At 37.0% G+C, this 131,186-nt stretch overlaps 16 protein-coding genes across 26 annotated transcripts in view; 5 read left to right on the forward strand and 11 right to left on the reverse strand.

Moving 5' to 3' along the window:
- Positions 1-769, reverse strand: part of LOC110861084 — a 1,361-nt gene extending 592 nt beyond the window's left edge. The window contains exons 1-2 of one of the 2 annotated variants that reach the window (XM_035860847.1): positions 484-769; positions 321-396 (exon numbers count right to left, since the gene is read on the reverse strand). In XM_035860847.1, coding sequence (XP_035716740.1) covers positions 321-396; positions 484-589 — 182 coding nt within the window. In that variant the 5' untranslated portion in view covers positions 590-769. Of the gene's footprint in view, positions 1-295; positions 397-483 lie in introns of both variants that reach the window. The other variant, XM_022110196.2, reaches the window with a different exon arrangement.
- A 794-nt stretch (positions 770-1,563) lies between these two features.
- LOC110861006 (zinc finger protein 254) lies at positions 1,564-4,658 on the forward strand. Its single transcript, XM_022110118.2, has 5 exons — positions 1,564-2,194; positions 2,278-2,536; positions 2,646-3,602; positions 3,930-4,008; positions 4,160-4,658. The coding sequence occupies exons 1-5, from the start codon at positions 1,834-1,836 to the stop codon at positions 4,565-4,567; spliced, it is 2,064 nt and encodes a 687-aa protein (XP_021965810.2). The 5' UTR covers positions 1,564-1,833; the 3' UTR covers positions 4,568-4,658.
- A 16,809-nt stretch (positions 4,659-21,467) lies between these two features.
- Positions 21,468-24,977, reverse strand: LOC110861007 (zinc finger protein 652). 3 transcript variants are annotated; one of them, XM_035860881.1, is made up of 6 exons: positions 24,304-24,977; positions 23,965-24,041; positions 23,606-23,881; positions 23,493-23,540; positions 22,028-23,312; positions 21,468-21,673 (listed from the first exon to the last, which is right to left on the reverse strand). In XM_035860881.1, the coding sequence occupies exons 1-5, from the start codon at positions 24,722-24,724 to the stop codon at positions 22,245-22,247; spliced, it is 1,890 nt and encodes a 629-aa protein (XP_035716774.1). In that variant the 5' UTR covers positions 24,725-24,977; the 3' UTR covers positions 21,468-21,673; positions 22,028-22,244. The 3 variants fall into 3 exon arrangements, with proteins under 3 accessions (XP_035716774.1, XP_021965811.1, XP_035716773.1); XM_022110119.2 differs by having other exon boundaries at positions 21,468-21,687; XM_035860880.1 differs by having other exon boundaries at positions 22,018-23,312.
- Positions 24,978-37,829: 12,852 nt separating this feature from the next.
- On the reverse strand, positions 37,830-41,086 carry LOC118439525. Its single transcript, XM_035860912.1, has 5 exons — positions 40,784-41,086; positions 40,517-40,702; positions 40,166-40,408; positions 39,911-40,095; positions 37,830-39,849 (listed from the first exon to the last, which is right to left on the reverse strand). Exons 1-5 carry the CDS (start codon positions 40,971-40,973, stop codon positions 39,724-39,726), a joined length of 930 nt encoding a protein of 309 aa, XP_035716805.1. The 5' UTR covers positions 40,974-41,086; the 3' UTR covers positions 37,830-39,723.
- Positions 41,087-46,719: 5,633 nt separating this feature from the next.
- On the reverse strand, positions 46,720-49,618 carry LOC110861091. Its single transcript, XM_022110204.2, has 4 exons — positions 49,166-49,618; positions 47,999-48,856; positions 47,745-47,890; positions 46,720-47,207 (listed from the first exon to the last, which is right to left on the reverse strand). Exons 2-4 carry the CDS (start codon positions 48,828-48,830, stop codon positions 47,130-47,132), a joined length of 1,056 nt encoding a protein of 351 aa, XP_021965896.1. The 5' UTR covers positions 48,831-48,856; positions 49,166-49,618; the 3' UTR covers positions 46,720-47,129.
- A 7,413-nt stretch (positions 49,619-57,031) lies between these two features.
- On the forward strand, positions 57,032-58,084 carry LOC118439516. The gene is made up of 3 exons (XM_035860899.1): positions 57,032-57,194; positions 57,284-57,371; positions 57,440-58,084. The coding sequence occupies exons 1-3, from the start codon at positions 57,107-57,109 to the stop codon at positions 57,909-57,911; spliced, it is 648 nt and encodes a 215-aa protein (XP_035716792.1). The 5' UTR covers positions 57,032-57,106; the 3' UTR covers positions 57,912-58,084.
- Positions 58,085-59,987: 1,903 nt separating this feature from the next.
- LOC118439514 lies at positions 59,988-64,156 on the reverse strand. Of its 3 annotated transcripts, none has more exons than XM_035860896.1 (6): positions 63,980-64,156; positions 63,753-63,800; positions 62,288-62,668; positions 60,959-62,194; positions 60,714-60,847; positions 59,988-60,622 (listed from the first exon to the last, which is right to left on the reverse strand). In XM_035860896.1, exons 3-6 carry the CDS (start codon positions 62,652-62,654, stop codon positions 60,539-60,541), a joined length of 1,821 nt encoding a protein of 606 aa, XP_035716789.1. In that variant the 5' UTR covers positions 62,655-62,668; positions 63,753-63,800; positions 63,980-64,156; the 3' UTR covers positions 59,988-60,538. The 3 variants fall into 3 exon arrangements, with proteins under 3 accessions (XP_035716789.1, XP_035716787.1, XP_035716788.1); XM_035860894.1 differs by having other exon boundaries at positions 60,704-60,847; XM_035860895.1 differs by lacking the exon at positions 63,980-64,156 and adding an exon at positions 63,861-63,919 and having other exon boundaries at positions 60,704-60,847.
- Positions 64,157-66,722: 2,566 nt separating this feature from the next.
- On the reverse strand, positions 66,723-67,869 carry LOC110861008. The gene is made up of 3 exons (XM_022110120.2): positions 67,556-67,869; positions 67,327-67,482; positions 66,723-67,238 (listed from the first exon to the last, which is right to left on the reverse strand). Exons 1-3 carry the CDS (start codon positions 67,605-67,607, stop codon positions 66,868-66,870), a joined length of 579 nt encoding a protein of 192 aa, XP_021965812.1. The 5' UTR covers positions 67,608-67,869; the 3' UTR covers positions 66,723-66,867.
- A 1,855-nt stretch (positions 67,870-69,724) lies between these two features.
- On the forward strand, positions 69,725-71,759 carry LOC110861009. Of its 3 annotated transcripts, XM_035860854.1 has the most exons (5): positions 69,725-69,837; positions 69,907-70,025; positions 70,477-70,534; positions 70,628-70,722; positions 71,473-71,759. In XM_035860854.1, the coding sequence occupies exons 2-5, from the start codon at positions 69,915-69,917 to the stop codon at positions 71,698-71,700; spliced, it is 492 nt and encodes a 163-aa protein (XP_035716747.1). In that variant the 5' UTR covers positions 69,725-69,837; positions 69,907-69,914; the 3' UTR covers positions 71,701-71,759. The 3 variants fall into 3 exon arrangements, with proteins under 3 accessions (XP_035716747.1, XP_035716748.1, XP_021965814.1); XM_035860855.1 differs by lacking the exon at positions 69,725-69,837 and having other exon boundaries at positions 69,864-70,305; XM_022110122.2 differs by lacking the exon at positions 69,725-69,837 and having other exon boundaries at positions 69,865-70,025.
- Positions 71,760-72,253: 494 nt separating this feature from the next.
- LOC110861070 (zinc finger and BTB domain-containing protein 41) lies at positions 72,254-74,805 on the reverse strand. Its single transcript, XM_022110182.2, has 5 exons — positions 74,565-74,805; positions 74,099-74,386; positions 73,889-74,016; positions 73,514-73,631; positions 72,254-73,238 (listed from the first exon to the last, which is right to left on the reverse strand). The coding sequence occupies exons 1-5, from the start codon at positions 74,692-74,694 to the stop codon at positions 72,457-72,459; spliced, it is 1,446 nt and encodes a 481-aa protein (XP_021965874.1). The 5' UTR covers positions 74,695-74,805; the 3' UTR covers positions 72,254-72,456.
- Positions 74,806-76,051: 1,246 nt separating this feature from the next.
- On the forward strand, positions 76,052-76,960 carry LOC110861010. Its single transcript, XM_022110123.1, has one exon. It carries the CDS (start codon positions 76,052-76,054, stop codon positions 76,958-76,960), a length of 909 nt encoding a protein of 302 aa, XP_021965815.1.
- An 850-nt stretch (positions 76,961-77,810) lies between these two features.
- LOC110861011 (serine/arginine repetitive matrix protein 1) lies at positions 77,811-87,286 on the reverse strand. 3 transcript variants are annotated; one of them, XM_022110124.2, is made up of 7 exons: positions 86,941-87,286; positions 83,129-83,180; positions 82,652-83,043; positions 81,766-82,143; positions 79,954-81,435; positions 78,949-79,094; positions 77,811-78,693 (listed from the first exon to the last, which is right to left on the reverse strand). In XM_022110124.2, exons 2-7 carry the CDS (start codon positions 83,176-83,178, stop codon positions 78,610-78,612), a joined length of 2,532 nt encoding a protein of 843 aa, XP_021965816.1. In that variant the 5' UTR covers positions 83,179-83,180; positions 86,941-87,286; the 3' UTR covers positions 77,811-78,609. The 3 variants fall into 3 exon arrangements, with proteins under 3 accessions (XP_021965816.1, XP_035716735.1, XP_035716736.1); XM_035860842.1 differs by lacking the exon at positions 86,941-87,286 and adding an exon at positions 84,738-84,815; XM_035860843.1 differs by lacking the exon at positions 86,941-87,286 and adding an exon at positions 84,099-84,199.
- Positions 87,287-90,216: 2,930 nt separating this feature from the next.
- LOC110861056 lies at positions 90,217-91,311 on the reverse strand. Its single transcript, XM_022110169.2, has 3 exons — positions 91,141-91,311; positions 90,962-91,049; positions 90,217-90,890 (listed from the first exon to the last, which is right to left on the reverse strand). The coding sequence occupies exons 1-3, from the start codon at positions 91,226-91,228 to the stop codon at positions 90,338-90,340; spliced, it is 729 nt and encodes a 242-aa protein (XP_021965861.1). The 5' UTR covers positions 91,229-91,311; the 3' UTR covers positions 90,217-90,337.
- An 11,464-nt stretch (positions 91,312-102,775) lies between these two features.
- Positions 102,776-109,865, reverse strand: LOC110861012. The gene is made up of 10 exons (XM_022110125.2): positions 108,485-109,865; positions 107,821-108,105; positions 107,307-107,469; positions 106,527-106,833; positions 105,747-105,940; positions 105,563-105,647; positions 105,131-105,328; positions 104,111-105,062; positions 103,966-104,053; positions 102,776-103,411 (listed from the first exon to the last, which is right to left on the reverse strand). The coding sequence occupies exons 1-8, from the start codon at positions 108,697-108,699 to the stop codon at positions 104,971-104,973; spliced, it is 1,539 nt and encodes a 512-aa protein (XP_021965817.1). The 5' UTR covers positions 108,700-109,865; the 3' UTR covers positions 102,776-103,411; positions 103,966-104,053; positions 104,111-104,970.
- Positions 109,866-119,460: 9,595 nt separating this feature from the next.
- Positions 119,461-122,081, forward strand: LOC118439490 (trypsin-1-like). Its single transcript, XM_035860817.1, has 4 exons — positions 119,461-119,545; positions 120,345-120,749; positions 121,094-121,303; positions 121,720-122,081. Exons 1-4 carry the CDS (start codon positions 119,461-119,463, stop codon positions 122,079-122,081), a joined length of 1,062 nt encoding a protein of 353 aa, XP_035716710.1.
- Positions 122,082-124,109: 2,028 nt separating this feature from the next.
- LOC118439528 lies at positions 124,110-127,274 on the reverse strand. 2 transcript variants are annotated; one of them, XM_035860919.1, is made up of 5 exons: positions 126,848-127,274; positions 126,666-126,772; positions 126,455-126,586; positions 125,006-125,860; positions 124,110-124,536 (listed from the first exon to the last, which is right to left on the reverse strand). In XM_035860919.1, exons 3-5 carry the CDS (start codon positions 126,567-126,569, stop codon positions 124,472-124,474), a joined length of 1,035 nt encoding a protein of 344 aa, XP_035716812.1. In that variant the 5' UTR covers positions 126,570-126,586; positions 126,666-126,772; positions 126,848-127,274; the 3' UTR covers positions 124,110-124,471. The 2 variants fall into 2 exon arrangements, with proteins under 2 accessions (XP_035716812.1, XP_035716811.1); XM_035860918.1 differs by lacking the exon at positions 126,666-126,772.
- Positions 127,275-131,186: the final 3,912 nt, after the last annotated feature.

Genomic DNA, 131,186 nt, shown 5'->3' on the forward strand with positions numbered 1-131,186 from the left:
TACCGTAGGTGGGCACTTTTTTATGGTAAAGTTATGTCACAGAAAAATGATAACCGGAAATTTCCGAGAAATTCAAACTTGATATGTACGTGCATATGTACATATGTACAACTGTGTCCGGTTAAAAATTTGCACATATAAGTTGTAGGCATATTTGTTTATGAATTTCTCCAAAATTTGTGTTGCATTTCGGTGACAAATTTTTAACTGAAGACGTGGTAATGATTTTGCATATACATAAATACATACATCACATATGTATGTATGGCAGCAGAAACGTATATATTAAAATAACCTGTGTATCTTCTGCGCGATAATACCTTTTTCCTTCCCATGCCCCCAAATAATTCTGGGCCTTTATAGATCCCCCTTGGGCAACGGAATCCAGGGCTAAATCTAGAATTGTGTCAGAAGAAGATTTTTACGTAAATATGCATATCAGATATCTCAGAAATTATGTAAAACGAATTGATTACGGAATACCTTCCGTCGCACAGAAGGACACGACTCCCAAAAGTAATAAGGGCTGAAGTTGCCACCACATTTTTACCACTAATTTCTGCTTTTCTACTTGAACAAAATAATTCATATGATTTTCACGAACTTATTGCACCCATATTTATACCAATATTTACGCATGCTGAGAATCGGATTTTGATTTTATGGCAGGTAAGTATGTAGCGACTGATCCATGGATTATAAATTTTATGAGATTGAAGCGCGTATTAATGCGGAGCGAGCCGCTTGAGCTTTGGGAACTTTTGTGAATTCTCGAACACTCTAAAAAATCAAGCAAAGCCACACACCTCGTTTCTTTACTAAGGAGTGGTATTGTATTGGTAACAACTTTCTACCCGGATTATGACGGTTCGGAAGTGTTGGGTAATTTTGTAAATTAAAATTAAACTGACAAGTATACTCCTTGTTGTTCGATGCTGGTAGTGTCAAATATCAGTGATTACATTATTACCTAAAATTTCCAAGAGTGGAGCAGTGCATAAACGCGACTTACATATGTGCATACGTCAGAGTTACATATGCTTGCTTGTTGCAGACATTTTAATTCGTTTTATTATTTTAAGAGATGACTACAATAAAACCTGAGTCATTTAATTCAAGGCGATTATTTAATAAATTTTCTTGATAAAGATATGCATTTATGCATATGTAGGTATGGATTAGTGAATTCTGACAATAAATATTTATGGGTTGTAATATCTAAGGTTAAAATCATACACAGAAACTCCATAATCAATGGGAGGATTAACGTAGATAACATTTTATCATTTTTAATGAAAGGCAGACGGGCATGATCAAAATACAATAAAATCGTAGTGATGCACGTAAATTATGCAATGCTAAGGAACTTAAACGGATGGTAGAACAAAAATGAATTTATTTAAACAATAACGCAGATATTTTAAATATTTTAAATCAAAACGGTATGCGTAATCGTATATTTTTTACTATGCATTTTGTAGCTTTTCATGAAGAACTCTTTGTTTTTCGAGTCTCATTTTAAGACCAATGACTGATTGGCACGAATTTAAATCCACGTGTTGACAAAACATTTGGCATGATTTTTGCAAAAATAAGTATTTTTCTATTTCCGGTTATTAAATTGTTCTATTTCAATTTGGTAAATTATTAGTGCAAACACAAACTATATTTGTGCTGCATACTTATGTATTTGTAGTGATAAAAGTCCTGAAGCGAGTAAAAAAATTTCAAAAAAGTTCAAAATTGAGGAAACAGTACTTTTCACTTTTTGAGGAAATAATTAAATGACAATGCCAGAATATAATTAACTGCAAAATGATATTCTAGATCATCATGTCGAGTCCAGTGTGCTTTCTCTGTTTCCAATTCGTGGACATAATTCCGTCATTGGATGATAAGGAAACTAGACAAATACGAATCTCAACCCTGTGCGAAGTGCTCTTATCGTCAACTCATACTCGCAGGAAAGTTACTCCACAATTTGATGAGGATGAGACCTGTGAACTTTGTCCCGTTTGTGGCCGCGTGATAAGCGAGATGGAACAATTCCGTGACCAAATGTCCGCCCTGGAGGAACAAATTGGGATAAAAATGACTAAAATTCGCGAAATTATGCTAGCTTCTTCTGGGGAAAATGGGGACGATGGTGGGGACAAGGCTCACAAATTGAGGAGAAGTATACTTAAAATGATGGGTTGAGTGCAATTTTAATGTTCTACTCTCCATTATTTTATTTTACTATTAAACATAAACTTATTTTGATTTATTCATGATTAGGAGATAATGACGACCAACAAGACGAAAATTTTGCTCTGGATGAAGTGCAAATCAAAGTCGAACAGGATGACGGAGATGTGTTTCTGGGTGGGGATGACGGAAGCTTTGACGATCATAATTCCCCCTACGCCGTTTCCGAACTGAACATGGTTCCCGTAGGTGACGATGACTATGACGAACTCGCCTTCTGCATCAGTCCACACCCACAAAAGAGGAGAGGGGGACGCCCGAAATCCACTGGAAAAAATAATCGAAAACGGTATGAAATTAGAATTTTTTTAAAGCCAATTTTATCAGATTTGATATAAAAATTTAAATTACAACATCAACTTTTTTGCTTGCTTTACTTTTCCGTTTTTTATTTTTAGAACTAAACGAAAAATTGGAAACGACTCTCCTCCCATTTTCGAAAACCAAACGTCAAAAGAAGCAGTACGTCGCTCAACTCGCCCTAAGAAGACAGTTCTTCCTCCGAAAGGTTTTAATAAAACGCTGACCGTGTCGCTAGAGCGGATTAGCGTCCCCCCAGTTGCAAAATCCAGCCCGATTTCTTCCACTTCATTATCCCCATTCAACGACGATGACACCCAACAAGATTACCTTCCTTTCGATGATCTCGACTTATCGAAAGAACACCAGAAAACCAAGCCAACTCATACATGTCCCTCTTGTCCCAGATCATTCACCACCTCGTCCATCCTGTCCAATCACATCGCCCGACAGCACTGCATTCCTTGTCCCGATCCGCATTGCCACGCCGCATTTAGCACGACTAAGGGGAGAGACGCCCACCGAAAGGTCGCCCACCCACAGGGAGTCGAAGGTCGAAAAAGTAAGGCGCAAAGTATCCAACTGGCCGAACGGGTGATCGACTTTTACAAAAACGAGGCCAACCAAGACTCCAAAAAGACCGTAACATTTTTCCGGCAGCAAGGCGTTCCACGAAGCACTGTGTTCCGCTACCTGAAACGATTCAAGGACGAGGGTATCGTACAATTCAAAAAGTTACCGGGTCGGATCCCAAGGTCGGAACTTGACTCTATTGTTCGCCCATTTAAATGTTCCTCCTGCTCGAAATCATTCACCCGACGGGAAACCCTTTCCGAACACATCGCTCGTGATCACACTCGGGTGAAGGAACATGTTTGCGAAATTTGCGGAAAAAATTTCTACACCATCCTCAGCCTAAGGAAGCATCTGAGAGGGCATGACGAATCGATCCGGTCTCGGTGTGAGACATGTGGGGAAGACTTTCTGTATGCAAGTAGTCTCCAGACTCACCAAGTTCGAGAGCATGGTGCTGATCGGGTGGTTTGCGATGAGTGGTAACTATTAATTTGACTAACAAACTATTTTCAACCCAGATTATATTTTGACCACGGATCTCAGTCTGAAAAATCAGGAACTTGTAGTGCGGAACTTGCGCAAAATTTAGAAAATGCAAAATGCAAGAAAAGTCTGATTCCTCTTTGAAATGGAACGTTTTCGCGAACTTGCAGCCCTCTGAATTTTGCATCTGTGCAAGTCTCGCACCAACTAAATATTGTTTGTACAAGTTTGGTCTCTCAAAATAAATGGGCTGAACATGGTTTGCATCGCCATTACCGTTAAACTTTCCGGAGGAATAATAAAATAATAATATGTAATTGCAGTGGAGCAACTTTCACCTCAACGAAGGGATTATGGGAACACAAGCGGACGCACACAGGAATAAAGGCGTACAAATGTGATGTAAGATAGATACATATATTTTTAAAAGCTATTTTTACAAGCTAGATATTTAATGAATTTTCAACAGGCTAGCAAGTTTGGCAATAATTGTCCTCGAATTATTTCAGTTTTAGTTGCAAAAACGTTAAGAAACGTTATTTCATTTTTTCAGCAATGTGACGCCGCATTCTCGCAAAGGCAACAACTTCGGAATCACCTCTTGTCCCACTCTGACCAGCGACCATACCCCTGCCCCCACTGCGAACGAGCCTTCAAAACCGGGACCAAATTACGTGCACACATTATGCGGATCCACACCCCCGGCTATGTCACCCCCACTCCGTGCAAATGCTCCCAGTGTGGAAAAGGCTTCCAGTACCCGTACCTTCTGAAGGCGCACGTCCTCCAAGCCCACACGGGGGAGCGGCCCTTCACCTGCAGTCAGTGTGGAAAGGGGTTCGTTACCAAGTCCGCGTTGACCCTTCATTTGCAGCGGACGCATGGTATTGGCGAAGCTGTGGTAAAAAATAGGCAACCGAGGTCCAAGAGGGACACGTTTCACGTCGAAGGAGATCCTTAATTTGTAAAATTCAGATTTTATAAAATTATAGAGAAATTAGTTCCACATATTGTATTTATGAATTATTAAATACAGAACTTGATAATAAATATTTGTAATTTGTACCTACCAGTTTAAAAAATTGGAGTGAATCAAAGCTGGAAAACTTGCCACATTCTACCGGCATGCATTTATTGGCAGTACACTCGAGTGTACTGCGAGTGCACTCTCAGTACAGTACAGTCACAGGAGTGTACTCATATTTCGTGTATGCATACCTTGTACATAGACACCTCTGTTTGTTGACACCTCTGCTCGTAGGTTGTTTTTACGACAACTTCTCACTTTTCAATAATACAATTTCTACAAATTTTTGAAATTTTGTATAAATTATTTTTTTGTCCAACATTTTCATGTCCAGACTAATGAAATCATCCTGAACAAGAATTTGAAGGCATGAAATACATAAATTACAAGCTCGTTCACGTTTTCGTTCACTAACATCCCCGATCGTACAATGACGCCAGCTGTATCGCTCCGATTTTGATGAAACCACGATAATTATGTATGTAGCTTTACATAAATATGTAGTTAACCCACTTGTATCAGGATTTTTCACAGTGCTCAGTTTAAACGAAATTATGATGGAATCCATACGTAATGGACAAGCGTGGACAGATGCAAAATGTGTCCGGGAAGATAAAAGCATATTTACAACTATTTTTTGATATTTATTTACTAAATACAGAAACAAATCAAATTCTTGGATCAATGAATGAAGTTGTTGCATGATCTGAGTGTTTTGTTTAGGGAGCGTCCATAAATCACGTGATCGATCAGAGGGGGGGGGAGGGGTCTGAAATTTGTCACCTATTATCACCAAGGGGGGGGGGGGTAATGGCCGGCAGTCACGTGACATGCCACGAAAAATTTTCTTTTAACTTCGGATATAAATATTAAACTTGATAATATGTATTTACTTAATCGTTAATCTCTTTTATCTTAAATTCGAATACGGCATATTTTTAAATTTTTACTTGACAATGTTATGTAGGTCTGATTTGCATATATATACCACTCTCCCAAATTTCAGTGCACATTCATAGAACTCTCATTATTCTTTCAGATAATAAGTTTACGCAGTTGTCCTTAAGAAGTAAGAATGTTGAATTACTCAATATACTTACTGATTAGTATTAAATAGTTCTTTCAATAATTTTAAAATTTAATTTAACTACGGATTTGAAATGGCCCAGGAATATTATTTTTGGGTTAATTTGGCCATGTGTTTACCTGTCGGAAACAGGTCAGTTTGGCGAAAAAACTTTTTGCGGAAAAAAAGTCCGCCACAAAAAATCGCACATGGGGAAAAAAAGGTTTAATGGGTATGCTGTCACGTGACCGCGGGGGGGGGGGGTAATGAATTTATCACCATTGGTCACCAAGGGGGGGAGGGGGTCAAAATTGTCAAAAAATCGATCACGTGATTTATGGACGCTCCCTTACCTAAGTTGCAACATATCATCGAACATAAATATGCTTTTAATGCAATTTATTTGAAATATACATAAATAGGCTTTTATGATTTAGTGCACTAATGTGGTTATGTGGCATCCTGCTTAATAAAAATCCCCGACATACCGTCTTCGAAGGGACAGAGTTTATTATTTATAACCTCGCGCCACTCTATGTACAGAATTGATAAATATATTTCAATGGTTCTAAATCACTTATCCCCTAGCTACTGGCCACAGTGTGCAAATATTCCACAGCAACGAATGAGGATTAACAATCACATCGTTAACAACAAGGTAGCCGTATAATCGGGTATCGTCTGCGCCATTTTGAGCGTCCATTTCCTCCCAATCATACCGAACGGACCACACATTATCCCCACCGGTCGTAATGACTTACTAACCTTCTCCCTTTTCCTTCCATACTTATTGATCAAACATCGTTTCACCGTGTGCAGAAATATGACTGAATTTTCAAACGTTCGTGCCCCTTGGGGTAACAAGGTTACCAAAAATAAAAGCGTCAGCACACCACTTCCTGGCATTAATGGATATAGAACGCCTGGGGCAGAGTGGAACATTCGAATCGTTCCATACGACGAAAGTATCATAAGACCTGCTCCAAAAAATACAAGTGGTGGGATAGCCCTATATGCAAATGTGGTGTTCAGGTAGACATTCCAGATCTGAAACTCCTTATAAATCTGGATTAACTTCATTTTGTAAAGGACAAAGGGAGACTCCATTCGTGATTTTAATTCTAGCATGACTTTCGTGCAGGCACCGACTACACCGAGCCCGACGATGAGTAATGTTGTGGTACACTTGGACAATTCAGTAGCCACCGGGAGGAGTAGCAATGTTCTGATGAGATGAAGCAGTAGTGAAATCCAGGAGGGACACGGAAGTTGTGGGCAATGAAGGAAAACGTGTAGAGGATCTAAGTCGTAGAGGACGAAAATTGGTGTCAGAATGATCGGCACTACTAAGACCCCCCAAGTTAGTAGTTTCAAGGCTGGGGAAAGCCAGATAGATGAGGTTGATGGTTGCGACGACTGATTTGGGTAGTGGAGTTCTGAAATTGTGAAAATTATTTGGTTATTGAATGAAGTTACTCCCAAAACATCGGTTTTGACCATAAAATTTGATTTAATAGATTAAAATTCGCACGCTAAGAGCTTTCATAACCGGATTATCACCGACCGGTGAGTATTTTGTGACGCAGGGTTATGATTATCATACCCTGCATATGATCATCATACACCAGTGGTGGTTACCAAGGTGTGATGTAGTGGTGTAACACCACTACATCACCTTGGTAACCACGCCGAGGCATCAACAGGGCAAAAACCACGATCACTAGAGCTACGTCATTCAGCAGAATTTACAGTGTAAAACCCGTATTTTTAAACGATTGACTAACACAAAAATAATTAATTGTAATCGATGTGAAACCAATGAAATTACCAAAGTTCTATGATTTAATTTCAATATTACCGGTCAATCTCTTTTCGAAAAATTCCATCGGGTTGATCACATTTGGACCAACGAGTGGAGAAAATCCTATTGCAAAACTAATTCCGGACATGCACAGGGGATAAATTGATAAGTACACGAGACCAAAAGTGGCAACTTTTTTGTTCCTGTTATCAGTATAGTTTTCATTCCGATATGCATAAGCAGCAGCGAGGAGGTAGCAACAAATCAGGGTGTGCACTAGCATCCATACAGAAGATGCCGCACTAAGAAAGCGTTTCCACGGCGTTAGTTTAGTCAAGGCCACCTTTTTACGCGAAATGAATTTAAATGGGAGCGGGGATACTTTCCCATAATATTTGCCCAACGTTTCGCCAGCGTCCCAAATTCCGGAAGGAACTAGTAAGACAGGCACATTTTTTGAGGAGGTGAAATTATTCGAAAACATTGCGAAGCTAATTTTTCTTCAGTGTTACGTACAAGAAAGTCAGGTTTTTTTCTGGATATAAGAAAAACTTTCGCTGTTATTTGACAACAAGAATTTAATTTGCTAGCAGTATGCACTCTAAATAAAGTTGTGTGAAATTGACAAACGGTTGAGTAAACAAGAATTTGGTACAATTTGCCAAAAGGTTGAACAAGTTTTATCCAATTATTCCAAGAGGTGTCCTCTATTTTGCTCAGCCTTGAGTAAATTTTACACAACTTTATTTAGTGTTTGTTTGTAAAATAAATAAAAGTATCAGATGATAGTACAAGCTAAGTATATATTTGTGTCGAGTCAAATTTTACTTAAACTGCATTTAATCATAACCGGTACTTACATAAGTATTTAAATTCATTAAAGGTAGTAGAGTGGCTTTAATTAAGGGGTTTTCTCATGCTTTATGTTTATCTTCATTTATTTATACCTAGACCGGATTTTTGTAAATGTATACATATACACCAATGATTAAGTTAAATCGTTGCCTTTACGTAAATTCTAGTAAAATTGTTTAAGGGTGTATGTTTTTAAGTGAAGTAGAGTAATATTTTAATCTTCCGCGCGGTAGAAATATTTATGTATATTTAATACACAAATATTTAAGTAATTTCTAATGCATTAAATTCCATGAGATTTGTTTAAAATTAAACTTTTCTCTAATGTGTACATATCTATATAAATATGTAGGCACAATTCATCTTCTCATACATAGACACAAACATGTTTCAGCATGTAAATACTATTGTCTTTCCTGGTAGATAATATTTTGTTATCTGGCGATATTTAAAAATTATTAAAATTATACTTCATTAAACCCGGCAAAATTGTAGACTCAATATTTTGGCGAGAAGGCGGTATGCAATTTACAATTTTTTTCAATATATATGTAATTGTATTGATCCAAAGATTAAACTACTGCTTGATATTTGTTTGCCAATACATACGCCCCATACATAAGTTTTGATATGACATAAATAAGCGACATAACTAATACTTAAAATATTTAGAATTAAAAATTGAAGTATGTAAGCAGAGGGAGACCTTAGAATTAAAAACTGGGGGCCGAAATAATTCGTAAACGAATAACATGACCTGCATTTTTTGCGTATTTAAATTAGTTAATTTTTGTTACATTTTTAACTTATGTACCTAGCAGTTGCCACAAATTCTAAAATTATTGTTTCAGGCAACCTACATAATTTGCATCAATCTCACCGTGTCCATTTTCTGCAATAGGAACTTCCCATAAACTCAAATGTGCGGCGACACGCCGGAATAATTCTGTTATATCTAAAAAATTAACTTTCTCCCATTTACAAATTTGGATTTAGCGTTCTATTATGCGCCGGCCAGGTCATGAAGTTGGATCTGACGACGAGCCAGCTCCAAAATGAAATTATAAATATGAGAAACATGGTAAGAAAGAGGGGAAACGCGACAGTCTCCAAAATCCAGATACACCTTAGAATTATTGCCAATCTACTTTTCGCATCATTTTTCGCAATGACGTAAAATCCATGGCTGTTTTCAATGTCGTGAATCATGGAACGATCGTCACATCGATGTTGCAAATTATGGTTCGCATTGTGCACATTTAGTGACACAGAGGATGAAATTTTTCGGAGTGGGAGGTCTACCTTTTCGTATTCGGTCTGTCTGTTTTTGAACCTGGAAAAAGTATTTGATAAATAACCAAAATTACATTAAAATTTGTCTGAATTTCTTTCTCACCAAAGTAGCATGGCAAACTTGACAAGCATCAGAAATACGAAAAATATGCTGCTAACCATCCAAATATCTAACGCCTAAAATGTTTAAGTAATAAATGCATTTAAATATATCTCCTTTACATTTTTATGTAATTATATGTATTTAAGTGTGAATGCACATAAATGGATAAGTACTTACCTTAACTTTTGCACTTTTTGGTGTACCTTGCCTATTTTTGTGTATTTATGAAACATGAGAATAGCCATTACCTACTTTATTTATACAATGAGAGTGTCCAAAATTGTCCTCGTATCCTTGGTATCGTAAAGTACTTTATATATGAAGAAAAAACAAACTTAATGAAAGTCGTAAGCTTAGTAGCCTAATTTTTACAACAAAATCTTACGAAGCTTTCAAAATCTCGTAACCGGCGTAACTTATTTTGTCATACAAAGAATACTGAGGATATAAAGAAATCGTGAATACCCTCATAATAAATCAGTACCTGTCCTGCATGGCGGTCAGCGTGAGTACGGTCGTCATACAGATTCCGACACGAACTTCCACGTAGCGCCGCGGCATGAAGAAGCTCAACCAGGTTATCAGAATGAGAAGAAAGCTCGGGATGAAAGTCTGCACCACGTGGTAGCTTATCTTGCGTCGAAGCATTAATTTAAAGGATAGTTGATTGAATTTTTCCTCTAATTAAAGAAAATAGCCAAAATTTAGACCTACTTTTAAAATTCCGTTCAAAGCCAATGAATCAATTATCTCTAAATTCTAATTCTCCTCCGATTCTTATTTTGCCCCGTGATGCGAATAGTCGAAAATAACACTTAAATTTGGATTCGTTAACTTTAAAATTGAAAATTTCTTTCAATTTACCATGAACAATTGTTTTAGACTGTGAAAAACTCTCCAGTTGGACGTCAAAGTTTGGGTTATCGTAACCCGCAAAGGTGGGTGGTTTGTCCCACTCGAGATTCAAGAGCTTTTCATTGTAGGAGACTTTATACACGAAAATATGCATTTACGAGTTAGGTCCATAATTTATTTGTGGCAATAGGAATTTATTGTATACTTACAACCGCGAATTTTAAAAGTGAATGTGTGACTGTCCAGAGGATAATATTCAAAGTCCATGGGAAGAGAGAATTTGAGGATGACTTTTGTAATGTATTTTATATATCCACCGTCCCCATCGTACTTTAAGGTTTCAAGGTTTGAGATTAAGTTGGGTTGACTGGTTTCGACGAGATCGTCTATAATAAAATGATGGACAATACTGAGGCGGAAATCTTAAAATCTGAACGATTGTAATTCTAAGTTACGCACAAACGGGTTGGGATTTTTGACTACAGGTTTTACTGTATAACGAAATTTTGAAGGTTATATAAAAATCATTATAATTGAAGAGCACGCCAAAATGTTATTCAAAGCGTCGCACATATTCAAGTCGTTAAGATTTTAAACGCCCAGTATCAGTTAGTACATGCGTTTAGTTGGGTAAAAAGGCATGTATTGAATTATTGATGCGCGTCACTTCATTTGCATATTTGACGCATTAGCTAGAGACGGAATTTATTCAACATGGGAAGCTCGTACCGTCGAAAATTGGAATTTACATACATATGCAAATGAGGTGACAATCAAAAATAATGCGCGTGGCTGATAGTGGACCGAATGCCAATTATTATTTTTTGAATTTAAATACTTACAAATATACAAATTAGGTTTCCAAATTGCTTTCAGATAGTCGGGATTATTAAGTGTGATCATCTCCGATGCGACGCGATTGGTATGTTTGCCTTCCCGAATTAAGTCGAGTACTTCTGAAGGCGTGAGATTCTTTCGAAATGCGAAAATCTTCCAGTCCGTCCACCCCAAAATGATTTCCATACCAAGCGTTAATTCCTATTGAAGTATTCCCAATTTCAGAAACTTAAACTTCTGAAATATGTATTTCCGGAAATAAATACCTTATTGGCCTCGTCGATGTTCCTAATTGTTTCAATGGTTGTGGAAAAGGAAACATTGATCGGTGGCGTGTAATCGTCTACTACTGAATTAAAAGTACATAAATTGTATTGCAAATATTTTTCAGAAACATTTAAAGAAGAAAATGTACCGGGAGTAAATGGAATTTCAAAAAAGTTGTAGTCAACCGGAATATCTATTAGCTTTGCGATATTACGAGAATCCACACAACTTCTTGTTAGGATAGTTACTAGTATAATGAGACGGATTAAGGTAAAAATATACATTTTAATATTTTTTATTTAAAAAATGAAAATTAATGTAAGTTTTGGAAGTTTTTTTTGCAAATTCTATAACATGTTTCCCGTTATAAGTAGGTGAGGACTTTTCTGGTTCGAGATTTGCTGCGTTATAAGAGGAGAAATTTGTTTACGTGGGTTTTAAAGAATTTGACAATACCACACTCCACGTGTGTTAATACATACATACTGGTAACTGTGAGTTATTGTGCATTTGATATAAATAACAATTTTGTGTATGTAAGCACGCTTCTACCCCCACGAGCACGGGTTTGTGGTTTCATTGATACATTTTTTCACACATTCGTGTATTATTGTGTTACACGGACTCAAAATTAATTTCGAATGTGGCGAAAATTGTTTGTGTTGTAGTTGCACGCAATAGGTTCATAGAGGAGAAAGTTATGTACAATTTTACGTATGTAAGGGACTGTGCAGGAAGCATGCGATCAAATTGTGGGGAAAAGAAGTATCTATTGGCATCCTCTCATTCCCATGTTAATTAGTTATTCATAACATGGAGTATATGGGTGACACTAGGATTCAAACTTGTTCAAAAATCGCACACGATTAATGTATGGCCCCTAACGTGAACACGTGTCGACTTTCGGAGATTGATTCCCTGAAACATGACTCATGACGAGTCCGACATCAATAACTTTTTATTACACATTTTAAATAATTTCCATGCTTGCTACATAAATTCTGCGTCACAAATATTTTTTCGAATAAGAATGAATGCTAAATAAATATACTTAATAAGAATGCTTATCTTACAAACGATGTTTGTCCCCAGTAAAACCCTGGGTTGGAATACCCTGGTTTGTGCGGTTCATGCAATGATTAATAATTCGTAATGAATTTATACATTCCGAAGTACACAACAAAAATATGACAAAGTTCCCTAGTAAGGGAAACAAATGGTGAAAAAAGTAATTTTTATTTAATTCACCTTATATGTAGTTTATCCAATCCGGTAAGGTAGAAAAATAGGATTAGTTATATTTCATAAATTTTTAAGTGATCAAATATCTACGAAACGATTAACTGAAAAGATACCTTAAAGATGAGTTTACAATCAGCTTACAAAAATCACGAGTACATAGTTCCGAGTACCATTTACAAAAGGGTGTAAATACACTTTTGTAAAATACAAAAAATGTATACATTTTTGTGTTTGTCATATTTAGCATCACGTTTTCATTGCCTACATATTTAAATATATCTTCACAATCAAATTTGCTTTGCTGGGAAGCAATTTTAGTTATTGAATTTTATTTTGGTAAGTTGAATTTCGTCAATTTTAAAGTTTCAATTTAAAATTGCGAGTGAATCTATGTATGAATTCTATGTTGTATGATAAATACATACATATTTTCTATTAACAATACAATGGTTTGAAGTGTAACCCTTCGATTTGGTTGCAATTTTAAAATTATGTAATCCAATCCAAGTCAATACAACCAACATTTCTTGAGGCAGTTTGTGCGATGGTTGGAATTTGTCAAAATATTTGAGATCAAAGTTGAAGAAATGAGCGATTTTTTGACCTACGAAGGGAATATGAGTAGGGTTTGCTTCCTATGCTAGCTAAAAAATCGCCCATTTTTCAACTTCGACCTCAAATATTGTGAGAAATTCCATCCATTACACAAACTGCTTCGAGAAACGTTGGTTGTATTGCTTTCACCATATAATTTTAAAATTTTAACCAAATCGAAGGTTTGCACTTCACACCATCGCATTGTAAATTAATCAAAATTCGGGAGCTGAGCCTGTAAACTGCATTCCTTTTTATGCTGACGTCATGTAGACGTCCAATAATATGTGCATATGGCGCATAAAAATGTAAGAATGAATATTCACCAGGACTCGAATTGTAAGTTTAGAACATGTTTCCCAGTGTTGAGTGTTTTGTCGCAAATTATGAAAATAAAGGGAATTGTAGTTCTCGCCTAGAGCTGTACTTATCTTTACCTCATGTCTTATCCAATTTTACGAAGTTGGATCTATTGTGAACTGGATAACTGTAAACAAGGTTGTGTAAAACTTACTTATTTACACTCGAGTAACAGAGACAGACACAACAATTGGGTAAGACTTGTCGAAAGGGCGATCCTTAATTATATACGGGTGACCAGTATGTGCCAATTTTTAGCTCCAAAACGTATTGCAAAGCTTGTAAAGTTTATTACTAAAGGTTGACTAAAGTATTTGGAGGGTGTAAAATTTTACAAAACATCAGATAAGTTTTACTCAACCTTCAGTAACTTTTGCACAACTTTACTTATCGTGCATTACTGCAATTCAGTTACATAACTTATGTAACATAGGTATCTGTAAATTGTAAATATTTACATAAATACGTGTATAAAAATAATGGTTTCTACCGTCCAAAATGGGAAAATTTGCCGGCCCATGTACATACAGTATGTAAAGGGTGTTAATAAAGTCCGATCCCATGCATTTTTTGGAGCGTGGTTGTTACAAATTCAGCTGGAACTTTTGAACCAGTGAAGTTATTTATTTCAAATTTTTACCATGGGAGGAACAACTAAACGTGTAAGTCATGAGCATCTTAGAGTTGAGATACAAACATTGCATCAGCAGGGGCTTAAACCTACAGAAATTGTGCAAAAATTGGGCTGCAGCCGCAGAACTGTTTGGAAATGGAAGAATAAAAATTTTGTCCACGACAAAAAGCGACCAGGGCGACCCAGAAAGGTGTCACCTACCACAAAAAGAATGATTAAAAACAGACTTTGCAAGAAAACCGGTAGTTCATTACGTAATTGAGCAAGGGAGTTAAATGACTCAAAACGCTATAAAGAGAAGAAGAAGCAAATTAACTGTGTGACCGTGCAAAAATTTGTGAAAACTACGAAGTGGGGTCACACAGCTTACAAACTAACCAAAAAAACCTCTCATGTCACAAAAATATATCGATGACCGTCTGAAATTTGAAGAACTCCTTCAGAAAAGTGCCCATTTGAGTGAAAAAAGACTTGGTGAAGAATTGCGCAGTCACATCCTTTGGACTGACGAATCTATTATTGAACTATATCCAAAATTGAACCAACAAAATGTTCGTTACAGGACAGAAAACAAATCGGATGTACCATCAAGAGCGATCCCAAAATTCGGGCTTAAAGTTATGGTAGCGGGTGGATTTTGTGCACGTTGCGTGACCCCTCTACATATCATACCAAAAGGCCAATCAGTCAATGCAAAGCATTATATGGAAAAAATATTACCTATCTATTTCGATAGCATGGGGAACAAGGAAATATTTCCGAATGAAAGAAAAATAGTTTTCATGCAGGATGGTGCTATAGCCCATACAGCAAAAGCGAGTTTGAGTCTCATCAAGACGCAAGTTTCAACGGTCTGGAGCAAGGGGGTGTGGGCCGCTAACGGCCCAGATTTGAATCCCCTGAAGAACCAGTGGTCCATACTTAAGGAAAATGTATACAAAGAGCCACAACCCCGGACGAGGGAAGAGCTAGTAAAAAAAAGTTCAAGATGTATGGAATTCGATTTCCAGAGGCACATTGGAAAAATTAGCACAGAGCCTTAAACAAAGAGTTGAGGGCATGGTTAAAGTAAATGGTAACAAGACCAAATACTAAGGTAAATATGTCGAACATTTTTTGTAAGTATCACGGGTAGTTTTTTTTTATACTAGCCTTCACTTTTTTACAGGAAAAATGGGATCGGACTTTATTAACACCCTGTATTTAGTTATGGGGAAAGCCAACTTCTAATATACTAAATATTTTCGGAATCGACCTTCATATCCTTCATCTCTATGAATGTCTGAAAACTTTGATTTACATATATGCAAATCAGATTTTTTGCTGTGCAGAAACTGACTCCGGATTAACTAAATCTTCCTAGTAACTCTGAAGGACATACATGAAGAGAGATGACCTTCACCAGGGCATCCATACTCACCTGGCTACGCGACGTATTTTTACCATCATCTAATATTTCATCCGTACTTAACACCTCGAAGGTTTTATTCCACCCTCACCATCTTCCATTCCGAATTAATAAGGAACAATTCGTAACTACCAATTCAAGAAAATGGGCGCAGGTGACCCCACCTTTGGCAATCCTGCTGCATTTGGCAGTGACCGTCAAGTGGATTCTAGACCAGTGGTTGAAACCAGAAAATCCTGCTTTTCCAATCTGGAAGATCGTCGTGATGTACTATTGTGCAACTGCATTTTCCGCAATGTTGGTTTTTCTGGCGCAACTTACATTCCTCAAAGAAGAAGCGGTACAGTTGCTAAATTCTACGATTCAAGTAGAAAAGGATTTGATTGTGAAAGGTGGGTTGAAATTAAAAAATATGATTAGGCATATTTTCTGGTAACACTTACGTCATATTTAAATACATGATAACGATTCTGGCAAATGCAATTGCAAGTAACACATTGACAAAGAGATACTTATGAACTGGCAGTCTCAAATTCCCTCGGGAATGCTTCGGGGAAGTTTCTCAGAATTCTCAATTTCTATGAAAATTCAACTGTGTGCGAACGGAGAGTAATTAATTATCAGATCGGTAGGATTGGGTAGAACACTGTTAAACAGAAATCTCGTAGTCACACAGGTATTGATTTCTTCGAATTTAAATTAGTTCTTCAGCTTACAATGCAAGTCTTTTATGTGTACAACTCAGATCTGCATGGGATCAATTTTATTTTGTTCACCACAAAAAATAAGCGTACCCGTATTTTTTGATTTTTCCTAATGCGCTAATCTGAGCGCGTGGCGCCAATTTTAAACCATTTTCCAGCCCAAACCTCGATTTTAAAAAATTCTGTAAATTTTCGAATTTTAATGCGAATCGAAAAATTCGAAAACATGTCTCTTCAAAATGACTTACTTTACTTATAAAAAATTCAATTGTCTCGAAATTTGAATTTCATACTTTTTTGCCAGTTTTTGAAATTCATTAAAATTATATACACTTTTTCAAATTTTGAATTTTTTAAAAAATATTGCATTCGGATTTTTTACAAGTCAAGTAAGTCATTCTGAAGAGACATGTTTTCGAATTTTTCGATTCAACAATAGGCCCAACAACAGTATATGTATTGGCAATACATATACATATACATTGCATGAAACTGAAGGGTCATCCCCATATCCTAATTTGCAGGGGTACAAACCGTACATATTCGTTACATTGGATTCATTGCGATAACCAAGATAATATTTATCTCAATGCCGATCATCCCCTTTACCTTTGCCTTCCTCCAGCCCTGCACGCCGCCCGTCGTGACCAGTGTTATTCTTCTGGAATGTGAATCATGGAACGATGGCGGGAATACGGCAGTTCTCATGAGGCTTTGGCCGGCGGCTTTGCTATCCTTCGCGGATGCTATTCTTTCAGCAACGGTCGTTTTCACCATGGTTGTGGTACTAGTACATATATCCTAACGTCGTGAAGCAACTAATCCTCGATACAATTAACAGGTTAGACTACATACACTCTAAATACCTTGGAAACAAATCGCTACCGGAGGAGGCAATGCCTGGTATGAATAAAAAGTAGTAAATACTGCATAGTAACAAGTAAAAGTAAAAGCACCCAAAATTAGTAAAAGGTAAAGCTGGAAGCATTTACTTGACTTGGTATGAATAAAACTTTACTTTTACTACAAAGTAAATACTTGTACTTTTTAGCAAGTACTTGATTTTATTGCATGGAAACCGAGTAAATTTTCAGATTAAAATTAAAATTTTCGAAATAAAATTAAAATTATTCGAAATAAAAATAAAATTTTCGAAATAAAATTAAAATTTTTGAAATAAAGTGAACATTTAGCGTATATGCAATTTACGCTAAATGTACGTAGCTAACTACATTGCTGGTTAATGTAGTTGGCTACGTTTTAGGGTAAGTTCTTAAGTTGCGTAATATCATAAGGGGAGGGAGGGAATTTGGAAATTCCGTTACGGAGAGGGGGGTTTGAGGCAGTCGTTATAACTATTTTGGTCGCCTCAAAATACAATTTTAAAAAATTGCGTGGTTTTACACGATTTATTTGTGATTATGTGTTTTTCGCGTTCTTTATTTCTTCTGCTGCTCCAGTTTTATTTACTAAATACATTAAAATTTATTATGGAATTTAAAATAAAACGTTTAATTATTTTTTTTTGGGAAATTCAAATTTTCATTGTTACAAAGGGTTTTGCGAAAGCGTTATGTGAGCGTTACAACAGGGGGGAGGTGGGTGGGAGATTCAAAGAATAACATTTTAGCGTTATGTAATTTAATAACGTTCCATTAAGACCAGAATAGTGTGATAAGCGGTTACAGAGCGAATGTATTTTAATAGAACGAGACGGGATTCTTTTAAACTCGAGTTGCGTAATCGCTGCAAATTTTCCATACCTTCAGCTTAATTTATGTTTAAATTTGCTCTAAATTACACTACATTTAAAAAATTGCTATTGACCCATCGGGGTCAATAGGAATTTGAGAATATCGGGTTCGAAAATTTACTCATCAATTTTAAAAATCAGTGCTTCAGTTTGCACACCAAAATGCTCAAAATTAATAGGAGATTACATACTGTGCATAGCTTTGCAACAAAGTCGTTAATAAAGAACTGGTAACATTTTGCCCCATTTTCTATTTTGGACACTTTTGGACATTTGGGGCGTCCAAATTCGGTGTCCAAAACTGCCTAAAAATTGGCAACGGTCATACTATTTTCGAAAATCAATCACGGTATAGAATTGTCAAAAAACAATCCAAAAATTTAATGAAATGACTTGGAATTAAAAAAAAAGTAAACCTTGAAGCTCGGGGTATAGCAACTTCACAGTTTACTTCGTTTTCTAAGCTTTTACTTATGTTTATTCATACAAAGCCTGAGCATTTATTTTTTGCTAAGTAAAAGTCATGGAAATTTAAGTAAGTACTTTTGCTAAAAAGTAAAAGTATTTACTAAATTTTTATTCATACCAAGGTGACCTTTTACTTGAATTTTGTGAAGTAAAAGCATTTACTACTTTTTATTCATAGCACCCAATGTAGCGCCCTATTTTTTGGTAATGATTATGTAGACATTTTGTCACCAACGGGAAATAAGGCAAAAACTAATGTGCCCAAATTCATGCCGGTATGTACTCCGGTCACTAATGATTTAATACCGGTTTTCAAAATAGGGCACCTCCGCCAGCGACTTTTCTCCCTATTATTCACAGGATACGGTACAAAGCATGTACAAAATATTTATAAATACTTGCTTAATTTTACAGGAATTTGAACAAAGGAGGACAAAACATCTACAAATCTCTGAGAGCATATCGCACATTGCAGATGCTATCTGCCATGCACAATTCCGTCGTAACACAGCCCCTAATGCCCACCCTGGTCGGGTGCGGGACGATGTGCGAAAGCTTTCCATTGTACATTTTAATAACGTCGACATCTCTGGTACCCGTTCCGGCTTTGATTATGTTCGCTATCGTAGCAGCTGAAATATTCGGAGTGATCATTGGACCTTTGAAAATGATGGCGAGCCTCTACGTTGAGTCGAGCGAGCTATTGAAATCTCTGCGGCGAATGAACGGGTCTAAATGGGTTAAGCGGTACGTGAGGTCGTGCCCCCGATCAAAGTTGACGTTGGGTGGGGGCAGGTTTTTTGATAGGGGTACATCCCTGGAAATTTGTAGTATGTGTGTCGATATTCTCATTACTTTTCTACTGATGTGAGTTTAGTGATAGCTTGTTCTTAATAAATCACTAATTATGATGCAAAGAAAAGACACGTAAACTTACCATATCTATGAAAATCATACATAATTGTAATAATTAGTAAGCATTTATTAATTACTTGAATCATTTATAAATATACTATAGAAAACCTAGTAATGCGTAAAAAAAACATTCAATCGTTTTTTAATGTACATATACTCATCTGTAAATATTCCAATCAATAATTTGAAACAAAAATCCGCATGTATCTACTATTATTTGATCCGGCTATTTTAAAATTTAAAAAATACGGTGTTCAATCATTGTGTGGCGTCATTAGGTAATAATTAACTGTTCGGATTAAAATCAAGTAAAAAATTTTTATCACTATCTTCATTTCGGATGGGACGCTACTCATTGCACAAACATTTATACGTATATCGTGTATGTGAGAGACAATTTATGGATTATGTACATATTTACATATATGTACCAAGCATTTTCTTAATAAACTTAATTGTTGTGTATGTACACAATTAATTTTAGGTATCCCTCTTGACCCTGATTTCTATATATGAAGACCAGGAAATGCAATCCATTCAGTTTAAATACAACCCGACCCGGAAACCATAACAATTGCAAAATTATGGACGCAACAAGCTGGAGAAATTTAGTCCTTGAAAATTTGTGATCAAGTCAAAATGCAGACCGCTGTCGTTACAGTGTGGATTATTTCGTCTCTTATGGGGACCTTGGGGGTTTCCTTGGGGGAAAATTTGCACGCTGCTGTAGCCGCCATTTCGGACGCATCGGACAAGCTCGTGAAGGAATTGATTGTCGAAGCGTCTGTTAATGTAAATTAGAAATTTGAAAATATAGCGGGAATATATCTAATTTTTTGCAGGTAGTAGTCAACGTTGCAGCTAACGCGCCTGCGCATTTTCTACAAGCAATGATTGCCGGTGCGAATAAATATACCGCGGCGGGAGTTATATACTCGTCACCGGCGGGTAAGCTGTTTATTCTAAAGTATACCACCACAAAATATTCCCGCCGTCATATCTCTCCTTGCCCCACCTAGAAAACCAGAAGGAGGTCGTTTCCTCCGCGCCGGACCATCTTCAACAAGAACTCATGGAAACGGTATCAGCCAAGTTGCAAGTTGCCCTGGCCAAATCGAGCGGGCTTTCTATTTTGTCCCAAGCTTCGGAAGTGATCGCAAAGGCGGATTCGGCCCTTATCTCGGCCCTACTTATCCAAGCTCCGCCCCAGATTGTGGCCGATATAGCGTCCGAAACGAATCCCGACGTTCTTGCGGACGCAGTATCGGCTTCGGATCCGGTCGCGGTGGCGGGAGCGATGGTCGAAGCGCCGAAAGAAGTCGTTAAAGAGATTGTCGACTCTGTCCCGACTGAAGTGCAGGAAGATTTGACCGATGCGGCGCCACTGGCGGCGGATGAGTTGGTGAAGAACGCGGGATACGGGGAAGCTGAAGACGGAGTGGGGTATCAAGGAAGGAAAGGGAGAGGTGGGAAATGGTACGGGTTTGGGGTAGGGTAATGAATTTTGAAAATAAAAGTGGATCTTTTTATGAAAATTGGTGTGAAAGTTTAGAAAAATGGTGGGTATTTATTTATGCGTTTTTAGATCTAGAAATCTCGTTTTTAAATGTTCTTCGATGCTTGCATTTTTCATAAATATTTTATGAATTGACCTGTTTTAAATGAATATGTAGCTAATATTTTGCTGATTTCAGATTTTTTACTAACAGATTTATAAATGTTTCTTCACAAAGATGACAGACATGCCGTGAAAACAATATTTTCATATTTTGCTGTAAATTATATGGACAAAAATTCACCCAGTCCCTGATAACATTGTTTAAATTTCTTTAAACTTACAAACTTTTACAGAATTTTACAAATATTTTGCAGGGAAATTAGCTTACTAATTTTTGTAAACTTACTCACAATGGAGGTCTCCCAACGTATGCTCACAGATTTGGACCAAATTAGCGTCAATCGATCACAAATATAATTAGTATGAAATTTGCAAATGGAACTATCTGCCAATGCGCAGGTTTGGCGGAGGTATTTGCATTCAAAGCAGGAAAAATGCGCAGCAAATTTGGAAAATGATAAATTTGCCAGCCTTGGGGATGCATTTTCTCCTCTTTTTATGCAAATATCTCAGCTAAACTTGAGCATTGGCAGATAGTTCCATTTGCAAATTTCATACTAATTATATTTGTGATCGATTGACGCTAGTTTGGTCCAAATCTGTGAGCATACGTTGGGAGACCTCCATTGTCAGATCAAAGGCGTCGTCTTTGTGAGAGTTTATAAAATTATTTTACAAGGTACCAAATGAATTCTTGGAATTCCTTATATGTACATAGATTTTAAATCTAAGATTTATTACATAAAATTCCACGTTAAATATGTATCTCCGTTACCAATAATTACCATACCATGGAAACTTTTACAAACTTATATGAATTTAAACATTAATAATTTCCCTAACTTTCACCTCCATCGTGACCCTTGCTCGTCTTATCTAATACCGGCGGCCTCCCAATTTTCGCCCCGGCAGCCCCTCTCCTTTCCGGATCTGCCTTCCTCCTCCTCTTGTACTGTCCCCTCCTTTCGGGATCATGCGACCTCATATGAATCCTCAAATAGTCCTTTAATCGAAACCTCTTCCCACACAGGGTGCACAAATGCGGGGCGTCTTCGGGTTTAATATGAATCTCTCGATGCTTGTTTAACTTCCAGTTTGAAATCATCTCCTTCCCGCAGATGTCACATTTGTACCTCTTCGCGCCGGGCTTCCTGCTGTCATGCACGGTTTTTATGTGCTTCGCCAGCCCCGCCGAGCGCGCGGAGACTCTGGCGCCACAGATTTCACACACCGCGATATCTTCTGCGCCATCCGGTCGGTGACAGGTGGACATGTGTTGCTTTTTCGCGCATGCGTATGCAAAACTCTGCTGGCAATGGGGGCACTGATAGGGACGAATGTCTGAATGTTTCGTGGCCACGTGGACCTCTAGAGCACGTGGAGATTGGAAGAATTTTAAACCGTGGGAACATGTCGGGCAAGGAATCGCGCTTTTGAAGCAGGTTGGAGTTTGGGAAATGTGGCGATTAAAGGCGCTCGGATCCGGGAAGGGGAGACCGCACCCGGGACACGAGACGGATTCTGGGGGGAGGTGGGTGCTGATTATGTGTCGTTGTAGGATTCCAGGTTCCATGAATTTCTGCGGGCAGTGGGGGCATTGGTGGGCGGGTTGGTCGGTTTTTTGTTGCTGGAGGCGTAGGCAGACGGCTGTGTGCTTCATGTACGTGTTAACGGTGGCACAGAGGCGGGGGCAGTGGGGGCAGGGGAAGGAGGAAAAGTTGTATTTTTTGGCAAGCCAGGTGAGTGGGGGGACCACGTTTCGTGCAGAGCGGGTAGATGTGGTACCGAAGAGTTGGCAGTTGAGGTTTGCTTGCCAGGTGGCGAAGTCAGCCCAGGTCCAAGATGGGGTGGCGGGGGGAAGATGGGGGTAGGTGCGCGTGGCGGAAGAAGCGGGACGAGTTTCGATCTGGGGAAAGGAATTATTTACATAAATCTTGATTTACATATTTAACTATGATTGGAAAAGTGCAATGAGTAATTATAAAGCCGTGTCAAAATTAATACTCAAAAATTAAAAAAATAGGTATTCATCTTTAACAAACTATTACTTGACTTAATATAAATATTGTCATTTTTTGGTGTTCACCTTGTCGTTTGGAGTACGGACGCCATCGTCACGCCAAGAATTGTCACCCTATCCCATTAAAATTGATTGATTAGTTAATTTTTATATACTAATGTGTGCTAAAATTCGCTTACGTTTTCTGTGTCCATGTTTTCACCAAAATTTACATCGTCTCCCAGTTCCGAGCTGGAATCCTGCTCAGATTTAATTTTGAGGGGATCATCGACATCGTTATAATTATCATCCAGTCCAAAATTTGTATCTGCAGTGTCGCCATCAGGAAGAATTTCTTCGCCGAGCAGATTAACATCCTCATAATTTAGGACGGGATCGATATCCGGCATGCAAATAATGTCGGTGAGCTCATTAGCCTCTTCCAGCTTAATCATAGTTTCGGATTCTTTCCTCACCTAAAAAAACAAATCAAGGCTTTCAATTAACACTAATTAGCGAGTATTCGTAATAATTGTCGCAATTTTTACGAAAATCATACCATTTCATTAACTTTTCTCGCCGCTGCGGCTATGTCAGTGTGAGTCAAGGTCGTTCCAGGGTCACAATTAGCACGACCTACAAGTAAATGTAATAAATATTTACATATGTGACGGAATAAATTAACAAGATAATGAAGCAAGGTAATTCACGCAAGCTTTGGTAGCATTGTAAATTCTGTAAATTTTGTACACTTTTAAAAATAATTCTGAGGAAAATTAGCTTACAGATTTTAGTTAGTCGTTTTAAGTCGTAAAAATTGATAAAATTATTTACAAACGCATTGCAAAATCTTGCAAATTTTTAAAATTGATGTTCAATTTGTTATTTAAAAATATACCTGGCTCCCTCTTAAAATTAGTCGCTTTCAAATAAGCCCGAACTTCTTTCGCTCCTTTATTGCTGCCGTTGTCTGGTCCAATTTCGACCTCGTCGTTGTCGTCGTCATTGATAACGACCTGATTTCTGAGAATATCCCGAACCTGGTCGAATTTGACGCGAAGTTTCTCCATTTCGACGAACAAGGCGATGCCCTGCGAGACCAGGGCGTTGCACGTGTCGCAAAGGACCATCCACTCGGAGGGGCGGCCGTGTCTCGATAAGAGCGAGGAACACCGGTCCGCCGGAAATTGGAGGATTTTGCTTAACAAAAAGATAACATGGATTCCATCCTCGGCGACCGGGTCGACATCGAGAACAGATTTGTGACACGGGGTGCGGCACAATAAGCAAGGGTTATGGACAGGGTTAGGATTATCCATGGTAAAGTTTAATTAATTGGTAGTTTTAATTAATTAACGATGTTGAGTTTAATATTTGTATTTGTTTACTTTAGCATTTTGTGGGACTTGGAAAATTGAGTTTATTTTGTCAGCTGTCTCGCGGGTTGGAGATCTGACTGAACTTGTGCGAAGGGGCCGTGCATAAAGGGTGCGTGAAATTTGTCGAACCAAAAATTTGACTCCTAAGATATTATTTGCATGAGGTTAATAATACGAAATAATTCTGAAATATAAATTGCAGTCCTCTTTTCTGTACGAAAATCCATATGTAAATACATACATATGTACATGTGAGTCACATGCGATCAGTGACCACGGAAGCCAGACGTGGGGGACATTACCATTGTGGGAGGGATGGGTTTGTATAACATGTGGGGATAATGCGTACATCGAATAACCGTGGGGACATTGTCCCTCTGTTCCCATGCTTCAGCAGTCACTGCTTGCCAATAAATATTATATGTAAATCAGTACCTCACGTGATGTGACGTATGTACATTGTAATATTTTTGTTGTTATGCTTATCAACGATATGTAACCATTTATGAGGAAGTCTGTTGGCTAGTTTGAAATGTGAATTGAATTACATAAATATGTACATAGGTAAGTATTGTGAATAAGCATGCTTCAAATAACTTTATACCTTGTAGGCCTACAAGTTGTAGGCCAAACCGAGGTTCACCTCCCCATGTTATATACATACATACATTTGTCTGCTGATTTCTCAGGAGCGTAAGAAGCATTCTCAGTAATCGTGTATGTAGATCAAATAAACCATTGCAAACGAAATGTAGCAAAAGGGTGAAGTGAAACGGTCACGAGGTCATGGCACGTCAAATCTATATCGATTTTTGAAATACCGGCCCAAAACTACGTCTAAAACGAGCAATCACGGCAACTTCGCCAAAAGTCAAAGATTTCACGGTTATCTTCACCAAAAATCAACTTGGAAACGAGAGAAGAATATAATCTTCGAGTTTCTGTACGAATTATAAAGAATAGGATCACTTAACCTGGATTTGAATAGCCAGCAACATAGATAAATTCATTTCCCCGCGAGGCGTATATTGGGAACAGCGCTAAATGGGCTAAAAAACATCTCAATTGGACGGTTAAATTTTCGAAACTCCTGATATTGTTTGGCGACATCAACATCAACCTGTTTGGTTCAAATTGGGACCAGCAGAATATGGATTCCGTAAAAAGACACTGACAAAACCAAGTACCGTACACTAAGCATTAAGGATGGGGGTGGAAATTGAATTGTTTGGGCGTTACGTTGTGGAACGGCGTCCGAAAGTTTAATCTAATCGAAGTAATAATGTACTCCAACTACTGCTGCGACGTTCTGGGTTGGAATTTGATGGCAACGGGAGGAAATTACCGTTAGGGAATAATTATATTTTCAAATAGTAAGACCATCCTAAGCACACATCAAAATTATTCAGGATTTGGTTTACAACAAAGGAGATTGAATAGTTGAATTGCCATCCATAATCATCGGACAGCATGTTAATGCACGTTTGTGGTCAATGGTGAAGCCCAAAATTTCTCAGCACACGCCATCAAACTTCAAAGCCTGGTCGACGCCGAATAGCTTGAATTGGAGAATTTTGACACTTCTTTCACCAACCCATTTCTTGGGTCGATTCCAAGGTGTGTCTCTGCCTTCCCAAAGGATCCAGGTCGACAACCAAGATGCTAATTTGACTGTTATTTAACACAGAAGACTCTGAACAAATTTGTCATGAAACTTAAATCGGGGTATAAAGAGTTTTTTCCTGTCGGAATTTTGGATATAATTTCACCGTGTCGTTGCTTGTGCAACGCCGCTATCTAAAGTATGGTTTCGGAAACCTTGCATCATAGTAAGCAATTGTGCAAAATTGCAGTTCACCCTCTCAAGCTTCTCAAAAAATATTAGGCTTTATGTACAAAAAGTATGAGGGTATAATGACTTTCTGCGTATACTGTACCAATGTATGTACATACATCTGCACTAGCTAGTAGAAAATTGGGTAAAAATTATTACCGTACGGTAATACAATTAATTTGACGAGTTACCATATGACAGCTGGTGACAATAATTAGCTCCTACGCCCAAACAACGCATAACAACTTTATCTCGTTTTATTCCTGAATCTTTCATTTGATATTTTCCGAACAAAATCCCCTCTACTTCTCAGGGCTCTCCAATAGTGATGTATTCTACCCAGTTTTTACCCTTGCTAATTCGTCATCTCAAATTCTCCCGTCTCATTGCAAGCGTTCCGTACGAATTTGATTCCATCTCTGGAAAACTTATCGTCATGAAATCCCGAAGGCGATTGCTGGTCACGCAAATGCAATACCTCGTGATGTCAATCTACTTTTTGGTCCTGCTCTGTAACGCATGCATCAGCGTTCCAAAGGTTGCAGCTCTATCATTATCTTTTTGGTAACGTGACAATTCTGACAAGATTGCAGGGATTTCCATTCGTCATCCTCTACGTAATTCTCGTCTCGCTCGGGTGGAATGTGGGACTAGATATCGCACCGGTGCAAATAATCAATTCGATTGTCACATTCGAGCGTGATCTCTTAGAAGGTTTGTTCACTGCTAGAATAGTCTTTTATAATCAGGCAGGTATTGATTTCTAGATACCAAATTTGGTTCCGTTTGGTATTAGAATTAAACCGGTCAGTATAAATTTGCTACCGATCAGATGAAACTTTAATACAGAGCTCTTACTTAGAGGATGACACAACCAGTATTTAAAATTTATCCAACCATTGTACAAAATTTGTCCAAAGTTATGTTAAATTTGTCCAACGGAGGGATCAATTATCCTCTTTTATCCTATCCTCTTCTTTGCTCGGTCTTGAGTAAATTTTACTTATCTTAATTTAAAGGATACCACTTTGATAGAGTAATATATGTATCAATACCGCTCGATGCTAGTTTAATATTGGATCTTTAAATGCGCATGTGCGCATTTAGCCAAAAATTTTGTGTAAAATCATATAAAAATTTGTGTCCATAATTTAATGTGACACCCTTTAGTTGGAGAATGTATGACAACGTCGCCCGAAACGAAGGCGATGATGATCTTTCTCAAATTCTTTGAATTTACCGTGATGGCAATTCCACTCGCGGTATTCTTGCTTCTCACGGTTGATCCATGCACTCCCCCCTTTCTGCTCTCATTCTCGCCAAGATGCGCCCATATCACGTGGATGCGGCCTGGGAGGGAAATCTTCGTAGTTCTATTTGAAGGCTGGATGGCTCTGGAAATGTGCAGCTCTGGGACGACGTGGGCTTTTTACATCTTGTTCTCGGTAGTTGTGACAATTCTGAATTACTTTCAACTACTGAAAAGGTTATACTTTAAAAAATCTCGCTCAATCTAAATATAGTCATATCTCCCAGCTTGTGTTTTGCCAGTGCGTTCAAATGGGGCGATGACTGTATGTTTCACATGCTTTCTGCACAGTCCTTTACACTTTGAAAAATCGTGCAGTAGCTCAATATTGTCCAGCTTATCTATTACCACGTTATGGACACACTATGTACAAAGTAGTCGATCCATACGGGTTCATCCGCTGTATGCAACATGTTTTTTTTTAATTTCACATTTTGTTTGTGACCAAGATCGACTCAATTTTTTTTAAAGAACCTTAATACATAGTTTCAAATAAACATTTCCCCTTACTTCTAGCCGGATCGGAAATTCGAACACAATTTTGAAAAACCGGGCTTGCCTCAAACTCCATAGAAGTATTCAAATCCTGGAAAAATACATGAATGGCTTTCTCATGGTGCGAGTCGTCCCGACGCTGATAATCTGCGTTCCACTGACTCAGATTGTCTGCTCGTACGTATGCGTCAAGCTGTATTCGAAAGTAACGATGCCGGGATTTCTTGTGTTTCCCCTACTCCTGGTAAATTCCATAGTAACGAACGTGGTCATATTCACCTTCGCCTCATGGGTGAACTCTACTTCAACTAAAGTGCTTCAAACCCATGTGCGAAATACGGTTCAATTTGGCCGGAAGAAATCTGTGATTGGCAGAGAAATTAAGGCGTGTGGCGTGCTAAAGATAAAATTCGGCTCCAACTTTATCGACAATGGGACTCCTCTCGTCATTCAGAATTTTTGCATGAATCAAACCCTGAGTTTGTTCCTGATCAGTGCCGGAAGGGTGGAGGGAGGGTGAAGGATTTCAATTTTTATGGATAGAATAACATGTAGTACAAAAGGCGTTAGGACATGGTTTTGACGAATTCGCGGGTGAATATCTCTGGCGGGGAGTTGAATTTTGAACTGATTTTTGGTCAGTTGCAAGATAATACTCTCAAAAAGATATATTTAAAATTTTGGGCCGATAGCTTTATAAATGCCCCCTCCAGTGCCCCCAGAGTTTGAAGGAGCCAAAAAAACACTTTCCAAACTGAATTACTCATATAGCATGATAACCTAAGAGGTCAGAGGTGAATGATTGTTAATATTACAACCCTAGATAATCATTGCATGTAATAATAAAAGAATCCACAATGAATTACATAACGTTGGGCCTCCATCGTCGCTGATACGTTTTCATGAAAAGTGATCAATCGGACCGTGCACAGGAAAATTGACCTGCTGACCTTTAAAGCGGACCCACTAGGTCAAATGAAGATTGAGGGCAAAGCTCTAAGTGTCTCAAGTAATATTAAATTAAACAGTGAAGATTTTGTGTAAACAGTTTTGGAGAAGGACCCTACCCAAGCTACCACACTCGTCATGAGGATCTCCCAAACTCATCGCCATCGTCTAAGGGCGACATGTCGCAGTGACGACCTCCATAGGATATAATAACGATGTATTGATTACGATGTCAGCAAATAGGGCTCCTGTAGACGTCGTGAACCGATATCTGTTAGATATTGTCGATAGACATTCTACATTTATCATCTCAGGTTGTCCATTAAAGAAAAAAGTGCGCATTTTTCAAATTACTTTTTTGTTTAGTTACACCATGAAATCTTGCACGAGCTTATCGAAATGCCAATTACGCCGTCGTGTCGAAAAAACAGTTGTAGAAACAATTAACAATTTAGAAGCCAGTATTTCTGATCAGTCGACTGCAACTTTTTACCAAGACTTAAGTGCCCCTCACTTAATTGCAGACTCTTTCAACCACGATCAAGTAGAATTAGATTCAGAAATTTATGATGTTATCGACGACGAAATCATATCTGAGCCGTCGTCGTCCGATTTCAGCAGTGATTCTGAAGTTCAAGATAACCAAATTAATGAAGAACTACGGAAGTGGGCAATAGAGAATAATGTGACTAATTCTGCTACCAGTTCGTTGTTGAAAATATTAAAAAAACATTCATGTTTCTCAGAATTACTAGCCGATGCTAGATCATTATTGTCCACACGCCGTCATTTTACTAAACGAGATGTGCTGCCTGGTGCATACGCACATTTTGGACTTGAGAATGGGGTTAAAAGTTATGTGAATCAATTAAAAGTTGTGCCAGAAGTGATTAGTTTACTAATTGGAATAGACGGAATACCAATTAGCAAGAGTAGCAAAAGTGAATATTGGCCAATTTTGGCATCAATATTCCAGGATAGAAACTATAAACCATTTTGTGTTGGTATATACCAAGGATCTAGTAAGCCTAATGATCAGAACGAATACTTACAAGATTTTGTCGCCGAGTGTAAACAACTACTTCAAACTGGAATATTAGTGAAAAATAAGTTAATATCTATACAAATTAAAGGATTCATCTGTGATGCTCCTGCTAGGGCGTTTATTACGTGTACAAAATACCATTCAGGATTTTCAGCGTGTTCAAAATGTACACAGGTTGGAGAGAGGTACGAAAATCGTACCGTTTTCTCGGATAAAATTGCGTCTAGAAGAACTGATGCCAATTTTGGAAGTTCAACATCGCTTGAAGATGATCATCATCGTGGATTTACTATTCTTTCTGAACTTGGGATTGGACTTGTATCAAAACTTCCTCTCGAATCAATGCATTTGATATATTTGGGCGTAGTGAAGAAAATTTTAAATTTGTGGGTTGGTGGTAAACCAAAATATCTAAAGTTCAGTGCATTTCAAATTTCCACAATTTCTGACAATTTAACTGCGTTAAGATTTCATATGTGCTGTGAATTTAACCGACAACCTAGGTCGCTTGTCGAACTACCGAGATGGAAAGCAACGGAATTACGACAGTTTCTATTATATACCGGCTTTATTGTGTTGCATAATATTTTGCCACCAAATTATCTGACACATTTTTTGTCTCTCCACTGTGCTGCTACAATTTACTCTAATGACGAATTAATTGCAAGTTATGGTGATTATGCTGATCAACTTCTAAATTTTTTTGTTGTGGAATTTAGTGCACTTTATGGGAAAGAAAACTTGTCTTACAATGTCCACGGTTTACTACATGTATACGAAGACGTGAAGATGTTCGGCAACATCAATAATTATAGTCCCTTTAGTTTTGAAAATCATCTTGGGATTTTAAAACGATTAACAAAAAGTGGATTTTCTCCTCTCTCTCAAATTTGTGGGAGAATTTCAGAAAGGGAATCCAGTTCGCCATCACACATTCAGCGACAAGAGTTGAAACATATTCATAGCACCGGTCCACTAATTCATGGGTATGGTTCCCCACAGTACAAAACATTTGTGAATGGAAATTTTATATTAAAAATTAACAAACGTGATCAGTTTGTACAAATGAGAACTGGTGAACTGGTGAAGGTGAGAAATTTTGCCACTGATCTGGAGAGCGGGGAGGTTTGGATCATTGGTCACGCTTGCCTGAAAACTGCTCCACTTTACACTTCACCGTGCAACTCTGAATTACTGGGAATTTTTACGTTTTCCAAATTTGGACCGTTGAAAAAGTTTCCGCTCTCTGATATTTCACGTAAATATTTGGTTCTACCGAAAACTGTTCGCTGCAAAACTGTTCGGATATTCGCTGCCCTCCCCCTCGTCCACTGTTAGTCAAAATGGTCTTCTCGGTGGTCCATTTTCCTGAAACGGATGAGGTGGAAGTGACCCCGGACATTTGGCTGGATCGAGAAGAAGAGGGACGACTAAAATGTTGGTGGCCTCCTTACAAAAATTCAGACAAGGTGAAGACAGCAGTTAAAAATCAGTCGCCAGTGAATTTGGAAACTTGGAATATTTATAATGCTAGGATTCTAAGGTGTTTTGGTTAGTGAATAATTATTTCATTGTAATAAACTCATTTTCATTAATAACTAATTAGTTATTTATATAAATTTCTAGCAACATACGCAGCAGCACGCGAACACTTATCAACAGCAGCATGGACGTCAAACTTGGAATCTGAGGTTGAAGAAAATGACGAAGGAAGTAGGCGCAGTGCGCGCCCTCGAGCGCTGAACATCGAGTATGAAGAAAGTTTGTCTGGGAGCAGCAGAGAGCTATCATCATTCTCAAAACCTGCAGCGAAAGATAAGATGAAGGCGAATTTCCCGCCACCGCCCGTAATATTTACAAATCGGAGCAACGAGTCAAGCTTGGCCTTAACAAATCCTGGATTTGTATTGGCACCGGGCTCAGGTACTCTTAGTCGATTGGATGACCACAATAAATCGAATGAATCGAGATGTTCAGGTAAATTGAGTGTTACTTTAAGGATCTGTGGGTTGATGTTGTTGAAGAAGTAATAAATATTTCCTTGTACATATTATGCAGGTCACGCAGATAAACTTCCAGTATTTGATAATAAGCTACAAAAAAATTCAGGTAATATTTAGAACTCGGATGTTTAAGTAATTCTATATTTGTTATTCAACACATCTTTAATTTTACGCCATTTGAAAAGCATGTCGTAAAGGAACTCGCCGAACTTAGGCAACGAATGGATCTTCTGACGACGAATGTAAGAATGGTGTATGATTTATATAGCAAAGGCTCGCCAAGTGGTCGTCCCGAGAAAATCGACTATGGCTTTCCATTTGACACAATGGAAGCTTTTGATGAGCTAGAAACTTCAATTCAAGATAAGAAGATGTTTCAACAATTGGTAATAAATTATCTGTTTGATGATAAAAATAGTATAATCGTACAAGCATTTGATTTCCCCTTTATGAATAGATCATGGAGTTAAAAGAGATCGGTGGCACAAATTACAAGGAAAACATTACTAACATAATGACTCGTATGATGACATACAATCTTGGTAGTAAATTTTGCTGGGAGGGGATAAGAAAAATCAACCCCAAACGTGCATTTAAACACTGCAAGATTAAAGACGCTATTTATGGTAAATAATTTACAATTAAAATCTGCTTCTAAGTGATATGTGAAAGATATTTACAATTTTTTAGCTGCTGTTAAGGATAATCGAAATTGTGCCGGTGTTACTGACTCGGATATCAAAATTAAGCTGGCTTCATGGTTTCAGCACGCACCAGAGAAAAATAAATCGGTAATATTTTATATAGTTTTATCATAATCCATCGACAATATAGGAGCGTAAAACTAGTATTTTTTAAGTATTTTTAAATCATTGCAGGAGCATAAAGAATCTTAGGTGGAGAATTAACAACATAAAAAATATGCAGCGTTGGAGTCTTGTATAATTTAATTACTGTTATTAAATGTCATAGTTATTTGTTAATAGTTATAGATTGTTATTAATGTATTCATTGTCATGTTTTGAATTGGAAATAAATATGTGAAAATATAATATTTCCAGTGTGAGACTAAATACTGCGCATATAATCATACATACTAAGTCAGATGTCATGAGGATGACTTCAGGAATATCCCCAAGACATCAAATAGCATGCTTCGAGAGACGACTTTTTGGCGGACATTGGCTCGTCTTACGGACGTCTTTATTACGTATCCGTATTAAAACCGATGTCGCTACGACAAACTAATCGTCTCGTTTAGATGTCTTAGAGGAGTCCAAACGACATAGTGTGGTAGCTTGGGTAGCTAATCAGCTGACGGGGAATAGTAAAAAACTCGTGAACTAATTTAGGAAAATAATGGTCAAATTTTGTTGAAAACAAATTTTAATAACTTTTTTGTGTTCCCTGCTGCAGAACTATTTTACCTACAAGGTACAAGTGACAAAATAATAAAATTACTGCGTTTTGATTAGTTAAAAAAATTTAAAGTTCCGCTTCAATTTCGAGGAGAACTTTTGTAAAAATTTTATAGGGTTTGATGGAAACTCATTTCCTGGGGTGTAACCACTTATCAAAATTTTATCAAAAGTACTTACAATGCAACATACAATTTCTACCTTGGATAAAAACCACGTTAGGGATTTTTAGCATCAAAGTCCTAAAATGTGGGGGCCTTTAAAGTCGAGGAGTTGCGTTCAAGGGAGCATTCCATTAAGACAAGTATGAAGCTAGACTACAAAAGGGACTTAAAAGATAAGCATGATACAAAAGTGGTTTTATATAGTGAAAAGCATGCTAAGTCCCTTGATAATAGTCGCAAAGACGATTTTTGCACCAGGACCTCAGAAAAAAATATTTTGTTCAACGCCATTTTATAAGAACTCTGGTTTGGAAAACTAAAAAAGAACACCTCTCCAAATTTGACCTTTCCTCATTTCGCAGAGTACATAAAATCGGAAGCCAGATATGCTTACCTATAGGTTGAGACATGGGCTTTCACATAAAAAATGTTAGAAATCTCTACAACTAAAAACCATCCCGCAATTATGGTATGAATTCGTCAAAACCATGTCCTAACGCCTTTTGTACATCCTAACCAAACCCCAAGAAATCCAGCCACAATTTTTTAGCACATATGTAAAAGTGGGTTTCTGTTGCTAGTGAAAGCTGGTTGACACCCACTTCAGAATTTAGCGATAGAGATACACCGAATGCCAAACCATAACGAATGCCATTACACTCTTTTTTAATACCTTTGTGTGCTTTAGCTATAAGAAAATTGCATTTATTTTTTGGCAAATTTATCTTTGATCTCATGAAATGGATTATGGGACCATTTGTAATGAACAACACCGAATTAATCAAACTTCTTGATTAATTCGCTCCGGCATTCGACAACATCTTAATTAGATTTCACTAGTCTGCACTATTTATTTAAATATCTATGATTGTACATGTACACATATTAATTCATTTTCATAAAACAATATACTATTGAAAGGATTTGAATAACTTGACGAGTTTAATAATTTTTGATGCTCAACACATTTCCATGAATAAATTAGAAGCGTGAATGTCAAAACTATTGAGAGATTGATTACCTGATAATAACCTCTGTTCGATATAATCCGCATTTAAATTTAATACAGCGTGTCGCTCATTGACAAATATCTAATGGGTAGTGATACTCGCTGCAAAATAGCAATTTCATCTCATTCTATTCCTGAATTTTTGCAAACAAATATCCTATACAAATGTATAGCACTCAGTTCCTCCCCTTATTAATTCGCCACTTCAAATTCTCCCACCTCATAGCAAGCGTCCCCTACGAATTTGACCCCACCTCTGGAAAAGTTACCGTTATGAAGTCCCTGAGACGATTACGCGTCACTCAAATTCAAACCCTCGTGACATCAATCTACTTATTAGTCCTGCTATACCATTATCTCTTTGACAACGTGTCAATCCTTATAAGATAGCAGGGATTCCCATTCATGATCTGCTACGGAATCCTGGTCTCAGTAGGATGGAACGTGGGACTAGATATCGCACCGGTACAAATTATAAACTCGATTATCACCTTCGAACGTGATCTGTTTAAAGGTAGCCAGATTTTTACAATAATTTTGAGTCTAAACTTGTAAAACGTAGTGTCCCAATTTCATATAACACCCTTTAGTTGGAGAAATTATAACAACATCGCTCGAAGCGAAAGCAATGGTCGCGTTCCTCACATTATTGGAATTCAGCGCTTTAGCAGTTCCACTCGCGGTGTTCTTGCTGCTAACCTTTGATCCATGCACGCCCCCCTTCCTGCTCTCATTCTCGTCAAGATGCGCCGATATTGCGTGGATGCCGCCTGGGAGAGAAATCTTCGTCGTACTGTTTGAAAGCTGGATGGCCCTGATATTGTTCAGCTCTGGGTCGGCGTGGGTGTTTTACATCCACGCCGTTTTCTGGGATTATGGCAATTCTTAACTACTTTCAGCTATTGAAAAGGTTATACTAATAAAAATCTTAGCTTTAACCACTGGTTACATCACGTTTCGCGAAACTTGCAAAAGTGGTCAAATAATTGAAGTTCACCCTCTGTATCCGAAAACTTTTCTCGTATTAGACGCGACACAGACCGTGACTATTAGAAATGCGTCTCGCATTCTTAAATAACCTGTTAAAAATTTTAATAAATGTTTCCTTTCAACTCCAGCCGGATTGGAAATTCGTACACAATTTTGGAAAATCTTGCCTGCCTCAAGCTCTACAGAAGTATTCAAATCTTGGAAAAATATTTGAATGGCTTTCTCATGGTGCGAATCGTCCCCACGATGATAAGTTGTGCTCCTTTGGCGCAAATAGTCTCTACGTACGTTTGCGTCAAAATGTATTCGAAAATAGCGATGCCGGGCTTTCTCGTGTTTCCCCTTATCCTGCTGGACTCCTTGGTTACGAACATGTTCATGTTCACGTTGGCGTCTTGGGTGAACTCTACTTCGAGTAAAATTATTCAAACCTGTGGCCGTCATACGGTGCAATTTAACGGAAAAAAATCCGTGGTTTCGAGGGAAATCAAGGCCTGCAGTGTGCTCAAGATTAAATTTGGCTAGAACTTTATCGACAATGGGACTCCCCTGGTAATTCAGAACTTCTAAATATATACTAAACGTGATAAAATGACGAAATTTCATTATTGTGTGGCAATTTAAAATTAACATAATGCAGGTTGTGTAAGCAAATATGTAAGAAGAATTTTTCCCAATTTGTGTTATACTAAGTTTTCTGTACGAAGCTTGATGGTGGGTGTGGTTAGTTAGTAATACATATAGTAGGAAGGTTTTGTGCAATATTTTTTAACCAATTTTGGATATCGCAATTTATTACAAAACCATATTGCCACGAAGTTGGTCATTTGTAATTTTTTCTACATTCATTCACGGTGGCACGAGTTAATATTTAGTTTCCAGACTTATTCCCCTGGTGCTTGTAATTTGGCAAGCAACATTGACCAAGGCGAGCACAGGGTAATGTTTTATTTTATAATCTGCATCTTGCCCTGCCTCAAATATGTACATATGTATGTACGAGATCGGTTTCATGCTTTTTTATGTATTTATGTATGTAAATGTGCATTTATTTTTTATGCAATCTCATGGAACAAAACTACACTGCCTAAAAGTAGATCATTCATCATCAGTGACCGTGGAAGCGTGGGGACCGAGGGGCCATGTCCCGATCATCTGCCCACACTATACATATGTATAGAACCCTTCCTGCCTTATCCTATAGTGTTAATGTCCCCACGCCTTCCGCGGCCACTGCTCGTCATTATTTACACATTAGTTTTGCACAGCGACATGAGTTAACAGTATGCAGATCATAAAATTCGTGAAACTTCCGACATTGGTGCATACGCAGAATTTGGCAAGCAATGTTCACCGAGGTCAGAAGTAGATCATGTTTCATTTGATGGTCTGCTCCTTAATCGCTCTGGAATAATTACGAAAACGTTTTCTTACTCTGCAGGGTGAGGATATGTGCACTTGTTTTAAAATGCGTCATGCAATACCACAAGATGCAGTCCCTAACAGAACCAAATCAGTATTTTTCTAGTAAACCGTCTGGAAAACGAATCCGTTTTCCATAGTATGGTTTGGCAGAGCGGGACAAACTAAATACGCGAATCCTAAAAACGCATGCAAAACTCGCATTTTCCCTACCTAAATACACGTAATATGCGCACGTATTACGGGGCGTTTATGAAAGCTAAAATTGAGCGTAATATGGACAGGTATTATGAAGCCTTTATGCACCCTGAAAACTAACGTAATTATGCGGCAATTACGGCAGTTTTACGAATGCTTAATTTACATGGTTTACATGCGTTTCATTAATAAAGAACACGAGTTACGACATAAATTTAAATAATATTCCACGTTTTTAATTATTCACAACATAGGAATACAAAAATACTCATCTATAGAATTACTTTTTACTGGAATTAGGACACATTTCTGACAAATATTTTCTACATTATTCGTACACCTGGATATATTTCTTAATGACACATTAAATATTTTTAAAATAGAGGTATTAATAGGATAATTTTAACTGCAGTTCTTGTTGTGAATTTTTTACATTCAATCATAACTTTGCAATTCTCCTTATATATTCTATTGACAATAACAAGGTCATTATTTTTTAATAAAAAACAGTTATTTCCCATTTTTGTGCCAATAATATATTTTCTATATCTAAATTTTTTAAACTCTTCATTTTTGTTCGGTTCATTTTTCACCTTTTTCTCATTAACAATAACAGAATCCTGGAATACACAAGCCTCCCACTCTTTTACTCTTTTTACTACTTGTTGCAAAGGGAGATTATTCCCCCGAATTGCTTTCTTTAGAAAGCAAAGATGACTTTCAAATTCGAAAGCACTTATATTATCAAGTGATCCAAACTTTAAGGCGTCATCTGCAATATGTAACAATGAGTGAACATTGTATACAATTGAACCAGACCCATAAAGTTCTGACATTTGTGTGACGAATTTTAGTAAGAGCGATTTCGCAAACGAATTCCATTCAGAATTGTTAGCACTTTTGGATAATAATATGTACATTGCGGTATGTAGAAGTAAATAGTGTCGAAAATATTTATCCGGTAAAACTGATCTAAATGCACAAGGTCCCGTATACAAAAGTAATTGTCTAAATTCGGTGGCCTTAAATCTATTTACATGAATTAATGATCGTGGGCGTCGTGCAAATTCATCTGGAAAATTGCTGGATATTTTTATAAGATACTCAGAAATTTGCTTTGAATTTGTCGTTGATATTCTACATTTCAGGGGTCCCGATAACCATAAATTAATTAATTTTCTCATTACACCAAGGCATACTAAATGCATATAGTCGAGTACGAAGCCAGAGACTAAGTCGACGTTTAATTTTAATAGAGGTGAATCTGCGTGATGATGGCGTGGGTCAGTTCTACTTCGAAATGATAGATTTGTTCTTAAATTTCCTACAATTGTTGGAAATATGATGTGACCTTCATGATCACCATGAACGTCGCATCGTTCACAAGAATTGTAACCAGAGTGACCTTTGGTGCATTTTAGAAAACTTCTGGCTGGGGCATCACAAATGAAACAACGAATGGAAAAATTAATTTGCTTGTCACCTAAATATATTCCATGCGTTTGTAGTTGGTCAATTTCAGTGGTAAATTGATTTAAGTACTCAATTAAATTGGATGGTTTACTGTCACCACAGAATAACCCTGCCAATAATGGACGACATTGTGAAATTTGATCAATTTTTATCAAAATAGGCCACATTTGTTTACTTGAGCTATTGTAAATCGGAAACCCGTCGCAACCAATTGTTAAAGTAACCTGACTAATATTTATAAATATTTTCTCGTAAATTTTATGAACTAATCTAATTTGCTCCTCAACTCCAAAATAATAATATTGACCCCCAGAAATATATTTAACTGCAATATGTCTAGGCGTTCCTAATAAAGTTTTAGAGGAGGTTGGAAGAGCTGTGTCTGGAAAGTTGGCAATCATTAATTTCAATAAATCATCTAGTGCTACGTGTGAAATATTATGATTTAGACTCCACCTTTTTAAATCGTTTGAAAGATTAGATGTGGATAAGGGTAATGGATTTTCTTCGTCCTGATCTACTACATAACTTTCTACATTGATATTTACATTATTACGTGGGTTAACTGTGAATGTTTCTGCACAGGCTACCACTAAAGTATTACTATGTACACTTACATTTAAATTGTCATTTAAATCTTATCGTTAGCACCGGTGAAATTAATTTTCGCTGCCAATTCAGAAGATAGCGCCTTTGTCAAAATGCCGGAAACAACTTTTTGCGTCCTTTTCCCTCCATCCACTGACCAAATGCGAGTCTTGAAAAAAAGTGTTGTTAGAAATTAGTCAAAAAGGCATTAAATACTTAATTTATATTACCAGATTTTCGGAATTTGTCTTATCAAGCCATGACTCAAGGGTGGCAATGTCAGCTTCCGATTGCAGAGGAATCTCCACAGGAAGAGTGACTTCTGGTTCCCCAAAACTTGTCCCCAGATGAGCCAAGATAGTCCGAATATCCTCTTTAATTGATGATAACTCTTTTGCAATCGTTTCCTCTAAAGCTGCCACAAAAATCAAAATAAAATATTTTCGACCCATTTTGTGTAAAAACAGGAATTCTGATTTACTAACCTAACTGTCTCATACAAATGGCATCTAAATTTGGGATTATTCTGGTTGAGCCCGACGACCCGGCGTTGTCATTCTGTTGTCCGTCATGGCTAATGATACCGCCTTCAGGTTGGCCAACCAGATCACCTCCTGTTCCACATGGATTGTCGGAATTCGGGTCAATCTGTGAGCGACTTCCAGTAGTCATTTCCTCTCCATTAAAGAGCTGGAGTCGGAACACATTTCCTCCCACAGCTACAAGACCTGAAAATGTTAAGCAGGGACTTAATATGACGTCTAATGATAATCATTGTACCTTGACATTGATAAATGACAACTGCTAGACTCAAGGTGAACTATTTTTCAACTTACTTGAACCGTCGTCTGTAACACCAATTTGCGACACTTCCTCGCCTTGTTCTTGGTTGGCGTCGGTCATAAGAGATAATGGTAGGATTTTGGGAGGATTATTTTCTTCCCCGCCCTCTGCGTCAGAAGTGTCCAGGTCACCAGTAAATCGGGCAGCTTCTTCCAATTGTCGTCCTTCTAGAAATGTATCTTTAGATGCGCAATAAAATTATAATATTTTAATTTAAAGTAGTATAAATAAATTAAAAATAATATAATTTGTATAATTACCTGCAGTTTTCCAACATGTGACATCCAACTTTGGCCAGGACTTTTTTGGCTTCTCAGCTCTCTTTATTAATGATGTGACGTTACTACTTGGGCCAGGTGGCCAAGAACAAAGGCGCTTATCAGCACTTATCCAGCTTGATGGCACTAATTGCACCGAACGGTCCAACTTAAACTTTACGACGGAAAACATTTTAATAGTGAATGCAAGGACCACGCACTCGTCTTATTTCAAATATTCCCTCTTTAGTTATTTTGTCTCACTAAAAAATAACGTGCTGTTTACGCATGTATTACGAGGTGCATAAATACGCAAGGATTTTACACATATATTAAATGAGTTTTATCAGCCATGAATACGCATGTTTTACTGTGACGTAAACCACTTCTATTACCTTCGTATTACTTGTTCATAAAATGCTGAGGATTTCTCTTGTGTTTAATGCAAGTAAAACTAACTAAAATTATTTGAAAAATATTTTACGGACTAAATACGCGTCAACGTACAAAAAACGCATGAAATACGGCTTCAGGTTCTGTTAGGGGTGGTTAAAAATATTCTAACTTTACATTTCATTGAGGAGGAGAGCTTCACTACTTGTCACTTTCAGAATTCGATGCCCTTTTGAATATGTTGTATGTAGTACATATGTATGTACATACATATCCCATGAGTGAATAAAGGGCGTGGCCGACACTCAAGGTTGGCGAACAACACGAAAAAAATAACTTTTCAAACTATAACTAAAAATTAAATTTTATTCGGATTGTAAAAATTCTTGCGGATAGTTGTTTTCATTGCGTTTTTGTAGGAATTATGATGGCAAGCTATTAAATTCTGTGTATGTTTTTTTAAATTTCTTAATTAGGGGTATGCCTTTGGAAAATCAAAATTTAAAAAAAAACTTGAATTGGCAATGAAAAAGCGACAATTTGGGAGTATAATGGGGGAAGAATTTTCTAAATCTGAGTAAAATTAGATTTTTGGTAATGGTTTGACTAGGTCAAAATAGGGCTTTTTGGGTCATTTTTTGTTCCTTCGAGTAACTGGGTGCAAGTGTGGCAAGGGAGTCAATCCACTTGAAAATTTTAATAGATTCAGTAGGCATTGAAATATAATCTAAGGACATCGGAATCTGAAAGTGACAAGGAATGAAGCTCTCTCCTTCAGTAAAACGCAAAATATGAATGCAGAAAATACTGAGTATTTCATCTTGTGCTAGAAAAGTACGAAACCGTTTTCGCATGAATTTGAGGAGAGACAAGAAGCAAACTAAAAGAGCAACATAATCGCCATGGTAAGAGTTTCTTTCCAAATTCTATGCACCTAAAAAATATATTTAAAAAAATTTAATTATGGTAGACCTACATTTTTGCAACTCTGGAGATGGTGTCCAAGTAAAATTTCTCAACCTGTAATAAAAAATAAAATAAATTGTAAATATTTAACCCCCGCACTAACAAATTATGTACACCTTACACCTTAACCTAAGGGACGGCAGGGCCAAAAAGGCCCTGCGGGTCCCTGTAGTGACGACTGATTCGGTAAAATTCGTTGACAGCGGAGTAAAATTTGAGAAATAAAAAAAAATTACAGATTTACCGGTTTAATTGACTAAAGTTGTCCGTTCCTTAATTTTTAAATATTTCACTGTCCAGTTATGGTACGTGATGACATGAGTAGCAAACTGTACACTGTTCTTCTCCTGCTGCAACTCTTGATATTATTTTCTCCTTTGCAGAAGATGTTTCATGCACAATTTTTTAAACGTAAAGAAAGAGACGGTCTGTCTAAATATGTACATGTATACATACTCATTGGTTGCGGGTAAGGACAAGAATCTGCTTTATTATTCGAAAACTTGGCATTGAAAAAGTTTCTTGACTTTTGTACATACAAAAGTCTACATATCTGCAGGCACAAGGTTAAAGAAACGTTTTAGCGGAAGAGACGTTCACATAATGCTATTTAAATAATTTCGGTTATTAAAAGATCACGAGGATCTTCCACCCAGTTTATGTATTCTTTTGTACATACATACATACATATTTACATACATGTATAAGTATGAATGGTGTTTCGCGTACTATGTGGCTGGTCTGGATTATCATGTACATATTATAGATACATACATATTAAAGTATTTAGATACCATGATTATTCGTGCACCGGATTGCATCGGTTTACGAAGATCTGCATACTATGTACAAATGATACAGGGAGAAAGATTATCTGTAGATTAGTAACGTTTTTTGTGTTTTGTGTGAATGAAATATTTTTTTGTTAAAAAAACCGTTTCCTGATAATACGCGTTTATTTATAATGCATTAACATTTGAACAAAATACTCGAGTATTTTGATGACTTGATCAAGTCAACTATCGCATGCATGCATATGATACAAATTTAGGATGACAACACAAATGCGTTTGGAGAAATTTGCAAAATTCTCAAAACTTTTGCTGGAAAAGTTTGATTTTTTTAAACAATTTTACCCAGTAACTGGGCAGGTTTTAGTTTATAAAATTCATCCTCTGTATCAAAAATTATTATTGGAATAAGTTCAGATAACTCGAATGAAAATAGGATAGCATAACCGTTCTTATAGCTTTGTATAATATAATTGCGAAAACATTCTTTTGCCAATTTTCTGGCTTCACTAATTTCTTTTAATTTTAAAACTTGCAAAGTTACCAGATGTGCTAAATACTTAAGACTTTGTCGTGAGTACGCCCATATGCATCAATGCTTATGTTATGATTAGTTGAATATGTGTGTGTTTATGTATGTAGATCAATATATACATACATGCATACGTGTGTATTTATGAGTCTTGGTCGATGATATTTTTATGTATTTGTGCATATAAAAACACATATTTTTACCTAATTAATAGTTCATGGTCAGGGGGTTATGGTAATTAGTGACCCCTGGGAACATCTGGGGAAATTGTCATTGTGGGATAACGGGGAGGGGTTTATATAACAGTGGGGACATCGAATACTTAACCATGTCCCTGTCCACTGTCCCTGTATGTATTTGCATATCGAACATGCAGTAATAAATGGTTCTGCGTAATGTAAAAATATGTTTACATTGTATGTACTGCGCGGTCCGTGTGCATTGCTACCTTGAATTTTTTGAATGTAAATGCATTGGCCTGCAAGGGATATAGAGCATTTTTTGTTTGTTAGAAATCGCCATGAAAGTGAAAAACCTCATGAGTCCAGTTTTGCCCAGAATACGAATCCGATCATATGTATCCAAGAAATTGATGAAGCTTACGCCTAAAAGAGTGAAATTATCATCGACTACGACTCTGAAACTGGTGCTGTTATTGAAGTTTAATTTGAGCGTGATTCTGCAGGTAAAATGTACCATCTGCATATATGTATGTATGTGTATATGCAAATAGTATACATATTGCCGTGTCCTGGTTCATTATTTATTTCAAAAATAGTAGCCTTGTCCAAATAAAATCTGAATCCCAGCTATGTACCGATTTTGTGAGTAGCATTCGGCTACTTAATTGAGTTTTTACGGTACTTATTTGTATAAACCGTCGTGTTTTCCCCAAATGGAAGATTACTTATCACTCCAATTCGATAAGTCTGGGTAGGGTTGCCGGTGAGATGAGATGAAGTGAGACAGAGCTCATCTCACCCCATCTCATTACCTGGTGGGATGAGTTGAGAACTAAATGAGTTCGTCAAAACCCTGGCTCGTCTCATCTCATCTCATCTCATGCTCAGATGAGATGAGATGAGATGGCTCATTTAGCGCTTCGTACGCAATATTTTGCCTAAAATTCCTATAGAAAAATAATGATGTAGTGACAAGGGCATGTAATCTCGATATTTCAATATCCAAATTTCGATATTATAATATGAATTTTGATTTGGTCACAAAATACACCCCAAAGTTTCTATGGTTGACTTTTAACCTAGTTACATACACCCCACAATTTCCCAAAAATAATTCTGACTTACATCAACCTCGATAGTTTCCAAAAATGAATTTTGACTTGGTTACACCCCCAATGTTCCCAAAATGGATTTTGACTTGGTTACACCCCCAATGTTTCCAAAAATGAATTTTTACTTGGTTACACCCCCAATGTTCCCAAAAATGAATTTTTACTTGGTTACACCCCCAATGTTCCCAAAAATGAATTTTTACTTGGTTACACCCCCAATGTTCCCAAAAATGAATTTTTAGTTGTTTACACCACCAATATTTCCAAAACTGAATTTTGACTTGGGTACACCCCCAATGTTTCCAAAATTGAATTTTGACTTGGGTACACCCCCAAAGTCGACAACAATGAGTTTTGTCTAGGTTACACCATAAAAGTTCGTAAATTGAATGCTGATTAATATTTATTAATGAGCTGATCTCGTCTCACTTAACTCATCTCATATCTCATGGGCTCGTCTCATCTCATCTCATCTCACTTTACCCGTCTCATGTGAGTTCTCATCTCATTTAGCGGCCATCTCATCTCATCTCAAACTCATCTTCACATGAGATGGGATGAGATGAACTCATCTCACCGGCAACTCTAATCCTATTATTACCTTATCTTATTCGCCCATCTCCCCAGTGACTCGTGTCATACACAGATAAGCCCACCGTGCATTCCCCATACGAGACGCGACACACATGCATGTAAACATTTAAAGCACCCCGAATCCACTCACTTTCATCAGTCTAGCTTTCCCAGTAAGTTTCTTATTTAGTGTCCACCTTTCCAAAAAACTGTCAACATGCAGGTCTTCCCCGTCGTCCTGCTCCTCGTCGCCGACAGCTTGGCCACCTCCATCAAGCAAAAGAGAGAAACCGGCCCACCGTGTCGTACGTTAAAAATCAAAATCTCGAAAATTTCGCAAATTTCTTAACTGCTAAAACCCTCTAATTTTACAGCCCTTCCTCCCGTCTACATCGGCACAGAGGGCCCCCTGAACATAACCTATCACCCAATCCTCGAAATCCACCAGGGCGGAACCCATAGGTAACTTGATATGATGTACCCTTCTCTCATTTTTTAAAACGTTTTGTTATATATTTTCTAACGTTTCCAAACGTTTCGTTTAATAGAGTCTCCACCATCAATGGTCTGAACACCTTCATTTACGAATACACCATCAACTTTCTCACTCTCACGGCCGAGTTCACCATCACCGTTGGATCCCTCAGCCTGGACACGACCTACACCGCGACCGGGTACCTGGACGCGAGGCCCTTCTCGCAGGGATGCATCCCATCCGGAAACTTCACCGGGAACGGTGCCGCTAAAGCTACCATTGTTGGACTCCGACTTGTCGGAAATGCCACCATTGTAGTCAACCTGATGAACGAGTTTATGTACATCCGTCTCTTGGCCGTGTCCTCCTTCTCCTTCACCTCCGTCATGGTCGACCTCAGCGCAAATTACTAAATCGGAGGGGCTCCCGTTGACTGGCCCGCGTTCAATGGGGGACTCAAGGCTTGCTTTGATTCCGAATTTGCCGCCAACAATGCCGCCGTCGTGGCGAAAATGAGGCTCGCGGTGAATGAGAAGCTTTTCCGTGTTAGGTTCCAAGATTTCTTGGACTTTCTTGACGGCGGTGATACCACCTGCCCACCTCCAACCTATTAAATTTCTTTAATTACTTGAAAGAAAAAATTTACAAAATTCAATATTTATATACTTGTTAAATATTACATACGAGTAAAAAACTGATCGCAATGATAAAACCCAGCAAAAACCTGTTAAATGTCAGATGGAGTCATATTAAATCACTTTTTTAGTATTTTTTGCCCCCCAAGACATATGCAGTTGCACCACAGCACAGCACAAATTTAATTTGTGCCGTGCTGTCAATAATATTAACCTAAATGTGCACTTGAAATGAACTTCATTTACACTTGGTTCACTTTTTAGTGAGTAATGCTTGATATAAATACATACATTTTTTATTACAAGAATATTTATACACAAACTTCCTCGGAGAGGATACCACTAACAAGCAAGATTATCGCAAAACAAGAGTGAAAGAAAAGTTTGCTTTCTTTACTCATGAATAAAATAAGTCCTTGAGAATTGTATTATTTAGGTATTACGCAAGTCAGTCAACTAATGACTTCAAAATTTTGAAGTAATTACTTCAAAGACTTCTTTGTTCAAGTTCGAAGTACATATGTGCATATGTTTTGTGACTGTGATGTCCACATGTCAATCAGGTTAGATAGCGTATTTATTGCATGAAAATCTCAGATTGAGTTTGTACCCATACATACATATATCTAGTGATTTTGCATTAGACAGCGTTTATGGCTTGGTACATATGTACATATAATTTTTTAGCAATTATTTTGGTTCTGACTGTCGTCGTTTGTTCCACTGGGTACGCTGACATTGGTCCATGTGCTTCTTTGTGAACCATTTCTGAAAATGGGGTAAAGAATGAAATTAATTAAGTAACAAGAATTTTTTGGTGTGTAAGTAAATATATACTAAAATTATGCCGTTAAAAAACACCAAATTAGTACACACAAAATATTTTATGACGTTTAGTAACACCTAACAAAATTCCGGAAGCAAGTACTAAAATGCACAAAAATGTGCAAAAATCGTCTACATATGTACATATTTAAGTGCAAAATAAATATTAATATTTCAATTTATCCAGATTTTTGACTAATCAAAAAATATTTCTGCTCTTCTATGGCATTTTCCTCGTCATTTTATTTTCAAATTAACTATTTCTCGTTTTTATATTTTCCGTTCTATTCAAGGTTTATGTAGATATCGGAATCTTTAGATTGACGGTAGAAAAATATTAAATTTCCTGTATGAGTCGTTTTTCATTCATTTTTATGCATTTTTGTACACTTTATGTTTTTTTATGCATTTTTAAGCAACAAACCAATTTTGTGTCCAGAAGAGAAGCACAGCTAAAATTTTCCCATCAGAATTACTTACCGCTACCACGGCAAATGTAACTTCAAACTGGTCGGCCGTGCTGGAGATCAGGTTTTTTTCCGGGTAACACTGCAACTCCTGATAGATTTGACTAAGTTTCGAAATTTGTGAAGGCCTCAATTCTTCTGGGCGGTAGCTGGAGCTTTCTAAATTCATAAAATTAGTGCATCAATTATTAAATCAAGTAATTTATTTATGAACCTTAAATTATAATATTTCCCACGAAAAATATTTAAATTTATAGTATTTTCTACCTTGCAGACTTGATGATGGCGACAAATCATCAAACGACATCAAACTCGTCCCCTGGTTGAAAATCCGGCCTGTTTTTGATGCCGGGCCTGGTTTGCGATATGCAGGATTGGGCGGGGACGTTTGATTTGGCAGGAATTTCGGATGATTTTGGGATGGTCCACTCCCTTCCCACGTGCTCACGTGGTGTTCATTACCGTGTGGCGTTGACATAACGGGGTAAGTAGCTTCACGATTAGCGATATTGACCTCGACGGGAATCAGGTGACTCCAGCTGATGTGGCGGTACAGCCCTTCACAATTCTGTTCTGCCAAGCAGAAGGGACACGACAGCAACTCCTTGTCCTCTTCGAGCACGTGGTACATTTTAAGGTGCTCTTTGAAGTCGATTCCTTGGCGGGAAATGGTGTCGAAACAGACCGGACAATGTCTTAAGTTGTGTTCCTTTCTTTGATGGTCAACCCCATCGCGGCGGGAGCGGAAACTCTTGTCACATATCCGACAAGTTTGAATCAGGTCGACGAGCTGCTTCGCATTTTGGAAGCGGGGTGTTTCCAGTGATATTTTTGGCGGGAGCGAGGGCATTTTGGATATTTTTGGCGGGGGCGGAGCACGTGGCATTGTGGTGGGGGTATTTTCTGTCTGGATCCAAATCGATCCACCGGACCGTCGAAATTTCACAATTATTGGAACATGAGACTTTAGCTGCACGTTGATTTCCGATAGTGAAGATTTGGACGTATCGGGTGGCAAAAAATTTTGCGAATCCATGACAAGAGTTGGTTTGCCGGAAGCTTTAGTGGAGGTGGTGGACGTGGAACTGGTCGATCCCATTGTGGGCGAAATTGGTGGAAGATGGTCTGGAAATGTTAAAAAATGGTTTTTAGTGACTTTATTAATAATAACCTCACTTGGGTCCGCGTATTAATATGTACGCATTATGCGGAAAACAGATTGGGCGTACTAACGACGACTTTGAAATTGAGGCAGAAATTTTTTTAGTATATTTTTTAAAAGGTTGTCAACAATGAGAAACGGATTCTACATACATACTTATTAATACACAATAAAAAATCTTAGTGCAGTCTTAGTGCACATAGTGCACTTATTTTAATATATGTACAATATGGCAAGATGAGTAGTTAAAAATATGTTAATTTGTACTTTACATTTCACTGAGGAGCAGAGCTTCACTACTTGTCACGATTTTGATGTAATTTGGACACGTTATATATCCCATGTGTGAGCAAGAATATATAAGTGGTGTATTAATTCGATGGCCACCTTAGTTTCGTCCGTCACACCCACGTTAAGGGGTAAAAAACACGAAAAATCCACTTTTTAACATTATTCGGGATAGGGAAAACATCGAAAAATTTCACTTTTTAGCATCACGTTCTCCACAAAATATCAAAGAAATATGCTCTCTTTTGTTTATAAATTTGGGAGTCAGTGTAATTTATAGAGTACACAAATTTGGGAGTTTTGTCGTCAAAATAAAATACTAAGCAATGTGTAATATGTACTTCTTGGTTAAGAGGTTAAAATAAGTCCACGTGTGTTTGCTCATCCAGACAAGGAAGAGTATGTTCTCGTATCTACATAAGAAGTAGACTACAAAACAATTCACACTCTACTGCTGACTCAGCACTAGAGTATGAGCAGGGTTCGCTACCCTGGGGTTTTTGTGTTTTTTGGGGTATAAAATCCCCGGAAAAACCCCAAATGCTTGATGCAGGTTTTGTGGAGCTTTCCATGGTTTATGTAAGATTTTAGGGCAGATTGAAACAAGATTCTTGAAAGTTAGATTAATGAAAATTAAATTTTCGGATTCACCATGTACATAATTGTGAGCGTTTTATGTGCGACTTGAATTTCCAAGTATCTACAGTATTATTATGTACATATGTACATATTCCTGATTAGTTTTTAGGTTTATGTGCACGGTGCATAAGACCCCACTCATTCCAATGACCCCGACGGGTCAACCACTCGACGGAGATTGTTCATCTTCCAAATCGTTTCCTAACTTTGGTCAATATGCATATCGTAAAAATTTCAAGTCGGTCGGTCAAATCGTTCGAGAGTTATCGCAAGACAGACGGAAGGACATGACGATTACATACTAAGCCCTGGTTCGGGCTAAAAACCCCAAGGATTTGCGAACCCTGGTAACATTGAACCCGAGCTGATGGGCCCGAGCAGTCAGCAGTGCTTACTACTTGGGCCTAGGGCATCATTGCACAATGGGCCAGGAGCCTAAAAATGTGGCCATTAAGGCGGTATCTTGAATTGGCTGTTCACATATTTCAACGTGTAGTATAGAACCAACATGTCCTCCATGCAAAATATAAAACCAAATGTTACACCCACCCGGGTAAACTTTGCATAATACATTACGAAGATAGGGCGAACACATTTTCTAAAAACTTCACAAAACTTCACGCATTGCGGACTCAAAACTCATGCCATTAAATAGCCCATGGTGTGCTAAGTACACCCTGCTGCGACCGTCTGCGACCATCAAGCTTTATTCCAACCACACCCACTTTTAGTCATTAAAGTTAAAAAAATCAAATTTAAGTTGAATTGCCTTTACTCAAGTATGCTTTAAGTATACTCACTCATTGGACTTTCTCAGCAAACTGAGGTGGTAGCAGGAACGTATATTGGGTGTGAAAACCACACCCTCTGGTAGGGGAATCAAAATTAAAGACATTTCTTGCTGAAAGGCTTGATGGCCGATCTTGTCATGCTTAACAACATTGAAAGTTGAAATTCGGATTACTTTTCCAATTATTGACCGATTTTCAAAGTGGCGACTGTTTTGGAAACCCTAGGTCAATGGGCGAAACATATATTTTCAGCTTTTTTTAATTCGACCACACCCCCTCGAAATTAAGGTCACAAGGTCAAGCAACTTGTAGAATCAAATTAACGAATACCGCAAAATTTCAAACAATAAAAATCGAAGTGCATGTCGAAAAAATACCTCGACAGCCTGGCCACTACTAGCAATGTTCAAATCGTCACATGCCACGCCCCCAGTGGGTGTGGTCCTCGGCAACTTTTAGATTTTAACGAAACCATGTCATGTGATATGTCATTTTTCTCAGCTCGATGAGAGGATCTCAATGGAGTGATTAAAATTTTGTCACCACACCCCCAGTGGGTGTGGCTCTAAGAAAATTCTCAATTTTAGCGAGAACAATATCATGTGATATATCATTTTTCTCAGCTATACGAGTGGATATCCACAGAATAATTAGAATTTTGAAACCACGCCCCCAGTGGGTGCGGAATTCAGCGAGTTAAAGTTGTTTTCTCCGATTTTAAATTTCTCCCACACCGAAATAGCACTACCCGTATTTTGCGTTTCCATGAAGGCTCGCGTTTTCGGTTGTGGCGGTTTAGAGGGCATTTTCAGCCCAAATTAAAATTTGTCAAAAATTTGTATGTTATATAATTTTTACGCTATATCATAAATGAAAGAGCAAAACCATTTTTTCTCAAAAATTACAAAAAAAGATTAGAAAAATACATTTGTAAAAGTTTAAGGCTTTGTATGCTATTTCAAAATTTTGAAAAATGCAACAAGAAATTGTAAAAAATTGCAAAGTTTGAAAGTGGGTTTTTCTTAATTTACGTAATGCAATTCAAATTATTTTGTTGAAATCCCCTCGTTTAGTTAAGAGAAATGATTTATTACATGACATGACGTGGTTTAGTTAAAATCGAAAAGTCGCTGATTTTTAGTATTCCGTCGAAACATCCTTGTTGAGCTGAGAAGAATGATATAACACATGGCATGGTTTTATTAAAATCGACAATTTTCTGGGAACCACACCCACTTGGGGTGTGGTTTTCTAAATTTTAGGTATTCCGTCGATACCTCTAATCAAGCTGAAAAGAATGACATATCACACTACATGGTTTCGTTAAAATCGACAATTTGCTTAGAGCCACACCCACTGGGGGTGTGGTGTCAAAATTATAATGATTCTGTCGAGGTGTCCTCGTTGAGCTGAGAAAAATGATATGTCACATGACATGGTTTCGTTGAAATCGAGAAGTCGCAGAGGGCCACACCCACTGGGGGTGTGGCATGTGACTATTAAAAATTTCCTCATATAATATATGCCTTAGGTTATTGTTGCACACCAAAATCTAGTTCTAGTTTCTTCAAACTCGGCTTCTATATATTTTTGGCCAAAATATTTTAAATCTGGCCCACTGTGCATTGCTTGTAAAATTTCATGCACCAACTTTTATCCGTTGGAACGAAAAAGTGGAAGGATGCGTAAACATGTATGTATACACAAGTCTGATGATGATCTATGTATGCACAAGCTGGCAACTCGTGTCCCTATGCACAACAAGTTACAAATGATGCACAAATGATGTAAATGACCTATTGCATATACAGGGTAGTTAAAATACGCTACAATGGACAATTTTTTGATGGGAAAAATCCATAAATTTCCATTAGTTACCGAAATGTTGTCTCTAAAATGCAACATTTTAAGAATTTTGTCACCAGTTTTGAAAATAATTTATAAAAATCTCAATCCCAAATCTTGTAACTAATGGAGATTTAGGGACTTTTCCCATTGAAAAATTTTCCATTGTGGCGTGACATTTTAACCACCCTGTACTTGAGGCAGTGTAGTTTTCACTGTGTAACTAGTTTTTTTAAAACATGATATCAAACACAGGTGAAAAATGTTTTACACAAAATATTAACTAACCACACCCACCTGCTCATAATGTCATTTGAGTTTTACACAATTTTGCGACGGTTTGCAAAATCTATCCATTCGTTGGATAAATTTTGTACAACTTTATCAAAATTTTGCATGACGGTTGGACATATTTTACCTTTTAAATAGTTACGTCATCCTCTTTTTTTAACTTAATCTTGAGTAAATCTTTTGGAGTGTAAAAATATCACGACGTGAGTACACCCATTAAAGTTAGAAAAATACTTGGAGAGGGGGGATTAAATATATATGTATTTTTTCAAAATTTAATGATGGTAATCTACTTGCTCACAACTTAGGGGATGTCCATGCAAAATTTCTGAACCTGCAATAAACAAGCTATAAATATTTATTCACCTTGCTTAAAAATTACACCTTACCTTAAAAGACGGCAGGGCCACTATGGCCCTTTGCTCCCCTGTTGGGACGACTGATTCAAATTCGACAGCGGAATAACAATTTGAGTAATTGATAAAAAATAATTTAGGGATTTTTCAATTTAACTTACCAAAGTTTTGATTCCAGTTCCTCGACTCGTAAGACTTTTAACTTCCACCAGGCTGTGGTACGTATATAAATACGTATGTACCACAGCCTCGTGGCATGAATCGTTTCATGCATGAGATTTCATGAGAAGCAAACAAGGCCTGACAGGAGCAGGTTAATTGAATGGGTGATCTAAAATTGCATGCGAACGAGCCACCATACCGACAGTCCTCAAACTAAACCACAACTAAACAGACTAAAATGACGATTTACTTCTTGTATGATGGCTCTCATGTTGGGGAAAAACAAGCAGATCGGAGTGGGGTCCATCCAACCACAATGTGTATCTAAGTTGGTTTATTGACCGTGGTCAGAAACATTAGTTAAGAATTACTTAAAAATTATTTCGAAAATATGTCATGAAGAAATAATGAGAATTTGAAGGTTATCGTAATTTGGTAACAAGTTTGGTAACATGCTACCTGTACCTGACGTTGAAACTGAGTCTCAACAACCTCACAGAATTTTATACATACAATGCATGCCTTGTATGTGTTGTATATAACATTCTAGTGATGGTGGTGATGAGTGATGACGTAATGTTTATGTTCTCAACCAAATCAAAACATCACGTGGCGTGCATTCTCGCTGAACAAACAGCAATGGTACTCCCTCTGCTTATATTAATAAAACTCTATGGAAGCAAACCTCACACTAAAGATCTCCTTCTCCTGCTGCAACTTTTCTTAGGATTAGTTCCAGCTAGACTCGTCAGGATGGTTTTTTATATGCAATTTTATTGCAACGTATGTAAAGGATTGACAAACCGTTACATAAGTATCTAAATATGTAGATACGTACCCTGTTAAAAATGTGGTAAAGTTAGTTACAAATTTATGTACACTCCGTGATGGTATTGATTTGGTGATAACTTCTCTCTGGGTTGGTAAAATTTGATTCTGACTGGTGAGTTATCATCACCACAACAGTGTATAAATATTTTTCATTATACGGTAATGCCCGTTATCACCGCGCCGGTGAAGGTATATATGCACTCCGATTGGGGATTATTCAACACCATTTTGCTTAGGATATATTCTCGTAAGTTGCTGGCAAATATACGAGTGTTAAAAACTTGGATGTTGTGCGGGCATGTAAATAGGTAGGTATGTAAGGTTCAGATACGTTGTAGCAAGTTCTGACAGACCACGGAGACATTTCATTTATACATAGTGTGTAGAAAAACTCAGATTTTACATAGGGAGCGTCCATAAATCACGTGATCGATTTTTGGACAATTTTGACCCCCTCCCCCCCCTTGGTGACCGGTGGTGATTATTTCCCTACCCCCCCCACCGGTCACGTGACAGGAGATGATGCTCAAATTAAATCATGTTGTCCGGAGTAACAATAATTTTTAAATCATTAATCAAATTAGAGCTACACACATGTGTAAATGACTATTTAATACGCCAGTAAGACAAGAATTTTAAGTCGAAGCAAATTTCTAAATATGCAAAATGACAATCAAGTTTATATAACGTGCGTGTGGTATGCCAAGAGAGTTTACTTATATATAACTCTCATGACATTTATTGGCATATACAAAAGTTAAAAAAAACTTCATGTCACGTGACATCTGACCATCTACAACCCCCCCCCCCCCCCGTGATAATTGGTGACAAATTTCAGACCCCCTCCCCCCCTCTAATCGATCACGTGATTTATGGACGCTCCCATACATACATTGGGTTGCTTAAAGTAATAATGGTCAATTTTGTGCTCAGTACCGTGTATGATATTTTTACCATGGGATAACCATGGGCTAATTCTGCAGGCGTTTTTACAGCCAAACTAATTGATAAGAAAATACTTCAAGTAGAATTTGTAAATCTGACTCCTTTCGGGAGAGATTGAGAAAAAACTTCAAAAACATGAAAAACTGTAATGACAGAAGTAATGGTGGTACCTAATTTTTTATATCGAAAACCCTCACACATCTGAATGTCGTAACGTTAGTATAATACGATTTGATGTTCATTACAGTACAAATTTACTAAAAATGGTTAAAAAAGTTTAGTTTTGTATCGCTGAGAAAAATTTGAGCACTCACGAAAGAAGGATTGGACTACAAAATATCTATTTTCTGACCTCGTTTAAGCTCTAGAAAATTCCGAATATCATGAAGAGATTCAAGCAAGCTTGTCCCCAGCAAGGCAAGAAAAGACCGAACCACCAAACCAAAGCAGAAAAATGTAACTTAGTAACGACAGCCATTTTGTGAAGGTCACAGAGGTTACCAAATGTCATTTCCTCAGCAAACAAAGCCGACGTTGAGGAGAAAATTAAGCTCTCGATGAACGAGATGTCCCAGTATAGGATCGAAGATTTCGTGGACTATCTTCCATGGGAACCTAAACCCACCTGCCCACCAGGCACCAACTAAATTTCTTTTTGGCGGGAATGACAGTAAATTCTGGGTTTATGCATTTTGTAAGGAATAAGATTCTATTCGAATTGGCGAATTCTACTTATTGAGAAATAAAAATAAAATCTGTCTTAGTCACGCGTATTTATGTATATGTGTGGAAGGGTGTTAGGCACATTTTAGTTGTGAATCCCTCCACCTACAGATGTGTCTATGGACAAAACTAACAATTTGTGGTTGCCCAACGTCAATGAGATGCATATGCATGTATGTATGTATTAAAAACTTAAATGCGGGTATGGCGTTCTGACACTGCTACAAAGTTAAAGTATTGAAGAGTGTGTGATTAATCGGTTCACTCAATAATTTAGTCTATATTAATATATAATAATTATAATTAATAGCCTAAATTATTGAGTGATTAATCAGAAACTTCATTTCCTTTGGAAGAGAGTTTCATAAGCAATTACCGTTCAGCTTATTTCGGCATATAATATGTACAGACTATTCTAACAAAATTGAAATTGCTATTCCATTTAATTGAATTTATAAGTTTTTAATTAGTACAAACAAGTTTTTATCACCAACTTGATAAATGCAAAAAAAAACAAATCGGGAATATGAAATTCGATCGGAAGACATGAGACTGAATAAACTCTCATCTACATCACTTAATAATAATCATTGGAGCAATTCACGCAGTCCTTGGTACATTACAAAATCTGTAAATTCTATAAACTTTCACCAAATTTTAGAAATATTTGTAACGAAAGTTAGCTTACAATTTTTGTAAACTTGCTCAAATCAAGGCCGTGTTTTAGATTGTACTATTTTTATACAAGGAGGAAATTTCGAAAACTATCCAAACTCAGTTCACTACACAGAAATTAAGTGGCTTTCGATTAAGATTAAGTAGAAATTTGAAATACAAAAACTGGTAAAGCAACATACGGCGTAAATATCATTTCACTTACAGTTTCAGTGGGTCACCTGGTATGTCAACCCACCTTCATAAAACTTATCGTAATTTTCCTCAAAAAATGTGGAATCCAATGCAATCCAATTAACTTCAAACCGATAAATATTTAATTAATTGATTTATCTGCTTGTAAATCGATAACGTATATAATTGTGTGCATACGGTATAGATTTCTCTACGTAAAGTATAGTCATGTTTTCACCAACTGAAAGATTACAATTCGATTTGTTCCTAATATCAATTTTTACCTTATCTTCTTTGCCCTATCTGCTCATCCATCTGCGTCCCCATTAGTCGCAATCATCTCATCATCAGATAAGCCGATTGTATGTATGCGCATTCCAATGCGAGATGCATTTATTTCACACCGAATCCTCCCACATTCATCAGTTAGGTTTTCTAGCTCTCTCAATAAGTTTCCAAGTCTCAACTTTTCCAAAACAAATCAATCGTCACCATGCAGGTCTTCGCCATCGTCCTGCTCCTCGTCACCGGCAGCTTGGCCAACTCCATCACGCAAACGAGAGAAACCGGCCCACCATGTAGTAAGTACATGATAAAAATTTTAAAAATTTTAAATTTTCCAATGTTTAAAAATTTCTGAATTTTTGCAACTCCCTACATAATTCCACAGCCCTTCCCCCCGTCTACATCGGCACCGAGGGCCCCTTGAACATAACCTACCACCCAATCCTCGAAATCCATCAGGGCGGAACCACCGGGTAACGGGAGACTCTTTCTTCATAAATTTCTTAAAACGTTTCATTTTGTTTTCCAACGTTTTTCACAGAGTCTCCACCATTATTGGTCTGGACACCTTCGCTTACGAATACACCATCACCGTGATCGCCCTCACGGTCGAGTTCACCATCACGGTTGACAAGCTCAGCCTTGACACGACCTACACCGCGACCGGGTATCTTGACGCGAGGCCCTTCTCCCAGGGATGCATCCCATCCGGAAACTTTACCAGTGGCGGGTACGGCCCCGCTCCAGCCACGGCGAACATCGGCAGACTCAAGGTTTTCGGATCTCTCACCCTTAACATCAATCTGATAGAAGATTACGTCAGAATCGGTCGCTTGGCCCTGTCTTTTGTCTCCTTCGATACAGTCAGGGTCGACCTTGGCCGGAAATTCCGAATAGGTGGGGCCCCCGTTGACTGGCCCGCATTCAGTGCTAACCTTAAGGCTTGCTTTGACTCCGAATTTGCCGCCAACAAGGCCGCCGTCGTGGAGAAGGTTAGGCTCGCGATTAACTAGAAGTTGTCAAAATATAGGGTGGAAGATTTCTTGGACTATATGCCAGGGGAACCGGAACCCACTTGCCCACCAGGCACCTATTAAATTCCTCGGCGTTGGGAATGACAATAATTTCTGGGGATATGCAAGTGTTTCATGAGGAGTGATATTCTTCTCAGGGTTCGGAAAAACCCAGGGTTTTAATCAAAAAGTAACGACCCAGGGGTTTTAATGGGTTTTAATGGGTTTTTTGGGTTTTAATGGGTTTTATGGGTTTTATTGGGTTTTATTAGGTTTTACATAAGTAATACATTGAACAACAATTTTCACTACTACTGCAATCCAATTTCAATTAATATGCAAATCCTACTTGTCCATGTTAGAATTTGTATCCGTTTCGAAATAGTCTTGTTTAACTGATCATAGTTTAATACTTTATGAGAATATATATTACCTTTTTCTCGAATACTTCCTCTCATCATAATGAAATCCAAGTTGTTTAAAAGTTTTTAAAATTTAATATTTCAATTCGATCTTAACGTGTATTATCAATTCTGGAAAAAATCGAGTACTTATGAACAATGAAAGCACAACGCACGTATGTATTACGATCGAGAATATAATAAGTGCTTTTTACAGATATACTATTTTGCTCATAATAAAGTACTTCGTTGTCCATAAGAACTCGATTTTTCAAGAGGTGATATTATATCACCGTGATAATTAAGATCGGTTTGAAACATTTTAAAAAACTAAATTAAAAAACACTATAGTATTTTGTTTAATTTATTCGCTGAGATGAGAGGAAGTATTCGGGAAAAAAAGTATTAATTATGATCGCAAAATGTATTAAATTATGTATGATCAGTTAAACATACCTCGTTCCCAAATTATTTTTGTGTATTTTTTGTCACTTGAAACTTGTAATGGTAAGGGATGTCCCTGATTTATTCCTGGTTTTCAAAACTTACAGTATTAATCAAATAAACTACTTAGCTGCCATCAAACAACTTCGACTAATGTATGACAGCTGTTTTCAGCTTTTAGAATATAGTTTTAAGCTAAAACGCAGTTAAAACCCATTAAAACCCTAATAAAACCCATTAAAACCCAAATAAAACCCATTTAACATGGTAAAACCCGTTGGGTTTTATTCATTAACAACCCATTAAAACCCAAATAAAACCCATTTAACATGGTAAAACCCGTTGGGTTTTATTCATTAACAACCCATTAAAACCCAAAAAACCCAACCCAATAAAACCCTGGGTCGGAATACCCTGATTCTTCTTGAATTGGTGAATTCTTTTGAAAAATAAAAAAATCAATCTGTCTTAAGTATGCATATTTGCATATGTGGAAGGGTGTTAGGTGTTACATAGGCATATTTTAGTAATTTTAGTCGAGAATCCCTCTACCTAAAGATGTATGTAACTGTGTGGACACAACAAACAAATTGTGGTTGCCCAACTTCAATGCGATGCACATACATATTGTGTATGTATACTCTCAATAATTTTTTGACGATATTGTTACCGGCGGAGGTACTATGCAACTCTACCGCTCGGGTAGTAATTTATCATCGAAGGGTAGCATACATACAGAGGCTAAATCCTGCTCAGCCCCCAATGTCAACGCTCAGGTAATAAAAATATTACCGATACCGGAGGCAATTTCTTACCCTCAGAAGACAATTTGTTACTATAGTGTTACCACGCGGTAGCGTTGTATAGTGTCTCCGCCGGTAACAATTTTGTCAAAAAATGATTGAGAGTGATACTTACATAGATATTAGATGTGAGTCGGGCCTAAGATTTCAAAAACCCGACCGGTCCAAGCCCTTTTCAAAGTACCGTAAAAACACAATAGTAGCTTTGGACTACTAACTTACAAAATCGATGAGACCCGGTTATTATTTGAGCAAGGGGTACTATTTGAATTTTTACAGTAAATACATATGCACATACAATCCTCTTACCGGCATTTAAATATTTATGCAATGAGTTTTGCATGCAAATGAGTTCATGATACATATTTCATACTTATGCGAAACGTGTATATCTGTACATATATAAATATATAATTTATTAAGTTTTATTGCACCTACATACATATAAATATATAATAAATATAAATGCATGCCTAAATATGTCAACAATATTTATTTGTGTGTGGTGTTGACAAAGTTTAACATACCTAATTTTGCTTACAGCTTTGAAAAGTTATATATGAACATACATACTTTGATACTTATAGCACAATATTTATTATACACATTATCTATAAAATTACAAAGAGCTCTGAAACACTGACTGATTCATTGCTCGGTTGACTAATCCCTTCAATTACTTCTTAACTATTTGCAAGTCACACACCCTTAGAATAAAATTTCAGCTAATGACAGAATTATTTTTAGGATTTTTAAAAACGTTGTAACAAGTAGTGCACGAACAGGGAAAGTGATCGTGGTCATGTAGATTATTTTCTAAGTTTTACAAATAAATATATTACTCCTACATCGGATTACATATGTGTGTACAGAACTGTCAGAAAATCTCAGATATGAGTATATGTATGTACATGTAAATATCTCGTGTTGATGATTTTGTGTTATTGCCTTTTTATGGCTTGGTACAATTGCCTAATAGTTATTTGGGTTCCGAGCGTCGTCGTTTCCGATTGCTTTGCTGGACACGCTGACAGTGGTCCATGTGCTTCTTTGTAAACCAGTTCTGAAAATGGGATAAAAAATTAGATTAATCAAATAAGAACAAATTTATGTAAATAATTTTTCTATAATCCATCAGAATCACTTATCGCTACCACGGCATATGTAACTCCAAACTCTTCCGCCTTGTTGGAGATAATTTTTGTGTCCGGGTAGCTATTTAACTGCTGGTATATAATGTTAAGTTTCGAAATTTGGGAAGTCTTCAGTTGTCCAGTGGTGCGGTTATCTAAGTAAAATTAGAGTATGAGTTATTAAATAAGGCAATTTATCCAGCTTAAGTTATGTAAGTGTACGATCCCACGAAAATGATTTTAAATTTGTTTATTATAGTTCGTACCTTGTGGACTTGGCGGGGGTGTTGAGAACATTTCATCATCCGAGATCTGACCCGTCCTCCTGCGCTGGCGTGGAACACTTGGTTCCATGGTGGACCTTCTTTTCGCAGTAATTAGTGCCGCTTTAATTTTGTCACTTAACTCTTGTTCGGAATGCTTAGGATTAGCTATCTTTGACCGCTTTGGTTGAGGTGGGATCGGGCTGGGGGATTTCCGCCGGAAATTGTTGGTTGGTTGGGGTGAAGAGGGCGGGTCTGGTTGCCTTGGCGGGATACGATTTAGGGCGGGATTTACCATCCTGGAATTTGTCCGATTGGTTACTTTGGCGGGGTCTGTATTTTTAATCGATGGTGGTATCTGGTTGGAAATTTTGCCTGTTTTGGATGCCTGGCCCGGTTTACAATTCGCATTTGGCGGGGACGTTTGCCGCATGCTCGTGTGATTTTGGGGTGGATTCCTCCCTTCTTGGGCCGAGCTCGTTTGACGTCCATTGCTGTTATGTGGTTTTGGTATCGGGGCAGGGTGAGCAACTTCCTGATTGGCGGTCAAATCAGCCTCCACGGGGATCAGGTGAATCCACCCGATGTGGCGGTACAGCCCTTCGAAACTCTGTGCTGCCGAACAGAAGGGACACGACAGCATTTCCGTGTCCCCTTCGAGGGCGTGGTACAATTTTAGGTGGTCTTTGAAGGCATTCCCTTGGCGGGAAATCGTAACAAAACAGACAGGACAGTGTCTCAAGTTATGCTCTTTCCTCTGGTGATCCACTCCATGGCGGCGGGAGCGAAAACTCTTTTCGCACTGGTGACACGTTTGAATTAAACTGATGAGTTGGGTCGCATTTTGGAAGAGGGGTTCGTCTGGCGGGGCGATGGTGGTGCAGCGATGAGAGGTTGGTGGAGGTGATTGGGGAGAAAGAGAGACCGGCAGATTACGAGTTGGATGACGGGATTGGTGAGAAGATGTGGTTTTAAAATTTCGCTCTGTGGAGGGGGTAATGATGGCGGGAAGTCCTGAACACTTAGGGACAACGACAGGAGGCCTTGAGCACTGAGGAGCAACGGCGGGAGGCCTTGAACACTGAGGAGCAACGGCGGGAGGCCTTGAACACTGAGGAGCAACGGCGGGAAGCCTTGAACACTGAGGAACAACGGCGGGAGGATTTGAGCTTTTCGATAAACCGGCGGGAAAAGTGTTGGAAGTTTGAGGTGAGACACCAGTGGCGGGCCTGCTTGAACCTGCAGATATACGCCAAATTCATGTTTTTAAATATGCTTATTTCAGAAACTTTTAATTCTGTGAATACTATTTAGTTATCTCCAGTAAATTACCTGCAGTTACATCAATATTTGGCCTTCTGATAAACTCCCCATTTAGTAAACTTTCTCCAGTTTGCGTCTCCAATGAGATTTTAGGCGGCGGCGGGGCAGGCGGCATTTTGCGCTTGGCGGGAGTTACAACTCCGCTTTCTGTGTGTATCCAAATTGATCCACCGTCCTGTCCAAATCTGACCATGAGTGGGAGATTGACCTCAAGTTGGAAGTTGACTTCCGGTGACGTATTGGGGGGCACAAAATTTGGGGGTGAATGTGGACCAACGGCGGGTATTGGGCTCATCGGAGGGCTAAGAGGAAGGTAGGCTGTCGTAGTGGCGGTGGAGGAATGGATCGATCCCGCCATTCTATTCCCGGGATTCATTTCTGGAGGATAGGCTGTAATTAGTGGAGAAATTATTTTTAGCGACACTACGAAAGTTAATAAAAAAGCGTTAGTAAATAAGTATTTACATTTATTTTATGGCACAGATTCAGAAATTTACACTGTCAACTTGATCAATAAACGTTCGCCGTATTTTTGCAAAACTTTTTGTGAGAAAGCGGTGAATTCATTGTTTGGAAATTTATCTAGGAGAGAGGCATATTTTCACACTCAAGGAGTTCAAATTTTGCAATCTCGAATAGAGATTCTCGATTTGGAACGAGAAAATATCACTTTGACGTGAGCACGCCCATTAAAGTTTAACTATTCCTAAGAGCGTAGTATGTATCAAAGTTGGAGGTACGATAGGGTGTAAAGCAAGCCCAAACACTTTCCCAGGATGTAAAAAAAATTATAAAAGGAACTCGACAATTCTACGAAACTTTCAAAATTTCCGAAAAGATGTGCCAAAATTTACTAGAAAAATCTCTAAAATTCTCAGAAACTTTCAAAATTTCTAAAAAAATTTTCAGAAGCTTCCTTTAGAAAAATGCTCATAATTTTCCGGAAAATTTTTTTCTTTTAAAACTGCTCCTAAATTTCCGGAAAATTTTTTTCTTTAACATGTTCCAAAATTTCTATTTCGTTTAAAAATGCTCTTAAATTTCCGGAAAAGTTTCTAAATTGTTTTTTAAAAATCTTGTTAAATTTCAGGAAAATTTCAACATTTCCGGGAAATTTTCAAAAATTTATTTTTAAAATGTTCGAGAATTCCAGGAAACTTTCAAAATTTCCAAACCTATGGAAAAATGCTCCAAAATTCTCTAAAATTTTTTGTAAATTTCCTTTAAAAAATATTCCAAAATTGAAACAAACTTTCTAAATTTACTACAAATTCTCTATTTGTATTTTATTTTCAATTTCCTTTACAATGCTAACTTTATGGAGACCATGAAAATTTCCGAAAAATGTTCTAAACTTTTAAACTATTTCCAACGGGTCTGAGGTGTATTATGACGGTATGACTTATAATGCAGTTCATGAAAATTTTTTTCTAAATTTTTACAAAGTTTAAAAATTTAATTATGTTCAACCTACTTTTCTTCAACTCTGGAGGAGGTGTCCTTCCATCCAAAATTTCTGAACCTGCAATCACAAAAAAAAATTGTTAAATAATTATTCACCACAAAACTACACGCGCCTTACCCTAAGGGACGGCAGGGTCAAGACGGCCCTGCGGTTCCCTGCCCCGTCGACTGATTCGGTAAAATTCATTAGCAGCGGAATAAAATTATAGTATCGGTTTAAAAAAAATATGCATTTACCAGTTAAATTTCCGAAAATTCCCTGTTCCTTTTTCAGTACAATTTCCGAAGTTTCCTGTTGTTTTTTGCTGTACTAGTTCCCACAGTTTCCTGTTCCTTCTTCTTTACGAAGAAGGCATACATTCATAAAAAATCTTGACTTTTAGACTGAGGTGTGGTATTGACGAGCAGCAAACGACATTTGAGCTCCCCTTTTCCGGCTGCAGCTCCTTTTATACCAACGTTTTCCTGCAGCAAGAGAACGTGCATATACGACGTCATCAAATAGGAAGGTGACTGATTTTGTGTCGCCTATCTTACTCGTGTTAAGCTAAACATTACTAGATCGGGAAGGGGTGGCATAAAAATCCGCGTTTTTTGCTGACATAATATATGCACGTTTTCCCAATGAGATTTCATGTGCAACGTTCCTGCCTCAACAGGATGAGATATCATGTGCAACTTTCTTCCGTTACGTAAGGGGCCGTACATCTAGAGTGTGACCGATTTTTTGAAAATTTTGAAATCTAACCACCTTGTGTAACCTGAATATGTGTCCATGTGATAATTAACAGGGGAAGAGTAGGATCACTTGAGACCTCAAATCGATCACATGCTTTTTGCACAGGCCTTTCATACCATAAAATTCCTACCCTAACAATATGTGAATTCATGTGCAACTGGGCCCAAATGAGATGAGATTTCATGTGCAACTTTATTCGGATGAAAAGCAAGCAAGTGGATATGTACAATACAATAATGCGACAACACTAATAGGAGCAAAGATGTTGAGCAACGTTTTACCTAAGTTATGCAATTAGCAGACTATGGAAACGCTGGATTTGTTTTGTGTTTCTTTGTATGTATGTACATATGTTTGGATATTATGCGGTTGGGTTACACATTTTGAGGTATCATGCTTACTCGTGCGGTGCGAGTAACAACGTTTACACAGTGACGTTTAAGAAGATGTAGAAAAGTGGTTCACTTATGTATGTATGTGTGTGAATAAAACGTTGTTCCGAATGCATTGGGCCTACTCACGTCAGCTATCGCGTACATTACGAATTTAGCAGGTTATAATAACAACCACCAAACTTCTCTAGTTTTGGAATATCTTGCAAATTTACAAGTTTTGAAATTGTGTAAAACATTGGCTGGACAAAAATTGGATGTTTCTCACAAATTTACAGAGGGAACTGGAAATATGTTTATTTTAAAAAAACTCATCATTTTTACTAAATGCTTCAGAAATTGGAAAAATAATTTAAGAAATAACAAAACTGTTTGTACAGATTTGAGATGTTTGAAAAATCATAAATATTTTCCGAATATACACACAAATTGCTTAGACTTCGTTGTATGAATCGTTGTATGTTCAACTAAGCCCACAATTTACATGTTTGGGTAGGTTAGGTTAGTCGATTCACTTACCTGAATTGTGAGCACAATATTTGTGAAATATTCAACTCCGTTTATCTTCAAGATTTATTTAGTGTGCAGTTTTATTCAACTATTTTCAACGATATATGTATTTATACAAGTTTGTCAAGACTCGAGATAGAGAGGATGGCACAAAATATGTAGCAGAGATTCAGGGTTTTACCGTGGGGAAAATAGGGTGGGGAAAATGGGTGGGTAAAATGGGTTTTAGCCACCCACCAAAAAGCCTCATTAGTGGGGAAAATGGAAAAAATGGGGAAAATACTTTTTGGGGCGAAATGATTCACTTTTTCGCTCCCAACTTGAAAGATAAATTGATTCATGCACATTAAATAACACGAGACTCCTGTAAGATTATAAAAATATAATTGCTGACTCTCTATCTGATACAAAATATTTCTCTTCTGTGTGTAAGTGTTGGACGTTAACATTAATCGGGAAACATGTTAAACCATTTGGTAATTTCCTATATAAATAATAATGGACAAATTTCTTGATTGTGATTTATTTCCATGTGATTCATTTTTTAGGAGACAATAAAAAATCTACTGCGTGGAGTCGATCAGCACAGCAGACTTGGGATGTTGAAAGGGATAATTGACGACTGCTGTAATTTGGACGACTTGAAACCACTTCATGGTTGCATTAAAGAAACTAAATGGACGTAAAAAACACATCATTCGCGCAGCAACCGTTAGCATTGTAGATTTTGACGGAAAGGAAATCTTTTCGGCAAGCAATTTAATCATATTTTCCATTGCAAAATCACAATTAATTAATAATTACTCGGTTTTCTAGGAGATGATTTTCCATGAAAAGGGATCCTTTCTGGTAAGCAAGGAGATAATCTCCGTGAACGGATTCCGCGAAGATTCGCTGATTGGAGGAATTGATATGGACAAAGTTAGAGATAAAATTATTTCGATTTTGGATGGAAAATTGGTGGTGACCTGTAACGGTGCAGCAGATTTCAACAGTCTGGACATCAGAGGAGGGGACGTCGATTCGTTAAAATACTTTTCAAAAATGGAACGGAACTTTCAACAAAATTGGTCGAAAAAATTATCAACCTTTGTCGCTAAAGAAAATCTATCGTCACTATTTTAATTCCGAGATTCAGAAAAGCGGACAAATTCACACCGCCCTGGAAGATGCCAAAGCGACGATGCAAATTTTTAAGGAGATTTACATTCCATGGGCTGAAAATAGTTCTCCGAATATGAGACATTACGAAGCTTGTTGAGAATTCGACAATGTTCAATAAATTATAAATATCACACTTGACATTTTAATGATTATTATTCATTTTGCAAATAAACATCACAAACATCAAATAAACATAAACAAATAAACATCACATCTGGATTTTCAACCATATGAAATGTCGAGTTGGTGGCGTAAAGAAATTTTCCTAAGTGTAATGTTATTTCTTCCGATTTATTTTTTGCCAGGCTTGCTACGAAACTTTAGATTTTTGGGTGCTTCAGAAAGGTTGTAGAAGACGATGGCGAACAATTTGCTGCAGCTGACTCTGTTGCACTGTGGAGTGACATTGGTACAGCTCTCTTCATTTCTTTCTTCGAGCATTTTTCATAATGTTTCTTCATTCGCTCTACTTTAGCGCTTACTTCTTCCTTGCAAATTTTGCACTTGTTGCTTATAATTTTTCCGTTGACTTGCTTTGTTTCGAAACAGTCCCACACTAAAGACTTATTTCTGCCTACTTTCTGAGATGGACTGGATATGTCGATGAATGTTATTTCAAGATTATGTTGCATGGGAGATGACACCACTGGAGCTGAGTTTGTATCAGTGCTGGGTTGCTCGTTAAATTGATCTGAAAACAATTAATGTGCACTAATGTCAGGTTATGGTCGCTAACCTGTACTAGAGTCACTTTTAAAGTATTTAAAGTAATGTTTCACCATCTCGTGACACGAAGGAATCCGTGTCCATATTGCTGTCTTCGAAATCGTTTGCATTTCCTTCTTCATGGGCCAGATTATCTTGGATAGTTGACCCATATTTAAGTTCACGATCATAATCAGATTCTGTGGTTTTGTCGCTATCACTGTCAAGATCTAATGAGAAAAACAAATTGCTATCGACCATCAGAGAATAAAATCAATGTAAATTGTTAGGATATTTATTTACCCAGAATTTCTTGAATCTGTGAGTCAGTAAGCACATTCTTTTTTCTCGACATGTTGCAGGTTAAACTTCAGAATGTGCAATGCAACGAAAGGAAGGATGGTTACTAAATTGACAATTAATTAACTTACCGGCAAAACAAAAAATCGAGTGGTTTATTTAATAAACAGTAAGATCAGAACAAAACAGGGAAAATAAACCTCCCGCAATGGTGGTGGTGGCCCACCACCTCACTATAACCCTTCATACCCATTTTCCCCACTACCCACCCATTTCCCCCATTTTTTCCATTTTACCCACCGGGCTGGGGATTAAGCTCAAAAGGTGGGCAAAGTAAAACCCTGCAGAGATTATTCCAAGATAAGACTGAGTTAGCTGTGGCACAAGTTACCTTTATATACTAATTTTATTTATTACTTAAAGTTAATTGCTTGCAACAAGTAATTAAATTTTATGGCTTAAAAAGTCGAGGTTAAAAGATGTCATTACTTTTAATCACTTCTTTTTACTGCAAGATTTTAAGTCATAAACAAACTGGTTATGAATGATCACAATAAACTTCACTACATAAGTACATATGTAAATACATGTGAATGATTCACACGAAATGACACATGTATGTACATATGCAGATATTGTTTGTTACAACGCTTAATTAATGTTAGCAATGGTATCATATTTGGATTAGTTTATGTAAGTCTTCATATTCATAAATAAGCACCTTACCCCTCCGGTGAATTTATGTATGTAATGAATGATTATGCTTCATGGGGATATTATGAGAATTAAAAAATATATTTATATGCACATTACTGCCGGAACTATCCGTTGTCATGCATCTGATCTGATCAGAGCTTATCAGATTTTATAAAATTATTCAGAAGAGATGAGACTGCATAAACTTATAATTAAGTATTTATTGAACATTTAGATAATAGTAATCATGATAATTAAAAGATGATACATTTGAGTGTACAAAACAAATTTGTAAGAACATTTAGGTTCGAATTTTACTGCTTTGAAAGATAGCAGATTAATTTTAATAATCAAAATTAATCAACCAGGTCACTTTTACTCGAATGACAGATAGGTTCCACAGCTTTTCGCAATGAATTAAATAAAATTCATTATAAATGAAATTGTAGGTACAAGGACTAATGTACCAAAGCATTTTTTTAATTATGTGCAACCACACCCCCCACAAAAATAAAGGAAGAAAGTTTGGAAAAATGAGAAAGTCAATGTAGATCTTGTAGAACAAGAGTAAGACCTATATATACTTGCATTTGTAATTTGACTTCCCCCTGGAATACGAACATTTTGATGCATCTAATGTTTCAAAATTCGAAAATTGGCGTTTTTTTTACGTACACAAAAGTCGTCAAAAAACTCATTGCCCCAGCCAATTACTTCTGGCAACCTGATGCCAGATTTTTCCTCTTGAGATGAGCTACATTTTCAGCTTTTGTTGTCCGAAGGGAAACATAATATTTACATATGTATGTAAGCATTTGCGTAAGCTTAGATAGATAAGAAGGGTGGTAATTGGATGTGCATATCAGCCTCGCTACTAAAACAATACGTGACACATTATTTATGTGGTCAACATTTTCCTGGTGGAATGTGGATGTGGAGTTGTATTTAGTAATAAATGTATACATATACATATCTACATTTATTACTAACTACATATATACTACTAACTATTTATTACTGAATACATACTGTAACAGTAAATTACTTATTAATGCACATGTGAGTATTCACATACGTACATACATGCACACAAACATGTAATGTATGTGTGTGTCTATGTATATACCTATGAGAATAGTAATCAATATTAGTAGAAAAATCCGATTTCCGTGGAATTAAGTTATACCGATATTATGTATGTGTAAATTAGTTGCACTGCGTTTTACTGAAATATGTTATTGACTATCGCAGTTTTACACGTTCAGTTTGTGGAATTTCGTGTGTTTGTGAAATCGTGTAACAAGACTCGCAATAAATATTTATATTCATGTCTTTATATATGCACTTACCTATATACTTATTTGTTCATGCGTGTACTCGACTCATGCTGCTATAGACGCATTTACATATTTAGATACGCACATAAGTAAATATGTGTATGTGGTTAATGAATTATGCGTCACTAAATTAATGAAACCCTTTTCCATTCAATTTTCCGCATAGTTCATGGAATCGAACTTTGAGGATTAAGCAAATTCACTTTTATAATCATGTAATGAACATCCGCTACTAAAACTGTCTTCATTTAGGTATAACGCCACTCATAATTAATTGTACATACATACTGTTCAGTTAATCGTTGACCACTCTGCGAACAGGCAACATCATGGAGCGTCCTAGTAATAACACCGACGAGCAAACTGCTCTTCAATCCCCGACGGAATACAAATATTCGGACAAACAAAAATACCTTGCAGGTTTTGCGGGAACTTTTTTAGTAAGTTTTAATCTGTCGTGATTGATAAATAAGAAAAAAATTGGATTTTTACGACGTTCGTTTCCACACTGTTGTTAATTGTGGGGCAGAAAACGGAGGAAATTTGGTGTGGTCGTGAAAAATGCCACGACAAGGTCTCATTGCGTGACACTAATTGTCGATCATCCTAAACAAGAAAAGTTTATGAGGCAATTTTCCAAAATATTTGAAACTCGGTAATGTGTGCAAACTCTTGAATTTTATGTACCAAAATGATCATTACCAAAATCTGCGAACCCTTGTAAGTGTTTTGCAAACTTTTGCAATGCTTTGTTGCAATGCGTGATATGTCTCAACCATTATGTAAATTCATATATTTATGTACATATATATTTACATATATTTATATTTAAATTGCATACGAAAACCACTCAACCAAAATTGTGCTGTTTTTTTTAAATTTTAATTCTAGTTAATCGACATAGCAACGGTTATCACACTCGTGTACTTATTCCTTCCATGCGGTGATTGTATGTATCTCTACATTTATTAAATTTTTATCACCTTTTTAACTGTAAAAAGTGTACGAATTATAATTTTTCAAAATGTTATCTTATCTTAAGACTGTTCTGAACTATCTGGATTTTTCTGGGGGATTCTTACGTTCGTTTTACTTGACATAATCGCAAATTCACTCGTCATCTATGCAACTTTCCGAGTAAGCGTTTCTCAACAGCTTTATACTTCATGATTTCACGATAACTACATATCTTGGAATCAGTGTTTCTGCTAAATAACACCTGCACGAAAATAGTGCATGAAAATGTTTTTAAACGTTTAATAACACCCAATAGAAATCTGAAAAAGTGCATGAAAATGCACGAAAATGCACTAAAATAATTTACATGCCAATAATATTGGAATGATGCAATTTTTCCAAATATTCGATTAACTGAGGATTCGACGTGTATTTAAGATATTTTCCTCATTATTTTAGTATTTTACTGTAAAAATATTTTTCATTTTTCAATCCGAAAAATGAATTAAAGTTTTGAAAATGAAAATGAATGAACATGACGATTTTTATGTACGGTTGAATACGGGCTTGCAAACAAATACTTGTAATTTGTTTGAAATTTTCTTGCCGAATAATAATTTTATGTTATTCGATATGTGTACAAATTCCAATTTGACAGAGTAGGAAAATATAAAATTTCCTTAAAATATGAAATTCCTTGCATAAATTGCATTTCATGTATTATTATGCATTTTCATGCATTTTTTGCATTTTCGTGCATTTTTATGCATTTTTATGCACCGTGCATGCATAAAAATAATTTCGTGCGCACAAAAAGAAACACTGCCTGTAATGCTAAATTCATTACGAGATGATAAAATTATCGTGTTATCAAATCATAACAGCTAATAATCTGTAATTTTGCAAAATTATAAATATATTAATTTTTAGGCGCACCCAAAAATAATTGGTGTCTGGTTGGTCTACCGATGCATTGGAATTGCGCTTTGCGTCGTTGTACTCGTTTACACCGTCGTCGAAGGGAGTTGGACGCTTCAGTTGGTTTTCTACTCAAGCGTCTCTATTCTCTTGAGCATCTTTTCCATCTGGATCGGAAAGACGCTCAAGAAAGACATGGAGCTTAGTCCGGACAGTTATCGGAGAGGGTTTGCCGTATAATTTTCATTTTTTATGCAAAAAATTTGCGTAATAAAACTAAATATTTATATGCAAGTACAGTGAAATTATTTGTGCATGCTAACTCATTTACATATTAATTTTGACGCAGGTACTACATAAATTTTGCACATTTTCGTCAACTATCGCATATTTCACATATTTAACATGATAAGGAATTTGAAGAAAGATTCCGCAAAAATTTTGCAAACAATCCGATCTTTTTACAAAGCAAATGGGGTAAATGTGTCCCTATTTCGAAAACTCATCCTCTCCGTCAAGAGCGATTGAAGTTCCAGATAATTCAAATGAAAGTAGGATAAAACAACCATATTTTAAATTATTTTCACATTCAAAATTTGTTAAATGAGTAATGACGCTAAATACGTATGGCATCATCGTGAGTACGCAATACGCATATGTACGCATCTATCCGATTGATGAATGCAATGCATGATTATGTTAAGTAATGCTAAAATTTTGCAACAAATGGTTCTACGTACTGTCGGATTATCTCATGCTTATCAGATTTACAAAATTCATCGGATTACGGAAGTGTTGAGACTGAATAAACTTGTATTTATTGAATACCTAGTAATAATTATAACATTAGTTAATCGACATAACTATGTAAATATAAATATTTAGTTATGAGGTAAACATTTTGCTGTAAAGACTTTTAAATATAAATAGGTTTGCATTTTACTATTTTACAAAAGTTTGTAGAAAACAATGTCAACGTAATTTGGTATGTCACTTTCACTCGATATCTTCATTACTTCGATTCAATCCATCCTGTTTTCCATCATGTGTGTTTAAATGATGTTGCAGGTGCACCTTTTTCTTGAACTTCTTATCACAGAGGTGGCAAGCGTGCTCGCTTACCTGATTGTGTATCGAGGCTAGATGACTCTTTAAACATGCCTCATTTTTCAGCAATTTTGAGCACAGGCTGCACGATAATTTGCCTCCGTCGTAATTATGTGCCATTTCCTTGTGCCTGGCGTATGACCGTTGCCATGGAAACGATTTCCCACACAGCTCACAGACATATCTTTCATTCGAATGGAAAGCTTTGAAGTGCGTTCTCAGATAGTTTTTCCCTGAAAAGGTCGCATCACATCCGGCCAAAGTACAGGCTATTCTTTTACCTTGGGTCGCAGAATGGGTGGCCATGATATGATGACGTCTGCTTGGTTTGGTGGAGAAGATTTCGTCACAAATGTGGCAGGCGTATTTGTCCGTAGGTTGACTAGTTTTCTTGGGTCTTTTATGGTTGTACATGTGATCCTTAAACTTTTGGATGGATGTGAAAGTCTTGTGACAAATGTGACATTCTGATGATGGTTCTGGGGGATTGGTGGGTTTAGGGGCCAGATAAGTTGGAAGGCTGTTTTGCGATTTGACTTGTGTACCGCGAAAAGGGCAGTATATTACTTTTCCTTGGATTCGTACGAAGTTTGACGGGGCAACGGGCAATCTTGCATCAGTTTTTGAGCGGTTTTTGCAGGTAGGCTTGTCGTCATCAGGTTTAAAATTATCTAAATGTACGAAATGATTATTATAATGGGATGAGCCTTTTGATATTAAGAAAGAGGAAATTCATGTAGTCATTGGTAACTTGGTAAAATTCGGAAAGTTTTGTAAAATAATTTCACAAACTAAACAAATTAAAAGGAGCTGAGTAAGTTTACAAAAATTTGAAGGCTGATTTTCTTTCGGAATATTAGTAAAATTTCGTAAAAGTTTGTAAATAGGTTTACAGAATTTGTGGATTTTACAATGTTACCAAGAACTACTAATTATTAATACTAACTAAATTTCTTGTCCTCGTCTTCTTGTACGTTAGTTGCTGGTTTTCTTTTGTGATTATATTCACGTTTTCGAAGCGATGCTTCAGCTTGTTCGTCCATGAGAATTGTACCCCCGATTCCCTGAGAAACAAAATTAGCATATTTTTAACAATTGCCGTACTCACATCAACCTTTCCATGTCACAAATTCAGCATAGCAAAATAACTTGAAATTTGCAAGGTTTCACAAACTTTTCCTGGAAAGCGATAGGAAATTTTGGAAAACTTTTTTGAAAACTTTGCGTTTTTAGTATCACAACTAAATAATCGTGATAATTAACACATTGTCGTATGTAAATACGCTCAAAACATGTTAAAAAAGTTAACTTATGTATGTACATCATTGTCGTCTTCGGAATCATCGCTGGTGTGTAATTTTGTGGGCGATTTGCGCCCGGGAGATCTTTTTCGTGTCGCCACGGTTTTCATTTCTGTCGTTTCTAAGTTATCGGAAAAGGCTGCGTCATCTAAAGATTTTAAATTTTTTGATTTATTTATTTATCTCACATAATTTATTAATTTACTGGAATGAATTTATTTAAAACGAACCATCGTTAGGTTCCTCTTTACACTCAATATCTGCAAGAGGATCAGCAAATTCTCCTTCGCCATTATCTCTGTCATATAGATTTTCTGGTATTATGATTAATCCTTCCTCCACAAAGGTGAGATCGTCGACGTCAGTCTCGAGCTTTACGGTGACCTCGTCCTCCGGGTGATTTCTCGAATTCCAGAAGAATTGAATTCTCTCCCCAATTTCCTCCAGGAGTTGACAAGTCGTCGGAAATGCAGCGTTTAGCAAGGATTCTAAAGCGGCCTCAAGTTTAATTTTGTTTTCTACATATATTCAAAAGAAAAGATTTATCAGTATTTAATTAAATTTTAATTGAGGTTTTGCTTGGTTCTAAAGATGTACAATCATAAATTTGTAAATTAAATAGGCTTCATGATCAACACTTTAATTGTAATTGAGTTTCAAGAATAAAAATTAAATGTTAATCTAGAAAAAAATTACCATTATTATCCATATCCACTGAATCATTTTCCAAGTCGGATTTAACGGTCTCAAGAATCTTTGATGTAACGTCAATATCATGATTTAAGGCAGAAATTTGACTAAGAACTGTGGTGGCCATAGCTGACATTAAATTTAGTCAAAATTTTGACCGAATTAATTTTTAATTCCACTATTATTAACCGGGAGAAGAAAAAGTTGAGCGGCTACATTATTACATGGAATCGGCTGGGAATCATATGTTACTGCATAGCATGCAAGTTTTTTAGGGTACGCTCAAATATTACGTTAATTAAAAGAAATGATTTTTGGACACTTGATGTTAGTAATCTTCATTATCGTCTTGACCCTCCTCAACCCCTCCCCAAAGTTGACGTAAGCTGAGAGATAAATTTTATCATCGACAAAGGTAATAACGTGAATCTTTTACCTTAATAAAATAATTAAGAAATACGTAAAATTTCAATATCTAATTGTTGCAAATTAATTAACTAATGTGCAAAATTTGAATCTGGACCTATTTAAATTATGACGAAAATTATACCTAAAGTGGGGTATAATTTTTAAATTCCGGCAAAACTTATAAATTTTAATTCCATTTTTTACCCCATGAAAAAAGTTATGTCAACTTGTGTAACCCACAATCGTGGTCAATAATCGTGAAAATCTTCTCGACTCGCTCCGCCCAACAATTTATTTACGCAATATATGAATGGACCCTAGTACATAGTAAGCCGAGCAGATGGGTTCGTTGTGTTTTATGTGCAGAAACCTGTACTTACGAGTACATGTCCCTCTCTTCTTTTCTCATCCTATGTACACGCGTCATGAATTGATGTTTCAATTTGCATACTACTTTTGTAGTAAGTTACTATATACACAAGTAATGCGATTACTACTAGTAAGTAATTGCAATGTAGTTAAAGTTAAAACCACGTATTCTGTTTCTATGTATGTACACATAATAACAAGTTATACGTTTCATCAAATGTACATACCTACATACGCAATACTGCCGCATATTTTGTTTGTATGCATAAGAAATATCATACATATGCGCGTACATTACAGATTTTGCACATGGTATCACATTCGCGAAACCACAACTTCCTACTTGTCTCGTACAAGACGGCCATTTACATATGATCAAAACGTTTGTGGACTAATCTTAAATGAACTTGTACATATGCACATATGTATAAAGGAAGCAGTGAGTATGAATAAAATTAACACAATAAAAATGTGTCGATCAGTGAATTTGCAACCTCTATCCTCTTTGCAACGAATTTGAATTCGAACCACTGTCTAGTAGATCGTACAAAGTGACTTTTAGTGAGTTTTATAATCGCCAAGTGTCCCCCCTTGAGCGTCCTGCCACAAACCACGCCGCCATCTCCGCCCATTCCAAACGCCCCACCCCCGCAGCCAACAAGCCCCCAATATTTGTCGGCCCTTCCGCAACCTTTACTAGATAAAACACTCCTACCATGGCCGACACATACTGGAATACCTTCGAGGCAATCAAATCACGAGTAGATTTCTACATCGAGATTCTTGCGAATCATGCCAATGGCACCAATTTGTTAACCCAGATATCCTCCCAATGTCACCTGGACGACTGCAAGGTTTTAGCCCAGGACATAACCGACCTCCATCGCCTCTGCTTTAGCACATTTTCTGGCGATAACTCCAACCCTACCGACCCTCACAGTCCTCGAGACCAACCACTTGCAGAATGGGAGCATCTCGACGAAGAATTTACCCTCACTCATGTGAAGATCATTGAAATTCTTAGAGAACTAACCCCCCCAGAAGGCCTCCGATTGAAGCTCCCTAAACTCACTTTGCCCACTTTCAATGGACACTGGGCAGATTGGCCATCCTTTAAGTCCGAATTCAACGACAAGGTGAACGATTCTAGTAAATTCCCTCGTCACAAAAAGCTTCACTTACTCAAAGAAGCCCTAACTGGACCGGCCCTCGAAGCCATTCAGGACCTGCAAGAAACCGACCGAAACTGGGACGCAGCATGGGACAAATTGCTGAGCAGATATGACAGTCAAAAAATAGCAGCGTACGCCGCTATTAAACCTTTATTTCAACTGCGACCCATGAAAAAGATGACCGGAGACGGTATATACCACGTGCTCGCAGAAGTTCGTACAGCCCAGGCTCGCCTGAGCGAAGTCGACCTTGGTACCGTTACTCGAGAAGAGGTGATCTTCTCAGGCTTCATTTTAGCACAATTAGAAGATGAAGATGTCGTAAGGTTTCTGGAATCTTTGCCCGACAATAATGTACCATCGATGGACACATTGGTTTCCTGGGTTGAGAATTACGCCAGATCACTCGAGTTTGCACGATCATCGTCTCATCAACGACGCCGTGGACGCTAAAAAATAAATCCGAATCAGTTAACGCCGTTCTGCTCGGAATTGCCAAATCGTAATACATAATTAGTTATTGTTCGTGCTTCATATTTACATATATCATAAGGATAATTATGTTAGATTTTAGATTAATATGTCATAATTGCAATACAATTGTGGGAATAAAATTAAAAATATTATGTATGTATGTATCTATAGGATTAGACCAAATTCTTGGGTGTCATGTTGAGATACCGCAGAGTGGTAATGTGTCCCACTTTTTAATATTATTTTATGACATTACGTATCAGCAAATTTTATCCATACGCCTCATCCTCTTCAGTAGCCAATAAATACTAAAAAGTTTTTCAGCCCTACTCCTAAAAACAAATTGAGCACTAATTTTATACGTATATATGTATACATATATGTATGAATTTACATGTTTTTACCAACTTATGTGTAAATGCTATTAACGGACGACGTGTGCAATTGTAATATTTTTTAAATTTGAATTGAAATAATAAAAGTGCTACGGTGTTAAAAATCTGAAAAACTTCGACCGTGTCATATATGTACATATGTATATATGTATGTACATACATACTTGTACTTATATAGCATACATGCATACACTATCCTAGTATTTATTTTGTATCGCACTAGTAGTAGTTTGTTCCTGAGTGTTTCATTAAATCATTACTACCACATTGCTAAACCCCAATACTGTATACTATTACCGTATTTACTCCGGCCAGTAATGATTTAATACCAGTTGCCCAAGACGATATGTACAAATGTATGTATGTATATATCTGCCCTTGCGTGAGTACATACATAAATCGTAGTAAATATATAACAAGCATACATAAATTTCATACAAAAATAAAATTTATTCTGGGAACACTTACTGATTAACAAAGAGTGTCAGCACAAACAAACAAATTTCAATATCACAAATTAAACTAAAATTATGCAGCTAAATAAATAAATACTACGAATTAAATATGTACGTACTATGAATATAACCAAAATTATGAATTAAAAAAGTTGATCGAAAAGCATACATACTAAATAAATATCTAAATAAAACATATTTACATAATTCGTGATGTCTTCTACACATCTTCTACAGTTATAAAAGTTGACCGTGATATATTTAGATATTTATGTACTATTATGACTTATGATGCAAGGATAAAGTTAAAAGATTTGTACAATTTTGAAAAACTTGGAAAGGCACACAATTTTTGGAGGCAATTCCGTAAAATGAAAACTTAAATATTCCCTATAATTCAACCCAACTCTTATTAAAAACTCAAAGTAATGTAACCCTTTATTTAAAAAAATTAAAACAAGATCTACCGACAAACTGTGGTGACTAGTTGACATACATAAATATTATTTAAATACGACGCTAAAATGCCAATTTCGACTTGGATGGATTCATAAAATTTTCATGGATTAAAGATCTCATTTTCTCCGTGTATGTAAAATAGCCTCATTTTTAAAAACTGAATTTTAAAAACCCTGTTTGAGTATTACGTATAATTTCGGGGTACATATTATTAATTAGTACCGGCTGAAAATATGAGGTTTGCATATCTTTTGTTGATTAATAAATATGATGCGATTCTAACATTGAGTATGTACGTGCATATGTAAATTGTGTTAGATTATCTAAGTTCCGGAGGTTTTCGTTTTCGTTTACGCTGCTGCGTTTTCTGACAGTATTCCATGTGCTTTTTGGTAAACCATTTCTGAAAAGGGAAACAATAAGAATTAGGAAAATAAAGATGAACCATTAATTGCAACGTACACTCTAAATAAAGCTGTGCAAAATTTATTCGAGGTTGAGCAAAATAAAGGATAAGACAACAATTGGGTTAAATTTTGCACAAAATTGGGCAAATTTTACCCAATTGTTGTGCAAATTTTGCAGTTTTGCAATGAGTGAATTTTGCACCACTTTACTTAGTTCGTAGATATTTATGCGAATTTCCGTAATCACTCACCGCCACAACAGGAATCTCGACGCCACACTCTTTTGCCACGTTGGCAATAACGCTAGTGTCCGGGTAGCACTTCAACTGCTGATAGATGAGGTTCAGTTTGGAAATGTGGATCGCTTTTAAGTCCTTGGAACGAGGGGTGGGGTTTTCTAGGAGGGAAGATGGAAAATTGTTTTGATTAAATATATGAGATAGGGCTTAATTTTGACTTTTTCAGTAAAGTCAGGCAGATTTCTCGGTATTAAGGTTGCAACCGCTTGGTATTAAAATTATTTATACCAGTCCATAAAAATTTGCTACCGAAATTGTAACCCGTACCACTGGTGCTGATCACACCAGTGATACGGGTCTCAATCCGACCCACCCGGGGAGAAATCTATCCCTTCTGCCATCTGGAAATAGCCGGAAGATCTTTCTCCCACTCGGGAAGAACGAGGCAACCTTGCTCTCGTCTCATTTTTCTTTTCCTCCTTCTTTTTCTCTTTTTGGAAAGACATTCAGTCTAATACCTCCTTATGAGCAACATCTTTATTTTAGGGTTCTTCTTCTTTAAATATTTTTATAGCGTGTAAAATAATTCATATTCCAGCTTTAAAATAAATATTAGTTATTTAAGAGAGCCCCCCTTTGTGTTGCCGTTATCATTTAACTGCTCTTCACCGAAAAGTCGGGATAACTTCCCCCCAGGAAGTTAGAATTAGGTCGCGAATAGGGACATAAGTACATATAAGAGGGAACATATCAATTTCACATCATCCTCCCTTCCCATTACAATTCAACCATATTCGTTACATACCAGTCCATAAAAATTTGCTACCGAAATGGTAACACTTTTATGCTGGGTAATTACTACATGGAATTGTTTTTCAATAACATTATTTAAGATTTTAATTTATCTTATTATTTAATCTTATTACATGGGCAATACCACGTTTGTAATGTTGAATACGGCTTGGTATTGTTTTAATACCGGATTTCTAAGAGTGTTAGTTACTAAATATTCCATACCTTCTTCAACCGCTCGAGATGTCGAGGGTACTTCACCATCATCCAAAACCCGAGTGATCCTCACGTCACGGACAATGGACCTCACGTCTTCGACTATTCTGGCTTTTTGAACCTTGCTGAGCTCAAGGTTAGTCGTTTTTGGCGGGGTTTGCAATGGTGGTGGCGGGCTGGGGTCTTTTCTAACCGAAGTATTCCCCGATGTTTTCGACGTGGGGACTTTATGTCTTGATGTAACTGTTCGGGAAGTTGAAGGTATTTCACGATCCGACCTATTGTTCGGGTGATGCACGCTACGTTCGATGTGAACCCTCGCATTTACTGCTTTTATAGCTGCTTGAATCTTTTCGTTAATTCCTGCCTCGTCGGGTTTCGCGACTTTTTTGGGCGGGGGTTGTGTCGGCGGGGGAGGAGTTGGGTTTTTCCGGCGCAGATTATTACTAACCGACCTGGATGAGGATGACCTGGATGAGGATGGAGGCGGGGTTTTGTTTCTTGGAAGGCTTTTATTTCTTGGCGGGCTTTTGTTTCTTGGCAGGTTTTTATTTCTTGGCGGGCTTTTGTTCCTTGGCGGGTTTAGCCGGTTTGTCGCAGGCGGATAGACATTTCTTGATTCGAAATTCCTTCCCGCTCTCGATTCGAAATTCCTTCCCGCCTTGGACGGTGGCGTTTCGACATCAGGAACATACTTATGGCAGATAAGTCCCGTTCTACTTGTCGATGGTACCGGATCGTTTGTAGTTTTCCTCGTTTTGGACGCCGGCCCTGGCCTCCGTTTTTCCAGATTTGGCGGGGAATTTGTATCATTTTTTGGCGGAGTGTTCCCCTGTGTGACAGATCTTGTTTGGTGTCCGTTACTCTGTGGAGATGGCGCCACAGAGAAAATAACTTCATGCTCGGATTCCCCCTTGCTTTCCACGGGGATCAGGTGACTCCGGCCGATGTGGTTGTACAGCCCGTCGAAGCTGTGTTCCACCGCGCAGAAGGGACACACCACCATCTCCTTGTCGCCCTCGAGGGCGTGGTACATGTTTAGGTGATCTTTATACGTGTTTCCATGGCGGGAAAGGGTTAAAAAGCAGACGGGACAGTGTTTCCGGTTGTGCTCTTTTTTCTGATGGATGACCCCGTCGCACCGGGTGGGGAAGCTCTTTTCGCATTTACGGCAGGTTTTTATGAGGTGAATGAGTTGGGTGGTGTTCAGGAAGAGGGGTTCGAGTGGGGGAGGGATGTTGGCGGAGGAGGTGTGACGGGCTCGGGAGGTGGGGGGTGGGGATGGAGAGGAGGAGGAGGAGGAGGAGGAGGAAGCGAGCGGATCACGAGGCGGATGGCGGGATTTGCGGGGTTCGTAGCGTGGGGGAGGATGGGCGGGATTTGATTGTGTGGTGCGGGGAGGAGGTGATATTGGGGATAAGGTCGGGGGCCCGGAAGTTCTTGAGGTTTGAGGAGACACGGTAGCGGCGTGAGTAATTGAAGGTGGCGAATCTAATATACATAGATAGATTTGTTGAAAATGTTAATGAAGCAGTTTACGCAGTCATTTGTAACTTTGTAAAATCCGTAAAATCGTTTTGTTAAGTTTTATAGAATAAAAAACGCACTTGGTCTGGTTAAGTTTAAAATTTGTGAAAAATTTGTGATCTATTTTGTCATACAAATATTTGTAAAATTTGTAAGAATACGGATTTTACAAAGTTACAACAGACATCGTGAATTGCCTCAACATTGGAATTAATTTAAATGTATCATTTATATATATTTATGTATATTTAAATCATGCATAATTATGTAAATTGTGTACGCATAGATATGTACCTGTAGTAATGTCTATAATTGGCCTCGTAATTAGCTCTCCGTTTAACAAGCTTTCACCCGTTTGTGTGTCAAATGATATCTTTGGTGGGGGTGGGGCGGGTGGCAATTTTCGGGTGGTCGTGGGGGTAGAAGTGGACGTATTGTTTTGTTCCACATTTTCTACCCGGGTTAGAATCGGTCTCCCGTCCGGCCCTAATCTGATTAGTAGGGCGAGATCCGAATTAATATTCAGACTGATTTCTGGATGAGTCGATGTGGAAGCTGTGGTGTGAACAAAGCTAGGCGTTGGCGTGGGCTGTTGACTAACATTGGCGGGCGTGGGGGCCCCGGATGTGTTAGGCGATCCCGCAGTTGAGATTAATATCGGTGAGAGAGGCTCTGGAAATTAAATATTGGTGAAATTTTTTTAAGAAATTTTTATGTAATGCGGGAACATTTGCATAAAATGGATTTGTCGTCACGATAAAATTTAGTACAACCTAAATAGTTTGGAGGCAAATTGTCATCTTATACTTCTCTATTTTTGGGTAATGATTAAGGAGACGTTTTATCACCGACGGAAAATAAATACGTCACAAACTCGTGTACCAACGTACGTGGCGTTATTATTAAAAAAAAATAACATTTCCAGATATTACTTGAATACATATGTATAAGATTTTTTATATGAAAGTATTATTTTTTTAATAAAAACGTCACGTGGGGTACATGAGTTTTTGCTTTGTTTCCCCTTGGTGATAAAGCGTCTCCTAAATCATTACCGAAAAATAGAGAACTGTAGTACCCCCTTGGTCACAATTTGTCTTGGTCACAAGTTATTTAAGGTGTACTAAATTTGCGACATTTGTAAATGCAAAGTTGACGTGAATACGCCCAAAATAATTACTCTGCTGTGCTCCTCCACTTTGCTGTGGCGGAGTAGGAAAACTACTCGTTTCTTGTGGGCGTGGTCCCCGCTGCCATGCCGTTTGTAACGGTACATTTTGTCCTTTGTTCCGCTGTAATTTCCTAGCCGCCCAGAGATCCTTCTTTTTCTGTCGGCGTCGTTGTCGTTCCGCTTTGTCGACGGACTTCTCCTCCACGATTTGGATAACGTCGTCGTCATCTTCCTCTTCAGATGAGATGAGGTTGACGACGACCTCGGAGGGATCGCTGGGTTCGAAAGGAATCGTGACCTCGGGAGCGGCAAGGATTTCGTCATCCATTGTACGGGATTTTTCTTGTGGGGGGTGAACCTTTTTGACACCGTCGGGGCGGAAATCGTTACAATTTCCGCATCTAAATTTTAAAAAAAGTGTAACAATTACTTAAATATGTAAATGAGGTAAACATAGTATTTCTTAATTAGTATTAATTCACATACTCTGAGAAGTAGTAGCGCCTCCAAATCGGGAAATTTATCACTTTCTGCATACCTGTAAAAGACATTGAAGTATTCAAATATAAATCGTTCTTGTTTCACAATGTTCACGCACAATAATAAAGTTTCCGAAAAGATTGGGCAAAATTTTGAAATAAAAATTTGTCAAGAATTTCATTAACGTGTAAGAGAAAATTTATTACAAGACTGGTTGTGTATGTAATTATGTACTAAAATTTACTGTGCGGTATGGATAAATGACAATTTATGTATTTTTTATGTATGTAAGTACACTAGCACCGACACAATGGGTAAATTTGATGACTGCATAAACTTAACTGCTTAATTTAATAATACCTTCATGGACACGAGGAATTAAATACACTCATTATTAACAAATGTCCATAAATATGTGCATAGGGGGAAGGTTACATTTGCATACATATGTATGTATTTCTGTACTTAATTCCTAGAAGTTGCCTTCACAAGCACAAGCACCCACCCGTTGCAGATATTCTTTCAATCACACCGTTACATATTGTGTATTTGTACATATATATTAGAAATCTGGTAGATTCGCATGTACATAAATACATACTAATCTTCAGTACTGGTATTGATTTGGTAATAACTTCCTACCGGGCTGGTAGTAGTCTGTTTTTGAGAGATATATTTTTCATGAACAATGATGTCAGTTTCTACGGTAAAGGCAAATATTTAATATGTATGTACTATGTACTCCGCCGAGTAATGATTTAATACCAGCTTTCCAAGAGTGCATACATACAAACGAAACTCGAGAATTAAGTAATTCAGTTCATTTACTATCGTCAAAATGTTTATGAACATCCGTCATATTTCTGGATTTCTTAAATACCAATGTGGTTAAACCCCATTTTTTTCAATAAATCGGCAAATCAGGAAAAACTTTGTTTCATAAAAATTATCCAACCAAAATTTGTGCTCTTCTTACTTTTATTTGTCACACGCCAAACCCCGAGGAGAAATTTTCAGTAGTACAACAAGGGCAAAAATTATATGAGTCTAATAACACTAGCACATTTGCTAGCGTTTATATTCAAGAGGAAGAACCAGTACCAGATATAAAATAAGACTGACTTTATCAAGAATTCTTACTTCCTATTTATACTAATATACATAAATATGAACTTTGGTCATTCATCCAATTGTACATACATATACATACATACATAAGTTCACATATTTACATAGTTCACTGTTGACTGTATTCGTTCATGATTTTGAAGTCGTTAATTAATGTAACTACTTCACAAAAACATGGCACATGTGTGCATATTGTACACATTGTACATAAATATGTAAGTATGTATGTATGTATATGTATGGACTATGATTAGCTGATCATGGAGAATTATCAGAGACAACATACATATGTATGGACTGCAAACCTACTTTTTGCAGGGCTTTGCCAAAGGGAACTATATCTCCGAATGGGGAAAATTAAGGCATTTTTAATGCTTTATGGAAGTAACGCCAATTTTTTTTCATAAAACAATAAATAAATTTTGATATCTAATATGCACCTTTCTTAATTTTATTACTAAATTTATTATTTTTGAATTATTTTTACCATAATCACGTTTTATCCCAAAGCCGGTTTAATGAGTTTGGTCCCTGGCCTCCTTAATCAAGTGCAACGACTTAGCTGGTCTTAACCAAAGTGAGTCTAACCCACATAGTGAATCCGGCTCCAGGTGGTGAGGAATTCCTATACCATGCTTGCTTGATAAAGACGACTAGTAGTTCATCTCTTATATACTAATCTAAGCTGCATACTCAATGTTGTCTCAATAATTTTACGATACGATTCATGGCGTCGGAGGTACTATGTAATTCTATCGTTGTGGTAATAATTTCTCACCGAAGGGTGACAGATATATGCATACACGCAGAGTAAAACTCTGATGTAACTTACATATACCCTCACAATTATTTTATGATACGATTGCTACCGGCGGAGGTATTAGTTCTACCGGGTGGTGACACCATAATAACAAGTTGTCTTCTGAGGGTGAGGAATTGGCTCCGTGTTGGTAATATATTTATTACCAGAGCGTTGACATTAGGGGCTCAGCAGGATTTAACCTTAGTGCATAATATGCACAAAGGATAGGATGATGGATGGCATATTTATGTATGCACGATATGTCATCATCCTTCGGTGATAAATTGTTACCAAGCCGTTAAATTGCGTTGTACCTTCGTCGGTAACAATCTAATCATAAAATATTTATTGTAAATATGTGCATATACAAATATCTATATGCATGTATGTATATATAAATGCACCATTCCATTTGCACGCGTGCAGTGGACTTTTACATACTTATTTATGGACATATGTACTTCATGCTGATTTGCGAATCTTGTGTCCAAAAACAAAATACTGATGACTCGACTAAACAAAAGGAAGAAACTTACTTGAAGATATAACCTGATTTAATTAATTAAAGCTGGAATTACTTGAAGGCTAAGATGCAATGCATGCAGAAAGTTATCAATAAAGTTTTGTCACCAAAACTGCTGCATCAGGAGGTCGCCAAGTCAAAAAAATATTCAGCTTATTAACTAGTATTGCATACATCATCTACATATGTATGTACCCACTACCACATACATATGTACATAGGTAGGTCTTATCTAAGGATAAGTGCCTGATTTTGGCTTTGGAGATAGAAAAGTGAACATAATAAAAAACTGGGGGTGTAACAATACCACGTAATCACCGATGATTTGTTTCAGAAATTTTTTAATAAATATGTAATACTAGTTTTCTAGTTACAAGTGTGTAATACTTGGTTTTCTTTCATCACCAAGATATGTATGCGTATAATATCCTTTGTAATATACATCGTCCATTTTCTAAGGGATTTAATTTGATAGGTAAGAATGATAGGAATTTATAATTTATAAACAAATCCAATAAATTAATATACATATGTACAAATATTTGCATGTGACATATACACCATTTCACCTAGTTTTAAATGCAGTGAACACATGTACATAAATATATCACACTAGAATATTTGCCCTGATAACGGGTAATTAGTAAATTAGCATTTTTAATATGTACAATGTATTTCTCCCATCATAAGTACATTGTACATGGATACATCGAGTTATGCTTATGTACATACATACCTATGTACATATGCACGTGTTTGCTAATTTTCGAACGATTTAAACAAAAATACGTCCTCGAAATCTCGAATTCCATTATAGTTAAATTTATGTCCCATAATGTATCTTTGTAACCAATGTGTGCGTCTATTTTACCATGGCATTACTTGAAGATGTACATATATGTATGCATGTATGTACATACATTCATTGCGGTAGTAAGTTTTTCTTCGATTTTAGAATTCAATGCATAATAAAGTATACCGTTCAGTTTTAAATAATTCAAATTTTTAAATTTTTATAATCCTTACATTAGCTGATATGTACATATGTACATATCTCGAGGCAATTCACGGAGTACTTGGTAAATTTGCAAAATCTGTAAAATCCAATTTAGAAACTTTTACCAAATTTTCCAAGGAAAACTACGTTACAAATTGTTGTAAACTTACTCATCATCAGATCAAGTGCATCATTTAATTCTATAAATTGTTTTAAAATAACTTTACAAGATTTTTCGTTTGAGAAGGCTTCGTCGGAATACATGGGTGTGTGTTGTAAAAGATTTTTCGTATTTTACAAAATTACCAAGGACTGCATAAATTGCCTCACTGTCTAACACTAAAATTTGATAAAAATGAAATACTTACATATTTAAAAGTTTCCAATATTTCCTAATGTCAGTAGCTATCCTGTCTCCTTAAATTTACGAAAACTTGTGACTTTTGCACACTTTACACGCCTTTATACACATTTGCTCAAAACAGTAATATGCACATTTTGTTAGCGGACGAATTTTACTAAATTGTTTTCCACCACGTAGTGGACTTGATAAAATACTGCCCAATTTTGTAAAGGTAGCCGTACTAATTTTAGATTTCGGTATAAAAAGGTAGCGTAAAAATTCTTCATCGTGCTAAAGGAGGTGAAAGTTCGAGTTTGTTAAGATTTGGATAGCGGTTTCGAGAGGAGACGATTATCATTCGTTGACGGAGGGTGTCTGGTGTCAGGTTGGGATGAGAAAAACGTGAATGTCTGTATGCATATATGTGGTAGAATATGGACAATAGTGTGCACATACATAAGTACTTATTTTATGGCTGTGTTTTGGGTACTGATTTTGGGCTGACTTGTAACAATAAGGTTTCAAACTAATCGTTTTTGCTGTTAAAAACGAAAACGAGTCAGAATTTAACATTGCATGCATATGTACAATAATGTACCTACATACATACTACATGCATACATATGTAGGTATGTATTTTGTATGCAATTTTTGTTCAGGGAGGACACTTATTAATGGGTAGAAACAATGCAATTTTTTTCTTATAATTCAGTACATGCTTTATTGATGTACATAAATATGCACATGCATACATTGATTTTTAGGCAACTTGCAGTATGTCTTTTTCATAAGTCATCACTGGCTGGAAGACTTACATGTGTATGTATACTCGTAATTCTAACGGCATGGTAGATAATAACAGACATTGCAGTTAGTAGGGATATGGTAATGAAAAATTTACCATTCAGAAACAAACTACTACTAATCCGGTAGAAAGTAACTACCAAATCAATACCATCATAGAGTATGTACATATATACATATTCACGTGGCTCTACCTTATTTTTAGCAGTGTGTTAATTTATGTATATCAATCGTATGCATGTATGTATGTATGGACTTACATGCAAAACTGTAAGTATCCTACTAACAATACTTGCTAACGATACTTACGGTTATGTAGCCTGCACCCTAAGGGTACAGGGTGCAGATATACGTGCATATGCATGTACATAAATAAGGGTTGATTCATAAATCGTGGCACAGTTTTGCCTTTAGCTCCAGCTTTAACAAAGATTGAAATTCTTGTGTATGAATTGTTTCATATGATAGCCCAACCGATGTAGTATTAGGGTTTTAGTTCAAAAGGGCTGATAAATAAACATGAACATCGTCAGACAAAAAGAGAAACAAGTCCAACCAAATCTCTTGGTGCACTTTTACAAAAATGCGGCGAAATTGGACGAGGAAAAGATGTACCACCACCTCAAAAATGAAAATATTCCAAATCCCTCAAATTCCCGTTATATGTCAATGTATGACTCAAGAAAATCAGCCGTGTTCAAAAAAATTATTCATCACCTGGTGTGGCAGACCACATCCAAAATCATTAAAGCAATGCTGATAATTTTCAGGGAACGCTATTGACGAAAGATAACATCCATGACGACCGAAGGTGACGAAAATCCTGCTTTGAATCCGACTCGTAATGAGTCAAACCTAAAGATTGTGGGGAGAAAGTCAGGAAAAGCAAAAATCCACAGGTCTGGAAAAACCTGTGAGAAATTTCTTCTAGAGGGTCGACGGGACCAAAGTGATTTTGGTCAATGTTGTGCATCGCATTTGCAACAATTATTAACAACGTTGTTAAAATTTAAACTTAGCGTTTAGTAATAAACGCCTTTTCAAATCGTGCCACGATTTATGAATCAATCCTTACATATGTGTACCTGTATGCATATGTGTTTCAGATTCGATGGGGGGCATTAATAAAGGAGAAGATAAGACTTGGGTGAGAAATGAGTCACTGAATGTATGTAAATAAATACATATTGACATCTTAACCTGACGTTGCTTTTTTCTTCAATTGGTGATGAAGTGGACTTTTGGAACGCATGAGTCACCACCAAAGTCTAGTCTCCGTTCTGAAAAAGCACTTTGTGTAATTCGAAGCATTGACGCATTATCCTAGACATTGTACGCTTTTCTACGCAATGGTGATCTTGATACGTGTATATGTATATGTACATGAATTTTATCTACAAATACATATGTATCTGCATACATATTTACACAAATACGTATGTAGTGTATTTCTTTGAATTTTCCTACATTTCGATATTTGTTCAGGTGCCTTTAAATGTGTGCATATGTTATCAGTGTTATTGCATTTTTACATTATTTTTACATTGCATTTTAATGGAATTCGTTCATTTCTTCTACAGGGAGTTGGAGAAGATGAATCATAAAATTCTGAAGATAACAGACAAGCTTATCTTTCCTTATCTCTACAATGTGGACAAGTTACATAAGCATTATCAAACCTGTCACAAACGTGAATTGGGTGTATCTAAATATAATGCAATGTGATCTACATATGTAAGTATACACTCCTAGAAATTCTGTATTAATACCAAGCCGTATTCATACAAAGATGACCCTACCAAAGTGATACTAATACATATGTATGTAAGTAATACCATGTAGGAATAGTTCGATATTAAAGTTTTACAATATTGATAGCAAATTTTTATGCACCGCAATACATAATTTCAATACCAAGCGGTAGCAACTATAGCACCGATCAATTAATGCATGCGTAACGAAATTTGTATAACAGATTGATAACAATTATTCACACCGGGGGCCTTGTATAAAGTGCGGTATCAATTTAAGTGGTCAGGTTAGGGTTCAATGCATTTCATAGTGATTTTAATAGGCAAGCACGTGTGTATTTATTTTTAACCGAAACCCGATCATATTTCTTATTGCATAACCGTGAAATTCTAAATTACATTGTTGCGCATGCAACAATTTTGAGAATAATTTTCATCAGTATTAATTGAGGCATAAATTTGGGCATTAAATTTGTGTAGAATTCGTGGACGAATTATGTACTTGATTGATTGATTTGTCCAATTTTGCTCCTCCCGTGGTACGCTGTTTTGTTTATCCTGCATTTACTCAATTTCCACTCTTAATGGACAGCCGTTAAATTTATTGCGGTATATTATGAGCCCAACCTTGGTAGTTTTATTGTCCAATTAATTTTTTAAACAATTCAGCTCAACCGCTGTTTTATGCTTTCAACTCACAGCTACACAAAATTGGTATGTAATAATAAAATGTCACACTCCAAAAATATAATTTAGACAGATTTTATTTTCTCAAAAGAATTCACCAATTCAAGAATAATAATCTCATTCCTCCCCCTCCAAAATAAATTTCCCCCTAGAAACTACCCCCCGCTTTCAGGTCGAAACTTAAAAGGTGGGTGGTGGGCAGGTGGAACCACCGCCGCCAATAAGGTCCAAGAAATCTTGGAGAGTATAATCAGCAATCTTCTCATTAACCGCGAGCCTAATCTTCTCCACGACGGCGGCATTGTTGGAGGCGAATTCGGAGTCGACGCAAGCCTTGAGTCCGGCATTGAAGGCGGGCCAGTCAATGGGGGATCCACCAATGACGTAGTCGTCGCTCAGGTTGGCCGTGATGGTGGTGAAGGAGAAGGAAGACACGGCCAAAAGACGGAGCGAGATGCGGTCGGTGATCAAGTTGATGAAAATGGTGGCAGTTCCGACAGCTCGGAGTCCGACGACGGTCGCGGTCGCGGGAGCGGGGCCGTTAGCGCCACCGGTGAAGTTTCCGGATGGGATGCATCCCTGGGAGAAGGGCCTGGCGTCAAGGTAACCGGTCGCGGTGTAGAGCGTGTCAAGGCTGAGGGATCCAACGGTGATGGTGAACTCGGCCGTGAGGGCGATCAAGTTGATGGTGTATTCGTAAGCGAAGGTGTCGAGACCGTTGATGGTGGAGACGCTGTTGAATAAAACGTTTCAAAACGTTAGAAAATTAAACGTTTTAAAACAGGGAAAAACGTCTCAACTTACCCACGGGTTCCGCCCTGGTGGATTTCGAGGATTGGGTGGAGCGTGATGTTCAAGGGGCCCTCAGTGCCGATGTATTCGGCGGGAAGGGCTGTAGAATTAAGGGATAGTTTTAAAAATTGTGAAATTAAGAAATTTTGAAATATTTTCAACATTTGAAAAATTTTCGATTCTATACTTACGACACGGTGGGCCGGTTTCTCTCGTTTGCTTGATGGAGTTGGCAAAGCTGCCGGCGACGAGGAGAAGGACGATGGCGAAGACCTGCATGGTGGCGATTGATTTTTTTGGAAAAGTTGAGACTTGGAAACTTATTGGGAAAGCTAGAAAGCCTGACTGATGAAAGTGAGGGGATTCGGGGTGCTTTAAATAGGTGTCGGATCTCGTATGTGGAGCGTATAGTGGGCTTATCGGAGGGATGAGAGCGACAAATGGGGACAAAGGTGGATGGGGAGAGAGAAAAAGATAAGGTAAAAATGGGTATGAAACTATGCCAGACTTGTACTTCATTGGGTGAGAACATGATTTTGGTTTACGTATGTGAATCGATAACGAATCTGATTGATTGATCGGTTCCAAGTTAATTGGGTTGTGTAATAGATTCCACGTTTTTCGGGGAGAGAGAGATTAAGATAAGTCTGATGTGGGTGGGTGTAAGTATATCTTCCGTTAATTCAAGGCAGGTATGTATGCAAATAGCGAGCTTGTAAATTTTGATACAGTTTTTTCAATATACATAAAACTGTTGAAATTTTGCGGATAGTATGAATCTGAATAATAATTTATAAGCTAACCCTGGTATAAAATTTATTATTTACGCTGTTAGAAATCTAGTATAGCCACACACAGGTATTTATTTCTCGGTAGTAAACTTGTTACTCTTTGGTATTAAAATTATGCCGTTCCTTAAAGATTTGCTACCGATATGGTGAAGCTTTAAGTGAAGTGACACCGTGCAATTACACACGGTATCACTTATCAATACAACTTTTGTAGAGTCACATATATGTAAATATCACCTGGTATTATTTGTATACTACATTCCTAGGAGTGTAAATGCAAAAAATGCACAAACTATTCCAAATTTAATGCTCATTTCTTACAATGTTAAGGCTAATGAATAAAACGTCCCAACTTGGCTCGGGCTATTCGAACTAATTGTATTCATGCATATGTAAATATGTACATTTTGATGCATTGTGTCCACACCGAGAAAAATCCTGCTACACATTTAGGTATCCATTTCAGTCTATCTGTACCTCAGGTAAACAAGGAGAACTGCATAATCGTCATAAATATTGTAATATCGAAAAAAACAATTAATGTAACCATTGCATCATCTCTTGTCTTGTTACACAACTTGACACATAAATAATCTCAACTATCCGTCATCACTTACAAATGTATGTACAAATTAACTAATTAAGTAAGATCAGGACAATTTTACATGATGAACATTGTTGCTAAAAATATCTCAAAAAATGCAGCTCTTATGTAAACCGAACACGTAATTGACCTGTCAGGAATGATTTGACCAGAGAGCGAAACGCACTCCGGACCCGACCCGCCTTATCTGTGGCATGGGTGCAGTGGTTAATTTTACACAAATTAGCACGGATGGCTAGATAAGTGCTTACCTGCTTACGTCCAGCTATGTATTTGATTGACACATTTTGATTAATTGGCCGGTACAAAATCCAAAGTTGGGTGGGCAACGGGGCAGGTATTTAACAACCAGGTATAGGTATGGGACCTGGCATAAAGGACGTGGAAAGTTTGAGGAGGGTGTGGTCAGGGCACTCTGTGATCATAAGTACCTGTTCATGCTCATTTATTTGACTGATTAGGAAAATTAAATTCCTCCAATTTCAGAGAAAATGACTGAAGGATTTCATCATTTCAGATGAATGACTGTTGATGAAAGGATTTTTTACCCTTTTCATTTTTCACTTAAGAAATGAATTTCGATGAAGTGCAATGAAATGAGTTTGAAAGAAAATGAATGATAATGAAAATCTTCAGTCAGAAATTGAGATGACCGACGTTTGAATGAAACTCAATTTTTGAACAGGTATGTCTGTGATACGGGAGTCGTCTGTACAGCCTGGGTTAAGGGTCAAATTTTGATGACACACTTTATACTGGGCCCATATGGCATGATTCTCGTACTATTAATTAGTGCAGCCTACTTACATATGTAAATACCTTATTTTACCAGGTGTAAAGTGCATGACACGATTAAAAAGTGTGATGGGATGGGGTCAGCCTGGAGAGGTTGAGACGATAAAAATAAATGGACTCGATCGGTGCGATGAATGGGTCGGTAATTAAGTGCGGATCAAAGCGATTTAATTGCATGGACTTTCCTGCACTTAAATGGAAACGTGTTTTAAGTACATACACTTAATTTGCATATTTGTGTGCATGAACATAATTAGGGAAAATCCCTGGGTGGCGTGATTTATTAATGAGACGATATAGGACAAAGTGTAAATTCCGAGGGGAATATGTATGTAGGGAATTTTATTCTTTATTAATTGTATTTATGTTGCAGACGTAAATACTTACTTTGTAATTGAACATCCAAGTTCTGATTATTTGCAAAAGTGAGATTTAACATAAATACATAGATTATAGTTCAGAAATAGTTAAGTGTATCTAAAGAAGGGAAGAAATGTACCTTTACATGTAGTATCAACACGCATCAAAATTTTAGAATTAATTCGTCCATGATATTCAGAACAATTTGAAATTTTATACACAAATTTACCCCTCCATTTATGTATACTTTTTTAAATGGTACAACAATAGGGTATTAATTAGCAGTAAAGTCCACAGTTAATTGGGCTACGAAATATTCCATTATCAAACTTCGGATCATTTGCACAGTATATTTCAGAAGTGGATTTAATGTACTAAATATTTGTAGTCGCAACCTTTACGAGGATTTGAACAACTTTTTTCAACTGATAAGTAGTTCTTCTACCAAATTTATTTGTGATTTTCTTACCCAGGATGAGGCAACTTCATCCCCAAACTAGCAGATTTAAGCCAGGAAGGAAGTTTTAAGTTGACAAAAATAGGTTATTAAATCCGTAGAAATCTTTTCATTAATTTAGCAAAAGAGAAATGCACAATTACGCAAAATTTAAAAGTTACCTAAAAAATGTGTGATTAGGACTCATTTTACATGTAAAATTAAATAATATCAGTAATTGTGCTCAATGGATATTCCTTGGTGGAGCTAATAAATACATTTTTCTATCTTCATATCCATCTCTCCATATTTTATTAAGGCTATGTATGTGCATGAGAACAATACGTCAGATTCTTAGAATGTAAAAATCATCTTTAAATTCCCAATGTTGTTAAAAGTTTATCGTTTACTCGTTTTCGAATGATTTTTTAGTCAGGCTTTGATTACTTCCAAGATAAAAAATTCAACTAGTCGCGCATTTTTGCTACATTTTTTCATTTTCAGATTTTAAAATAGTCAGAACCATTACTCTATTTTGTATTGTAATTTTGACTAATTTTTTATATATATAATGAGAGCTGTTATTAACAAAAATATGTTTCCTAAATTAAATTTGTCGTTTAAGTATATTTTGACGAAATTAGTATGTAAATAATTCTGTGCAGACGACATGTTTGGAGTAAGAGCAATGCCATTTCTGTATGTAGGTCAGGCTATATTGTGAAAATTATAATACTTTATATCGTAAATACATTAATGTGACATTTAATTTATTCCTCTCCCATTATTTGCTAAAAAGTTTAAATAATTAAATGAAGTATTTATGTATAAGGTGATTCGTAACGGTCGCAGTGGTGAATAAGTCTGATCTTCATTCAACACTTTAAAGTGTTCTTATTGTATTACATATAATGATAGGTTTACATATCTACTTAATATAAAATAAATTTAACTTAAAAGTTAAATGGTTAAATAAATTTAACTTAATATAAAATACATATTTCAGAACGTGTGTGAAAATAAAAATAAATTATTTTTACAAAAAAACACTCTTAGGTGAGACAATACATACATTGCGAATAAAAAAATAAAACAAGAAATGTACCATTTCTTTAGCCTGTCAAGGATTGGATAACATATTGGTAATTTATATGTACAATAGTAATTGTGGTGTTTGTATTATGCACGTTTCCTCACCGTGGGCCCATCATGATAAAATTATTTATTAAATGAAAGCACTAACTCGATACAAATGCGTCCAGAAGTGTAAATTATTTTACGAATTTAATTGCGTGGAATTTCAATGAAATTGGAGTTTTCATCCTAATATATTGATCCATCCTAATATATCAAGCCATTGCCATTTCTTAACTTAAGTATGTAATGTCACTATTATTTAATAACCGTATTCCCGTGATTTCACGGAAAACTAAATGTAACCTGAAATTTGTCTAACTTTCGAAAATGGACCCACTGTGAGGAAATGTGCATAATACAAACACCACAATTACTATTGTACATATAAATTACCAATATGTTATCCACAGGGTATTCCGACCCCGGGTTTTACTGGGTTGGGGTTTTGGGGTTTTACTGGGTTTTACTGGGTTGTAAATTAATAAAACCCCGCGGGTTTTACTATGTTAAAGGGGTTTTACTTGGGTTTTACTGGGTTTTACTCGGGTTTTACCAAGTTTTATCTAAAACTCAAATAGATAAATCAATATAATCAGTTTGCAGGTGCATATCTAACTCGGATTATGCATTTTGATTAAGATCCCGTAAATTTCTATATTTATTTACAATTTTTCTTTATGCTCTAAAAATCATAATTTACAGCTTAACTTGGGATTTGATCATATTGGTGTTTTCGGGGAGTTCCTAGCATTTTACATTGAAGTTTAATGGTAAATCTTGAGAAAATACATTAATTTAACAAATTAATGTAACATTGTGAGTTATATTAGTTCACCCCAAACATTGAGTAAAACCCAGTAAAACCCCAAAACCCAGTAAAACCCAGTAAAACCCAGTAAAACCCCGGGGTAGTTGTTTTCAGAGTAAAACCCCGGGTTTTTCCGAACCCTGGTTATCCAATCCTTGACAGGCTAAAGAAATGGTACATTTCTTGTTTTATTTTTTTATTCGCAATGTATGTATTGTCTCACCTAAGAGTGTTTTTTTGTAAAAATAATTTATTTTGTAGTTTTCAAATGTTAATATTTTAAACGAATATGTGTACCAAATTGAATTTATTTTTTAAAAAATTGTGTGGGTCGTTTCGATGAAAAATTTTCAAATTTCAATTACGTTCTTGCAATCCCAATATCAAATTTAAGCTCAATTTCATGATCCCGGTAGTTGCCAAATTGTAACTATGGATATATGCCAGCACGCCAAATTTCAGGTCCCCATTAAAATTCTGCAGCAAACGCTTGTATGTATTATGTGAGGAGGATTTCTACCCATAGGGGTAGACATCCAGCTGCGCAGGTCACCAGTTGGACCTATTGCAGCAGCAAACGCTTGACCCACACCATTAATACATATGAATAATATTATGTGCTATTAACAATATAATCAATACCTGCACTAAGGATGACTTAATTCAAAGAAATTGAATGATCGGTATGGACAACGCCCCATCCATAGTTGAAAGTTCTCGCAATTTTACTTCTTGATTTTTCAGTAGAAGGTATCGGGGACTACTTCAAATTGCTACTTTCCATTGATACATATTTTGTATTTTTTGTACACAATATTAAACCTCCATGTTCTTGTCCGTCTAGAATCTGTTAAAATTGACACGTCTGACGTGCTTACGACATTTGTGGCCTTCGACCTCACATACGGTCATTGAAGTGTCCCAAGTTGAAACAGGTATCATATTCATGTTCAAAAATTGTTAAAATTGGCACATCGAACATATTTACGGAAGAAAAGGCCTTTTACCGGGTTCATACGGTCACTTGGATGTCGCAGGTCAAAATGACTTGTTCCGTTGGATAGCTCTTTGGAAACACTACCGATGGGAGTCCTGACAGGATGTTCTAATTTAAGAAAATTATGACCTGTGGCCTGGCACCGTGACCTTGTGACCTAAAGGCCCGAATTTATAATCAGGCCTACCCCTTTGTCTAAGGAATCTATGTTCAAAGTTTCAAGTCTGTAAGTCGTTGCGTTCATGACTTATCGGACCAACAGGCAGACGACGGACATAAAGATCTAATAAACCGTTGCAACCAAGGGGTGAAATAAGTGTCACTTTTAACCTTGTGCAAAAGGTCACGGAAAGGTCGCAAGTCAACACGGGTATCATATTCGTGTTCAGCGTTAAAATTCTTTTCAAATTGATCTCCCAAACGTGTTTTCTCATTTTGCCCCAAACCCGCACCCCCTTAGGGGAAAGTGGGTGTGGCGCTTAATTTATATTGGCTTATAGCTCAGATTACCTGAAGCGGATTTCTAAAAGTATTGAGCCATTCCAAAGTTAGATTCGTGGAAGCATTTTATATTTAGCCACATACCCTGGCCACGCCCCTTGAGACAAATCACTTCTGGATGAATTATCTGTCATGATTACCCATCGGAACAACATACTACGAGAGAAAGAATTAATCACAATATTTTCATTGCCACACCCACCGTCGTAGCGAGGGGGTGTGACATGTCAAATTCTCATCAGGTTTCTTGACCTACGTTCAAAATAATGTATAAGGGATCAAATAAAATCCTGCAAAAAGTTAGTTAATTAGAAGGATCGAACCCACGACCTACTCATCCTACCTACTCATAGCCATAACCCCTGGACCATTGTGCACATACAGTTGGTAGAACGTCTTTATAGCTCGTATTTATTTAGAGTTCAATAATTATGTAAAATGCAAAATTACTGTTATTCTCACTCAATTAGCGTTTTACATAAAAAAGCATAATATAAAAAAGTTAGATTTCAATGTGAGCAATATAAAAAACTGCTATGTCCTATAAGAAAGTTTAAATTTTACGTTGACTTCAGCCATCTAAACTTTTCAAACGTCTATTTTTAATGGAAATACTGAAAATTTCAAAAAACCAAATTTAACCAAATTAAGTTATGCAATTCTCTAACTATTTTGTATCTTGTCATTTTTCTCTCAGAAGCATCGTTTATGCGTGAGATTTGTGAGAGTTTTTCGGTGGTCAGTGGGATAGCATACCACATTGTCTAAAATGGCCAGATTTGAGGAAAAAAGTCCCCGAGCACTTTTCTCCTAATATTTTTGCATATTCTGAGCCCTAGGTGGCCTAGGATGTGTTCATAAAAAATTTAACGAGCCACACCCACTTTGGGTGAGGTTCTTTCTTTGTGGGTTTATGGCCAATCGCCCAAACGAAATTTGTAGCCCAAGCGATTATACACTTTCATTAAAAATTTCAACCAAATCGGTCCATAAACCAAAAAGTTATTAAGGGTAAAACTTTGGCGAAGGGCAAAAAAGGCCTACTTTGGGGGCGCGGTTCTCTGAGAGGGGCAAGTAAAGAACTCCAGAAAGCATTGCAAATTGTGATCCCCAGGTAGATCTTCTTAATCCAAAAAGAACTGAGTTTCCATATCTGCCCCTTTCCAAGATATAAGGCCGGGAACATTAAAAAAAATCTTGGCGAAATTGTCCAAAACGGGCGAAATCAAACATGACGTAGAGCGATAAAATTTAATATCTAGCTTCAGCTGGTCCTAAAAAGTACGTCGCAGGTGAAATTGAGCCATGTCGTCATGGAACGACATCGACGTGTCGAAATTTCGACATGACTGTATAGCGCTCAAATTCAAAAAAATACTCCCCTACCTCTCCACTAACGCATAAAATTTTTTTTTTCATGTCGACATCCAATTTTGAAAAAAATTGAGTTCGTTTTGAATTTGAGCGTTGTTACTTTCGTCTGCCGAAGTCCTGCCAGTTTTTCATATCATGCTCGAATACTTCATCTCGTGGTGGACCACACCCCAACTTGTAGAGTATCTCAATGACTGGAATGAAATCCAAGGAGAGTTTCTGAACCAGAAATTTGGGAACATTGACGTTATAAAATTTCGGAATAAATTTTCCACAATCTACTTCTTCGTTACGGTTGGATCATCTGCAGTTTTTCTTCTCATGTCGGACGTCCATTTCCTGGACGATTTTCCCATTTTTTTCGTCATACGTGAAACTTCCTGCGTACTGTCAACAATTGCCTATGTCACGGATGATATCAAAGTTGTACTGATGTTGAAATGTGTTGAGAGAGGGTTTTCTGAGGTGTGTATGTATTTATAATATTTAAAATTTATATGAGACTACGTATCCGGGCAAGATTTTAAAAATGTTTCAAAATTTCGAAATGAATTTTAGTCAGAATTTATTTTTCTTTTTTTTATGTTCTCGATTTTCATTTTTTATGATGGTGATTTTCAGCAATTCTTCTAATTCCGTGGACACTCTAAGTTTGCATAGGAACAAATTTTTATTTGTTAATTATGTTTTTCTTAATTAAACCCAAATTCAATTTTATTATAAAAAAACTACGCTGAACTGAATTAATTAGAAATCGTATAAAATACGTATAACAATCTTGTGAAATTTACATAAATGAAGCTCATATACCAATTTCCACACATAAATATGCATTGTTGCGTACATATTTATTTCTATATGTAAATACTTGTGTATGCCATCAATTGGGGTGGTACAATTAGAATCAATTTACTTTATTAAGTATGCATGATTTGTGAAATTTCGAAATTTTTAATCGAATGACTTTGTATTTTTGTTAGATCCACAAACAAATTCAGGCGACGAATTTCACTAGCAAAGTTCAACTTCGAAATCCGCACAAACTGATTTTAATGATACGATCACAAGCCGAGTCAATTGGAAAATATTTGACAATTTCTCAACTTTTGTCAATCATGTTTTCAATTTATATCGCATCTGCAACGGTTTACATTTGCGTCAAATTGGTGACAAGTTCGGAGTGGAATGCTGAATATTACGCGGTGATTGGACAAATGTCGTTTTTCAGTGTGTTTCATTGTACCGAGTTCTGTTCAAAATTTGGGTTGCGACAGATATAGAAGAAGTGGTGAGGACATTTGTATTCTAATTATTCTTAAATTTTTGGAAAGTTTCGGAATATTTTTGTAGGAAAAGAAATTAGCCAAAATTCTTAAGGAGAAAGAATTAGCAGTGATTAACGAAGATTTATATCGTGAGGTAAGTAGTCATATTTATGTAAATATGTATGTATGTAGACTTCAAGAAATTTTATTACTGTTTTATCACTATACATACATATGTGACTTTATCGGCTGGGTGATAATACGTCATCGATCGATGACAGCTTGATCATTACATGGAAATAAACCATTACCAGCTCGGTGGTACTCAATCACAACGATCATCACCCACCGGTAAAAAAACTCAATCACCAGAGTCACCACCACTGGTTTAGAGTGTAAACTTGCGCAATGCTACATACATAAGTAATGAGGGCATGAAAATACATAGTCGGAAATTTTGAATGCAGATATCCAATTGGATTAATATGTTTCACTCTTAGAAATCCGGTATTAAAATGATACCAATTGGTACATATTTATAATTAATACGTTGTGCAGATTGTACATAATTAATAGCGCAGTATTAAAGTTTTGCCACATCGGTGGTTAATTTGTACTGACCGGTATAATTTTAACACCAAACGGTAGCAATTTAAACAGCGAGAAATTAATAACTGCGCCACTATACCAGATTTCTAAGAATGTAAAAATTTCACTTTTCTGAGGATGAGCGCAAGTACACGTCTGGATGCATATTCAATGAATATTATTCATATCCATGCGGACATATTATTAATTTATAAAGTATGAAATGTGAGCTAATTTAATAGGACACTACATATTATTTAATTATTGTAGCTACAAAATATTTGCACTCTTTTGGCCTCGAATCCAACGGAAATTTCGCTAAAAAACTACGTGAAATTAAACAATTCCCTTATTTTGGGGGTAAGGATATGTAATTTAAACAGTTTTAATTTTACGAAATCCCAGAAACACAGATATATTGGTACATACACATGTATGCATGTAAATATTTCCATGCATGAATAATTTTATAATCTAGTTAACTTTTGGTTTTCAGATTTTCGGCCAAGTATTAACCCTTTTTATCGTTTTTATGCAGCTGAATGTTTCCTAAAATTTATGGCTGCACGATTTATGCCGGAGAAATCGTATAAACGAATCTCGACTAATTTATGTCGTGAATTTTTAATTACATAAATAAAGGACAAATGCATACAATTAATACATCTACTCGTATATACATGTGATTATTACTGATTATTTAATAAGGTGTGAAAGCCCTTTATAAGATCGTTATGTCTGAAATGTCTGTCTGTCTGTCCGTTGGTCTGATAACTTTTCAACGAAAACTTCTAACCTCAAGACACATGGCAAGTTCGATGATGGACAGTGTATTAGAGGTGAGTCGGGCTTGGGCTTTAATCGGGCTAGCCCGAGCCCGCCCAGGCCCTACGGGCTTTGGGCGGGCCGGGCTTTTGAGTTTGGCCTTTGAGTAGGGCCGGGCCTGGGCGGGCTTTACTTGAGTAGGGCTTGGGCGGGCCCGGGCTTTTGAGTTGAGCCCATGAGTCGGGTCGGGCCTGGGCGGGCTTTTCTTGAGTCGGGCTCGGGCTTTACTCAAAAGCCCGACTAATATTTTTCGTGGAGTTAGGAGTAATATGAGAGTCAAAAGTTTGGCCAAAAGCGCACCATTTGTATTTTATACTTGCAATTCACAATGCATTATTGTATTCTCATAGTATTTTCATTAAAAAGTAATTCCAATATCAAAAATTTTCAAAATGGAAATGATTGTTGTTATTGGTGTGAAAAAATTACTAGCAGGGTTGCACATCTAAAGTGTGAAAGGACGGAGAATTCAAAATAAGCTTACTGTGCAAGAGGATACATATTCAAAGACGGTCAGGCTATTGGATCAAGCGAGGTCAGCATATCCTGAAATTTTGGTGTGGCGCCACACAATTTCCACTGATGCAGAAAATTACTCCAAGGATATTATCAATCCCCGCATCACAAGCTAGTGATGAGAGAGTGTTTTAAAGCACCGGTTTAACGTTGACCACCAGTCGCACTGAACTTAGGATTAGCGGCAGTAGTTTATCCAACCTGACATTCGTTCATAAAAACTACGTTTTTTGTTTACTAAACATCATTGACACTAACAGTTTTGGGTTTATTTATTTTTGTACCTTGTGAAAATAATTTATTTTTTACTAAACCTTTGAAATGTGTTTGTTAAATAATTTGAACTTCTTTATTTATCAATTCGTGTTTCGTCATGCGTAACTTAGAACGCTCTACAAATCTTATTTTTAATTGTATAAATAATTTGTCACGCCATAACAAAAAAGCCGGATTAAGCCCTATGCGCCCGGGCTCAAAGCCCGATGGGCTCGGGCCTGGGCGGCCAAGCCCTATAGGGCTTGGGCGGGCTCGGGCTTTAGAAAATGTGGACTTGGGCGGGCCCGGGCTTTTGAGTTGGGGTTTGAATAGGGCTTGGGCGGGTCGGGCTTTTGAATAGGGTTTTTGAGTCGGGCTTGGGCGGGCCGGGCTTTGAAAATCTTAGGCCCGACTCACCTCTACAGTGTATGTAGGTCACCCCCTTCAAGGGGTAAGCTTGCAAAATTTAACAGGAAACTTAATCCCTCTAATTCAATGATGATCTCCATTTTGACCTCAAAGGTCACAGTTAAAATTATTACGCAGAAATAAAATATCTCTGTAGTTAACATGGTTGCACAAATATAAATATTTATTTTAGACATTCAATTTTTGATTTTCAAAATTCACGAATTTGATAATAATCTCGCTTTTAACATAACAAATTTCTCCCAACCGAGAACTTTAATAACTTCATGGTGGGCAGATGTTGCCAATAAGCTCGGACAACTCTTCGCTGGTGTAATGCTGAATCTTCTCGTTAATCGCGAGCCTAAACTTCTCCACGATGGCGGGATTGTTGGCGGCAAATTCAGAATCCATGCAAGCCTTGAGGTTACCATTGAATGCGGGCCAGTCAACGGGAGCCCAACCGATTTGGAAATTCGCGCCAAGGTCGACCGTGATGTCGGTGAAGGAAAAGGAAGCCACGGACAAGCGACGGATCGAGACACGGTCGTTGACCAGGTTGACGAAAAACGTGGCCTGTCCGACAACTCGGAGTCCGGCAACCGTAATTCTGGCGGTGTCGCCACCAGTGAAGTTTCCGGATGGGATACATCCCTGCGAGTAGGGCGTCGCGTCCAGGTAACCGGTCGCGGAGTAGGTCGCGTCCAGGCTGAGGTTATCAAGTGTGATGGTAAACATGTTCGTGATCATGTCGATCGTCCAATAGGACGAGTAGGTGTTCAGCCCGTTGATGGTGAAGACTCTGTTAATAAGTACATATACTCTTAAAAAACTGGTTAAATCATTACTAACCGGAGTGTGCACGTGTACAACTCTATCGACACAATAATAGATAACGGACATTACTAAATATTTAGTGATGTTGTGGTAGTGAAAAATTGACTGGTCGGAAGGAAGCTATTTACTACAAATCCGGTGGGAAGACATTATTACTAAATCATCAATACCAGCACGGTGTATATTCAGGGTGGTTTAAATGTCCGGTTACAATGGAAAATTTTTCAATGGGAAAAATTCGTAAATCTCCGTTAATTACGGATTTGGGATTGAGATTTTTATTAATTTTTATCAAAACTAATGGAACACAGATGACAAAATTCTTAAATATTGAATTTCAGAGCAAAATTTCGGTAACTAATGGAGATTTGCGAATTTTTCCCATTGACAAATTTTCCATTGTAACCGGACATTTAAACCACCCTGTACATTTGTGACTCAATATAAATACGGGATTTTTTAGAGTGTGTACAAAATGCGACAAGGGAACACCTAACACCGCACCGGCTCAACACTTACCCATGGCTTCCGCCCTCATGAATTTCGAGAATCGGGTGGTAGGTTATATTCAAGGGGCCCTCAGGGCCGGTATATTCTTCGGGAAGGGCTGCAAATTAGGGAATCTTAAAATTCCGAAATTTTAGAATTTTTACCCAATTCTTACGACATGGTGGGTTGGAAACACGAGTTTGCCTGATGGAGTTGGCCAAGCTGCCGGCGACGAGGAGCAGGACGATGACGATGACCTGCATGGTGACGATTTTATTGGAAAAGTTGAGACTTGGAAACTTATTTATTGGGAAAGCTAGAAACCTGACTGACGACAGTTTATTTGTAAATATGTAATGGGATTCTGGGTGCTTCAAATAAACAGAAGGTATTGGGAACGTATCGGAGGAGAAGATAAGGTAATAATTGGTATGAAACTATCGATAAGTGTTGCCATCCCTAATCGATATGGACGAAATGATCAGTAATCTCTCATTACATAGAAGAATACAGGAATTAGGCTTGCGTACATACAAATTTGAATAATCGATAACGAATGTGATTGCTTGATCGGTTCGAAAAGTTAATTGAGTTGTGTAATAGATTCCTCGTTAAATAATTGGAGAGATTAACGCCGCAGTGTATAAGGGTTTTGAATTCGAATTTTTGTATCTCGCCTTTCCCTTGTTCCATGTCTTAAAATCGCGATTATAAAACGTGTTTATCTCCGTGCGTTTCTTTGAAAAGTGAAGATTTTATTGTATTTACATATGTATCTAAAAATCGACAAATTTTACGCTCTTTTGGAGAATTTATATTGTATCGTAATTTTCAAAATGTGTACATTAATAATTCTATGAAGACTTTTTAAAAAATTGTCCACAAATTTTCCAACGTTTGTAGAAAATCAAGGGAATGTGCGAGGCAGACTGAGACTTACCTTCTTACATCTACATATTTATTTTGAAATAATATTATATGTAACATAAAGATTTTTGAAAATAATGTCCTTGCGCGTACTTGACGATAAAAGTTTTAACTCGAAATTTTAACCGCGCTTGACCCCTTATCCGCTTTAATTTTCTGTCCTCGTAAAATGAAGAAGCATATAAAGAACAGAATAGAACCTGATTTGAAAATAAGAGAAATTCATTTTACGAATATTTGAGTATAATTTTTGATGATAACCACCTACTTCCAAAAAGTGCTCCTGGATACAGAATTACAACCGCGGTCCGATAAGTGAACGCATGAGCGAGGGGGTTTACGAACACGGGGGTGTTTCCACCGATGTTGTTGATGCATAGGAGCGCCACAGCCACGGATTTTGATCGAATGCTGGCCGGCACGAGTTCCACCAAGACGGCAAACATTACTCCGAACCAGAATTCGGCTATGTGTTGAACAGAAAAATTAATAAGACATAAATACAGTTGAATTATTTGTGCGTGTCACCTCATTTGAATATTTTGACGGATTCGGGAGAGACATAGAGTTTATTTAATGTGGAAAGCCCGTATCGCCGAAATTGGGCATAGTGAGATTTATGTAAATGAGGTGACACGCACAAATAATTTCACTGTACGTACATGCGTGCATTTAAATAAAATGACTTATGTATACATACCTGCGAGATATCCAACAAGAAGAAAGTACAGAGCTAACGGAGGACTTACAAAGAATTGGGCAAATGCGAATGGAAAAGCCACCAACTAAATGCAATAATATGCAAATTTATACATAATCGAAATTTCAGACCAAAAATTTTCACGTATATGTATATTTATGCAGCCATCAGTCAATTTACTTACCTGGCTTATCCCTAAGACTAGGGCTCGTGCCGAGATGCCCATAGTACTGACAAGACTGTCGGATAACCATCCACCCAGAAAACAACCCGTGACGCCACCCCCGATGGAAATAATGGTCAACATGGCAGACACGTCGGTGTCGGGATAGTACGTTTTAAAGTACAGGGCGGAATTATAACCCCAGCAAAATCCCCCTATAAAAAGTAATGACGTCATGGTTATGGTTTTTGATCGACCTCCGGATGAAAATGCATAATGTACAGTGGAGTTTTTTGTGCGTGTCACCTCCTTTACATCAATTTCATTATGCCAATTTTCAGCAATACGGCATTTTTATGTTGAATAAACTAAGGGCATACATATTCACGACAACGTCTTATTTCGCACCGCAACTCATTTAGCAAACTTCATGATATTAGGATCATAATATTTCTGCAGTGAGTGGATTCGCAAAATATGACTTGGCAAATCTACTTAAAACACATATTTTGATATGGTTTCCATGAATTTGCGTAATTTCTCTTGCTGAAGATTGTGAGGATGAGTTTGCGTAATAATAACTTGCCCAATAAATTTGCGAAAAACATAACATGGTTTTCTAGTAAAATCTTTGCGAAATCTTGTAGATGTTGCCAAGCTTCGCAAGCTATGTTTTCATGCTCAATTTGCGAGATATGCTAAGGTTGACGTGAGTACGCTCTATGTTTCTCGTAATTTCGTCAAAATATGTAAATGAGGTGACTAGCACAAATAATTCCACTGTATTTATGTATTCATTACCTGCATGCCTCACACAAGCACCCAAGACCAAGAAAATCAGAGCTGGATTTTTTACCGTTTCCCAAGCAGATTTAGATTCAAACTCAATTTCCTTTCCTTCATCTTCCTTTCCAACCGCCTGAGTTTCTTGCTTAATATTCTTCTCTGAATTGGTAGAAGTTTGATTACATTTTGTTGTTTCTTTTGGGCTAGACTTGGACACTTCATCTTCATCTCTCGTTCGTTCCGGCTCCTTTGCAGTGAAGAGGAATAAAAATGTGATTGCGAGACCGGGCAGTCCTGCCAGAAAATAGGAAGCTCTCCAACCCTATTGTACAATTTATCACAATTTATGTATTCATCCTTTGCCTGTGTGTGTAGATGAACATACATATTTTACACTCTTAATAATTTTAAGATTATTACCATCGGAGGTACTATCTGCAATGGGACAATGCGCGGTGAGGAATGTGATCTCACCAAATGGTGACAATGTTTTTCACCGCATAGTGATAAATCTTGCCCCCATGGAGACAAATTACAACTGTTAGTTTTATCACCATTAGGTGAGTCACATTATCACCGGGTGGTGAAGTTACATTTGCACACCATTCAATGACGATTAGACATTTATCCAAAACGTCATCGGTATAGTAGTAAAATATCACTAACACTTTACTAACCTCAGGTACATAACAATTTTTTATTTTCAGGATTACCACGCGGTAGAATTGCACCTCCGACGGTAACATTCTCATCAGTAAAAACTACTGAGAGTGTAGATAATTTTGATTTGCTCACTTGGTCAAAGAGATTAGCTGCCGTGACATGATTCCCCAAGGTGAAGGATGTTCCATATCCGATGTAAATCCCGGAGTGGAAAATCCCCATGGCCAAACCTCGATTCCTTTTGGGAAACAGGTCCGCGATAATGGTCGTGGCCAAAGGTACGCAGGATGATTCCCTATAATTTTATTGTATGTAATTTGTATTTACTAACAAACTCATGACAATTAAAGCTAAGTACTCAGAATGGACTTTTCACGTGAAAAACTAATTTTTCTGAAATTCGGCTCAAGTTAAGCCCGAGTGGTACTGAGCACTTGGAACGAAGCTCGAAATCTCGTTTTTAACTCAACTGAAAATTGAGCAAAAGATGCGTGAAATAGTGGTACATTCCGTCCACTTACAAATTTAGCTGAAACGTCAATTTATGTAAAAAAAAATTAAGCAAGTTGTCGTTTCCCGTGAGAACTCGTTCCGAGTACGAGGCTTTAATTGAACAGAGAACAAAGAAATGTGTAAGTATGTATACCACGCAGCCAGAAACATCCGTGCTACAAACACGTGCCAATACTCTGTAGCGAATGATGTCCCCAAAATTGCCAAGCTGAAAAAGAAGGTGGCCAAAGAGAAACATCGAACTCGGTTTTTCTTATCGGCCAGATAACCCCAGCCTAAAGCTGTAATAGTAAAAACGAGTATGAAAGCTGGCCCGGCTAAGATATGGTATTCTAAACCCAGTCCATTGTAGTCCCATTTGCAGATGTGCATAACTTCGGACGAACTGACGACCGTGGTGACCGTGACATTGAGGCATCTATTCAATGGAAATAATTAGAAAAAACTGTTCCTTGTAGTTTGTACACACATAATAAAATTAATAAAATTATCATAATAAAATTATTAGAATAATTTTTGGATTCGATTGTTACCGGCGGAGGTACTACACAATTCTACCCCGTAGTAACACTATAGTAACCAGTTGTCTTCTGAGGGTAAGAAATTGCGTCCTCTCGGTAATTTTTTTATTACGAGAGCATTGACATTGGGGACTAAGCAGGATTTAGCCTCTTTATATATGTTATCCTTCCGTGATAAAATATTACCGAAGTCGTAGAATTGCATAGTAAACCCACCGGTAACAATCGTATCATAAAATTGTTAAGCGTGTACATAAATATTTAAATATGACTCACGTTACTTCGTCAACGATACCGGAACACGTGGCAGAACTGATATTGGTCACTTCATTATTTTTGAGACATGCTTTATCTCCGAAATGTAGTTCTTGCGCCATGGGGCGAGAAACGGACCCTAGTAAAAAATGCCCCAGTTCCCCAGTGGAATAAGTACACCCCAGAAGAAACAAAGTCCACCATTCCGCAGCACCTGTCACTCCTTTGGCTGTCATTCTTGCAGTGATGCAATTTGAGTTTTTTGATGGAATTGGTACCCGTTCGTTCAATTGATCAAGGTCAAATCTCTAGATTTTATTTTATTTGTGACACTTTTTTACGTTTTGTTTGACTTTTATCTCATTTATGGAATCTCTGCCTGCATCCAGAAAATCGGATAAAAAGCGGAACGTGCACTGAACCAAATCCATGCTGGAAACACAATCACAAGCTAAAAAATGATTTCTATTTATGTACATAAATGAAAATGTGGGCACTATTGTAAATTGAGAATCTATACAGTTCCAAATGTCTTTTGTGATTGAGCCACTTGTAATAAAATTATGAATTGTTGTAATTTACATACTTCTTTGCTGTGCAGGTGTCGTGTCAATAAAACATGACATGACAGCAATTATGAACACATGGCAGATTGCAGATCGCGTGTTATATAACTAAGATCGTTTTGATGGGTTGGTACTTATCTACCTTGCGTTATGACAGTGGCCGCGGAAGGGTGGGGACAGAGGGACAATGTACCAGAGTTATTCGATATGGCCGCATAATCTGTCTATGTTATATAAACCCCTCTCTACCCTATTCTACAATGCTATTGCCCCCAGATGTCCCCATCGCTTCCGCGGCCACTGTTTTGTGCAATAATTATAACCCTTTACAAAGCAGATCAAATCCAATTATTTAAAACGCTTGCTCCTTGAGTCTTCTTGAAGGGTTTCCAGAAATCAATTCTGTTAATTATCCAAGCAGAACAGTTACATATGTATGCACTTTTAATGTTTTTTAAATTATTTTGTTGTGATAATGTTCAACAGGAAGGCAAAAAACACACTAAACGTATTTAGTAAATATGTACTTCGCAAAAAGTGAATGATGTCGAGATATCGCTATTATGTACACATCGATTTCTTAAAATACCACAAAACAGTTTCACAAAGCGTGCACGGTTTATCACAAGCAGATGAAGAGGAAGATGTAATGCATTTTGTGGTAGTGCTATTTTTTTATATCTGCAACGTATTTCTGGTACGCCACGCTGCTAAAAATCTTGTAGAGTCACATAAATTTGTACACATATATACCTATGTACTCAGTACTGGTATTGATTTGGTAATAACTGCCTACTGGATTGGGAGCAGTGTGTGGTAAATTTTTCATTACTACAAGTTGTAGTCTACAACATTACTGAACGGTAATGCTCGTTATTACCTGTGCCGGTAGAGTCATATACATATGTATGTACTCCGGTCAGTAATGATTTAATGCCAGTTTTCTAAGAGTGCATGAACCATGTCCAATTGTATGCTAACTAGATGATCTTGAGATGCCATGCCAAAAATACAATGCTGGAAGGACGTCAATTCTTTTGCTTCTATCCCCGTGACACGATCTAATTTACCCAGATTTGTCTATTAATTTTTACGCCTCATTTGTTGTCTATGCATTTGTGACTAATTTATATCTTATTGTAAGCTATCGGAAAGGAATTAAAAATCCCTTCGGTGACACGGTTTGATGGAAATTATTGGAGACGGGAAGTAAATAATAAGTGTACTTATATGCACATATTTATGTTCAATGTTGTATTTTACAAAAACCAACATACATAAACTAATGTATGGTAACTTTTGAAATTTTCATGGTACTAAATACTACCGGACTAAGCAGACAAGTAGCAGTAGCTGGAGTTCTACCAAAACGGCATGCAGGATCTGTCAGGATGCGTGGGCCGAGTAAACATTTTACTCTTAATCAAGTTACAAATGTTTTATAACATTATTTTTAAGAGTGTATTGAATTGAGGTTATTATTTCATTATTCCCAAATTACGGAAGAAACAAACTTAGGTAATTGAAATGGCACTTCTTTCAGCAAGTTTATGCCATATCTAAATCTATGCTAAGTCACGTCCTAGTCAGTCAGTCAGTCCATCAATCACTCCAAGGGAACGTCAGAAAATAACGTTATCAAAAAATGTGGGAGAGTGGTTTTTGGTCGCCTATCTTATTTGGATTAGCTTGACATGCGTAGGGCAAGGAAGGGGTGGTCTAAAAATCGGCGCTTTTTGATGACATAATGCATTATTAAAATTGATTAACTTTTGGGGTTTTATACAAATACAATTACCCCGAATATATAAGTCGTCTCACATTCCCGTCGATACTATGTGGGATGATTTGTCTATTTACTAAGGTGAGAAGTAGTTTATGTCTTCACGCTCAACTCGTAACTAAGGAAAAATCCTGGACAATTCAGGTTTATTCAGGTCTCAACTAAAAGTGGCCGTCTTATTAAAAATAAGAGTCAATTAAAAAAATGCTCTATTTTAGTATCATTCTGCATTATCACATGACCAGAATTGCATTAGTTGACATGAAGACGGGTAGGTCACTCCAAGGAGAACAACATTGCATCATCTTAAAAAATGAAACATGATTCAACACTTGATGTTATCTAGTTGCTATAAACAGGTAATGCATTAAACTTTGGATTAGTGAGATAACTCAGGAGGAGAGCTTCACCACTTGCAAACTTGCAACTCTCAGATCTTGATGGCTTTGCATAATATGTTATAGGTACTCTCGATAAGAATCCAATTTTACTCAAATTTTCGAAATCTTTAACCGTTATACTCCCAGATAGCTTATGTATCGTACCCAATATCAAGCTCAACTTTTTAAAATTTTTCAATATTTTCGAAAATTTTCTGATCAGGAATTTGATTTCGGAAAAATAAAAATGTCAAAAAAATCGAGTTTGACCTTGGGTATGATAAAACAACTATCTACATAGGAGTATAATGGTGCAAGAATTTTAAAAATCCGAGTAAAATTTGATTTTTCGCGAGGATTTTAAGGAGTAAAACCAGAGCTTTTTCCCGTTTTTGGACTCATTTGAATGGGTGTGGCTGGGGTAAATGTGGCCATGCAGCCAAACCACTGAAGGGTTCTTGTTACGTGCTACAACATCCAAACGGGCATCAAGATCTGAGAGGGGCAGGTGGTGAAGCTCCCCTCCTCAGTCACTCATTGCTACTACGACGTGCATTATTTCTAGACTCGTCTGCCTTGATAATTCTCGGGTTTTGAACTCATGATTCCCACGGTGGCCCGACCAATGTGCAAAGACAAATGTGCAAACGACAAATGTGCAAAGACGTTTGTGCAAATGATAAATGTGCAACCTGACAAATGTGCAGCCCGATAAATGTGCAAACGATACAGTCAATGGAACAAGTATAGGCACCACCCACGCAAGCTAAATAAAAATGGTTATAACTTTGGATTGCATCATCAAATTAGCATGAAACTTTGTACACATTTAGCAAATCTAATGTAGTTTCGATTATAATCATGTTCCCGACTGAAATTAAATAACCGTAACGTTATTCTGATTTTGACACAAACGCGTCAGGTTACAACCTGCAAAAAGTATTGGCAACCTATGGGTTAATTGCTTGTGCGAAATTTTTATGACGATAAACCTCTACCTATTGTCACGGTAAGTTAATCAGATCACAAAATATAACTTTATCTGCTTCGTAAGTCCAGATTGGTATTGTCTAGAGCCAAAATTGCGACACCAAACGAGCTATTTTTGGCGGAGCGAGAAATAATCTTGCCTCCTTCTCAAACAAGCTTGGATATCAAAAACTCAGACATAAAACATGCCCAGCAATATTTACTATTAGAAACTTAGCCAAAAAACATGAAGCGATATTTTAAATTGCTGGTTTCCCATGATCCGGCTGAAAAAAGTCACCTTAGCCCAAAATCGACAGATTAATCAAGCAAGAAGTCACTCGAGATCGGAAGATTTCGGCTCCCAAAACCATGTTGAATTTGAGAACCAAGTGTGGGGCTAATATATCCTTCAATTTGGTGATCAATCAAAAATCATGCAATGGGGTTTCAGGGTCCAGAAGCCCGACTGACGCGGGGGTCCCCAAAACCAACTAACTCAATAAATTGTAATGGGCTAAACACCACCCTAAACAGACTTCCAATGAATGAAAAAGGGTCTGCTGGTCCGACATAAGCAAATTCTACTTATTCGGGGCCAATTGAATGGTTAAAGTCTGGCGGGTGCCATTAAAGGCTCACAAAGAGGAATATGTTCATATGGCAGTTAAACATAAAGGAGGATCGATTATGGTTTGGGCTTAAATGACCAGTTCGCGGCGTAGCTACGTGGTCATTATCGATGAAATCATGATTAATCAGGTCTAATTAATCATTCGAAACGATAATTTGAAAACACTTCACAAAAACACGACCTAGGAAGTAATTTCATATTCCAAAAATGCAGTGGCCCCAAAACATGCATCCACATTAAGATGCATGCAGATTTTTGGAGACCGAAAAGGTTAAGCTTCCTTTGTTGGCTGCACAGTCTCCCGATGTGAATCTGATTGTCCGGGTTGAGAAAAGAGCGACTGGTGGAAAACCACCCGTCGAAAAACGAGCTTGGCAAAATTTCGAACGAAGAGTGGACTTTGTCAAATGAACCCCGATTAATTGCAAACTTGGCGAGTTGGCAAATTATACTATCAAACAATTATTCAGCATGTCTACTATAACTCAAAGGGTCCTGCTTGAGTCACTTCCAACCCATGAATGTAATCAATGTTTTTTTCTTGTCGGGCTTTGGTTTATAAACATTGGAAATGTTTTGCAAAATTGTAGCAACGCGCAACATGGTTACCATTTTATTAATACCTGTGGTAATTTTGCATGGTTTCCATTTCATTCCATGTTTTTTGATACATTTGAATTAATTTCTCGAAACCTAGAAATGTACAATCTTCAATTCTTTGATGAAAAATCACCAATAGTATGACCATCAACATATGCAAATATTTGCAAAATCGTTCGTGGTCTTCATATTTTAATCTGCGCTTTTGTTTTTGGCCTAACTACGTGTTAAACATAGCCCAGGAGAATATTTCTTTCTCCACTTGTGGGCATGTACCATTCCTGAAATTTTCAGGAATGGAAGTTTGATAGTTGTATGACATCATATAAAAAAATCAGAAATATCGCTGGTGGGCTTCATAGTCTTATAATTAACCAAAATTTAGCCCAAAACGATCACCATAACAGATTTCCTTCTTTAGCATTACATAAATGTAAGGTTAGCATTACAGTCAGGGTTACAAGTGATATATATCACTGAGTGAGATTTAGTGAGATTTAATGATATATATCAATCATCTCAGTTGGGGCTGAGTGAGAAATATGAGAAATAATGAGATAAACTTGTAGTTCATGACCCCGTCCGCTAGGTGGCGCTAGTGCATGACTCATAAATCTCACTAAATCTCATATTTCTCATGTCTCACTATTTCTCATTATATCTCAGTGAGATGAGATTTGTGCAACCCTGATTACAGTGATTCGGCACGGGAATTTTATTATAAAATTGACAGGGGTCAACCCCGTTATAATGATGATTAGTAATATTTAATAAGTATAAAATCTGCATTATAAGATCTCCAGCTTCATAAGCTTCACCACAAAATTAATGTTTCAGAATTCTTAGTTTTTTGATAAGATGTAATTTGATTTGAAGTGTAAATTATATCAAGATATATTGCACTATTTGTTGGAAAAATTCCTGCACATTTATCGGTTGCACATTTATCGTTTGCACATTTATCGGGCTGCACATTTGTCAGGTTGCACATTTATCGTTTGCACAAATGTCTTTGCACATTTGTCGTTTGCAGATTTGTCACCCCATCGATTCCCACGCAGGTATGATCTTAGCATAAGAAATGAAACGTCACCTATTATTAATTACGCCGTATTCCGAGAATTCTACTATTAGTTTTGAACCTCATGGTTGAAAGAACGTAAAAACTATCATAAAAAGACTATATTCCGAATGTCTATTAAACTGCGTTAAATGTTTGGAGAAATAAGTTAAGTTATGTAGACCCAAGAATGATATAATTTTCTTGAAAAGATGCAGGGGGATCTAACACCAATAAGTAATAAACAATTTTTCTGGAGTCGCATAAATTACATATGTACATAAATGTCAGTTTTACATGTTTAGATACATAGATATTTATTACGTAGGGTAATACAGTCATTGATTCTTAAGTCATAATCAAATTTCAAGACAAATGTGTGAATTTGTACAAAAAAATACTTCTAGATCGTAAATATGTGTCTACACTCAATAATTTTCTGACAAAATTGTTACCTGCGGAGATACGATGCAACTCTACCGCGTGGTAACATTATGGTAACAAATTGTCTTCTGAGGGTAAGAAATTATCTCCGGTATCGGTAATATTTTTATTACATGAGCGTTGACAATGGGGGTCGAGCAGGATTTAGCCTCTGTATATATGCTACCCTTCGGTGATTGATTGATTGATTGATAGTCATTTATTCACATGTTATTCCTTGATCAGTACAATTTAATGACTGGTTTACATCAAGTAACACAACTTAACTACATATCCTACAATGCGATGACGCCAGCGGTCTCGCTCCGATTTTGACGAAACGATGATAATTATGTAGCTTTAGACAAATAATTAAACACGTGTTTCAGGATTTTTCATAATGCTCAGTTTAAACGAAATTATGACGAAATCCGTGAGCGAAAATTCCCATTTTCACCGTGACATTTTTCTCTCAAGGGAGAAAAATACAGATTCTCCATTATGGAGCCCGTCATAATTTCGTTTAAGCTTAAAATGCGTGGGCATGAAGTGTTTTTCTCCGATTTTGACAGGAACAATTTTATATTGCTCATACACGGAAATAAGTGGAACCGAATTTATGCATTTTTCTGAATGCGCATTTTCAGTTGTGGCAGAATTTTCAAATACAAATTTCAGACAAAATCAGAATTTTTTTTAATGCTGTTAATTTTTCAATTTTTACCCGATTTCCAAAATGAAAGAACATTTTTCCACATAATTACATTGCGTAATTTTAGAAACATATTTTTCAGAAACTTTCAATTTTTCAAAATCTCTGGCGTGTTGCATTTTTCAAAATTTAAAAAATTTAAAAAAGTTTAAAAAAATTTTCAAAATTTGAAAATTTATGAAAGCAATTTCAAATCCGAAAAAAACACTTCATGCCCACGCCTTTTAAGCTTAAACGAAATTAGGATGGAATCCTTCAGCGAGATTCTGTAATCTGTATTTTTCTCCCTCACGAGAAAAATGTCACGGTGAAAATGGGAATTTTCGCTCACGGATTTCGTCATAATTTCGTTTAAACTGAGCATTATGAAAAATCCTGAAACACGTGTTGAATTATTTGTCTAAAGCTACATAATTATCGTCGTTTCGTCAAAATCGGAGCGAGACCGCTGGCGTCACCGTATTGTTAGTCTTAAAATTATCCATTTCGCATTACAACTAATCATAATTATTTTTACGCTTTTTCATAACAAACTCCGTGATACGACTACGTACATTTCCTGAGACATGTATTTTATCATCCAAAATTTCTTGTATCATTACAATGTCCAATGTATTCCAGATTAAAATTGAGTAATAACGCACTGAATTGGTAAACATGACCGAGTTGTGCGTCAGTACGTGCATTTTCTGTGAACTTCTAGTTCTGTGACCCGTTTCGTTAAATACATACATATTATTGAATTCATTTATATTGGTCCCATATTTTCTAATCTTAAACAAATTCCATAAAGCATAATATTCAAGCCTCTCGTTAATCGATAACAGATTAAACTTTTCCAATAACTCATCGTAATTTATAACCGCATGTGACCTTCTGCAATCCGCTCTTGCCCTAGTTACAGTATTATTATCAGATTGACATTTCCAGTACGTTTTCGAATAATATTTACCTATTTTTTGGTAGCAAAAGGTAGCTAATAATTGATTGACTTTAGCTTGCATTTTTGTAAAATCACATTGCGTTGCATAGCGTAGCATACTACCTCCGCCGGTAACAATATCGTCAAAAAATTATTGAGAGTGTACATATATACCTAGTCGTATACACTCAAGTGTCAATAGCTGGTTGCTAAGAAACTACGCCACAGAATTAAAATCTGATAAGTGCATTAGATTCGCCATGCGATTTACATTATGATTCACTATGGACTTTGTAATTTTTGAACATCTGGATAAATATATAGGAAATTGAAGAGAAGCAGGCGGCAATAGTTTTTCACAAAAAAAAATCCAAGAAAAATAGTGAATTTGACATGTGCTGAAAAAGTCAAAGGTATACTTTAATTTAGCCCAACGGACTATAAAAAGGTTCATGGGGACTGTATCGACAAAAAAACAGTCGAAGAAGAATTTTTTGAAAACCAACAAGGACCACACCCATCGTTAAGCCACTCAAGCCTGGAATCCGAAGAAATTCACGAAATTCCAACGGAAACCGGGTTCACTGTTGACAGTGTCGACGCAAATTATCCATCGAGTGCTCAAATTGAAGCCTGGGCTTAAGGCTTTAAAATGTGGTACTTGCCAGAGCCTGATCGTACCCCAAAGGAAAGCCAGATTAAATAAATGCAGCAGTCACTTCAAGCGGTACGCTTCAAATAAGTGAGCAGGATTATTTTTACAAATGAGGAGATTTTCACATCGAAAAAATCTTTTAACAAGCGAGTTGTCCTAATCTACGCAAAATCGGTCAGAGACATCCCCCGATATAGACAAAAGGTCAGAAAGTCACATTATCAAGGTTTTTTGATGATTTTTGCAGGTGGGAGATAATTGGGGTAATTTCTCTACGTTTTGCTGAAAATTGGGGGGAGGTGGGGGAATCAAATTTCTGAAAATATGTTTTTGAGTCCGTGGTACATCCCCTAAGTGAGATCCAATTCAATGGAATCGATGGGACCTCTCAGCAGGACTCAGCACGAATTTATATTGCAAAAAATGACCCAAGCGTAGCTAAAAAAACAAATTCCGGTCTTTATCTCCAATCAGAAATGGTTATCATCCCTGCTGGATTTGAATCACCTGAACATGAAAAATGGTCAAATTTAGGGGTAAAGGTGTGTTCTAAACCCCGTAGAAGTGCGGAGGCTTGGAAAAAATTTCTGACCCCGGAATGACACAAAATGCCCCTGGAATCTGTGCGTAATTCCATCGAGGAGTGGTCGTGTCTTCTTTAGCGTAGCATTGACGCAGGAGGAGGAAATTTTTAAGACTAAAAATTGTTTTTGAATTGAAATTTATCTGGCTTGACGGTAAAATTAGTCAAAAATTGCTAAGTTGAGAACTACAAAAGTAATAAAGCTATATGTCATTGACACTTGAGTGTATACGACTAGGTACAAAGATGAGTATGTAATCATTAATCCATCCGTTCCGATGTGAATTTGACATTTGAAAAGTTGTAAATTGAGTGCATTCTGTTATTCAGAGGATGAGAACCACATGTTCGCACATGATCAAAAGCATGCATCGTTATTAATAAACTTGTTGATGTTTATAATTATGAGTAAATGTCTAATTTAACCTTTTCATATTCATACATTCGCCTACACATGCATATGTACATAACTTATGTACAACAATGTCATGCAGCACTCAAGGTCACCGACCTGTACAACGTGTCTAAAATAAATATGTAAACTTTTACCTAGAAATTATTCATTATTTACGAAATGCATGCATTGCCATGAAAATCCGTGAGACGTTTGTCTCGCAGGAATGCACTGAAAAATGTCCATACAAAATTATGACTCAAAAGCTCACTACACTCTTAGTCGTCGCCGAACAATGTGTATTTGTAACTTCATGGTGATAAACTTAACACCAGTTAGTGATAATTCGTAACAATTCAGACAAGATTTACCATCATGCGGTGAAAAACATTACCGTCATTTGATAAAGTTATAAAATGCACTCCGCCCGAAGACGATTAACACAGGGTTTTAAGAGTGTATGTACTGGCACGTCACCTTTTTAACATTTAACGGGATCCGGACAAAATGTGGAAAATGAAATGTAGAAAAGACTAAATATGAAAATCTAATCTGGATAGCCTAAATATGGAAAACTGATTTTTGAGTGTTCCAACTGATACAATTTAAAAAAATCTTACTCATTCGTTTGAAACAGAACATTATAAAATAAACCGTCTAAAAATTTTATTATCAAATAGGAAATCTTATGAAGTGGTAGCCCATTGAGCAGGAACGTGTAGGAACAGCTCGGTATTAAAATGATACCATATCGGTAGCAAAGTTTTTGGGACCGTTGTAATTTTAATTTCAAGTCGTAGCTTATTTAAAGCTGAGAAATCAATACCTGCGTAACTACGTATGTACATATGTACTTACATATACCAGAGTTCTATCTAGATAACAGTGCATCGTCATATGCACCGTTAATTCAGACGCATCAGCATGTCAGTTCTGTTATAAAAAACGTTTCACGAACACTGACACTGAAATGCGTTACAAAGTCAAATCCCATCACCAGGCTTGGTCCTGGAAGCGAATAATAAAGTAATTCTACAAACAAGGCTAATTAAAAACTGTGAATCTGCTAAATATGTATGCACATAAATGTATGTATTTATATAGGTATAGACTCACCTAATAAAAATGTGAATGACCCAAGATTTTGAAAACGATGGCACGGAAAAACCTTAAAGATGTCACACAAAATAACACCAAATCCATTCAAATCCCGGTAATAAATATCCCAGATAAAGATGACTATATATTTATTAACGCATAAGCTTTGAAGTGGTCAAGTCGTACTTTTTTTTAAATACTAATAACTGCCTATTAACATGGAAACGAAGAAAATGGTGAATTTCAAGTTTTCCCATTTCATAATCTTCCTACTCTTTGCCACTTCATGGACACAAGGAAAACGTAAGTTTTAAATTTAAATTTACATTATTATACTCTTAAAAATCTGCTGTTAATCGTCATCGAACGGTGTGCATATATGTACATGTGTGACTTCACTTGTGATGTTTCTAACCAAATGGTGATAAATTTAACACAAGGCAGTGACAATTTGTCATCATGCGGGTAAGATTTATCACGATGCGGTGAAAACCATTTTGGTGAATATGCACATATGTATGCACACCGTTATGTGACGATTCACACCAGGGTTTTAAGAGTGAAAAAACCAGACTTGTTTTACACCCACTTCGTGTTCCTCCGCTTTTACTCTTAAAAATAATTTTACCCTTTTGAAAAGTAACTAGAAGTAAACTGTCCTAAGTTCTGAGTAAACTTTTCCCTTTATAAAGGTACAGTATAATGTTAAAAATCTGGTGAAGTCATATCTATATATACTCCGTGATGCTATAGATTTGGTATTTGGTAATAACTTCTCCCCGGGTTGGTAATAGATAGATAATTGGATTCTGAGGCGTGAGTTTTTAACACCACAACGGTGTATATGTAAATATTTCTCACCATACGGTGATGCCCGTTATCACCACGCCGGGTAATTCATACGTATGTATATGCACTCCGGTTGGTGACGATTCAAGACCGTTTTGCTAAGCGTGTATCTACACATGTGCATACATATTTAGGCAATCTTACCTTAGATTTTGCATACTTCCTAGACTGCATTTACTTTTCAAAAGGGTAAAACTACCTATTTTTAAGAGTGGTTCTTGCAGGTTGAAAACCTGACTTGTGTCAATTTCAGGTGTTCCCCGAGTTGCGGGTGGATTCAACCAGTACGCCCCGCACCAAGTAAGTTTGGTGGACACTGTGGAGGGCACACATTTCTGCGGTGGGTCAATCCTAAATTCGCACACCATCATTACCGCCGCCCATTGTCTGTACCGTCGAAATCGTGGCAATGAGCCGCCATCCCTGAACACCCCTCGAATTCCGCACGAGATTCGCGTCGTGGCTGGAGAGTACAGTCTCCAACTTCGCGACGGAACGGAACAGATCCGTCAGGTCAAGGTACTCCAACCGTATGGCGGGTACGATCCGGATAGATTTTATCAAAACGATATCGCTCTCCTCCAACTGACAGCCCCACTGAAAATAAATCGATTCGTTCATCCAATTCGGATACCGAGTCGAAACAGGCAGTTTAAAGGTTGATTTGGAGATTTGGGACATTTTCATTTACATATTTTACACACAGGGTGGTTTAAATGTCAGTTTACAATGGACACATTTTCAATGGGAAAAATTCGTAAATTTCCATTAGTTACGGACGGGTTTGGGATTGAGATTTTTATTAATTTTTATCAAAACTTATGGAACACTGATGACAAAGTTCTTAAAATATTGAATTTCAGAGGCAAAATTTCGGTAAGTAATGGACTCCATTAAATGGAGATTTGCGAATTTTTCACATTGAAAAATTTTCCATTGTAACCTAACATTTAAACCACTCTGTATTTGTGTACATATGTACATATTTATAATACTTTGCAGGAAATGTAACCGTGTATGGATGGGGAGCCTATATTTCCAAGGTGTATTTGCATACAAACAGCTATTCCGCGGTCACACCTGACACCCTGCAATCCGGCGTAATGTCAATCATCCCAAGTTCTGAGTGTCGCCGTGGTCTGAACAACTGGAGCGGATTTGATGAACAAGTCATGTTTTGTGCGAGGTCGAGTAAAACATCGATTTGCGAAGGTGCGGTTATTTCTTTATTTATCGAACTTATGTATTTTATAACGGCGGTGTCATCCCACGTGTGACACCCGAATGTCGTTTAATGATGTATGTTAGGTGACCCGGGGTTGAAATCACGGTCTCAAATTCTGCAATAATTAAGAACAAATAGATACATTTGTGTCAGTATTCTGCATAATTTTTTATGCAGAAAATTTCTGAAAAAACTTTTACACGTGTACATATGCACATATATAGCTATGCATGTCTTTACAAAATTAAATTGTGCTAAATTTGTGGAGAAAGTTTGGCGAATTATTTTAGAAACTTTGGCCAAGTTTGTGGCGAAAATTCGGCCAAGTTTTTGCAGAAAATTGGGCCAACTTTATGGCGAAAATTGGGCCAAATTTCTGAAAGAAATCCGCTCTAATTTTCAGTCGGGGATTCTGGGTCTGGTGCCGTTTGCGCGTATTGTGGACCATTGATGGAACCATCTTCAAACATTGGGGTCGCCCACGCATGCGTTGACGTCCTCTGCGGAATTATTTCAACGGGGTTCAACCACTCGGATTGTTTGGTTGATGAAGACGGAAAACTCCTTAACCCCCCACCGCCCAACGTTTTTACTAAAGTGTCCCTTTTTCCGACTTGGATTAATTCCATGCTCCGCACCAGATTAAAAGTGGACGGCACCTTTCTCTGCGATGATCTTGAATACGTCGCGCAAGGGAAGCAGTGTGATGGAAAGGATGACTGCAGCGACGCCTCAGATGAGCATAATTGCCCCTTGATGAAGTGACATATTCGCCGTTTAAGTGGGATCAAATTGTGCAAACTTCTCGAAATGAATCGAATCTAATAAGTAAGTTATTATGCAATCTAAATAAAGTCGTGCTAAATTTAATAAGAGGATGGCACAGCAAATGGGTATAACTTGTCCAACATTGCGCAAAATTAGTCATAGAATATCGCTGTGTAAATTTGACACAACAATTATTTAGAGTGTGTATTTGTATATATGCGTACATATCTATAATTGTTATGTATTCACATATATAAAGGTTAGTACATGAGACAATTAGTAACTTTGTAAAATCTGTAGACTTGCACACTTTTTCACATATCTACATATTTCTAAGGAGACGTTTAGTAAGAGTACAAAAATTTGTAAGCGCCTGCTTAGAAGCTCTTGATCTGACAATGGAGGCGCAAACCATCTTCAGCCCAGATAATTTTTGGACCTTATTAGTTTGAAAGAGCAAGTCTTTACAAGCAACATTTGGTTCAGCACTTGGGCAGATGCGCAAATTTCAGCAAGTTATGGGCGCCGCAAGTTCGCACAAACGCACGATTTTTCGGACAATGCCCAGCGCGAGCTCAACTTCGTGCGTTTTTGCGAACTTGTGGCGCCCATAACTTGCTGAAATTTGCGCATCTGCCCAAGTGCTGAACCAAATGTTGTTTGTAAAGACTTGCTCTTTCAAACTAATAAGGTCAAAAAATTATCTGGGCTGAACATGGTTTGCGCCTCCATTGTGAGTAAGTTACTCAGATCAAGAGCTTCTCCTTAATTGGATAAAGTTTGTAAAATTATTTTACAAAATTCACGGATTTTACAAAGTTATCTATGTAGGCATGTATGAATACATAGCCTCGATATCTAAGTAGTGTATGTATAGACAGAAGGATTTTTTGTAATTTTTGACTTCATCACATGTGTGCAGTGACCAGCGAGATTCGGACCACACCGACCCAGACTCAGGCCACACCTACTCAAACTCAGGCCACATCCATTCAGAGTGAGTCCACACCCACCCAGACTCAGAGCATCTCTGGTCCTTGTGCCACAGGGGGTTGTGGGAATGACTTCAAAGTTCCGGCGGATTTGGCAAATAAAATTAAAGAGTGTGAAACACGTTCTTCTGACGAATCAGTGGGTTGCTTATTAGAACTTCTTGAATATACGAGTATGTATACAGAGAGCCCTCGATAATTTATGGGAATGATTGTCACAGGCAGGGGTGTATATGTACTATATCGCTTTATTATGTATACTTAATTTGGGGTGTATTTTTATTATTTCAAGTTTCAATAAAATTATTTTCGTGGGGGACAATTCTCATGGTGTTTTTACAAGTACATACATGCACTCGATATTTACCTGTTTATGCTAAAACTACATATTTATACCTATGGGTATGTATGGTCATACATAGTTGCATAATTATGAGCATAACGTTGGCTATTTAGGCAATCAATATATGTATGTACATTGTACACAACGTATCTCAGGCAGTGCAAAAATTAGTGTCATTTTAGTCAATTAAATTATTTACATACTAGCCTATAAGCCCGTCTTAAAGACGGCCTACATTAACTATTTTACACGAACATTTGAAAACTATCAAATTGAGCCAGCGCATAATAGACGCAATCTACTAAGCTCGATGGAAATTATAATTCCAGAGTAGACATACACGAAACGTAGTTCGGTAATGAGGTCATAAAACTCTGATATATGGTATTTATTGTCCAAGATCAAGAAATTTTTATAGCGTTGCGAAGAATAGGCCAATTTTGTTTAAAAAAATTTGTGAACGTTACTGAGGAATTCTTTCAACACTGCCAAGGCATTTTTTTAACTTTGCTCAGGAATTTTTTAACGTTGCTAAGGAATTTTTAACGTTGACAAGGAACTTTTTTGACGTTGCTAAGGAAATTTTCATGTTTCTAATAAAATTTTTTTGTTGCTAAGGATTTTTTTATGTTGCTAAGGAAATTTTCTAATGTTCATCAGGAAATTTTTTATGATTTTTTATGTTGCTAAGGAAATTTTTTGACATTGCTAATGATTTTTTTATGTTACTAAGGATTTTTTTATGTTTGCTAAGGAAATTTTTTTTATATTACCAAGGAATTCTTTTATGTTGCTGAAGTTGTAACATGTTTTAATAGAAGTTGTAATATAAGTTGTAACAGAGGTTATAACAAGTTGTAACCTAAATTGTAACCGAAATCATATCCGTACTGTGATTGGCTGTAGCCAATCAAAATGCAGGAATGTCTCGGAAAACTTGATGGGACGGACTTTTCGAAATTATAATATAGATGTATCTATAGCTCTGGTGTGATGTGTATGATGTGTATGATGTGTAGATGTATGACTTTCTCCACAAAATCTCGAGTTCTTTAGCCATCATCTTTGTCGGATTCCAGGAATGATTGTTCTTCAACATCATCATAGTGTGGAGGCACTGCAAATATGAAAAAGTTACAACTCATTAGTTTAACGGTTCAAAACCTTATTTTTTTGTTTCTAAAATTTATTATTAAAAAATTATGTTTTTGCCTTCCTGACACAAATGGTTCCTCCGCAAAAGTAATACATCAGCTACGAATTTTTACTCTAAGAGTCCATTATTTATATATGTACATAGTAATGATTCCGAAATTAAATTCCTGTCCTTAAAATCTCGCCTCGTTGGAACCCCACTCTTAGAAATCCAGTATTCATACATATATCGATGACTCTAGCAAAGTGATATTGATAAGTACATATGTAATACAATGGAATAATGCTTCGGTATGAAACTTTTGCCAAATCGGTAGTATATTCTTACGTATCGATACAATTTTAATGTCAATTTAATACGGAGAAAGCAGTACCTGCCTACCTAAAATATGTCAGATTTCTAAGGGTGCAATATTATTATTAATACTTACATGTTTCCAAGGACAAAATTGACCCTTGTCGCGACGGGAGTGCGGAATACGTCGGAAGTGACGGATGTAACGAGGACAGCGAGAAAGTCGATCCCGTGATCGAACGCCGCGGAGCACTCGGTCTTGGCAGCATAGCGAACAAAGAGAAACTAGAACTCCGAGGCCGAGGCGGCGGCGCGGAAGGCGACGGATCCACGTGCCCAGTGCCAATTATCAAAGAAATTTCTCCCTTCAAGGGTCCACCCCCGGTCGTCATTTCTACTTCGATGCAGTATTCTATTTTGAAGGTGGGATGCCCCTCGTACGATGGCACCTTAACCTTTCCAGTCTGGAAGGCGCCCTTCACTTCAAATTTGTCGGAGCGGGAAACTTTCTTCGCTACAAAGGTGTCCACCGTTTCCTCACTTTTACGCGGAATATTTTTGCAAATCGCGATATGTTTGCAGACCAGTTTCGCGCCAATTTTCAGGAGAGGGATTCGTTTGGGGTTTTTTATCTGAAGGGTAAAGGAAATGACTTCCCTTCGGAGAAAGTTGAGTTGCGGGAGTCGAACCGTCATGACGAGGTCGTCGCGGGAAAAACTGGTTTCGTTAAATTTCTCTTTGTGCCCCTCCAACATTTCGAAGGGGAAGATGTAACTTCCGTAAAAATTGAATACTTTGGGGTGCACGAGTTTATACTCGGAGTGAGAAAGACGGTAATACAAGTTGATTTGGTACTCAATACTGCCATTCGGAGATTCCCACGTGGGCGGGAGTTGTAGGGTGGGAGGGAGTTTTAATTTGAACGGGAATATGTAGGATGTCCGGTTAAATACTTTTTTGTGCTTTTCCAAATCGCAAACTTTGTACAAGGCTGGAAAAATGCAGGGAAAATTTGAATTAAGCATATTTTTAATGGTATGAATGTCTACTCGTGGTGTGGTATTCACGTCAACTTTATAAAAGCCATGTTTGCAACGTTTCGATGTTACAACGAATCAGAATTATTCATTTTTGCACGAAATATGTATATGTACGACATGAAAAGGTATCTGTTATCAGCATGGTGAACCATTTTTCGCAAATTTCAAGTTCAAGTGAATTATCCTTAGATTTTCAGTTTATGTAATTTCGAATAAGGGAACGTCCATATATTACACCATTACAAAGGTAGGTTGATGGTTTAGGGTCGCCTATACGACTTCGTTTTAAGCTTAACATCAGTAGGATAGGGAAGGGGTGGTTGGATGAGATAAATAATAATATGCGTCGTTTGATGACGTAATATATGGGCGTTCCCTAAGTCCTTCACAACACCGATTTCGCAAACAACGCAAAGTTGAAGAGATGTGTGGTTGTTTTTGATGAATACCCACATCGTCATAAATATTATCTTAGCAAAACCAGTGAATATGTACTGTGTATGGAAAAGCTAGTGATTACACTAAAGACATATGTATGCATGTACCTTCTTCCTTTCCATCCAGTATGTCGTAAATGACGGATTTGACAATAAAATTGAGACCTCTTTCCGGCTGCAAGAGGTTAATCACATGTTCCCCCTTAACCGACAATGTTGCCATAAGTTCTACCACAATGGCTAGAAAAAATATTCAATTTTCTTCATTATTCATGTGCCAACTTATGTACAGGAAAATAATTGTGTTACCAATTATTACCAAGTTGGTAGCACAATTCTGTTCTTTGTGCGAACAATTGTTCGGAAAAGCGGCACTACAAAATTTTTGCTCGGCAAAACTACAGAAATCAAATTTGCCGAGGTACACTATGGAATGAATGCAGTGCAAAATAAATTAATTTCTTGGCAATTATATACATATATATGCATGTAAAGACTTACCATAATACTCCCCAGTGTTGTCCAATATTTGCACTTTTCCGCAAATCTCATCATTTGCGAGGCTACCCTCTAACGAGATGTTGTACTTGGGACCGATTGGATATCCAATGTCATTGAAACCGTCTGCAACACGGACGAATCCGCCGACCATGAGCATTTTGCACACTTAATTTTGTCTAATTCGCAAATTACGGATATTAAGGATTTGTCACTACGTTACTAACTTGCTACTTAATCGAGGACAGACATTCGCTAAAAAGAATCTGTTTTCAGGTTGAACATGAATTTGTAGGCGTCAATTAGGTCTAAATACTACATGCGTTATGTTAATATTTCTGTATGTAGTTCCTACCATAATTAGTGCAATTTAATTTTGCCGAATATTTTTGCGACCTCGCCAAAAAACATCTGAGCTAAACGTATCATTCCTATTCAAATATGCACGAACGTTCCCCACTCGGAGAAAGTCGTAACGTGAGAGAGAGAGAGAAAGCAACTGGTTGAAATGTGCGTATGTATGTATGTACGTATGTACACGGAAGAAGGTGTTGGGTGATTTACTATTATAGGAATGTAGTGGCAGGGGACTTATGTACATACCTAATTCAAGTATTTAAACGAATTTTCTCCAAAAAGCCAGTCAGTTTTTCTGAGAAAATTTTCGGGAAATTTCCGAGGAAAAAATATACTCATCTTTTAACTTTTGACAATGTCTTAATGCCAATTTGCAGACTAGGAAATAATCACACGCAACTAATTATATATATGTATGTACATTTACATATTAATGCTACAAACATACATATATACACGTGCTGGTTAGTTAAAAAATGGGAATTCTTGATCACTTTTTTCGTCACATTATATTATATTTTTTAATGTAACTGTGTTTATTCTTAAATCAAGTAGTTTAAAGGAAGTTACGGCTAGAGTAAAAATCATTATATTCAAAAATGTGTAAATATAATAACGGTGAGAATATACGTATGGAAATATGATGCATAAATAAACATATCTCACTGGTCCAGGTTAATCTAATTGTGACGCATCGTTTTCAGACTGTAGTTCCGCACCCAGGGCAGCGATACCCGGGAGGGTAGTAACACCCACAAGTTAAGCATTGGGTATTTGGACTGCTTGTTCCCCAGGAGGGGGCCAGGGCGTCATTACTACTTTTTCCACTCCCCACCCCACATTGTTTCTGACAAATCTTGGCAGATTTGTTACTTCCGGTTTTCACTGTAGTCTCATCTGTGCAGTACATCTTGGATTATTGGATTTTCAACTGGAAACATATTTTGGGATATTAAATTGATTAGATTTCTTAATTTGCATTTTTCCATTGATAAACTCTTACCGAGGAATAAAATTTGGCTTTGAATTTCTGAACGGGGAGGCTTTAAAATTGTATCTTTTCTTGGGTAGTGTTGTCTTGAGGAGTCGTGAAGAATCATAATTTTTGTTCCTAAAATTTTTCTGGTTATATACAAGAAAATTTTTCATGAGCTTGATATACCGTTTGCAAAATGTAAAAATACCAGAAATTCCGGTGCATCATTTCATACAAAATGGTATGTTAAGCTTATCGAATAACGTGAAATTCGGTGACAATGAAAAGTAGATAAGATTTCATGAGGTTTTCTTAGTAATTGAAGTTTTGTTAATTAATATCGTACAAAAATGCGTTATGGTATTTAGCTTGCTGTGGTGGTGGACTATTTTATGACGATTGCATGCAATTCCAGGATAATTGCAGCATTGTCAACGTCATTAAATATGTATGTAGAGTACTATGTTTTGCACAGGTTGAGATTTACTATGTTCGTGGTTTACTACGTTCGGGTTGAGGTTTCGCGGTTTACTATGTTCGTAGACAACCAGACCGAAAAAAATAAACGTTTCAACCCAGTGAATAGTTTGACTTATTTTTGTGTGACTAGTTATGAAGCATTTACTTATCAATTTGATGTGAGGAATATGTACTCTGCTATTACTTAGGGCTTGGATTGTCACCTCATTTGCATAAATCTCACTATACCCATTTTCAGCGATTCGCGCTTTCAGCTTTCCAAGTTGCAAAAACTAGGTGTCTTTTGCGAATGTGCCAAAATATGCAAATGAGGTGACACACACAAAAATACATACATCCATAACTGTTTACCTCACCGTAATTTTCATGAAACAAAGTCACGTTTGATAATGAGAATGTATACATTTTTATTAGCTATACACACTCTTAGAAAACTGGTATTGAATCATTATTTTAGGAAGTTAATGTTGCTCTGGCTGGATTTAGCATATTTTACAGGAACTTAATATACATACTTAAAATTTAGAGCGCGCTTGGGTAGTATCATTCTTAAGAGTGTTATGTGCTATGTGTACATATGTACGTATGAGCTTCATGAATGCAAGTAAATTAGTCACACAATTAAAAATCTAATGATTTCCTTGGTTAAAAGGTTTGTTTTTTGGTACTCGTTTGTCCCGGACGTAGTAAACCTCAAACCGTATATACAAAATAAATAAATAAATTTAATGACGTCGACAATGCTGCAATTATCCTGGAATTAAATGGAATCGTCATAAAATAGTCCACCATTACATTAACGCATATTTTATAACTCATCACTTTAATAAGTAACAGCAAATTTTATACAAAATTACTTAAAAACAAAGCTATTTGATTTCTACGAAAACCTCATGAAACCTTATCCAATTTGATCACCGACTTTAGCATGAGATTCGATAAGCTTTACTTTTTCGTATGAAATGATGCATCGGAATTTTTGATATTGTTAGATTTTGCACAATCTTACAAGCTCATGGAAAATTTTCTTGTATGTAATCAGAACAATTGTAAGGGAACAAATTATGATTCTTCACAACTTCTCGAGACAATACTACTCAAGAAAAAGTACCATTTTCAAGTCCGTTCGGAAATTCAAAATCAAATTTTACCCCTCGGTAAGAGTTTTCAATAGAAAAATGCAAGTTAATCAATTTCATATCGCAAAATAGTTATGTTTATTAAATTTTTTTCCAGTTGAAAATTCAATAATCCAAGATGTGCTGCACAGATGAGACTAAGGGAAAAACCGGATGTAACAAATCCAGGGTATTCCGACCCCGGGTTTTACTGGGTTGGGGTTTTGGGGTTTTACTGGGTTTTACTGGGTTGTAAATTAATAAACCCCCGCGGGTTTTACTATGTTAAAGGGGTTTTACTTGGGTTTTACTGGGTTTTACTCGGGTTTTACCAAGTTTTATCTAAAACTCAAATAGATAAATCAATATAATCAGTTTGCAGGTGCATATCTAACTCGGATTATGCATTTTGATTAAGATCCCGTAAATTTCTATATTTATTTACAATTTTTCTTTATGCTCTAAAAATCATAATTTACAGCTTAACTTGGGATTTGATCATATTGGTGTTTTCGGGGAGTTCCTAGCATTTTACATTGAAGTTTAATGGTAAATCTTGAGAAAATACATTAATTTAACAAATTAATGTAACATTGTGAGTTATATTAGTTCACCCCAAACATTGAGTAAAACCCAGTAAAACCCCAAAACCCAGTAAAACCCAGTAAAACCCAGTAAATCCCCGGGGTAGTTGTTTTCAGAGTAAAACCCCGGGTTTTTCCGAACCCTGAACAAATCTGCCAAGATCTGCCAGAAAAATTGTGTGGTGGGGAATGGAAAAAGTAGTGATGACACCCTGGCCCCCTCCTGGGGAACAAGCAGTCCAAATACCCAATGCTTAAATTGTGGATGTTACTACCCTCCCGGGTATGGTTGCCCGGGGTGCGGAAGTACGGTGTGAAAAGATGGGGTATAACTTGGTATCCTTAATTATGTCAATATTATACTTTTACAATGTAACACTTATACATACTCGTACACTCTTATGGCTATTCTGATTTGAATATAAAAATTTCTAGTCTACACTACCTATGAAAAATCCTGTATCCATGCATATTTATTTGCATACGCTTGTCACTGGTATTGATTTTGTAATTATTTCTCAACCAACTTGTTGCATATACATACACACAAACAATCACATATGTCAACAGGGACCAATGACATACTTGCATATATTTATGGATTCGTATCCATATGTAGTATTATCATCCATTGTTATACCTACATACTCTGACAAATTTCTGGCTTATGTATCCATAAATTCCATAAATTTACACCGGGTCACATTCAAACGAACTGACTCGTTGTACAGACAGAAGTCTATTTTTTTGTTTAAGTTTTTCATGCGAACATCAGCCAGTGTACCGGAAAAGTTTGGAATACATATGTACATATATGTAAATATGTA

Source organism: Folsomia candida, unplaced genomic scaffold (genome assembly GCF_002217175.1).
Source record: "Folsomia candida strain VU population unplaced genomic scaffold, ASM221717v1 Fcan01_Sc037, whole genome shotgun sequence".
Classification (NCBI taxonomy): Eukaryota; Metazoa; Arthropoda; class Collembola; order Entomobryomorpha; family Isotomidae; genus Folsomia; species Folsomia candida.

Bases quoted from the DNA above. Each gene is read 5' to 3' on its own strand.
- LOC118439514 (XM_035860894.1), bottom strand. From the start codon at position 62,654: ATGAATCCCGGGAATAGAATGGCGGGATCGATCCATTCCTCCACCGCC. The intron at 60,848-60,958 runs GTACGAACTATA...AATTTTACTTAG, and splicing joins ACCCCCGCCAAGTCCACAAG to ATAACCGCACCACTGGACAA. The intron at 60,623-60,703 runs GTGATTCTGATG...TCCCATTTTCAG, and splicing joins ATATGCCGTGGTAGCGATAA to AACTGGTTTACAAAGAAGCA.
- LOC118439490 (XM_035860817.1), top strand. From the start codon at position 119,461: ATGGAAACGAAGAAAATGGTGAATTTCAAGTTTTCCCATTTCATAATC. The intron at 119,546-120,344 runs GTAAGTTTTAAA...TGTCAATTTCAG, and splicing joins TTCATGGACACAAGGAAAAC to GTGTTCCCCGAGTTGCGGGT. The intron at 121,304-121,719 runs GTGCGGTTATTT...TCTAATTTTCAG, and splicing joins TAAAACATCGATTTGCGAAG to TCGGGGATTCTGGGTCTGGT.
- LOC118439528 (XM_035860918.1), bottom strand. From the start codon at position 127,004: ATGCTCATGGTCGGCGGATTCGTCCGTGTTGCAGACGGTTTCAATGAC. The intron at 126,587-126,847 runs GTAAGTCTTTAC...TATTTTTTCTAG, and splicing joins CAACACTGGGGAGTATTATG to CCATTGTGGTAGAACTTATG. The intron at 125,861-126,454 runs GTACATGCATAC...GCATTTTTCCAG, and splicing joins ACTGGATGGAAAGGAAGAAG to CCTTGTACAAAGTTTGCGAT.
- LOC110861011 (XM_022110124.2), bottom strand. From the start codon at position 83,178: ATGCAGAAAGTGATAAATTTCCCGATTTGGAGGCGCTACTACTTCTCA. The intron at 81,436-81,765 runs GTACATATCTAT...TATGTATATTAG, and splicing joins AATTATAGACATTACTACAG to ATTCGCCACCTTCAATTACT. The intron at 78,694-78,948 runs GTGAGTGATTAC...TTCCCTTTTCAG, and splicing joins TCGAGATTCCTGTTGTGGCG to AAATGGTTTACCAAAAAGCA.
- LOC118439525 (XM_035860912.1), bottom strand. From the start codon at position 40,973: ATGTTTTCCGTCGTAAAGTTTAAGTTGGACCGTTCGGTGCAATTAGTG. The intron at 40,703-40,783 runs GTAATTATACAA...GCGCATCTAAAG, and splicing joins CACATGTTGGAAAACTGCAG to ATACATTTCTAGAAGGACGA. The intron at 40,096-40,165 runs GTTAGTAAATCA...TTTTTGTGGCAG, and splicing joins CATTTGTATGAGACAGTTAG to CTTTAGAGGAAACGATTGCA.
- LOC110861091 (XM_022110204.2), bottom strand. From the start codon at position 48,830: ATGGGATCGACCAGTTCCACGTCCACCACCTCCACTAAAGCTTCCGGC. The intron at 47,891-47,998 runs GTAGAAAATACT...TTATGAATTTAG, and splicing joins GCCATCATCAAGTCTGCAAG to AAAGCTCCAGCTACCGCCCA. The intron at 47,208-47,744 runs GTAAGTAATTCT...CCCCATTTTCAG, and splicing joins TTACATTTGCCGTGGTAGCG to AAATGGTTCACAAAGAAGCA.
- LOC118439516 (XM_035860899.1), top strand. From the start codon at position 57,107: ATGCAGGTCTTCGCCATCGTCCTGCTCCTCGTCACCGGCAGCTTGGCC. The intron at 57,195-57,283 runs GTAAGTACATGA...ATAATTCCACAG, and splicing joins AGAAACCGGCCCACCATGTA to CCCTTCCCCCCGTCTACATC. The intron at 57,372-57,439 runs GTAACGGGAGAC...CGTTTTTCACAG, and splicing joins CATCAGGGCGGAACCACCGG to AGTCTCCACCATTATTGGTC.
- LOC110861006 (XM_022110118.2), top strand. From the start codon at position 1,834: ATGTCGAGTCCAGTGTGCTTTCTCTGTTTCCAATTCGTGGACATAATT. The intron at 2,195-2,277 runs GTTGAGTGCAAT...ATTCATGATTAG, and splicing joins AAGTATACTTAAAATGATGG to GAGATAATGACGACCAACAA. The intron at 3,603-3,929 runs GTAACTATTAAT...ATGTAATTGCAG, and splicing joins CGGGTGGTTTGCGATGAGTG to TGGAGCAACTTTCACCTCAA.
- LOC110861009 (XM_035860854.1), top strand. From the start codon at position 69,915: ATGGAGCGTCCTAGTAATAACACCGACGAGCAAACTGCTCTTCAATCC. The intron at 70,026-70,476 runs GTAAGTTTTAAT...TTTTAATTCTAG, and splicing joins GTTTTGCGGGAACTTTTTTA to TTAATCGACATAGCAACGGT. The intron at 70,535-70,627 runs GTATGTATCTCT...TCTTATCTTAAG, and splicing joins ATTCCTTCCATGCGGTGATT to ACTGTTCTGAACTATCTGGA.
- LOC110861008 (XM_022110120.2), bottom strand. From the start codon at position 67,607: ATGTCGAGAAAAAAGAATGTGCTTACTGACTCACAGATTCAAGAAATT. The intron at 67,483-67,555 runs GTAAATAAATAT...TTTTCTCATTAG, and splicing joins ACAGATTCAAGAAATTCTGG to ATCTTGACAGTGATAGCGAC. The intron at 67,239-67,326 runs GTGAAACATTAC...AATTGTTTTCAG, and splicing joins TTCCTTCGTGTCACGAGATG to ATCAATTTAACGAGCAACCC.
- LOC110861007 (XM_035860881.1), bottom strand. From the start codon at position 24,724: ATGGATAATCCTAACCCTGTCCATAACCCTTGCTTATTGTGCCGCACC. The intron at 24,042-24,303 runs GTATATTTTTAA...ATTTACTTGTAG, and splicing joins TAATTTTAAGAGGGAGCCAG to GTCGTGCTAATTGTGACCCT. The intron at 23,541-23,605 runs GTAAGCGAATTT...TTAATGGGATAG, and splicing joins AAAACATGGACACAGAAAAC to GGTGACAATTCTTGGCGTGA.
- LOC110861010 (XM_022110123.1), top strand. From the start codon at position 76,052: ATGGCCGACACATACTGGAATACCTTCGAGGCAATCAAATCACGAGTA.
- LOC110861012 (XM_022110125.2), bottom strand. From the start codon at position 108,699: ATGACAGCCAAAGGAGTGACAGGTGCTGCGGAATGGTGGACTTTGTTT. The intron at 107,470-107,820 runs GTATACATACTT...ATAAAATTATAG, and splicing joins CGGATGTTTCTGGCTGCGTG to GGAATCATCCTGCGTACCTT. The intron at 106,834-107,306 runs GTGAGCAAATCA...ATTGTACAATAG, and splicing joins CAGCTAATCTCTTTGACCAA to GGTTGGAGAGCTTCCTATTT.
- LOC110861070 (XM_022110182.2), bottom strand. From the start codon at position 74,694: ATGTCAGCTATGGCCACCACAGTTCTTAGTCAAATTTCTGCCTTAAAT. The intron at 73,632-73,888 runs GTACATACATAA...TTTGTTTCTCAG, and splicing joins ATTCCGAAGACGACAATGAT to GGAATCGGGGGTACAATTCT. The intron at 73,239-73,513 runs GTTAGTATTAAT...TCGTACATTTAG, and splicing joins AGACGAGGACAAGAAATTTA to ATAATTTTAAACCTGATGAC.
- LOC110861056 (XM_022110169.2), bottom strand. From the start codon at position 91,228: ATGCAGGTCTTCGCCATCGTCCTTCTCCTCGTCGCCGGCAGCTTTGCC. The intron at 91,050-91,140 runs GTAAGTATAGAA...TTAATTCTACAG, and splicing joins AGAAACCGGCCCACCGTGTC to CCCTTCCCGCCGAATACATC. The intron at 90,891-90,961 runs GTAAGTTGAGAC...TTTATTCAACAG, and splicing joins CACCAGGGCGGAACCCGTGG to CGTCTCCACCATCAACGGTC.